General features: G+C 41.7%; 3 protein-coding genes and 1 long non-coding RNA gene across 5 annotated transcripts; 3 read left to right on the forward strand and 1 right to left on the reverse strand.

Moving 5' to 3' along the window:
• Nucleotides 1-24055: 24055 nt before the first annotated feature.
• On the reverse strand, nucleotides 24056-60055 carry LOC110501794 (ras-related protein Ral-B). Of its 2 annotated transcripts, XM_090216052.1 has the most exons (6): nucleotides 59870-60013; nucleotides 59072-59108; nucleotides 27058-27275; nucleotides 26478-26686; nucleotides 26063-26240; nucleotides 24056-25873 (listed from the first exon to the last, which is right to left on the reverse strand). In XM_090216052.1, exons 3-6 carry the CDS (start codon nucleotides 27169-27171, stop codon nucleotides 25748-25750), a joined length of 627 nt encoding a protein of 208 aa, XP_090072178.1. In that variant the 5' UTR covers nucleotides 27172-27275; nucleotides 59072-59108; nucleotides 59870-60013; the 3' UTR covers nucleotides 24056-25747. The 2 variants fall into 2 exon arrangements, with proteins under 2 accessions (XP_090072178.1, XP_021435303.1); XM_021579628.3 differs by lacking the exon at nucleotides 59072-59108 and having other exon boundaries at nucleotides 59870-60055.
• Nucleotides 60056-61678: 1623 nt separating this feature from the next.
• On the forward strand, nucleotides 61679-80098 carry LOC110501795 (uncharacterized). The gene is made up of 8 exons (XM_090215076.1): nucleotides 61679-61776; nucleotides 69676-69758; nucleotides 69924-70014; nucleotides 70238-70284; nucleotides 70954-71074; nucleotides 71617-71794; nucleotides 74662-74689; nucleotides 78166-80098. Exons 1-8 carry the CDS (start codon nucleotides 61713-61715, stop codon nucleotides 78505-78507), a joined length of 954 nt encoding a protein of 317 aa, XP_090071202.1. The 5' UTR covers nucleotides 61679-61712; the 3' UTR covers nucleotides 78508-80098.
• An 8231-nt stretch (nucleotides 80099-88329) lies between these two features.
• LOC110501797 (inhibin beta B chain) lies at nucleotides 88330-99616 on the forward strand. Its single transcript, XM_021579634.3, has 2 exons — nucleotides 88330-89450; nucleotides 95598-99616. Exons 1-2 carry the CDS (start codon nucleotides 89051-89053, stop codon nucleotides 96431-96433), a joined length of 1236 nt encoding a protein of 411 aa, XP_021435309.1. The 5' UTR covers nucleotides 88330-89050; the 3' UTR covers nucleotides 96434-99616.
• Nucleotides 99617-102311: 2695 nt separating this feature from the next.
• LOC110501798 (uncharacterized) lies at nucleotides 102312-135010 on the forward strand. Its single transcript, XR_002470255.3, has 3 exons — nucleotides 102312-102484; nucleotides 134695-134769; nucleotides 134894-135010. It is a non-coding gene; the product is annotated as an uncharacterized LOC110501798 (long non-coding RNA).
• The last annotated feature ends 9169 nt before the right edge of the window (nucleotides 135011-144179 follow it).

The raw sequence follows: 144179 nt of genomic DNA on the forward strand, positions 1-144179 counted from the left end.
ATGTTTTTTCCACAAAAACAAATTATATCTAATATCATCTAAATATAGTTTGTGTCTGGTATCCATTTTTTCCTTTCCTCTGTCTGTCCAAATGTTAGTCTCAAACACACAGTTATCTATTTAAAACTTGTCCATCACACGTGGGGTTTAATTGACAGGCTAGGATAGTGACAGGAAACTGTGACCGATAAAAGGCTTTGTGAGTGAATGTTTGAATTATGGGAGTCTCAGCTACGCTGCAATGTTAGTGGTGCTGTGTGTAAAGTATTTTATTCTACACTAAACTTTATATTTACTTGTATTTCTTTTCAAAGGAAATGAGTACAGAGTACAAGGTGAATAGTGAAGAGCAATGAAGGACTTATTGCTTTAAAGGCTGAAGTGCACTACTTACTGTACTTTTGATCAGGCCCTACTACAGGGTTATTGTCAAACATGGTGCACTACATAGGGAATAGGGTGCCATTTGGGACACAAACCCAAGTGATCAGGTTGTGAGATGAGGCAGAATTGATCCTGTCTCCTAACTCACGTATGTTCACATGCCAGCTGTAAAAGCCACTACCTAAGTCTTCTGGGGCGGTGAGAGGACTTGTAACATTGAAGGATAGAGGGTTTAAATCCTGCTCATAACTACAACTTAATTCCACTATATAATCAATACTCTGCAAAGGGCCGTTTCCACACAAATTCACTCTTCTGTTCTGGTAATCTTTTAATGCGCATTAAGCTTCTCCAACGCAAAGCCTTTGATCCTTTTCATGTTGGCTAAAGACATACATACAGTCGGACAGTCCCTGGCTTGTGTTAGTGATCAACCCTACACATTGACAAAATGTTGCATCTAAGGAAACCACTTCAGTTTTTGCTTTGTGTGGACATGTGACAGTAGAATAGCGGGAATCTATGTTGTACTCTGAAGCCAAAGTGACACTATGAATGGGGAGCTGTTGCACTCTCAAATATTGTTTTTTACTTTAATAATTTGTTTCTAGATGAAAGCTTGCATGTCATATATGTAGAAAAACATGAAAGCATTCATTTGTGTCTAAATGTCTGCCCCTTCATTTTGAGTCAAATGCCTTAAAGCAAAGCACCCTCTTGGACTCTATTGCCAAGTGAGCAAGAAAGAAAACATATCTTTATTTTTCAAAATTCCCAGTAAATTAGTTGATGTTTCATTTTATTAAGTTGCTGTTCTATTCATTTTGGGCTTCATGTAGATATTAATGTTCAGTACCAATTGAAACTGACAATTGTTGGTTCATGTCTAGATAATGTCGTCTTTAAATCAGGTAAGACTAAGTACCAGCATATTTTAAAGTAGCCATAGTCCTACCCATGTAGTTTCAAAGTATCTCTTACTTTTCAATATAACATTAGTTTCTGTTTAACTTTAGCTGGCGTCTGTCTTCCAAAATACAGAAAGTATATGAATCAGAACAATCTGCAACCCTCATTCATTCAAAAGTGACCCTTCAACTCTAGCCTTGATCCATGATATATGAAATCAATAGTAGCAGTACATCAATCAAGAGCCAATCTCAAGTCTAATTGGCATACACCATCCACTTATTTCATTTAATGTCGGCTTCGTTCTTCCTCAAATAAGGTTATTTTTTAATAAACCTTCACCTCCGTCAGTCCAAATGCTTTTTAACTTGTCAAACGCCCACATTTCCTTAATTAGTGTTTTTCCAGATCAAATTAGGCGTAAAGTAGTAACGCTGTGTGTGTGTTGCTAATAGGCTATTTCCACTAAATGAGTAATTACAGACTATGATGTCAGAATAAAAAAAGCTGAATATACTTTCAGATAAGAGATTGCACTTTGAGAAGTCATGACATGCACTGCTTCTGAGGGGAGTCATCATTGCCCCTGGCTAGGCTTGAATGACAGGTAGCAGATTGCCAGTGAGTGACCTTTTTTTCATCAAGACCTTTTCAGCAGGCAGCCCAATGTTTTTTATTTTACTTTGATTTAATCAGGCTGAGCCTGTTGAGACCATGTTCAATGGTGCCCTGAGGACAACAACATGGACATTCCAATAAAACATTTATAAAAAGAATACAGGTTACAATTTCAAATACAAACATTTCAACACCACAATACATTTTTACATTGAAATCAAAACAAATGCAAGTGTCATTTATCAAATCTAACAGCTCCTCAACTGCGCTCACGGCACCAGGACATCAACAATTAGGGAGTTTTGCAGGTTATTCCAAAAATGGGATTCATTGAAACTGAAGGTGGATTTACCTAATTTGGTGGAGGCCCAAGGAACCTCAAGAGTTAACCAACCCTGTGAACAGGTTAGGTATCCCAGGTTTTTTATGCTTCACTAACGAAGTTAGGTAAGTCGGAAGCTTGTGTAGAAGGGCTTCGTAAACAAAAAGAGAATATTGAAGTGATCAATGGGACTTTAATGAGGACAAGAATCTTTCGATACAGGATGCAGTGATGCGTATTAAAACTGTCACCTGTGAAAAAGAAAAGGGCTATGGTAGACTGCATCCAAAGGTTTTAAGAGTAGTGGCTGTTGCATTCTGGTAAATGGTGTCACCATACTCAAGAACTAGCAAGAAAGTTGACTTTACAATCTGCTTCCTCCTGTTAAGCACAATGTAAGATCTATTGTAAAAAGAAGCCTACTTTAAATCTAAGGTTTTTAATTAACTCATCGGTATGTTGTTTAAACGTTAAATCGTTGTCAATCCAAATTTACAGATACTTGTAGATGTGAATGTCAATGAATAAATATGCAGTCCATCTGAAAATATTTTGCGAGAATTAGAGAACTACAAACACTACCAGTCAAAAGTTTGGACACATCTAGTCATTCAAGGGTTTTTCTTTATTTTTACTATTTTCTACATTGTAGAATAATTGTGAAGTCATCAAAACTATGAAATAACACATATGGAATCATGTAGTAACCAAAAAAGTGTTAAGCAAATCAAAATATATTTTATATTTGAGATTCTTCAAATTAGTCACCCTTTGCATTGATGACAGCTTTGCACACTCTTGGCATTCTCTCAACCAGCTTCATGAGGTAGTCACAGGTGTGTCTTGTTAAAAGATCATTTGTGGAATTTCTTTCCTATATAATGTGTTTGAGCCAATCAGTTGTGTTGTGACAAGGTAGGGGGGGGTATGCAGAAGATAGTCCTATTTGCTAAAATAAATAAAAAATAAAAAAAATAAAAAACTTGACTGGTACTGTTTATTTAGTCTTGCCTACATTAAGTACAAATATGAAACTAACCAGGGCTTTTTGTAAGGCAACAAATTCAGATTGCAGCTCAAACAGCACCTGGTCTGCAGTTGGGGCAGTGACTAACAGTATCATCTACATACAGATTAATATTGCAAGTTTTAACAGATAGACCAACAGTATTTATATAAATAGCAAAGAGAAGAGGTCCCAATACCTACCAATTACACCTTTTGTAATTTCCAGGAAACTAGAGTTAACACCATCAGAAATCAAACATTGCATCCTGTGTGACATAATTCTCAAACCACTTGCAAGAAGCCTGATCAGGCCTATTTCAGTCAGGCTTTGAATGAGAATGTAATGGTCAACAGTGTCGAAGGCCTTGGAAACGTCTATAAATAAGGCAGCAAAATGATTATTATGATCTAAGCAATTTAACACATCATCTAAAACAAGATGATTATCAGTTAATCTCTATCTGTGCATCTCCATACAATTTGAAATACTGCACTATGATAACTTTCAATTGAAAAAAACAACAACAACAAACTCATTTTGGAGAGTAAAGCACGAACCAAAGGAGGAGTTTTTCTATAGTCTACATTACAGATGTAATTTTCCATGATAGATGTTAATATTATTTAAGTACAGTAACTGTATTGAATGTCTTCGTTATGTTATGCATGGTCCTTACTAATATAATTGCCACCTACCTTTCCGGGAAGAGTCAATGAATGCATATGTAAATATCCCTGGTTTCTCTCAGTCCATTGCTATACCCGTGTGCAAAAGGCCACACTACAGCAAAGAAAATGGAAATGGAATAGACTGCTTATTAGCGAGATAAAAAGGGATCTTGTATCAGGTCAAAGTCCCAACGCTATCCCCAAGGGTGCTACTGGCACTGTCTACACCTCAAAGCGTATATACTGTATGCTTGGCCAGTCACAGAGAGGGAATCAGAATATCACTGCTTTGCGTGTCTTAAATAGGACATGCTGATGCATACATTTGAATGTAAATGTATCTTTGAATGTAACCAGTCATCTCCTTCACTGGATGTTACTAAACTCAGCAAAAAAAGAAACGTCCCTTTTTCAGGACCCTGTCTTTCTAAGATAATTCATAAAAATCCAAATAACTTCACAGATCTTCATTGTAATTGGTTTAAACACTGTTTCCCATGCTTGTTCAATGAACCATAAACAAATAATGAACATGCACCTGTGGAGGGGTCGTTAAGACACTAACAGCTTACAGATGGAGGGCAATTAAGGTCACAGTTCTGAAAACTTAGGACACTAAAGAGGCCTTTCTACTGACTCTGAAAACCACCAAAAGAAAGATGCCCAGAGTTCCTGCTCACCTCCGTGAATGTACCTTAGGCATGCTGCAAGGAGGCATGAGGACTGCAGATGTGGCCAGGGCAATAAATTGTAATGTCTGTACTGTGAGACGCCTAAGACAGTGCTACAGGGAGATAGGACAGACAGCTGATTGTACTCGCAGTGGCAGACCACGTGTAACAACACCTGCACAGGATTGGTACATCCAAACATCACACCCACGGGACAGGTACAGGATGGCAACAACAACTGCCCGAGTTACACCAGGAATGCAAAATCCCTCCATCAGTGCTCAGACTGTCCGCAATAGGCTGAGAGGGGCTGGACTGGGGGCTTGTAGGCCTGTTGTAAGGGAGGTCATCACCAGACATCATCGGCAACAAATTTGCCTATGGGCACAAACCCACCGTCGCTGGACCAGACAGGACTGGCAAAAAGTGCTCTTCACTGATGAGTCGCGGTTTTGTCTCACCAGGGGTGATGGTCGGATTCGCGTTTATCGTCAAAGGAATGAGCATTACACCGAGGCCTGTACTCTGGAGCGGGGTCGATTTGGAGGTGGAGGGTCCGTTATGGTCTGGGGCAGTGTATCACAGCATCATCGGACTGAGCTTGTTGTCATTGCAGGAAATCTCAACGCTGTGCGTTACAGGGAAGACATCCTCCTCACTCATGTGGTACCCTTCCTACAGGCTCATCATGACATGACCCTCCAGCATGACAATGCCACCAGCCATACTGCTCGTTCTGTGCGTGATTTCCTGCAAGACAGGAATGTCAGTGTTCTGCCATGGCCATTGAGCACGTCTGGGACCTGTTGGATCGGAGGGCGAGGGCTACGGCCATTCCCCCCAGAAATATCTGGGAACTTGCAGGTGCCTTGGTGGAAGAGTGGGGTAGCATCTCACAGCAAGAACTGGCAAATCTGGTGCAGTCTATGAGGAGGAGATGCACTGCAGTACTTAATGCAGCTTGTGGCCACACCAGATACTGACTGTTACTTTTGATTTTGACCCCCCTTTTGATCAGGGACACATTATTCAATTTCTGTTAGTCACATGTCTGTGGAACATGTTCAGTTTATGTCTCAGTTGTTGAATCTAGTTATGTTCATACAAATATTTTATTTTTTAATATTAAGTTTTCTGAAAATAAACGCAGCTGACAGTGAAAGGCCGTTTTTTTGTTGTTGATGAGTTTATATACCACCAGCGTACTGTACAAGGTCCTTCCTCAGTAAAATTATTAGTCAGTTGTTACGAATAGCAGATCAGAATTACAATCAATCATTTAATTTGGCCACATCTCATATTTATGTCCAAACACAATATTATTTCACCCTTTACTCATGTTGTTAGAGGATTTCCATCAATTCACCCCTCAATTCACTGCACTCTCTCTGGTTCATTCCCTACTTTATAGCTCCATCCAGACAAAGCACACTGAATTCCTGATGCAATCATTGCACACATCTCATGCAGATCAATGCAGATAGTAGGATAGGATAGGAATACTATGCCTCCTGCCATTGTTCTCATTCTCACTGCCCTGCAGTCTACCATGACTTAGAGGTTTCCTCTCTCACCTTCCATGGTGAGTCCCTTCCATCACAAAGCCCTCTGATACCCAGGTCAAATGCATAATCATAAATAAATTGTTGCCCTACACAACATCCCGGCTACGTCCCAATTATCTCTCCTGCTGCCGAAAGTGTACGGAAAAAAAGTTTACTTCCCTTCACTGATTTGAAAGTAAATGACTGGTATAAGGAATTTGATGAAAGCTTTTAGGTATGTGTACACTTAGGGGAAAGGAGATATTATTGGGACACACCCCTCATCTGATGACTATGTAAAAAGTAGGCTGTCATGGCCGAGTATGATTAGAAATGTAATTATGCTGTCAGGATAATTTTTTACACTTCACACATATAAATTATGCCTAATTAATTATAAATGAGGCCTAATACCTTGACAAGTGTGATCATGCTGTTTACTTTTTCCTTCTTTACCCTCTCTCTCCTCCAGGCTGTCCTTGTACTAAGTGTCCACAAAGATGATCTAATATATTGACAAGATAGTAAGTGACCGCTGTAACAACTGAAATGCACGTCCTCAATGAGTGAATGCAAGTGAGGTCAAGTGGGACCCTTCTAGCCATGAACAACAGCTAAGCTGCTTTTCTCAAAATTGCTGGAATACCACATGCATCCACTTATATCAGTACATTTGTAACAGCCACAACATTACAAAACTTCTATTTGATCAAATAAGCCTCACGTAATTCGACACTCTCTCATAGACCTCCATACAAAAGAGGGCTTATCCCATGCGAACAGATTTTGGGCAGAGTAAATTCTCTCACCCCGCCTCTTCCTCTCTGGTGTTCATCAGTGTTCTACAAGCAGAGTGTCAGAGTCTATGTAGAGCACATATGTCAGAGTCAAGGCCCGCGGGCCACATCCGGCCCGCAAGAAGGTTTTTTACGGCCCCTGGGATGATCTTGATTTATTATTAGAACCGGCCCGCAGCAAGCCGGCAGCCCGCAGATCTTTTACACGCACCAATACTACATTTCCCACAATGCAAAGGTGACGCACCGAGCAGTAGGCTGCTTCATTTCAATATTTATTGGCACAGCAGTCGTCAGCATCACAGTAAAATTAACTTTCAGATACCCATCAAAAATGGCAAAACGGAAGGTGGATACTGAGAACCGGGGGTTTCAAACAAGGTGGGAGTCGGAGTATATGTTCACGAAGGTAGCTGGAAAACCTGTGTGTCTTCTGTGTGGAGAAAGTGTGGCGGTACTGAAAGAGTATAATCTGAGACGACATTATGAAACGAAACACGCGGACAAAAACAAGAATATGGACATGGAACAAAGGCTACAAAAGGCAGAGGAATTAAAACGAGGCCTCAAATCTCGACAGGCTCTGTTCAAAAAAGCCAAATCACAAGGCCAGGCTGCTGTCAAGGCCAGTTTTATTTTGGCAGAAGAGATCGCTAAATCAGCCCGGCCATTTACGGAGGGGGATTTCATCAAAAACTGCATGATTAAAGTTTGTGACGAAGTTTGCCCAGAAAAAAGGCAACTCTTTTTAAATGTGAGTCTGAGCAGAAACACCATTGCCGAGAGAGTAGACCAGTTGTCCATCAATCTAAAAGAGCAGCTTGTGAAAAAGGGAAAATATTTTATTGCATATTCCTTGGCTGTGGATGAGAGCACCGACATTTCTGACATTGCCCAGTTGTCAATTTTCATCCGCGGAGTGGACTCCAACCTAAGCGTGACAGAGGAGTTTTTGGCTTTACGTCCTATGCATGGCACAACTACGGGGCATGATTTGTATGAAGAGGTGTCAAGATGTGTAAATGAGATGGAGCTGCCTTGGGAAAAACTTGTGGGTTTGACAACCGACGGAGCACCTGCGATGTGTGGACACAGGAGCGGACTGGTGGCGAAGATACGGGAAAAGATGCAAGAGGAAAACGCGACAGGTGAGCTGACAGCTTATCATTGTATCATACACCAGGAAGCGTTGTGCGGTAAAGCCTTGAAAATGGAGCATGTAATGAGCATCATCACGCGCACAGTTAACTTTATCAGAGCCAAAGGTTTGAATCACCGCCAGTTCAAGGCATTTCTGACGGAGTTAGAAACGGAGCATGGTGATTTGCCTTATCACACAGAGGTGCGATGGCTAAGCCAGGGAAAGGTGCTTCAAAGATGTTTCGAGCTTCGTGAGGAGATTTGTCTGTTCTTGGACAGCAAAGGGAAAGACACAACACAACTCCGAGACGAAATGTTTCTGTGTGAAATGGCTTTTCTGTGTGACATTACGAGTCATCTGAATGCAATAAACTTGCAGCTGCAGGGTCGGGATCGTGTCATCTCTGATATGTACAGTACAGTGAAGGCATTTAAAACCAAACTGACTCTGTGGGAGACGCAGATGCGGAAAGAAAATTTGAGCCACTTTCCCAGCTGCCAGACCATGAAAGAGAAGCTCTCTACCAGTGCGTTCCCGAGCACACAGTTGGCTGATAAAATAGGTATGCTTGCCGCTGACTTTCGACGCCGATTTGCTGACTTTGAAGCACAAAAAAGCAGGTTGGAACTGCTCGGTAACCCATTTGCTGTTGACGTGGAAAGCTCACCACCAAACCTCCAAATGGAGTTGATTGACCTCCAATGCAATGATGCACTGAGGGCAAAATATGCGGCAGTGGGTGCTGCGGAGTTCGCCCGTTTCCTCCCCGGCACAATGCCCCAGCTGCGCATCCAGGCTGCTCAAACGTTGTCTATGTTTGGCAGCACATACCTGTGTGAACAACTGTTTTCTTTGATGAACCTGAACAAAACATCACACAGAAGTCGACTTACTGCTGAACACCTCCACTCAATTCTGAGGATTTCTTCAGCTCAGAGCCTTACCCCGAACATTGATGAACTTGTGGAAAAGATGGGACACCACCAAGTATCACCCTCAACCTCAAACAAGTGAACATTACTGTGCAATCACATATTTAGAGTTTTTACTCAGTTCAAGTTTAAAAGTTAAAATTTAATATTTGTTTTCACTGCATGTTACTTCTCCTTAAACAAAGTGTTGTTTTTGATTAATAGATTTTTGCACTTTATTTTTTTGTATTTCAATCCAATTATATTTTAAAAATATTTCAGTTGAGTGGATGATAGAAAATTGCTATTATTGTTTTTTCTTTGAAGTAAATTTAGCCCACTTTTGCTAAAATAGAAAATATAGTCTACTGATGGTGCCTTGAATACCGGTTTCTTTCATTTAATGTTCATGTTATGGGGATATTTATATAAAGGAAATTTGTCTTTTGTGTCTGTTGAAAATTAAAGATTACTGACAGAGCCATAAGAAAATATTGCTTTATTTATCTGATCATATTGTAATATATTTGTTAGGTTTTCAGTAGGTTCAATTAGGTTCACTAGACTATATGCGTCATTTAAAATTTTTTCAATGAACATTCGAACAGTCCGGCCCTCGTCTTGTAGCTGATTTTTTTATTTGGCCCTCCGTCCATTTGACTTTGACACCCCTGATCTAGAGGATAGCGAAGGAGTCAGGCGCAGGACACAGGTAAGAGTAAAAACCACTGTATTTACTCCATCCGAGAACGGATATAAAACAAATACAAAACAGGATACGAACTCCAACACACGAAAGACAATCACGCACAAAACAGAAAGGGAAACCAGAGGGTTAAATCAGGAACATAATCATGAGATGGGAACCAGGTGTGTAAAACAGACTAAACAAAAGGAAAAATTAAACATGGATCAGTGGCAGCTAGAAAGCCAGTGACGTCGACCGCCGAACACCGCCCGAACAAGGAGAGGGAACAACTTCGGTGGAAGTCGTGACAGTACACCCCCTTGACGCGCGGCTCCAGCAGCGCCCCGACACCGGCTTTGGGGACGACCCGGGGGACGAGACGCAGGGCGATCCGGATGGAGTCGGTGAAATTCCTGGAGTAACGATGGGTCCAGGATGTCTCCCACCGGTAACCCAGCATCTCTCCTCCGGGCCATACCCCTCCCACTACACGAGGTACTGAAGGCCTCTCGCCCGACGTCTTGAGTCCATGGTGGCTCGTACTGTATACGCAGGGGAACCCTTGATGTCCAGAGGGGGCGGAGGAACCTCCCACACCTCAGACTGGTGTAGCGGACCAGCCACCACTGGCCTGAGACGAGCTGTAACCTATAGCAAACCTCGTTCAGTCTCCTCAGGACTTTGAATGGCCCCACAAACCGCGGACCGAGCTTCTGGCAGGGCAGGTGAAGGGGCAGGTTTCGGGTCGAGAGCCAGACCCGATCCCCCGGTGTATGCGGTGGCGGTCGGCACTCACTTCCTGCCACCTGATGGCCCTTTGCAGACGCAAATGGGCAGCGTCCCATGTCTCCTCCGAGTGCCGAAACCATTCATCCACCGCAGGAGCCTCGATCTGGCTCTGATGCCATGGTGCCAGGACCGGCTGGTAACCTAGCACACACTGAAAAGGTGACAGGTTAGTGGAGGAGTGGCGGAGGGAGTTTTGAGCCATCTCTGCCAAGGGGAGAAACACCACCCACTCCCCCGGCCGGTCCTGGCAATAAGACCGCAGAAACCTACCCACCTCCTGGTTGACTCTCTCCACCTGCCCGTTGCTCTCGGGGTGAAAACCCGAGGTAAGGCTGACTGAGACCCCCAGGCGCTCCATAAATGCCCTCCAGACTTTAGACGTGAATTGGGGACCCCGATCAGAAACTATATCCTCAGGCACTCCGTAGTGCCGGAATACATGGGTGAACAGGGCCTCCGCAGTCTGTAGGGCCGTAGGGAGACCGGACAAAGGAAGGAGACGGCAGGACGGCAGGAAAACCGATCCACAACAACTAGGATCGTGGTGTTACCCCGCGAGGGTGGAAGATCCGTCAGGAAATCCACGAGAGGTGTGACCACGGTCGTTGTGGAACGGGAAGGGGTTGTAATTTCCCTCTGGGCAGGTGCGCGCACCGACCAGGAGGACACATAAACCCTCACGTCCTTGGCTAACGTGGGCCACCAGTACTTCCCAGCAAGAAGGCGCCCTTTCCAACCGATGCCAGGATGACCAGAGGAGGGTGAAGTGTGGGCCCAACAGATCAAGCGATCGCGGACATCGAACGGAACATACTTACGCCCAACCGGACACTGGGTAGGAGTGGGCTCTGAACTGTTCGATGTCTGCGTCCACCTCCCACACCACTGGTGCCACCAGGCAAGAAGCTGGAATAATGGCAGTGGGATCTGAGGACCCCTCCTCTATGTCATACATCCGGGACAGTGCGTCTGCCTTAACATTCTTGGAAGCTGGTCTGTAGAAGAGGGTGAAAGAAAAGTGGGTGAAAAACATGGCCCACCTTGCCTGGCGAGGGTTCAGTCTCCTCGCTGCTCAAATGTACTCCAGATTGTGGTGGTCAGTCCAAATGAGAAAAGGGTGCCTGGCCCCCTCAAGCCAATGTCTTCACGCTTTCAGAGCCTTGACAACCGCCAACAACTCCTGGTCCCCCACATCATAGTTTCGCTCCGCTGGGCTGTGCTTCTTCAAAAAGAATGCACAGGGGCGGTGCTTTAGTGGCATACCCGAGCGCTGAGACAGCACAGCCCTTATCCCTGCCTCGGATGAGTCCACCTCAACTATGAACGCTAAGGAGGGATCAGGATGAGCCAGCACGGGAGCCGAGGTAAACAAAGCCTTCAGGTGACCAAAAGCCCTGTCCGTCCCAGCTGACCACTGCAGTCGCACCGCTCCCTACTTCAGCAGTGAGGTAATGAGAGCCGCTACCTGACCAAAACCCCGGATAAACCTCAGAGTAGTTGGCAAACCCTAAAAACCGCTGCACCTCCTTTACCGTGGTTGGAGTCGGCCAATTACGCACTGCTGAAATGCGGTCATTCTCCATCTCCACCCCTGACGCTGAAAAGCGGTACCCTAGGAAGGAGACGGACTGTTCCAACAGTCGACCAAGCACCCTGCATACCAGGGACACATGCTCGGAGCGTGTAGCGGAGTATATTAGAATGTCATCTATATACACCACTACACCCTGCCCGTGCAGGTCCCTGAAAATCTCATCTACAAAGGATTGGAAGACTGATGGAGCATTCATTAACCAGTACGGCATGACGAGGTACTCATAATGCCCAGAAGTGGTGCTAAATGCTGTCTTCCACTCATCTCCCGCCCGGATACGCACCAGGTTGTAAGCGCTCCTGAAGTCCAATTTTGTGAAGAAGCGCGCCCTGTGTAATGACTCGGTCATACTGGCTATGTGCGGTAGCGGGTAACTGTATTTTACTCTGATCTTATTTAAACTTCGATAATCAATACACGGGTGCAAACCTCCATCCTTCTTCTTCACAAAAAAGAAACTTGAGGAGACAGGTGAGATGGAATCCCGAATGTATCCCTGCCCCAGAGATTCGGTGACATATGTTTCCATAGCCGTCGTCTCCTCCTTTGACAGAGGATACACGTGACTCCTGGGAAGTGCAGCTTCTACCAAGAGATCTATCGCACAATCCCCCTGTCGATGCGGTGGTAATTGAGTCGCCTTCTTTTTACAGAAGGCTAGTGCCAAATCGGCATATTCGGGGGGAATGTGCATGGTGGAGACCTGGTTTGGACAATCCACCGTAGTGGCACCTAAGGAATCACCTACACACCTCCCTGAGCACTGACGGGACCATCCCTTGAGAGCCCTCTGTTGCCACGAAATAGTGGGATCATGCATAGCCAACCAGGGAATCCCCAACACAACAGGGAATGCAGGAGAGTCGATGAGGAAGAGACTAATTCGCTCCCTATGATTCTCCTGCGTTATCATAGTGAGCGGAGCTTTGACCTCCCTAATTAGCCCTTACCCCAAAGGACGATTGTCTAAGGCATGCATAGGGAAGGGAACATCAACAGACACAATAGGGATCCCTAATCTCATAGCAAAGGAATGGTCAATAAAGTTCCCAGCTGCGCCTGAATCTACTAGCGCCTTATGCTGGGAACGCAGGGAAAACTTGGGAAATTCGATCGACAACCACATGTGTGCAACAGGGAGCTCTGGGTGAGTGGTGTGCCTACTCACCTGGGATGACCCACCAGCACGCCGCCTGCTACCTGTACCTCCTGGGGAATTCCCCCCAGCACCGACCCGCAGTGTGCCCTCTGCGTCCACAGTTGGTGCATGTAATGATCCCCCCTCCGGTCGCCCTCGTTGCAGCGCCTCCCAACACCATAGGCGTTGGATCAGGAGCGCTGGGGGACAGAACTGACGGACACCGAGCAGGACGTCCGTGGTGGCCCCCGCCGCTCTCCCCTCCGGGTGATGATCGAATACCCCCCGGAAACGGTGGGCGAACTCCTCATAGTCATCCAACGTCTGACCTTCCCTGCCCCAGATGGTGTTGGCCCATTCCAGGGCTTTACCAGTCAGACATGAGATAAGGGCGCTCACTCTCTCGCGTTCCGAAGCAGCTGGCCGGACAGATGCCAGGTAGAGCTCCAGCTGGAGTAGGAACCCCTGACACCCGGCAGCTGTCCCATCATACGCCTTCGGGAGCGAGAGCTGAATCCCACCGGATCTTGATGATGGAGAGGCGGACATCACGGTAGGTAGTGGTGGAACATAAGGAGACGACACAGGGTTCACAGGAAAAACCCCTCTCTCCCATCGGTCCATGGTTTGCAGCCCGTGATCCATGGCTGTACCCAGACTCTGCAGCATGGTCGAGTGCTGCTGAACCGCTCCTCCATTTGAAGTGGAGGGCTGGCTGTATCTGCTGACTCCATGTATTTTGGTGCGTGATTCTGTCAGAGTCTAGAGGATAGCGAAGGAGTCAGGCGCAGGACACAGGTAAGAGTAAAAACCACTGTATTTACTCCATCCGAGAATGGAACAAATATCCCGTTATAAAGCAAATACAAAACAGGATACGAACTCCAACACACGAAAGACAATCACGCACAAAACAGAAAGGGAAACCAGAGGGTTAAATAAGGAACATAATCATGAGATGGGCATCAGGTGGGTAAAACAGACAAAACAAAAGGAAAAATGAAACATGGATCGGTGGCAGCTAGAAAGCCGGTGACGTCGACCGTCGAACGCCGCCCGAACAAGGAGAGGGAACAACTTCGGTGGAAGTCTTAACACAGAGGTTGTGGAAATAGTTCATGTCAGGTATGGTGATAAACAATACAGGTTCATGAACTTCAGCAGATCATGATGGTAAACACATAATAAAACTTTTACTCAGTGTACAAAACATCAGGAGCACCTTCCTAATATTGAGTTGCACGCCCCTTTGCCCGAAGAACAGCATCAATTCGTCGGGGTATGGACATTACAAGGTGTCGAAAGCATTCCTCAGGGATGCATGTTGACTCCAATGCTTCCCACAGTTGTGTAAAGTTGGCTGGATGTGGATTGGGTGGTGGACCGTTCTTGATACAAACGGGAAACTGTTGAGTGTGAAAAACCCAGCAGCATTGCAGTTCTTGACACACTCAAACCGGTGCGCCTGGCACTTACTACCATACCCTATTCAAGGGCACATAAATATTTTGTCTTCCCCATTCACCCTCTGAATGGCGCAAATAGACAATCCTATTGCCTCAAGGCTTAAAAATCCTTCTTTAACATGTCTCCTCCCCTTCATCTACTCTGATTGAAGTGGATTTAACAAGTGACATCAATAAAGGATTGTAGCTTTCAGCTAGATTTACCTGGTCAGTCTATGTCATGTAAAGAGCAGGTGTTCCGTAATGTTTTGTACACTCAGTGTACATTAATTCTCTCTTCACTGCATCTGCAAAGTAGTGAAGTACTAGCTCTGATGAAAAAATATAGTTTCAACTCTGTACGGTATGTATGTATTGTTCTCTAGACCTACAGGGTTGTTGAAAGGTTAGGCTAGATACTGTCTGGGGTGCTGTTTCATTTGAATCATTAAATGGCCCATTTAACATTTCCCAGTGCAGTGTACTCCCCTTGGCTCTGTTCACCCATTTAGAAAGACAATTTCACTGATATTTAAGGTGGCTTCTCTCTCTGGGTCATCTATTGTGATACAATGGAGACCTTGATAGCCCCAAATCCCCTCTCACTGATAGCTACACAACAGGACAGCAATTATAATGGACTGGATTTACAGACCCAGATTAAGCCTACTCAAATCACATTTTATTCGTCACATGCTTCGTAAACAACAGTTGTGGACTAACAGTGAAATAATAACTTACGGCCCTTCTGTCACGCCCTGGCCTTAGTTATCTTTGTTTTCTTTATTATTTTGGTTAGGTCAGGGTGTGACATGGGGGATTTATCTGTTTCGTCTGGTCTAGGGGTTTTGTATGTTTATGAGGTGTTTTCTAGTCTAGGTGTTTATGGAAGTCTATGGTTGCCTAGATTGGTTCTCAATTAGAGGCAGGTGTTTATCTTTGTCTCTGATTGGGAACCATATTTAGGCAGCCATGTTCTTTAGGTATTTTGTGGGTGTCTTCTGTCTATGCACCACATAGGACTGTTTTCGTTTTTTTGTAAGTGTTCTCATTTATCATCTATATTAAACATGTTGAACACTAACCACTCTGCATTTTGGTCCTCCTCTCCTTCAATGGAAGAAAACCGTTACACCTTCCCAACAATGCAGAGAGAAAACAAATAGAGAAATAAAGTAAAACATGTAATAATAGATACACAATGCATGATGATAACTTGGCTATGTACAAGAGGTACCAGTACCAAGTTGATGTGCAGGGGAACAAGGTAATTGAGGTAGATGTGTACATATACCTAGGAATAAAATGACAGATAGTAAACAGTAGCAGCAGCGTATGTGATGAGTTAAAAAGTTAGTACAGGTAGCTATTTGGTTTAATATTTAACTAACTATTTAGCAGTCTTATGGCTTGGGGGTAGAAGCTGTTCAGGTTCCTGTTGGTTCCAGACTTGGTGCATCGGTACTGCTTGCCATGAGAGAAGAGTCTATGACTTGGGTGGCTGGTTTCTTTGACCATTTTTAGGACCTTCCTCTGACACCGCCTGATACAGAGGTCCTGGATGGCAGGGAGCTTTGCCCCAGTGATGTAATGGGCCATACACACTGCACTCTGTAGCGCCTTGCAGTCAGGTGCCAAGCAGTTGCCATATCCAAGCAGTGATGCAGCAAGTCAAGATGCTCTCAATGGTGCAGCTTTATAACTTTTTGAGGATCTGAGGGTCCATGCCACATTTTTTAGCCTCCTCTGGAGTAAGAGGCGTTGTTGTGCCCTCTTCATGACTGTGTTGGTGTGTATGGACCATGATAGATCCTTAGTGATGTGGACACTGAGGAACTTGAAGCTCTCGACCTGCTCCACTACAGCTCCATCGATGTGAATGGGGGCGTGCTCCGACCACCGTTTTCTGTTGTCCATGATCGGATCCTTTGTCTTGCTGACTTTGAGGAAGAGGTTGTTGTCCTTGCACCACACTCCGGGACTACTAAACCAGCCATATAAGGTACTAAAATGATAGGCCTACTCTCAAGCAAGTTGTAGGATCTTAATTTGAGCCAATTTGCTAGAGTAGGAAAATAATCCTGCAGCAACAGGAAATGTGAATTATTATGTAGATTATCATTTATGGACATTTCTGTAGAGGTTCATACATTTTTCATAAGGAAAAATCTCATCTGAAATTTCAAAGTGAAAATTACAGACTTCTGAAGCCTTTTTAAAACTCAAATACACGCCAAGTTTTTAATTTCCTGCATTACAGGAAATATCTCCTGCAACAGGGTGATAAAATGAAGATCCTACGTCTGTATATAAATCCTCACTTACTTAAACCTCTGCCACTTCGCTCATATCTCCTTTAGTCTATCCCATCTCACTATGTGCATCCAGGCCTTTACAAAATGTGGGGTTTGTTTGCGTAGCAGATTTGGGGATCCACCATCCATCATCAGTCGTCTACAAAGAGACAATTATTCAAATAGAATTTTGTCTTACTGACAAGTCTCTTGTACTGTGCAATCAAACATAATTTACTGGCTATATGAAAAGAGCGAATCAGTGGTATGGACACATCCATCCTATTATCAGGACTAGAAGAGAACATTGAATACAAACAGACATGCAAAGCTATTACAGTTTTTCTCAATTGCTAAAACACAATTTCTGAACCCTTGCTCCATTTCCTGAAAACATTAAACACAATCTTCTAACACTATTTACATAACCTCTGACTCCTCTCGCAAAATGAAACATTCGCCTCAAAACAGTTTCACCTGTGTTCAAAATCAAACACTGCTCTCAAATCATAAACAAAGTGATCAAAATGATATACACTCTCAAGCAGTCAGTAAACAATACACCGAAAAATAGAAAACACATTGTTCAAAACATACAATTCTCAGGGAGAAGTACATTTTTAATCTAATTTTTTTTAATATTTTTCCGTCATTGTCTTTTGATGAACGAAAACATGTTCTATCATAGTAGCTCAAAATGTATCCGAAATTACTACTCTGCTTTGCTCCTTGTATTCCTATTTTTACAGTACTGAACCCTGCATCTCACAAACTTGTCCTTTGTCTCTGTGATATTGTAATTCTTGTTCTTTGTTGATATGAACCTGCAACCAGTCAAAATCTATTGAGCAGTCAGTACTGTTAATAAATAACAAGAACAATGTCCAGGGCCATACAATTTGTCCATTGTACAGTATACAGCCTACAATGCACTGTACTACATTAAACAATACTAAAAGGGAGAAAAATCAAAGGAGTAAACATGTGATCAATGTGCTTCTTCTTGTCTTTGGGCTGGGTCAGGCCAGAGCACTTCGTCGACATCACAAGCAATATTGTCCCTCCTGAGGCAATGGGGGAAGAAGCCTCTTGTGTGCCGTATCCAGCCCTGACATGATTCCTCACCTATATCACTGCAGGCTAAAACCATGGCTTGCAGCAGATTTACTCTGGTGTAGGGTTGTCTATCATACACTTTCCATCTCCAAGAGGAGAAAAACTCCTCAATCGGATTCAGGAAAGGCTAGTATGGAGGGAGGTACAAGTTCATAAACTGCCCATTGATGTTAAACCATTTAGCTCTTGACCCTGCTGCTCTTGAACCTGCTGCTCAAATAAAATATCTCTTAGATTGGCAATAATTCTTAGAAGGTGCTGGGTGTTATATGGCCCGAGTGGAACATGGTGATGTAGAACACCATGGTTGCTGATAGCAGCACAGATTGTGACATTGCCACCTCGTTGACCAGGGACTTCAACAATGTCCAATCATGTTTCGGCCTCTCCTTCTCCTCTTTGTTAGATTGAAGCCTGCTTCATCAACAAAGATGAACTCATGGGGTCTGTCCAAGGATTCCAAGTCAAATATTGTCTGAGACAGTTCTATACTGTAGAGTACAATTAGGCTTCTGATTCACATACATTGTATGTACTGTCATTCACATAGTATGTGTTAGTAGACAATCTGGATTACAGTCAATGTTTCTGAATGTACACTTACTTGCACATACTGAGCTCGCAGTTCTTTCACCCTTGGTGAGTTGCGCTCAAAAGGTACTCTGTATACTTGTTTCATTCTTATCCTGTTACGATGGAGGACACAGTCAATTGTGGAAATGCTGAGACTGTCGATTCCCTGGAAGTTTGTGTTGTCTTTTATCACTCGTTCCTGGATTTCTCTGAGTCGTATTGCATTATCTTGAAGGGCCATACCAACTATAACAGCCTCTTACTCCCAAGTGAATATAGCTGTCCTTCCACCTGCATGTGGCAGCCTTGCAATTCTACAAAAAGTAGTTGTGCAGTTACAAAACATACGGTGATTAACTTTACAAATGTCTGTTGAAACAGCTGCATATAGTACAGTAAATTTGCAATTACAAAAATACAGTAGTGTACTGTACCTGTTCTCTTCTCTGAATGTCCTTACTATGGTGGACAAAGAAAATTGGCTCAAATTGGGTTGCACTCTTAAGTCCTGCTTCCCTCATTTACAGTCCATGGACAAGAACATGGTCTATAACTGTTGCTCGAATTTCATCAGATATTTCCACTCTTTGTCTTCCTCTTTCTTGCCCTACTCCTCGCATACACACTCATCCTCTCACATTGTTTCTTCTATCCATTCTCAGACTTTCTCCTTCCCACCTTCAACAACCTGTTTGCTCTCTGAACTGGCTTATATTGGTTGTGTCGCTTCATTTGAAAGAGGTTAAATCAATTTTGAGTGGTTGTGTTCAATCAATGACATGTGTTCTCTATTTGTATTTGATTGTTGCCACTTGTGTTTACCAGTATGGATGACATGTGCATTAGAGTGCAGAATGTGTTTTGAGAATGAGAATGTGTTTAGAGTTTTGCTGAAAAGTCAAAGTGAGATCTGCAAATTGTGTTTTACCATGTGAAATGGTTTAAGGTATTGACAACAGACTGCATAATTAGCTAAATGAGTCCAGGCAACTGAGAACTTTGTTCAGCCAATGGGTTTTAGTAATTGAGAAAAACTGTAATGGTGTGACCGCCACCTTGTGGCCAACAACTATACTCCTCCCGAACATCCAATAGTAGGCCGATAGTGCGGTGCCCTAATGAAATGTCATTTTATGTCCATTATATTTCTGTTTTGTTCCAGAGCAATTACACTGAGTCTGTTTCTCTTTCTGTGTAGTAAAAGGACTGAGGGTGCTTTATCACTAAACATTACTCATCCCCAACATTAGCTCAAATATAACGAGGGTTATAGAGGACGAGCCACTCTGTGGAATGATAAAAGGCTTTGGAGTGTGCTGATGACACTGCATTGGTCATTAGCCTTCCTCAGTTTGCCCTTTTCATACATTTCTAAATAAGTAAGCTTTGAATTTAACATAACACCTAATCTGTGTGCTTAAGAGGGGCATAAGAAAATGATGTATCAGAGCTGAATGTCAGGTAGGGTAATAAGCCTAGAGCCACCTTAACTAATCAGTCACCAGACAATATGAAAATGCATTCTCAGTCAACGTACTTGGTAAAATAGAGGTTAAATAAAATAAACATTAGTCTACTGGTAATACCAGCATTCACATTACCAGTGATGGGCAGTATTTATGTTACAAGTATTTGAAATGTGGATATGAATTACTTCTGGGAAATGTATTTTCACTCCAATGTATTTAGTTTTTTGTATTTTCAAAACACTGTAATTAGTATTTTCAAAATACCTTTATATACCATTTTATCAAGATGTTCATATTGTGTGGCCTCCCTTTCACCCTACACTGGTATCAGCAGTCTGATCGCACTATGGAGTGATAAGAGCATCGGCTAAATTAACTATATATAAATGTAACATATTTTGATAAATACTTTGTTGGGGGAAAATGTACTTGATGCAATGTTGTTTCACCTAGCTAGTTTAAGATGAATGCACTAATTGTAAGTGGGAAACTCTTCTCTACGGTTTTAACCGCCAAATCACAAAACTCCCCTTCTAACTCACCCAAGCTCCCTTCAATCGCTTTAATTGTAAGAGCATTTGCTAAATGACTAAAATGTGAATGTAAACATGTACAACTGCAAAGCATGCTGAGTATAATTCTAATGAGCTCTGCCCAGAAAACAAGGCCAATAATAATACCCAGTGTATTTTGCAGTTCATTTTGGTATGTTCTTTTTCACATATAAATGTATATTTCGGTCATTTAGCAGACACGCTTATCCAGAGTGACTTGCTCAGCTAAGGTAGTTAAACAACATCACAGTCATAGCAAGTAAAACATTTTTGTAACTGTTACTGAGAATGGTGTTTCTGTTCGGAAAATCTAAATCAGAAAATACAATATTTATTTTGTTTATTTTGATACTGTACATTGATCTTTATGGTATTGTTTTATTTTGCCCATCAATGCTGAACAGCAGGATGAATCTGGATGTCAGTTTTCAAAGAGTAGAAAAGAGCGCTACTGGATGTATAGCCCTCATAAATAGGTCTAATTTTTAACTAAACTAACCTGAACAAAATTATAAATGTAACATGTAAAGTGTTGGTCCAATGTTTCATGAACTGAAATAAAAGATCCCAGAATTTCCATATGCACAAAAAGCTGATTTCTCTCACATTTTTGTGCACCCATTTGTTTACATCCCTGTTAATGAGCATTTCTGCTTTGCCAAGATAATCCATCCACCTGACAGGTGTGGCATATCAAGAAGCTGATTAAACAGCATGATCATTATACCTTGTGCTGGGGGACATTAAAAGGTCACTATAAAATGCACAGTTTTGTCACAACACAATGCCACAGATGTGTCAAGATCTGAGGGAGCGTACAATTGGTATGCTGACTGCAGGAATGTCCACCAGAGCTGTTGCCAGAGAATTGAATGTTAATTTCCCTACCATAAGCTGCCTCCAACTTTATTTTAGAGAATTTGGCAGTACGTCCAACCGGCCTCACAACCGCAGACCACATGTAACCACACCAGCTCAGGACCTTCACACCAGCTGGATTGTCTGAGACCAGCCAGCCGGACAACTGATGAAACTGAGGAGCATTTCTGTCTGTAATAAAGCCCTTTTGTGTGGAAAAACTCATTCTGATTGGCTGGGCCTGGCTACCCAGTGGGTTGGCCTATGCCCTCCCAGTCCCACCCATGGCTGTGTCCCTGCCCAATCATGTGAACTCAATAGATTATGGCCTAATGAATTTATTTAATTTGGCTGATTTCTTTATATGAACTGTAACTCAGAACACCTTCCTAATATTGAGTTGCACCCCACTCCCCCTTTTCCCTCAGAACAGCCTCAACCCATCGGGTCATGGACTCTACAAGGTGTCGAAAGCTTTCCGCAGGGATGCTGGCCCATGTTGACTCCAATATTTCCCACAGTTGTGTCAAGTTGGCTGGATTTAGTTTGGGTGGTGGACCATTCTTGATACACACTGGAAACTGTTGAGCGTGAAAAACCTAGCAACGTTGCAGTTCTTGACACACTCAAACTGGTGTGCCTGGCACCTACTATCATACCCGGTTCAAAGGCACTTGTCTTTTGTCTTACCCATTCACCCTCTGAATGGCACACAAACACAATCCATGTGTCAATTGTCTCAAGGCTTAAAAATGGTAGTAGACATCAATAAAGATCATAGCTTTCACCTGGTGAAAGCAAGTCTATTGCAAGTCTATGTCATGGAAAGAGAAGGTGTTCTTAATGTTTTGTATACTCAGTGTGTATATAACCACCTCTTCCTCTGTTACTAACAATAAACCTGTGTACGTTGCAATTTTATTCTTATGATATGTTTAGGAAAATGACCAAAGTCTGGGGTTTGGTGTTCAAAGTGAAATTACTGATGTAGCTAGCAAAACTTGTGTTTTCAAACCAGCTAGCTAGCCCACGAGTTGTCAGGCCGTCCGGTCACTTTTTTGAGTCAGCAATGTAAACGTGGAAGGCAAGAAGGAGCGCTATAACGCCTAGCCAGTTAACCTTCTGGTGTTCAAAGTTTCATGGAAATATGCTCAGTTGTTATAATATTATCCACATGTTGTTACAATATTGTCCACATATACATGGCTTACATATGAGGTTGAGATGAAATATCCTTTTAACAGATCATCCGAGCAGCCAAAGCACCCGCTATTTTCCCCAATCCTCTCCTCCTTCACATGTTCGAATATGCCCAAAACTAGAACGGATATAGAGCTGTAAGGCAGTGGCCTGCAGTTTTAGGGGTATTGAGCTGTCAAGCCAAGGGCCTTAATAACTCTTTCTGTAAACTCCTGGGCAATATCTTAGTAACATCTCTATGCTTTATGAATGTAATGAAACAAGCAAGTATAACCTAACATAATAACATAAATGCTTAATGGCTACAATATTTTCAGCATTTAAAGAGATTATGTGGTACTCTTGTATACTTTTTAGTCAGTAGTTCTGAAAGTAGCACTCACGAGACAAAAGTGGTCCCCGACAATTGCGTACTAAGTCACGTATTTGCAGAAATGTCCACCATGTCGTTGGGCTCTCTGCTTTGTCCACTGAGCAGTTGGGCCCGCCCTACAACTTCATTGGGTAACACTGGGAAGGCCTCTTGCTAGCAGTCACTCAAATGCGAGAGGCTGAAGCTCATTGGCTCAAGCTTGTTGGCTTCCCCGTGGGGGGAAATGTAGCGAAAACAGTCACTTTCAAACTAAGGATTCCATGGCTAATTGAGGCACAACAGTAATTCTGCTCATAAATTAAGTAAGTATGAAAAGAGGACACATTGACACATCCAGCCCAAAGTGGGAGGTTAAAAAATGACTTTCTTAGTCACCAAAGTACCGGAGCATGCCAGGGCTCTCTGGCCCCCGTTCCTGGAGCGCTACCCTCCTGTAGGTTTTCAATCTAACCCCTGTTGTAACTAACCGGATTCAGTTTATCAACCAGCTAATTATTCAAATCATGTTTGCTAGATTAGGGTTGGAGTGAAATCCTACAGGACTGCAGGTCTAAAGGAACAGGGTTGGAGTGAAATCCTACAGGACTGCAGGTCTAAAGGAACAGGGTTGGAGTGAAATCCTACAGGACTGCAGGTCTAAAGGAGCCCTGTTTTTTTGCACCATCATAACACGTGACATGTATCCATCGAAATAACGGCAAATGACTAGCTAAGGACACCGTCTGGTATTTTTGCTTCCCTGGTACATAACGACATGATGCAAACCATTACTTTACTTACACTAGGAGGGTAACTGTAGGCTACTGCACATGCATGCAATCAGAAACACAGTTGACAGGTATATCAAGTACTGGAATACTAGTATGCATTTCCAAATATACATTCAAAAAAAGTACATCAAAAGGAAATATTGTCTACTCCCATTTGGTTGAATCAAATACATTTTACACACTATGGTGACAATTTTACTTTAAGAAGACCACGCCAATATTACAAAGAAAAAAGCATTTATTTGGCAACATTTTGAAGACATTTTTTTGTTCAGAAGACAGTGAAAAACCTATCAATAGTAGACTAGCTTTAAAACAACAGAAGAGGACACACATTTTTATAAAAGAGCAGAACAGTTAGGACAGTTGTTGGAAATATTACTTTACTGTTGTAGGGCAGAACAGAGTGACTGATCCAACAATAACAGCAAACAAACTGTGTCCCTCACCAGATTGGTGTTCATTAGGGCACAATGTTTTTCAGCAACAACAAAAAAGTCCCTTCCTGTTTCAGTCAATTTTCTTCCATTTGGTGCCAAATAACATGACCCAGGTTTCATTCACACGGACACAAAGGAACCAGAAGTATCAACTGTTGTCTGATGCACATACATTCACTCAGTTAATTAACAAACATTATTTATATAGTGATTAGTTGGTAGGCGATATCATGTTATCCTTGTGTTGATGGCACAAACTGCTTTAGCATTCTCTAGCATGGGAACTCTGAACAGTTATTTTTTTAAGGTATTGGCAACAATGTAGTGCACTTTCCACAAAAAAAGCATTTGAATAAAACCCAAAATAAGTGCAAATATTAATAACCCAAAACTGAAGATGACTGGCTGATAGTTATGGTGCCAACTCTTATGGTGCCAACTGACCCATATCGAAAGGACTAATGGATGTGGGGGCAGTTCCATTTTCAGTTCCTGTATTTACCAAGGAATGCCAGCAGGGGTCTCCAGAAACACTGCCTGTCCAGAACCACAGGACCTCTGGTTAGTAAACTGTTACAACTTCACACTTCAACATCCATCCTACTTAGACCAGGGCCAGGAGTTTTTCCTGACAATGTAAACTGACTGGCCCTAATAATATCACATGTGCTTTGAATCCTAAGACGATGAGCCTTCTTGATTGACAATTGCTTTATCCTATTGTAGAGGAAACAATGACACGTTCAGTCCTAGTCCCTCTTACTAACTGGTAAATATATATTTTTTAAATCATTAACAAACTAAGCTTAGTCTGATGTCCATACCACAAACAGACATCAGTAAAAAGCATTGAATAGAGTTTCGCTACATTTCTGTCCTTGACTGAACCTATCCCCATTCACAGATCCATTCCCATTCTAGATTAAAATCCCCATGCACGTTGTAGACTAAAATAAATGGCATGATCATATGTTGATCATAAAGGACAGATATATTGAGATAGACAGAACAAGATCCAAGCAGACTGAAGTTAGTGTTTGGGGCAGTTTGGTAATTGGCTTGTTGTTATCAGTGGTCACCTTCCATTAAAAAAAAATAAACATCCAGAATATCTATCAAAGCTTAAGTTTTAGATGCAAAAACAGTGGTTGAGAATGTGGTAAACACCTGGTTTAGAAAAAAAAAAACATTTCACTTCAACAAGTAAACTGAAATTCCAAATTCCAATTTTCTGTATTAAAAAGCAATGAGCAAAATTGCAATTGGAATATTAGTTAACTTCTGGAATTGACAGTTTAAATAGAACTGACCCCAAACCTGCTAAACAACACTAAAAATATGGCCAGATTCAATACTAACAGACACATATTTCAACTCAACGTGAGGATGGATGCTCTGTGATTCTGGTCAAGTTGGTTCCTCAGCGTAACGATAGATTGTGGTGTTTTGTGTTGTAAAGGTCCATGTTGCGTTCAGAGTAAACAGCATCGCTCTTTGAAACTCTTCTTGTTCTTATTCTTGTGCTTCCCCTTGCCGTTTTTGTCCTTGTTTTCCGACATCTTCTTTCCCCGCACCTCCCGCATCAGGTCAAAGAATACCTTGAGAATGAAAAGGAACCATGTTACCACACACATTTACCTGAACAGACAATTACTCAAGTGATAGTCCACCACTATTTCTGAATTACTTGAGCACCTTGAAAATTACATATAGAAGAGAATTGTCTGCAATATGTAATTATAAACACGCCCACCCACCCATACACACAAACACACACAACACAGTACCTTGTCGACGTTGGCTCGCGTCTTGGCTGATGTCTCCACGTACTGCACCCCCCACTCCTCTGCCTTGGCTCGGGCCTCGTCTACAGACACTTGTCTGCGGTCCTCCAAGTCAGACTTGTTCCCCACCACCAACAGAGGAATCTTATCCTCTTCCGCTTTCACACGCAGGATCTGCTCTCTAAAAAACACACATTATAAAGACTTATTAGGATTGTAGATCCACAAACAAGCATTTAAGGTACACAGGTCCTAGATGCATGCACCACACACACACACACACACCACACACACACACACACCACGGCTTGGGTCTTCTATCGTTACTGTCATCATTGTGACTCTCCAATCTGACTCAGCTCCATATGACTGTCATCACTGCCATACCATACATGATAACTAATGAAGGATCACCAACCTGAACTCTGCTGTGGCTGTGAAAGACTCGTGTTCTGTGATGGAGAAGACTAGCAGGAAGCCCTCTCCACTCCTGAAGTAGTTGTCTCTGATAGCAGCATAGTCCTCCTGTCCAGCCGTGTCCAGGATATCGATCTGGACCTCCTCTCCATCCAGCACTACCTTCTTCCTGTAGCTGTCTGCCTTGGTGGGCTCGTAGTCCTCTACGAACTAGGAGGAGGAAACCACAGAACCGTCAGAATGTCTCCAGCAGACAAGACTAAGTTAGGCAGATAGTATGTAACTGTCTGCCTTGGTGTCTCGTAGTCCTCCACAAACTGGACAGAGGACCAAGACGAACACCTCAACCACACAGTCATTATGTCACAGTACTTAACGGGAAACAGTTGAACTTTGGGTAATGTGAACTTTTATTTAATTCTTGTCAAGTTGGATAACAGGGTTCAACACAATGTAACAATGATGTATGACAGGCTAGCAAACATGGAATGCTCAGTTTGTGTGAGCATGAATCGTGTCAATACTGCTGTAGCTATGCAATGAGTTGAGCTAAATGTGTGTGTGTGTGTACATGTTCTCACCTCGTCGTACATGAACTGCAGTGTGAGTGCAGACTTGCCCACACCCCCACTGCCTACCATGATGACCTTGTGCAGGGCCAGAGAACTCTGGGTCTTATTCTTACTGGCAGCCATCGCTGGTCTCTGTCTCACACACACACACCGTCACACACACACACACACACACGCACACACACACACACACTGTCACTATTGCTCAAAACACTCACTGACACCACCTGTGGACACAGAGGACACAACAGGTAGACAGTGAGTAAAACACATACAAACAAGCAATACTGATGTTACACACAGTACTACACACAAGGCCCAGTCAACAGTCTACAAAGCTTGGGCGGTATATTGTATATACCGTATACTGTGGTATCTGGAAAAAGACACAGGATGTTTTCTCAATACCATCAAAACTATTTCTCTGTAGTTCTCCAATAAATGTCAATATTCATAGCTATTTTTTAAGTTAATACCCGCAGTCAACTTGTGCAATAAGTTAACAGAGAAAGTAGATTATGTTCTTCATTTCACCTATCACATTATTTTACATTATGAAGCGTACCGTAGTTCCGCAGAACAGTTGAGCCAGTCACGTGTTTGTAAATAGCACAACAAGAGAAAGCAGGAGCCGGTGAGTCCATAACCTTCTATATCTATCGGCATGTCTCTGTTGTGCAGTGCACATGAGGTGATGAAGGTACACTTTTATGCAATTTCCTACTAAATGTTTGCCATCAGATATATTATAATGGCTTTCTGCCAGATGTCAAATAGCTCTAGATGAGTTATTTGTACAGTTGCCATTTTTTCCCTGTGCTTCCTGCTAGTGTTTTATTCTCCGCCATTCTTCTCCCCTCTGCACATGCTGCTCTTCCTTCAGAAAAGCTGGCATCACAACTTTGTTCATTTGCGCAATTTCTCTCATTCACTTTCTTTTGTAAATGTCCACACTATCCGAAAATGACATTCGGTAGCTACTGGCTATGCTTGTATAACTTTATAAACTGTATTTGCCTGTCTTTGCAATTTAGTTTATTTTCGCTTTTGCTCGTTAGCATTTGTGATTTCGCTATTAGTTTGTTCTAATTGTGTTAGCATTCTGGTAATCTAGGCCCAATGGGCATTTCTTGCCTTTTTAGCAACCCCATTGTATGCTATGCTGGTAATACTGTAAATCCCGGGATGAAAGACAGTATGATGATATGAAAATCTTTATGATGATATGAAGCCATCATGCCTACTTCTGTTGGGTGTCATTTTTAAATAGGATAAATCCCTCTTAAGGACAGCCTAACTCATAGAAAACCTCAGAAAGAGACAGACACCTTCAGGGCAGGGCAATAGCTTTGCATATACAGAACACTGTGCAGTTACTGTCAGGTGACTTTTAGTGCCAAGAGACATTATGTCAAAGTAGTTCAGTGGGTGAAATTATAATATGCTCTGGCCAACTGATATCCCTTGACAAGGCTGTTTAATAACATATCGTCTGCCATTTATTTGAACCATCATGGCCTTTGAGCTTCAGTGAGAACAGTTTCAGCAGTGTCAAACTGGGAGTTATCAATAGAAAGAGTCATGGAAATAGTAATCTCCAAATGTTTCAACAACTACCCTCTTACAGAGTCATACCCTCATACAGCATCATAGCACCACCCCCCCCCCCCCCCCCAACAACACATTGTCTCAGCTCCCCTGCCCTCCTCCCCCAGCAAGGGCATCATGTGGGTAGGCAACAACAACAAAACGTTTTTTTTTTTTTTTAAATCCAATCACGATTTAAAATTCAATGGCTGTTTACCGTAATGGCTGACTGTAGGACCATGCGGAGCATTGCTGCCAGCCTGTGCCCCTTTTAGAGGGCTGAGACCGTTCCATTTGATTTACTGGTCAGTGGTTTAGGCAGTGTTCCAATTGCTTTGAATTTGATGTCAGCATTTGAACCTGGCCTAGTAAACCTTGTTGTAATCTGATAGCCAGGGGTTAATTTAATAGGGAAGTGGGGAGCCCTCCTTTTTGGTGACCATTCAAAACCAAAGGCTGTTTTGTTTGCTATTAGCTGTGAGCCTAATTGTTATTTTAATTGATTCACCCATTGACGTCGGTTTTGAAGTCAGCCTTGATAGCGAGTATTATGCATCTATTTCATGTTGCACTGTATGCACTGTTCCACAAGTAGGCTAAATTAGTCAATGTAGCCTATGTATAATGAGGTTGAGTAGTACATTGTACACACCATTCCACAGACCTTTAAACCTAATATACTGTAAACCTAATACTGCTGTGATACTGTCTGGGGGACATTTTTTGGTTGTGTTTTTGCTGTTCTCCAAATAGCATTTTAGAGCAAAACAAACACAGCACCCCCACCCCAAACTACTTCCTGCGGCTATGTACAGAGTCACTGTAATGAGGATAAATTAGATCTGGAAAATTAACTGCATCCTGAAACATACTGTAACAACTCCCTTCACACTGTTGTGAAGGCTTTGTCAAGGAAGGGACCAAGCCCTGTCCTTCCTGCTTCTGTGTAGCATAGCCTACTGACATGCATCTTTCTCTCTCCACTCTACCCCTCCCTCCCTCCAGGCATGGCCACAGCCAAGCTTAGCTGGTTACCATGACAACCTTCACCCCGCCCCAGTACAGGTAATGTCTTGTTGACACATGCACATAACATAAATGGTTGTAGCATCTGTCGACCGACTGTGGGGTGCAAGACTAATGAGGAACTTTGTTCCAGTACGCTGATTTTGGCACTGATCATTTCAAGGGGACATTTAGCCCATTGACTTGTCATAGACTTGCCCCAAACTGGCAGAAATGTTTCCGTTTAGAGGGGTGGCGACTTCACTAGTCTCATTAGTACATTTTCTAACACATCTTCCCAAAGAATTTAATCGAACATCTGACACAATTATGCAAAACATTTTGTTCTGGGTATACAGGTAAACCTTAACTGCTGTAAAATTGATGCCCGGTTTATATTGTGACGCATTTCATTAGGCCGTACATCATCACAAATTCTTGCCCCGCTCCTGAACGGACAAGTGGAGTGTTTGTAAAGCAAGATGGAGGTGAACCCATCTCCCGTCAGAGATCGCATTTATTTTGGGAGAATGCAAAATACGACCTTTTTATTCAAGACATTATATATAATAGATCGTTTCAGGTGATAATAAAACATGTTTTGCAAATTTTTCCTCAACTTTTTTCTCTAACTTTACAGCAAGTCAAGCTAGCTTGCACTGCAGAGCAGCTAGCTACCTAAAAGCTAGCCTAGGTTGAAGATACCAGTGTAGCTAACGACCTATATCTAATAATTATCATCAAAAACAAACATCACGGCCTCCTGAGTGGCGCAGAGGTCTAAGGCGTCCTTACAGTCCTGGGATCGATCCCAGGCTGTGTCACAGCCAGCCATGACCGGGAGACCCATGAGGCAGCGCACAATTGGCCCAGTGTCGTCCAGGTTAGGGGAAGGTTTGGCCGGCCTGGATGTCCTTGTCCCATCGAGCGACTCCTTGTGTAGGACCGGGCGCCTGCAAGCTAACTTCTGTCGCCAGTTGCACGGTGTTTCCTCCGACACATTGGTACGGCTGGCTTCCGGGTTAAGCGAGCAGTGTGTCAAGAAGCAGCGCAGCTTGGCAGGGACGTGATTCGGAGGACGCATGGTTCTCAACCTTAGCCTCTCCCGAGTCCGTACAGGAGTTGCAACGATGGGACAAGACTACCAATTGGATATTAGGGAGAAAAAAAAGTGAGGCAACAGTCATAACATAAGTGGCTTAGCAGCCAAGGTGTATTATTTAATGCTACTATTAATATAGTACTCACTTGTAGCAATGGGTAATTATTAACAAGTTGCTAGCTATCCCATTAAAACTTCTTAGGGCTGCAATCCCGTTAACGGGATCGGTATGACAACAGCCAGTGAAAGTGCAGGGCGCCAAATTCAAAACAACAGAAATCTCATAATTAAATTCCTCAAACATACAGTGCCTTGCGAAAGTATTCGGCCCCCTTGAACTTTGCGACCTTTTGCCACATTTCAGGCTTCAAACATAAAGATATAAAACTGTATTTTTTTGTGAAGAATCAACAACAAGTGGGACACAATCATGAAGTGGAACGACATTTATTGGATATTTCAAACTTTTTTAACAAATCAAAAACTGAAAAATTGGGCGTGCAAAATTATTCAGCCCCTTTACTTTCAGTGCAGCAAACTCTCTCCAGAAGTTCAGTGAGGATCTCTGAATGATCCAATGTTGACCTAAATTACTAATGATGATAAATACAATCCACCTGTGTGTAATCAAGTCTCTGTATAAATGCACCTGCACTGTGATAGTCTCAGAGGTCCGTTAAAAGCGCAGAGAGCATCATGAAGAACAAGGAACACACCAGGCAGGTCCGAGATACTGTTGTGAAGAAGTTTAAAGCCGGATTTGGATACAAAAAGATTTCCCAAGCTTTAAACATCCCAAAGAGCACTGTGCAAGCGATTAATATTTAAATGGAAGGAGTATCAGACCACTGCAAATCTACCAAGACCTGGCCGTCCGTCTAAACTTTCAGCTCATACAAGGAGAAGACTGATCAGAGATGCAGCCAAGAGGCCCATGATAACTCTGGATAAACTGCAGAGATCTACAGCTGAGATGGGAGACTCTGTCCATAGGACAACAATCAGTCGTATATTGCACAAATCTGGCCTTTATGGAAGAGTGGCAAGAAGAAAGCCATTTCTTAAAGATATCCATAAAAAATGTCATTTAAAGTTTGCCACAAGCCACCTGGGAGACACACCAAACATGTGGAAGAAGGTGCTCTGGTCAGATGAAACCAAAATTGAACTTTTTGGCAACAATGCAAAACGTTATGTTTGGCGTAAAAGCAACACAGCTGAACACACCATCCCCACTGTCAAACATGGTGGTGGCAGCATCATGGTTTGGGCCTGCTTTTCTTCAGCAGGGACAGGGAAGATGGTTAAAATTGATGGGAAGATGGATGGAGCCAAATACAGGACCATTCTGGAAGAAAACCTGATGGAGTCTGCAAAAGACCTGAGACTGGGACGGAGATTTGTCTTCCAACAAGACAATGATCCAAAACATAAAGCAAAATCTACAATGGAATGGTTCAAAAATAAACATATCCAGGTGTTAGAATGGCCAAGTCAAAGTCCAGACCTGAATCCAATCGAGAATCTGTGGAAAGAACTGAAAACTGCTGTTCACAAATGCTCTTCATCCAACCTCACTGAGCTCGAGCTGTTTTGCAAGGAGGAATGGGAAAAAAATTCAGTCTCTCGATGTGCAAAACTGATAGAGACATACCCCAAGCGACTTACAGCTGTAATCGCAGCAAAAGGTGGCGCTACAAAGTATTAACTTAAGGGGGCTGAATAATTTTGCACGCCCAATTTTTCAGTTTTTGATTTGTTAAAAAAGTTTGAAATATCCAATAAATGTCGTTCCACTTCATGATTGTGTCCCACTTGTCGTTGATTCTTCACAAAAAAATAAAGTTTTATATCTTTATGTTTGAAGCCTGAAATGTGGCAAAAGGTCGCAAAGTTCAAGGGGGCCGAATACTTTCGCAAGGCACTGTACATGTGTTTTATACAGCTTTAAAGGTAATCTTGTTGTTAATCAGTGTCTGAAAAAAAAGCTCAGTATACATTGGCGTGTTACGTTCACTAGTTCCAAAAACATCCGGTGATATTGCAGAGAGCCACATCACTTTACAGAAACACTCATTATAAATGTCGAGAAATACAATTGTTAGACATGGAAATATAGATATACCTCTCCTTAATGCAACCGCTCTGTCAGATTTCAAAAAAACTTTACGGAAAAAGCAAACCATGCAATAATCTGAGAAAAAAAATATCCGCCATGTTGGAGTCAACAGAAATCAGAAATAACATTATAAATATTCCCTTAACTTTGATGATCTTCATCAGAATGCACTCCCAAGAATCCTTGTTCGATAATGTCCATTATTTATGTCCAAGTAGCTACTTTTGTTAGCACGTTTAGTACACAAATCCAAACGCTTGTGCAGGTCCAGCAGAACGTCGGATGAAAACTTCAAAAAGTTATATTACAGGTCGAAGAAACTTGTCAAACTAAGTATGGAATCAATCTTTAGGAGGTTGTTATCATAAATCTTCAATAACGTTCCAACCGGAGAATTCCATTGTCTGTAGAAATGCCATGGAACGCAGGTCGCTATCATGTGAAATGCACATGACCAGGACCTGGCTCTCTGCCAGACCACTGACTCAAAGAGCTCTCATCCGGCCCCACAATACAGTAGAAGCCTCATTCAAGTTTCTAAAGACGGTCAACATCTAGTGGAAGCCTTAGGAAGTGCAACATAACCAATATCCCACTTTGTATTCAATAGGGGCTGGATTGAATCGACCAACCTCAGATTTCTCACTTCCTGTTTGGATTTCTTCTCCGGTTTTTGCCTGCCATATGAGTTCTGTTATACTCACAGACATCATTCAAACAGTTTTAGGAACTTCAGAGTGTTTTCTATCCAATGCTAATAATAATATGCATATATTAGCAACTGGGACTGAGGAGCAGGCCGTTTACTCTGGGCACCTTTCATCCAAGCTACTCAATAATGCCCCTGCAGCCATAAGAAGTTAAGCCTTCACCGAAAACCACATTTAAATCTTCTTCTGTGGTTTGGTAACTTCCTGTTCTTCGACAGACTCTGGCTGGACTGAAGACAACGTAAAGTTGTTTTTTGTTGTTGAAATATATGGAGTCTCTCGCAACGGATCCTTCAAATGCAAGGGGGCATTGCAATTCCACTCGATTGTGGACGTCCCCAATTGAAATGCATGACATCCGGCGCAACGTAATTGAGTGCTTATGGGTAATGTGGAGGCTTGACATGACACTTTGATACTTCAGCTTGGTTTCTGAGTAAAGGCTCACACACATCGCACCGAATGTGGATCTAGCGCTCTTCTGCCGATTGTTCAGCGCTCTGTGTTTAGGGACCACCCGCTGCAGACTTGTTGGCTGACTGCCAAACATGATTCCACATGTAAAATCGGTGTCCACTCGGTACGCAAATTACGTTCAGAGGTGCTAAGTACTCTTGGCCAGCAAATGCTATTGGTGTGTCTGAGCCCTAAAGACAGACATTTCCATTCAAAAACTGAGCACACTACCAGCACATGACAGACAGACAGAAGAAAAGAACAACAGGATTCAATTAGTCATACAGTCAGCACACAGAGATAAGAAACAACTGTCCCTGTTAAGGCAGAGCATTAAGCCAGTCTTAAGTCTATTTCCGAAGCCTCTGCATGTCACCCAACTCACTTTGTCATATCTTTACCCCTCCCCATCCCCCCTCTCTTCTCTGTCCTGCCTCAGGGGATTTCAGTCACATCTTTCCCAGGTTCATGTGAATGTCTCCAACAAACATGTCAGCGCAACATAAACAAAGACAAACACTATTTCACTAAACTGTGCATTTTACTGTTTGACTAGCTGCAAGTCAAATGAATGGGATCCGGGATAGAGAATTTTAAATCCAAATGGAGAAAATGACACAAAACAAATGTTTCATTACTATTGCGTATATTGATTAACATGCATCTGTTTTAATGCACACTTGGCCACAGTTAAGTTATAATTTATCTACAGCAGAAAACTAATAACTCCATTAGGTTAGTTGATTATTGCCAAAGTGATACATGAGAAACACTGACACACACAGGCTCCATAATAAATTGATTAGAGCAGATGTATTGCTGTGGGGCATCACAGTCAGCTACGGGCTACGGTCAGATGGGCCTAGCCTATACTGCTGGGACATGTAGGCCTAATGTCAAGGTAAAACTCCACTGACTCGGGGGCTAGGGCAGAAGTAGAGTTATTTTCAAATCAAATTTTATTTGACTGGTTGTGGTGTGTACGTACAGAACTGTTGGGACGAAGTCATCAATGCACTTATTGATGATGCCAGTGACTGATGTGGTGTACTCCTCAATGCCATCGGAAGAATCCCGGAACATATTCCAGTCTGTGCAAGCAAAACAGTCCTGTATCTTATCATCTGTGTCATCTGACCGTGTCACTGGTGTTTCCTTCTTGAGTTTAAAAAAAACTTGTAAGCAGGAATCAGGAGGATAGAAATATGGTCAGATTTGCTAAATGGAGAGCTTTGTACGCGTCTCTGTGCGTGGAGTAAAGGTGGTCTAGAGTTTTTTTCCCCTCTGGTTGTACATTTAACATGCTGGTAGAAATGAGGTAAAACGGATGAGTTTCCCTGCATTCAAGTCCCCGGCCACTATGAACGCCATCTCTGGATGAGCGTTTTCCTGTTTGCTTATAGCCGTATACAGCTCAGTGCGGTCTTAGTGCCAGCATCGGTTTGTGGTGGTAAATAGACAGCTACGAAGAATATAGATAACTTGCTTGGTAAATAGTGTGGTCTACAGCTTATCATGAGATACTCTACCTCAGGCGAGCAAAACCTTAAGACTTCCTGACTATTAGATTTCATGCACCAGCTGTTTACAAATATACACAGACCACCACCCCTTGCCATACCGGAGGCGGCTGTTCCATCTTGCCGATGCAGCGTAAAACTTGATGTTGTCGTTCAGCCACGACTCTGTGAAACATAAGATATTACAGTTTTCAATGTCCTGTTGGTAGGATATTTGTGATTGTAGTGTGTCTATTTTGTTATCCAATGATTGTACGTTGGCTAATAGTACTGATGGTAGAGGCAGATTACCCAACTCGCCATCAGATCCTTACAAGGCACCCCGAAGTGCGTCCCCGATATCTCAATCTCATCTGAATCACGGGGATTTGGGCCTTTTCGGGTGTCTGAAGTAAATCCTTCACGTCCAACTTGTTAAAGAAAAAATATTCTTCCAGTATGAGGTGAGTAATCGCTGTCCTGATATCTAGAAGCTCTTTTCGTTCATAAGAGATAGTGGCAGAAACATGTACAAAATAAGTTACAAATAACGCCAAAAAACACACAATAGCACAGTTGGTTAGGAGACCGTAAAGCTGCAACCATCTCCTACTGTGCCATTATTACATTTACGGGATGTAACTTATTTTACCCCTGTGTAACTTCCTGTCTTTGTTTCTAGTAACCATGGCAACATGGAGGCCGACTGACAGAGGCAGCCCTGAACTGACAGGAAGGACACACCGGCTGGCAGCAGTCATCAGGCCCTTCTGGCTGACTGCAGAACTCAGCACTTTTAAACAGGAGGTACATGTGTTACTAACTTCCATCCAACACACAATGAGACAGGGCAAGAGAAGCGGACCTGCTACACTACAACTCAACCTAGTTTATCACTCATTCACTTTCAGTTAGGTCTCAGTTTAAAATGTTGTACCAATACAATGCTACTGCCTAATCTACATTACAATACCTTAACAGTATCATTACAGATAATGTCATTGTAGGCTCATTGAAGAACAAACCCTGAATCGCTTGTGAATGAGTCAGAGTCATGGGATCCCTTCTTCGTGTCCTTTAACTTCACGGCCAGGCAGTGACAGTCTCAGCTAAGTTTAAATGGAGGGTGGCCCCTCGTGCCAGGCCTCAGCAGAAATCACTTCTACTTGACCTATATATACAGCTTAGTACAGTACAGGGCTGTAAGGATGTACTAGGCCTATCTGACTGGTCCATCTGTGTCTGGCAGCTAGAGGCTGTGGAAATATAAATGACCGGAGCGTACAGCCAGGCTAGAGGAATTCATTTGGATTCCCTAGACCAGGTATTCCCAAACTGGGGTACGTGCAATGCCATCAGGGATACGCCAAATAAAAATGTGATTCACATTTTTTTTTAAATTAGTATTCTCGTTTCACTGCCGAAGATAAAACTAAACCATCTAGTGTCCAGCAGTACTACACTGGCACCTGTCAACGACACAAGTTGTTCTGCTTCCATGAGCACATCTAATGCTAGCATCAGTAATTCTACATTTGTTGTTAGCTCACCTAGCTCACCCCTTACCCAGGAAAGCACCGAACAACAGGCAGGGACAATGGACCGTCGACGAGGCGCAAATATGATGAGAACTACATTGATTTGGGGTTCACTTATATTGGGAGTAGTGCCTTTCCTCAGCCAGTGTGTTATACAGCGGTTCCTCCTTTAAAAGTTGCGAGCTTACACCACGGGACTTAGAAGTACCCAGCGTCACAGCTTCATTGCTCCAGACCACCACAAGGGGGAGTTAGATCACTCATTATGCATTTGAGTCCCAAGGTTTTTATATGACCAATCATATCGAGTGGTTGACGAACAATGACGAATTTGACGCGGGAAACCAGTCCCTGGCAACTTTCTTCAGCAAAGGTGGCTGAGAAAACATTACAGTGGAAGCAAATGTAAGCAGTTATAACGTCATAATGAGTCAAGCAAAACATTTACAATTGAGAGGAATATGTCAGTTAATGTAGAGATAAACAATTGTGCATGTGTTTTTGTCATAAAGTTAATTTACGAAAACCGCTATTTAGCAAGTTAGCTGACTAGCTAACATTAGCTAGCTAGCTAGCTAGCTAGTGTTATGACATTAGTATGAATTTGTAATTCGTGTTGTTTAATGTTTTAGGGACTCCTGAGAAAACCAGCAAACCAGGCTGTCGTCTTCTGAAACAGTGGATGAAAAGATTCTAGCTAGCTAAAGCATTTACTGCAAATTGAATGTACAATTGTGTTAGCATGCCTTGCTTGCATTTGCCATGCAATGCAGCTGAAGTAACATAGCTAGCTAACTATTTATTTGCTTATTGTGTAGTGGAGAATAAAAATAACTGTATGCCTATGTATGTGTAGCTAGCTAAAGTATGCAGCCAATCTGTGTATGGACCCTAAAAATGTTGGTATGAATATTAGTTCAGAACCTATCTATGAACCTCAGCTATCATAGTTGTATCGACTTAAAATCTAAATGGCATTAATGAAGCCCATGGATTGAGTAGAATATAATAACTTTATTGTGCCAAGGATGCAAGTCCTATATTCATGTACTGTAGTTATTACCACACATGAGATGCCCACATTGTAGCCTGTACATTGAATATATTCACTGATCATGTACTCTTCTTTGGCAAATAAAGGTGCGGTTCAGGTATGAATCTCTGTGAGACATTTTTTTTCAGTCATATCCAATACCAGGTGTATCAAACTCCATTCTTTGAATGATGCTGTGTCTACATGTATGTATTACAATTATACAATTCAACAGTGTTTACCACTCCTGCTCCTGGGAATCAATGATTCCACATTGTAACTTGTAAGACTGATGTAATCCTGCATTAATCTAAGGACACAGAATAGGTGTAGTATTCTAATGAGATACTTCATTTCAACCAGTGGAGAATGTTAAATGCTTTATTGAAAGTTCATTATCCAGGTGTTATAAATACATAATACATTAATTATACATATTATAATTGTAATATTCTAAATACAACTTCAATCTGTACTTCAATGCACATATGGTGTGCATTATAAAAAAAGAGAAAGAAAGAGGTGGGGAGAGAGGTGTAGAAGACAGAAAAGGAAAGAGGTAAAACACAGAAGCAGGGAAGACAGCATGATTAATGAATTACAGTGCTACCCTAATATTCTCTCAGTGTCTCTAGTGTCTCTAGCGGTGTCTCCTAATCAGCCTTCGGGCTCCCAGTCGGCCCGAATCTTAAGAGTGGGTGAGGTGGCGATGACGGGACTGGCTTCCTCTCTCACATCAAAACATACCTGTAGACGAGAGGCCGATGGATAGAGAGATAGAGCGCATGATTAAGCTTTTTTTTTTAAATGTATTCTAACACGGTCAGTCATCATAATCATCAGGAGGTGAAATGCAAAACTGACCTTAGATCATTAACTCTGGGACTACTACATCTCTATCTGTATTTCAATGTTTTTTATTTTGTCTTTTTTTTTCACCAGGTAGGCCAGTAGAGAACAAGTTCTCATTTACAACTGCAACCTGGCCAAGATAAAGCAAAGCAGTGCAACACAAACAACAACACAGAGTTACACATGGAATAAACAAACGTACAGTCAATAACACAATAGAAAAGTCTATATACAGTGTGTGCAAATTAATTAAGATTAGGGAGGTAAGGCAATAAAAGGTTGAAGTGGTGAAATAATTACAATTTACCAAATAAACACTGTAGTGATAGATGTGCAGAAGATGAATGTGCAAGTAGAGATACTGGGGTGCAAAGGAGCAAAAAATAAAAAATAACAATATGGGCATAAGGTAGTTGGATGGGGTATTTACAGGTGCAATGATCTGTAAACTGCTCTGATAGCTGATGCTTAAAGTTAGTGAGGGAGATATGCGTCTCCAGCTTCAGTGATTTTTGCAATTCGTTCCAGTCATTGGCAGCAGAGAACTGGAAGGAAAGGCGACCAAAAGAGGAATTGTCTTTGGGGATGACCAGTGAAATATACATGCTGGAGCGTGTGCTACTGGTGGGTGCTGCTATGGTAACCAGTGAGCTGAGATAAGGTGGGGATTTCCCTACCAAAGACTTATAGATGACCTGGAGCCGATGGGTTTGGCAACGAATATGAAGCGAGGGCCAGCCAACGAGAGCATACAGGTCGCAGTGGTGGGTAGTATATGGGGCTTTGGTGACAAAACAGATGGCACTGTGATAGACTGCATCCAATTTGCTGAGTAGTGTGTTGGAGGTTATTTTATAAATGACATCGCCGAAGTCAAGGATCAGTAGGATAGTCAGTTTTACGAGGGTATGTTTTGCAGCATGAGTGAAGGATGCTTTATTGCGAAATAGGAAACCGATTCTAGATTTAATTTAGGATTGGAGATGCTTAATATGAGTCTGGAAGGAGAGTTTACAGTCTAGCCAGACACCTAGATATTTGAAGTTGTCAACATATTCAAGTCAGAACCGTCCAGAGTAGTGATGCTAGGCGGGCGGGCAGGTGCGGGGAGTGATCGGGTTGAAGAGCATGCATTTAGTTTTACTTGCATTTAAGAGCAGTTGGAGGCCACGGAAGGAGAGTTGTATGGATGGCATTGAAGCTCGTCGGGAGGTTAGTTAACAGTGTCCAAAGAAGGGCCAGATTTGACACACAGAACTCTATCTGAGAAGAAGTTGGTGAACCAGGTGAGGCAGTCATTTGAGAAACCAAGCCTGTTGAGTCTGCTGATAAGAATGTGGTGATTGACAGGTCGATGAATAAGGCTGCACAATATTGTCTTTTGTCGATGGCGGCTATGATATCTTTTAGGACCTTGAGCGTGGCTGAGGTGCACCCATGACCAGCTTGGAAACCATATTGCATAGCGGAGAATGTACGGTGGGATTCGAAATGGTCGGTGATCTGTAAAGCATCTCTTTAATAATACTTCCTGTATAATATAAGTATAATATCACTTATAACAAATCATGATAACATTGGATAGATAGACGCATGTGTAGCATGTGACAATAGCAGAATCATATCAAGGATAGCGTCACAAATACATAAATATCACTTGAAGCTTGATGATGAGTTAATCATTTGAATCAGAGCTAAGGCAAAAACAGGTCCAGTCCCCAGGACCAGGACTGAGAACCACTGCTTTTCATTGGGACCTCTTCATATGCAGACAGGCTTTCACAGCTCGCTGTATCTGAAGACAGAAAACCTCACAAGAAATAGAATACACAAAAGTACCTGCTCTATCCGGAATAGTCTACTCTCTCGCTTTGACAGCTGGGCCTGCTATCCTTTCACCCTCCTCCAAAAAAATACAAATGTTTGCCATTATCAAGTGGCACTGGGGCTAAAACAATATCCTACATAGTGTGGGAGGATTGCACCTAAAAAGGCTGGAGACTCATAACTAATCGAAGCGCATGCATGGATATGTCCTGACCAAAAGATGAAGTGTCAGTGGTAGGGTTCACTTGACGTTGCAGCACAGCAAGATTCTCAGTAGACAGGGGGCATGGGATGTCAGGAACCACCACCCCATTGTCACTGTTTCCAGATTCCAGATTATGACCCCAATAAAGCAGGTCCTCCGCCTGCTGAATCTGGAATGCTCAAGAGAAACAAATCTGTATTAGTGACAAATTTGGCAGCAACAGGGGCTTGATAGTCCAGGGATAATGACAATGTTTATGTGGTGTAAATCTTAAAATTAGCAGCTGACATCTTAAGAGTTTTTTAATTAATGCATGTGAGACAGGTTCCATGTACAACAAGACAGGCAGAGAGGAAGAGAGAAGAACACAGAACAGTTTAATCACCTCTGGTTATGGACACTTTTGGCAGCAATAAAGCTTCCATAGCCTGTTCCTCGGACAGTGAACATCTGGCAATATCTACATTTTTGACCCCTTGATCAGCTCACACTATGAAAGTAAAGAAAATAGCTTATTTTTTGTAGATATGAAAACAATAACTGAGATATGACAGTTCGATCTAAAGCAGCAGATGTCATTTTCAGGATACGTCAATACAACACAGAAAGCAATCTTACGAGGTTTGATGAGGAAGATGTCAAGGGTTTTTATCCAGAAAGTAACTCCTCACAAGATGTTACAATATACATAATACAAGTAATTATTTTTTTCATTCTACTATAGCAATATTTACCTTGAAGGCCATCGATTGCTGCCGACTCCATCCATAAAGTATCCAAAAGCAGTTGCTGCTTTGTTATTGGCCGCAGAGTCCAGATAGAACATCTATACAAGAGTTAGCCTACGCTTAACACCAGACTGGTATTGTGGTTGTTCATTAGGTGATGGGAAATATGCAATATGCATACAAAATAATAACCGCCAAAGATGACAATGTTGTATCTTGAAAAAAAAGCATTGGAATTCAAAGTGAAATGTTTAACCGATTAACCTGCTTCATTATTTATGTATTACTAGTTGATGAAGAGCAGGAACAGAGCATCATTGCCGAGCAATGCAACGAAGCTGGATCATTCTGGCAATGATACCTGCACCATCTACACGCTGCAGAGACTCCCTAACTCTCGCCATTGTACACAATGGCCCATGGCTTGGATACTTCCTTTGACCATTCTAAATCTTGCATGGGGTATCTATGCCTTAATGGCTCTGACTTTTGGTCTAACTCTTCATCTGACATATCAGAATAGGATTCCCTGACAGACATATTGTGTTTCTTAAAGATATCCATAAAAGGTGTCTTAAAGTTTGCCACAAGCCACCTGGGAGACACACCAAACATGTGGAAGAAGGTGCTCTGGTCAGATGAAACCAAAATTGAACTTTTTGGCAACAATGCAAAACGTTATGTTTGGCGTAAAAGCAAACACAGCTGAACACACCATCCCCACTGTCAAACATGATGGTGGCAGCATCATGGTTTGGGCCTGCTTTTCTTCAGCAGGGACAGGGAAGATGGTTAAAATTGATGGGAAGATGGATGGAGCCAAATACAGGACCATTCTGGAAGAAAACCTGATGGAGTCTGCAAAAGACCTGAGACTGGGACGGAGATTTGTCTTCCAACAAGACAATGATCCAAAACATAAAGCAAAATCTACAATGGAATGGTTCAAAAGTAAACATATCCAGGTGTTAGAATGGCCAAGTCAAAGTCCAGACCTGAATCCAATCGAGAATCTGTGGAAAGAACTGAAAACTGCTGTTCACAAATGCTCTCCATCCAACCTCACTGAGCTCGAGCTGTTTTGCAAGGAGGAATGGCAAATAATGTCAGTCTCTTGATGTGCAAAACTGATAGAGACATACCCCAAGCGACTTACAGCTGTAATCGCAGCAAAAGGTGGCGCTACAAAGTATTAACTTAAGGGGGCTGAATAATTTTGCACGCCCAATTTTTCAGTTTTTGATTTGTTAAAAAAGTTTGAAATATCCAATAAATGTCGTTCCACTTCATGATTGTGTCCCACTTGTTGTTGATTCTTCACAAAAAAATACAGTTTTATATCTTTATGTTTGAAGCCTGAAATGTGGCAAAAGGTCGCAAAGTTCAAGGGGGCCGAATACTTTCGCAAGGCACTGTATGTTGTATAGAGAGTATTTGAATATAGCCACAAAATTAAGGAAATTGGAGGGGGGGGGGTCTTGCCGAAATCCCCCCCCCCCTTCTAATTTCCTTAATTTTGTGGCTAGAGTCAAATACTTTCTGTGGCACACACTACTGGTGTGTGCCACCCTCTATAACCACTGTGATTATTATTATTTGACCCTGTTGGTCTTCTATAAACATTTGAACATCTTGGTCATGTTCTGTTATAATCTCCACCCGGCACAGCCAGAAGAGGACTGGCCACCCCACATAGCCTGGTTCCTCTCTAGGTTTCTTCCTAGGTTTTGGCCTTTCTAGGGAGTATTTCCTACCCACCGTGCTTCTACACCTACATTGCTTGCTGTTTGGGGTTTTAGGCTGGGTTTCTGTACAGCACTTTGTGACATCAGCTGATGTAAGAAGGACTTTATAAATAAATGTGATTGATTGATTGAGAGATGACGAATTTTGGTAAAGAGATTTATTTATAGCCTAATACACTTGAAACAAATAGCCAAACCGAAAACTGCAGACATTACTAGTGCCTCCCCTGCGATCAAACAGACATAAAAAAATAAAATTAAACGCAGCCTAACGTGACCATAAAGCTCAACTAGCAAGCAAGTCGCAGCAATGAAGAATTGAGTGTGTGCGCGTTCACACGATAGGGGGTGGGGGAATTCTGTCAGGGGGAGATTTTTGGCACAACATCAGCTTTAGCAGGTCGAAATTGCCAACTAGCATGCATTTGACAATTGTGCTGGCTCCACGCCAGCCGAAAAATAAAGCCCTATATAAAATGGTGATACATATTAATGTGAGGCTATGATGTCGTCAACACATTTTGGGTCAGTCCGTCCTTCCTTCCTTTAACATAAAAATGAGTTGAAGCTATAAAACCTGCTGAGTTTCAGAACATGAGCCGTGATGGGACCAGTTTGTTAGCATACTGTAACTGCTGTTCGATTTCAACATCAGCTCTGGTAAAGTGTTCAGAATGCAGTTGGCTGGCTAGATTCCAGTTATATAAATATGAGAGAGAGAGATTTCTGTTCTAGATATGAGTAAGGAATCTACAGGAAACCAGATGACTCTCCCTGCCTTCACCTCAGAGGCCAGTTGGGGACTTCCTGAAAAATCTAGTGGGCAATTACAGGCCCAGAAAACATCCCCCAGCTAGGAGGCCTCTCTTCCCTTTCTGAAAACCCTGACTCTCACTCCAAGCTACAGTATGCATTTGCTCTGGGTGAGCTCACATCATTGCAGAACAGTACCAGGACTAGCCGGTTCCTCATCACCTGTTCAGTATACCATGCACTAGGGGCACAGGACTGTCAACCATGATACCTCACTGATGAGAGAGTTTCTTGTTCTCTTTTGTCCTATTTCAACACAGTGAATGGTACAAGCAGGAAGTTCCCTTCTAGTCTTTCTCTACAATAAGTATCGTAGATAGCTTATGGACTAGTGTTGCATTGATTGTAGTCAAAGTGGACTACAGTTGAATTCACAAGGCAGGTGTTTAGGGTAAAGGGGATTCCATGTGTTACCTAAGCATCACCCTGTACAGAGAGACTCTGGCTTTTTCCCCAATTATCTCCCCTTCCTTCCAAAGTGTACACTTCCCTGATTTGAATGGGAATGACTGGTATAAGAAATATGGTGGAAATGTCCATGTTTTTAGATTTGTATGAAGTAGTGGATTAGTGCACACATCAGGAGAAGTAGGGCTCTCCCCCAATAAAGAAAAATATTGGTAGACCGAGAGCATTGGAATTTGAAAATGAGTATTTTTCTAAATATAGACACCATGTTTTCTTCATTAAAAATGAATACAAATGACTAAAAAGAGGGAGCCAGAGATCATATAGCCTAACCAGAAGAAAAAAACCTGTGACACTCCTCCCCACTGCCCTCTGCTGCTAGCCTTGTTAAGCTCCTGAAGTTAACGGTAGTAGGTTACACAGTAGGTTGGTAACATTTTTTTCCATTTGGAGTGACAAGATTTTCAAATGTATATTTTCATGGAAGTTAAGTTTAATTTATAATAGTCTTCATATCTCAATGTCATGTGGTTAATAAAAATTATATCTAAATGAAAATGATACAAATCTAAAAGTAACTTCTATTGCCATTGCCAATATGTAAATATAGCCTACATAAAGCCAACAAATAAATACATTGCAGCCCACAGGTAGAAAATATCCTGATAAAAATATATATCCTTTAAATCACATTGGCTATGCATGGTCTGTCTGCAAGGAACTTGAAACATTGTTTCAGCTATTAACTTGGTCCAGCCTGCTCATGCTAGCTAACTTACAACATTATGTAAAATATTCTTGGACCTCATAGTTTCCTGCATCAGTGAGTTCCGGACAGACAAACACAACTATTTTCGCACAACTATTTTTATGACGTTTCGACAGGATCAGAGCATGACATTTTTTTTCCGCTTTCATGCAAAATTCTGGTCGACCAAACAAATCGACCAGTGGACTAAATGGGGTCAGTCCTAAGGAGAAGATAAACTATTATTGGGATACATCCCTTGGTTATGATCATGGAGTAGGTATTAATAATGTAGGAGAGAAACGGGTTTTACTTTAATTGCACATTTGTCAACGTTTACTTTCTTTAAAGATCATGTTTGAAACAGTACGTAAGGTTCATTCAGTTAAAATACAGATTCTGTAGCTAGTTTGTGATATAAGGCAGCTCCCCAATCTCAGCCGCCCGACACCCCACAATGCATACTAACCATCCCCAGCAGAGGGACACACAAAGGACTCTGACTAATTTTGGCAGCAGGATGCTGAACTCTGTCTCTCTTTCAAGCCTGAGCCAACCACCCTAGTCGCTTAATAGTAGATTCACTTTTAAGGAATTCTTAACCCCCCTAATTCACTTCATTCATAAATTCACTTGTGAAGTGCCTTCCCTCGTATTTAAATTGAGGGAATAGATAAGGGCTGATCTAACACACTTGCACATATATGTCTTAGAGCAGCGGTGGGCAACTCCAGTCCTCCAGGGCCTGATTGGTGTCACACTTTTTCTCCATCCCTAGCAAACACAGCTGATTCATCAAACTGCATTCTAAACTAAAGATCATGATTAGGTGATTATTAGAGTCACGTGTGTTAGCTGGGGCTGAGGTAAAACTGTGACACCAATCAGGCCCTCAAGGACTGGAATTACCCACCCCTGTCTTAGAGGAAGATATAGTAAATGCACAAAGTTCTGGAATATATAGAGCAAAAACACCATGTGATGACATCAGAGTGGAGTAGTCTTTCAGCTGGGGGCCAGTATTAGAGAAATGGCTCATCTGAGTCATCTGGAAATGATTAAGGGAGTTACTAATAGAGGGGATACAAGGAACCTCCCAATGACTAACACCCTCCTACATTCCCGAACACTCACCCCCACCCAATCCCAAAATACTGTCCCACACTGCCACACACTCATACTCCCAAGTAGGGATGGGCACTTGAAATGATTTTATCATTCGAATAATAGGACTTTTTTTTCCAGATTTCCCCCAACAAAAAAAAAATGAGCTTAAACTCTTGGCTAATCAGAATGACACAAATCCACATGGCAGAGGTAAACATCGGACACGCTGCTTGCTTTTCTCTGGTCATTTGGCCAACAGTAACAGCAAAAGAAAAGTCTGATTTCCTCTATGATAGAACTGATTTTGTAATTGCTATTTGAACTGGGGAATAAACAATAGGGCTTAATGCACAGCAGTAGCTCCACGCACCGTTATAAAAACTACATCAAAAGTTTGTTTAATTAAATTAAGAATTGGTATATCCTTGTAGGTAAAAATTCCACAAGTATCAATTGAATTGAGAAATATTTTTCATTGTTAAAATAGGCCTACAATTTTTATTCTCCAAAAATGAATAGTCAAATACTGACGTCCGTCTGGATGTATTCAATTAGCACTCTCTCTTTCCTTTCAATAGAGACCCAGGATACATTTCTTGAGCTCTTGTACACATTTACAGCTCCCTCTCCATGATTTCCAACAAAGAAACTGCATCCTGAGTGTTCTCATGAGGCCAACACTCAGTCATGGCTCTAATCTGCTAACAGTTGTAGGACTAATCTGTAGGCCCAATCTGTTGGCCCAATCCAACACACAAACCAAAGAAATCAGAGTGATGGCAACAATCACATCTGACAAACGAAGAGGTGTAATGGGTTCGCACTCAAATGCTGCATAAAGCTTAATTAATCAATGTTTTACATTTTTTACTGTATTGAGGATAGCGTACACAGACATTTTGGCTTTACAGCCTTCAGTGTGTAAGTACAATTTTCTTTAATTCAAAACAGCATTTTTAAAGAATAACAGATGGGCAGAAAATGCATCTAATCAGGGTTGCCACTCATCTGCAAATCAGGGACTCGGCCCCTCTGGTCTACCTGTATACAAATTAGTAACAAAAAGATAGAATTATAGGATATGGGAGCAAATCAATCGCCCCAGGTGTCCGCTCTCCTAAATACATCACATCAATTCATGTGAATTGCTGTCCTTTGTGGTGGGAGAAGACGTTCAGAAATATGTGGGGCCAACTCATAAACAATATGTTAAATCTAATATGGACAGTGTTCTTGTATAACAATCTAAACGTGGCTTATAGGAAGGAGGTGAAATCTCTTCAGTCTACCCCCTCCTTTTTCGAACATTCTGTTAAAAATCGCGCAACATTTCAGCGTCCTGCTACTCATGCCAGGAATATAGTATATGCATATGATTAGTATGTGTGGATAGAAAACACTCTGAAGTTTCTAAAACTGGTTAAATAATGTCTGTGACTATAACAGAACGTGAACAGAAAGCGAAATCCCCAGAAAAACCTGGTCACAAAAACCACAGAAAAGTATTAATCCGCCAGTCTCTGGGTTGTTTATGGCAAGCAAAAATATATAGCAGGGAGCTTGCAGTTCCTACAACTTCCACACGATGTAGCCAAAAACGTCATTTTCATTGACAAAAATCCTTTGTGTAATGACAAATAGATCCTTCATTCCGTCCAGCATACAGCAATCGATTTTGGAAGAGAGAAAAAGGACATCGTTTTCTTGAGTAGCTGCTATTGAATACAGATCGCCCAGTGATCAATTTGATCGCTTATTAACGTTTACAAATACCTAAAGTTGGGTTACAAAAGTAGGTTGAAGTGTTTTGTCAAAGAATATAGGCAACTTATATAATTTTAAAAAATGACGTTGCGTGTTGGAAGAGAGCTTTTTTCCTGAACCAGACAGGCTATACAAATGGATATTTTGGGCATACATGGACGGATTTAATCGGGAAAAAGACCCAATTGTGATGTTTATGGAACATATAGGAGTGCCAACAAAGAATATCATCAAAGGTAATGAATGTTTTATATTTTATTTCTGCGTTTTGTGTAGCGCCGGCTACGCTAATTATTTTGTTTACGTCCCCTTCAGGTATATTGGGGTGTTGCATGCTATCAGATAATAGCTTCTCATGCTTTTGCCGAAAAGCATTTTAAAAATCTGACTTGTTGGCTAGATTCACAACGAGTGTAGCTTTAATTCAATACCCTGCATGTGTGTTTTAATGAACGTTTGAGTTTTAACGAGTACATTTAGCATTTAGCGTAGCGCATTTGCATTTCCAGGTGTCTAGATGAGACGTCTGCGTCTCAAGTAGGATCAAGAGGTTAAACACTGTGGAGATACAGAATTTAATTTATACACTACCGGTCAAAGGTTTGGGGTCACAGGGGCATCCCGAGTGGCACAAGGGTCTAAGGCAATGCATCGCAATGCTAGCTGTGCCACTAGCGATTCTGAGTTTGAGTCCAGGCTCTGACCAGGAGACCCATGGGGCGGCGCAAAATTGGCCAAGCATCGTCCGGGTTAGGGGAGGGTTGGGTCAGCAGGGATGTCCTTGTCCCATCGCGCACTAGTGACTCCTGTGGCGGGCCGGGCGCAGTGCACGTTGACACGGTCGGCAGGTGTACAGTGTTTCCTCCGACACATTGGTGCGGCTGGCTTCCGGGTTAAGTGGGCATTGTGTCAAGAAGCAGTGCGGCTTGGCTAGATCGTGTTTCGGAGGACGCACGGCTCTCGGCCTTCGCCTCTCCCGAGTCCATAAGGAAGTTGCAGCGATGAGACAAGACTGTAACTACCGATTGGATACCACGAAATTGGGGAGAAGTTTATTAATTGAATAGTACCTGCAAAAAAACAGTATTGGGTGGTTAAGGGCGCTGTACTGCAGCGCCAGCTGTGCCATCAGAGTCCCTGGGTTCGCGCCCAGGCTCTGTCGTAACCGGCCGCGACCAGGAGGTCCGTGGGGCGATGCACAATTGGCCTAGCGTCGCCCGGGTTAGGGAGGGCTTGGTCGGTAGGGGTGTCCTTGTCTCATCGCGCACCAGCGACTCCTGTGGCGGGCTGGGTGCAGTGTGCGCTAACCAAGGTGGCCAGGTGCACGGTGTTTCCTCCGGCGCATTGGTGCGGCTGGCTTCCGGGTTGGATGTGTGCTGTGTTAAGAAGCAGTGCGGCTTGGTTGGGTTGTGTATCGCAGGACGCATGACTTTCAACCTTCGTCTATCCCGAGCCCGTACGGGAGTTGTAGCGATGAGACAAGATAGTAGCTACTACAACAATTGGATACCACGAAATCGGGGAGAAAATGTAAAATTCAAAAAAAATAAAAAATACAGTCTCAACGTCAACAGTGAAGAGACGACTCCAGGATGCTGGCCTTTTAAGCAGAGTTCCTGTGTCCAATGTCTGTGTTCTTTTAACAATCTTTTATTTTTATTGGCCAGTCTGAGATATGGCTTTTTCTTTGCAACTATACCTAGAAGGCCAGCATCCAGGAGTCGCCTCTTCACTGTTGACATTGAGACTGGTGTTTTGAGGGTACTATTTAATGAAGCTGCCAGTTGAGGACTTGTGAGGCGTCTGTTCCTCAAACTAGACACTAATGTAATTGTCCTCTTGCTCAGTTGTGCACCGGGGCCTCCCCTCTTTCTATTCTGGTTAGACAGTTTGCACTGTTCTGTGAAGGGAATACTTCACAGCGTTGTACGAGATCTTCAGTTTCTTGGCAATTTCTCGCATGGAATAGCCTTCATTTCTCAGAACAAGAATAGACTGACGAGTTTCAGAAGAATGTTATTTGTTTCTGGCCATTTTGAGCCTGTAATCGAACCCACAAATGCAGAGGCTCCAGACACTCAACTAGTCTAAAGAAGGCCGGTTTGTCACGCCCTGACCTTAAAGATCCTTTTCATGTCTCTATTTGGTTTGGTCAGGGTGTGATTTGGGGTGGGCATTCTAGGTTTTGTTTTCTATGATTTTGTGTTTCTATGTTTTCATTCAGGGAGAGCTGTCTATCGTTGTCTCTGATTGGGAACCATACTTATGTAGCCCTTTTCCCTCCTTTCTGTGTGGGATGTTGTCTTTGTTTGTTGGCACTAACCTTAAGCTTCACGGTTGGTTTTTGGATTGTTTATTGTTTTTGTCGGCGTCATATGAAATTAAGGAATATGTACGCTCACCACGCTGCACCTTGGTCCAGTTCTTTCAACGGCCGTGACACAGTTGTATTGCTTCTTTAATCAAGACAACAGTTTTCAGCTGTGCTAACATTATTGCAAATGGGTTTTCTAATGATCAATTAGCTTTTTAAAATTAGAAACTTGGATTAGCCAACACAACGTGCCATTGGAACATAGGAGTGATGGTTGCTGATAATGGGCCTCTGTACGCCTATGTAGATATTCCATAAAAAAATCTGCCGTTTTCAGCTACAATAGTCATTTACAATATTAGCAATGTCTATACTGTATTTCTGATCAACTTGATGTTATTTTAAAAATGGACAAAAAACATGTGCTTTTCTTTCTTTTGAATGGTAGTGTATATCCACATGGCTTCTCTTTGGAGTAATTTGTTATATAATTTGTTATAGTCACCTCCTCTACGTGGTGGTTGAACTTTTTCGATCCTGACGCAGGGCAATTCATTAATAGAATGATTTTGTTCTAAAAAATTGTCTTGCAACTGGCAAAGGGTGATATCTTGACATCTAAAAGTGAATTTATGCTCTCCAAGACGTACGTTCAAGGCGCTGGATGTTTTTCCCAATATTAAATCTTATTACAAGAATACTTTAACATATAAATAATTCCGTTAGTAGTGTAAGTTATACATGACTATCTCATAGGTCCTAGAAGTCTGAGGACATACAACGTTATATTTCCTTATGGTGCTACAAGATCTACAGGGGAAGCATCCTTTTCTGAATGCCAGTTCTCTCTCTGACCACATCTGATTGTGACACTCCAATCTATCCCACACATCCCACTCACTCAGATGCTATGTGGCCATAGTGGCTTGAAATCAAACCATCCCAGTGAGAGCAATGGTGATGGAAACAGACATGTCAGCCCCACATCCCACTGACACAGCTGGGGCTCTCATAGCACTGATCAAACTCCAGACCCCTGTCTCTCTGTCTGGACTCCCATAGCAATGAGCAGACTCCAGACCCCTGTCTCTCTGTCTGGACTCCCATAGCAATGAGCAGACTCCAGACCCCTGTCTCTCTGTCTGGGCTCTCATAGCACTGAGCAGACTCCAGACCCGTGGCGCGCTCTCTCTCTCTCCCTGCCTGCCTGCCTGCCTGCCTGCCTGCCTGCCTGCCTGTCTGTCTGTCTGCCTGTCTGTCTGTCTGCCTGCCTGTCTGTCTGTCTGTCTGCCTGTCTGTCTGTCTGTCTGTCTGTCTCCCACTACTGCTTTATAACACGCTGCTAGTGCAGCTCTGGCACCATAAACCACAGTTCCATTTCCATGATAGAGAGAGGGGCTGCTGGCGCTCAACATGACCGGGAGAATGTCACACATCTGCAGTGGCATGTACTGTAATCAGCCTGAGAGGCACTCAAGCACCATCCCCCGGCACAAGCAGGCAGAGAGACATTGATACACAGCCAGAGTCAGTCAAATGGGATTCAGGCCAACTACCTCAATAGAGCACAGGCAGGCACAGAGACACTACCATACAAAGCAGGCACAAAGAGAGACAGTCTAACATACAAATGTGATTGAGGCCTACCTCAACAAAGCACACAGTCAGGGACAGACTGATGGCAGAGGACAGAGGAATGGAATGGTTGTGGGTTCAATTACCATGGTGGACCAGTATGGAAATGTATGCACTCACTACTGTATGTCACTTTGGATAACAGCATCTGCTAAATGACTAAAATGTAAAGGTGGGCCTAGGCTATGAGACCATGGGACATTGTTATTTCATTGAGAAATTACAATGTAGCATGGTAGAGCTACAGATAGCCTTGTTTCACAACGATGGATCTGCACCGACCTACTAGTTATTTTGCTTGGTGATAAAATGAAAATAATCACAAAAAGGTTCAACACAGACTCCAAACATTGGATTCCATACCATTTAGGCCTAAGGAGGACACGACTGATTCTTGTTGAAGCCTGTTCCTATGGTAGTGAGCCTATGCTTAGACCTAACGTTCTGTGTTAGGAGCACTGGCTCAGGGGGACCAGCCACCTCCTAGGGCTTGCTGGGACAAGCAGTAAGAAAACAAGCATTTTGTGAATACATCCCCAGCTTCAGTCAGAGAGATCTACATGGAAGGAAGGAAAGAAAGAAAATGAGAGAGAGAGAGACATAATATGTATTAGAGGTCGACTGATTAATCGGAATGGCCGATTTCAAGTTTTCATAACAATCGGAAATCTGTAATTTTGGACGACGATTTAAAAAAAAAAATGTACACCTTTATTTAATCTTTATTTAACTAGGCAAGTCAGTTAAGAACACATTCTTATTTTCAATGACGGCCTAGGAACAGTGGGTTAACTGCCTTGTTCAGGGGCAGAACGACAGATTTTTACCTTGTCAGCTCAGGGATTCAATCTTGCAACCTTTCTGTTAACTAGTCCAATGTTCTAACCACCTGTCTCAAGAGGAGCATGCCTGTTACGCGAATGCAGTAAGAAGCCCAGGTAAGTTGCTAGCTAGCATTAAACGTAATCAATCATAATCACTAGTTATAACTACACATGGTTGATGATATTACTAGTGTATCTAGCGTGTCCTGCGTTGCATATAATCGATGCAGTGCGCATTCGCGAAAAAGGACTGTCGTTGCTCCAACGTGTACCTAACCATGAACACCAATGCCTTTCTTAAAATCAATACACAGAAGTATATATTTTTAAACCTGCGTATTTAAAAGAAATCCAGGTTATCAGGCAATATTAACCAGGTGAAATTGTGTCACTTCTCTTGCGTTCATTGCACGCAGTCAGGGTATATGCAACCGTTCTGGGCCGCCTGGCTCATTGTGAACTAATTTGCCAGAATTTTACGTAATTATGACATAACATTGAAAGTTGTGCAATACAATGTAACAGGAATATTTAGACTGATGGATGCCACCCATTAGATAAAATATGGAACGGTTCCGTATTTCACTGAAAGAATAAACCTCTTGTTTTCGAGATGATAGTTTCCGGATTCTACCATATTAATGACCTAAGGCTCGCATTTCTGTGTGTTATTATGTTATAACTAAGTCTATGATTTGATAGAGCAGTCTGACTGAGCGATGGTAGGCACCAGCAGGCTCATAAGCATTCATTCAAACAGCACTTTCGTGCATTTTGCCAGAAGCTCTGCTGTTTATGACTTCAAGCCTATCAACTCCCGAGATTAGGCTGGTGTAACGATGTGATGTGAAATGGCTAGCGAGTTAGCGGGGTGCGCACTAATAGCGTTTCAAACGTCACTCGCTCTGAGACTTGGAGTAGTTGTTCCCCTTGCTCTGCATGGGTAACGATGCTTCGAGGGTGGCTGTTGTCGTTGTGTTCCTGGTTCGAGCCCAGGTAGGAGCGAGGAGAGGTATGGAAGCTATACTGTTACACTGGCAATCCTAAAGTGCCTATAAGAACATCCAATAGTCAAAGGTATATGAAATACAAATGGTATAGAGAAATAGTCCTATAATTCCCATAATAACTACAACCTAAAACTTTTTACCTGGGAATATTGAAGACTCATGTTAAAAGGAACCACCAGCTTTCATATGTTCTCATGTTCTGAGCAAGGAACTTAAATGTTAGCTTTCTTACATGGCACATATTGCACTTTTACTTTCTTCTCCAACTCTTTGGTTTTGCATCATTTAAACCAAATTGAACATCATTATTTATTTGAGGCTAAATTGATTTTATTGATGTGTTATATCAAGTTAAAATAAAAGTATTAATTCAGTATTGTTGTAATTGTCATTGTTACAAATAAATAAATACAAAAATTAAATTGTCCGATTAATCGGTATCAGCTTTTTTTGGTCCTGCTATAATCGGTTTCAGTGTTGAAAAATCATAATCGGTCAACCTCTAGTACCAACTAAGACCCAGACCTGGGGTCAATTTATATTTTAAATCATTAAAAACACTGAGTGTTTGCTTTAGTCTACCTGGAGTACCAGGCGGGCGGGGTCTGGTTACATTTTGCCAAGCTCAAGTCCAATCGAGCACAGCTAATGTATTTTGAATTTCAAATATTACTGGCACCCAGGTGTAGATGGTAACCACAGGACCCCTATCTCTCCAGTAGGCACAAGGGGCAGCCAACAGGGCATTAATCACCAGGTCACTAGGAGCTGACACTCCTGCAGAGAGAATATACAGCATTCCCTCCCACCAGAGCAGTAGATGGCGTAATGATTGGTCTCTTTCTGAATCAGTCTCTGAAAAATGGAGCTCATCCCAAGATGTCATAAAATACCTGTACATCGGTGCCAGTATAACCCAACCTTCAATGCCAAGACCATTAGCAGATGGTCTTCTAAATCAGATGACATTACATTCTGAATGACTTTTTAGAAAACAGGCCTCTAGGACCTTAGATGGCTTACCATGAGGTTCCTGGTCTCGAATCGGAGCTAACTGAACCGTGGTTAGGTTAAACTGGAAATAAAGCACCCTGGAGGAAACCTATCGTTTTGGCTCTCCTGCTACTTGTATATCAGATAATAGTCCTCATATTCTTTCTGCTTTAACAGAAAGTAACCATAGGGATTACATTAGAAAGTAACATTCTAAACTAAAGAGCCTCGAGTAGCTCGGAGACAGTGAAAATAAACATCCAGTAACTGAGTTAGTGCCTTGGGGTCCGGGGGAGAGAAGGAATTCAGGGCCAGTTGAGTCCCATTCTCAGTACCTTTCTCCACTTCTTAAAAACAGAGATGCAGCCAGTCCTTCACAAGCAGTCAGCGAAATAAAGCAGCTTCTCTGAGATAGAACAGCAGCAGAATGTCAAGTCCGAATTCTTGACAGTTTCTCTTCTGAAAAAGTTATTCCTTTCTGACAACCATGCCATGCCCAAGGCCATTACGGCAGGGTAGCCTAGTGGTTAGAGTGTTGGACTAGTAACCGAAAGGTTGCAAGTTCAAATCTCCGAGCTGACAAGGTACAAATCTGTCGTACTGGCCGCCATTGAAAATAAGAATTTGTTATTAACTGACTTCCCTAGTTGAATAAAGGTAAAATTACCAATTCACAATCCTTGTCATAAGACATTCATAATCCTTTAACTGTTTATTCAGGTAGGGACAAACAAACCTAGCACGAACACTCCAGCTATGAGAATGTGAATGCCTTGTCAGACTGGTTGTCTGAAGTTACACCAAAAGATGTGAATAAAGACTAGACACGACACCTGCTGTAAAAATATGTGTCATCTTGTTAAGAGGACCTAAATGAGGATCTAATAGTGCAGCCTCTATACTCCGCCTTCAAAGACAGATGAATGCTCAGAATGCAACCTTATTTTGGGTGCTTTCTGAAACCTAGAGAACACAAGGAAGGGAAAGCACAAGACGACACCAGCTGTACGAATATACTGAACAAAAATTTAAAACGCAACATATGATCCCATGTTTCATGAGCTGAAATAAAAGATCCCAGAAATGTTCCATATGCATAAAAATATTATTTCTCTCAAATGTTGTGCACAAATTTGTTTACATCCCAGTTAGTGAGCATTTCTCCAAGATAATCCATCCACCTGACAGGTGTGGCATATCAAGTTGCTGATTAAACATGATCATTACACAGGTGCACCTTCTGCTGGGGACAATAAAAGGCCACTAAAATGTGCAATTTTGTCACACAACACAATGCCACAGATGTCTCAAGTTTTGAGGGAGCGTACAATTGGCAAAATCATTGAATGTTACATTCAGGCCATATGCAATATCTAGCCAGATACACTTCATTTCATTCATTTCCTTGATTTTGTAATGATTATTTCCTACACTATTATTAGTATAATTTTTTTTCTAGGCAAGTCAATTAAGAACACATTCTTATTTACAATGACAGCCTACCCCGGCCAAACCTGGACAACGCTGGGCCAATTGTGTGCCACCCTATGGGACTCCCAATCACAGTCGGATGTGATGCAGCCTGGATTTGAACCAGGTACTGCAGTGACACCTCTTGCACTGAGATGCAGTGTCTTAGACCACTGCGTTACTCGGGAGCCCAAAGGAGGTGCCTATAAGAACCTTTTGGGTTTCCACACCAGCGGAACCTTTCCAGTTGAGAAGGTTCCTCAAGGAACCCCTCTGAAAAAGGTATTTGAGGAACCCCTGTGTAAAGATTCATACCGGAACCTTTTTGTGATTGGAGGGATTAAATGTTTTACCTTTTTAATAATATATTGTAGAAGTGGCAGCCTATCATATTTGCAGTGTGGCTTATTGGAGGCGTGGCTTTGAGGTAGTTATTTTTGTTCACCCATTAGCATTAATCCAATTCCCGTTCATCATGTTAAGTTTGCACACTGCTAACTAAAAATGTTCCTTGAATATTTATGCATATTACATATTCTAATATAATTTTAATATTGCTGATAACATACAGTAATAGTGGTAAATATTCCATATTTGAGATTTGCATAGGCTCTTGAGGAACTCGTACATCTCTGTTAGCCTCATTGAAGCTACAAAACTGTGTGTTCAAACTTAAGATCTTCTTCTTCTTCGATGAGGTTTAACAGTGGTTGGCATCCGATAAACTAAATGTTGCATTACCACCACCAACTAGACTGGAGTATAACTCCCTTTTACTTGTGATCAATATTGATGTATTATTATTTATCTTTTCACATCTAGGAACCTTCGTCCTACAGACTGCTGTCACATCCACATAAGCTTGACACCTGTAACAACAATGTGTTCGGCACAAAAGCTCGTACAGGATAGGTGAAATAGCCTAACATCCCTTTGTCAGGCAAAGAACCAACATCAAAACTCAAAAGAACAGACATTGACTCTTCTGTTTCACCACTCACAACACCCTGTCTGCGTCGCACCAAACGACGAGCATCACAAACACAGGGAATCTTCCCCTTCAGTTGGTCCGCTTTCACATTTACCACTACCCCAGTAATCACTCCTTTAAATGGCGCCCTTTTCTTGAGTGGAAAACAAGTCACATCCCGTCCCCATTCATTTGGCGCAGAGCGCCTGCTCCCTCTGACCAGCAGAAACACAAACAATTATCACAGGACCATTTCGGGTTACCTTCTCTGATTCCACTGCACCGAATATCAACCCTGAAACCAAAAATGGATCAGCTAGCTGAAAGGCAGGGATCCAATTTCTCAAAAAATTGAGAGTTCCTCGAATCACCACAAGAAAATGCAATAGTGTCAGCAAAACGCATCACATGGGGAGGATTTCTGTATTTTAAAAGTTACATATCTTGAAAACTTGATTGCTGACAGGCAAGATATTTTGACAAGCAAGATATATATATAGAAATATATATATATAGAAATATATATATATATATATATATATAGAAATATATATATATATATATATATATATATATATGAATGAGAGAGAGAGAGAGAGAGAGAGAGAGAGAGAGAGAGAGAGAGAGAGAGAGAGAGAGAGAGAGAGAGAGAGAGAGAGAGAGAGAGAGAGAGAGAGCACATGAGAGAACAGAGGAACATATAACCTAGTAAAAATGGCTGGGTCTTTTCTAGGCTGTATTCCTTCAGGGACCAAATTAAACTAGGACTTTCTCCACTTTGAGCCACAGAGAGCTTCATATGGAATGTTCCTACTACACAGCTCAGTGTCTTATATTACCATATCACAGTGTGTATGTGTGTGTGTGTGTGTGTGTGTGTGTGTGTGTGTGTGTGTGCGTGCCTGCCCCTCTCACACCCTGGTGTGATGTTCCACACCATACGGTCCCTCAGACTGTCATGTCATGTGATAAAGGCACATGTAAAGGTTACACCCAACCCTAACAACAACAGTAACAGCCAGCCACAAAAGAACTGATCAAAACACAACAAAAAAGCAATATTGAAGTCATTTCTAAACTTCCTAAAGTTTACATGACATGTTGTTAAGATGATTGCTAACATAATTAACCATTGGGACCATAAATACTCTGCATCGGTTTCAGTACCAAATTAAAATGCCATTACTTAAAGGGCCTAAGTAGCCTTGCTCTGTTGGCTTGGTGACATATTTTGACCAGGCAGTACACATCATTCCTTTTCAGAGAGCCAAGATACTAAGCCATAATTATTAGGTGTGTCCTAACGTACAGACAAGATGAGCAAAATAGAGTTTTGCTGACTGGTCAGATTTCACGAAACACACAAGCGTGTGAGCTACCTTGGGAGTGTCCACCTCATTAGACATGCGTAAAATCAATGTATGCATGATACAAACCATGTCGGCAGCACAGTGTTTACGTGCATAAGGCAAATAAGGAACAAGCTGTGAAGTGTCCACTTCTACAGATTCTCGGGTAGATGCAGTCAGAGTATTCCTAAATAAATGTTAACAGTGTTTACCTACAGCATGGTCCGTTAAAATCATCCATGGTAGACCCTAGGAGAGATGAATGAAACATTCTATCTGGGGAAGTCATCAGAGGAAGAATTGCCTAACTGTTACTGTATCTAATGTATAGCCGAGTTAATAGGCCTACTGCATCTGTTACCGTAGGCTATTTAAAGGAAAAAATATCAGTGACCTCTACAGGATGAAGGCTGTATTGGCCACTGAGAGCGTCACTGGGAAAGCTTCAATCAACATAACATTTGTAGACTATGATTAATATGATTTGTTAGTTGAGGTTATTAAAACAGCTGACTACCAGACCAAAAAATAAACATAAGAAAATATTGCAGTGATAGAGTAGCCTACCCATCAATGATCGTTGTTTAGGCCTTGTTACAAGAGCAAAATGATAGCAATATTGTTCGCTTTAGTCCATAATACCGCCGACTGCAACAATGTATCAAAATACAAGGACATACTGACTGTCTCCAAATGACGTCTATTATACTCGTGCCACATATCCGTTACCGCCTGCCTCGAGGAGTGTGCTTTCAGTTGGATCAGTGCAACTGGGAAAGGCCCTACCACTATTTTTAATCATTGTATTTTCGTTTCAAAGAGCAGTCACAAATACGGACATGTATTATATAGTCCGTAAATCAAAAATATTTGCAGATTTCAATCTAGGCAGATCTTCCTTCCTTCCCTCTCACACTGTAAGCACAGAGAAGTAACGGCCAAAGCCTATGTCTAAATAAATATTCTGTAATATATATATATATATATATGAGATATTTATGAAAGCTTACCAAAGCAGGCCTCTCCCCTTTCTTGCTGCTATCTTGATAAGCGCGTTAATGGTGCATACCGAGGCATAGGGCTGCTAAGTACCACTGACTTAACACAGAATGACTAACTGTCCGCTACAACACAAAACCCCACCTTCCGGACGTGCACGGAGGAAGAAACCCGACAGGATATGATGTAGAGAGCCTATTGTCGTCAGTAGTTACCACAGTCACAAAGTAATAAACCCTGCCTATTTTCACAATTTATCTTCTTAAAATGTGATTTTAAACCTAACCCTAACCTCAACTACACTGCTAAACTTAAGCCTAACACTAACCTTAAATTGAGATCAAAAACTTAATTTTAGTTTTCTAGAATTTTTACCACATATCCAATTTTGTGGCTGTGGTAACTATTGGAAACCAGCTCTCAGGCGCTGGCGTTCTCCAAATCCGCCCGTTTCAATACAGTTGGATAAATCAAATCAAAATCAAATCAAATGTCAAGGTTAGAACCGCTTAACTTGTTTTTTTTTCACGGTTAATTTGTGTGTTAATGCCTTAACGTTCAGAAAAGTAACACGATCAACATGATTCCCTTCTTTGTAATTTTTGTTAATTGCAAATGTACATGATGATTTTTCTGTCCTCCCTTCCCTAATTACTTGAAGTACGGTTATCTCTGATCGGGCGTGACATGGATGGGTCAAGGCTATGGGTTAAATCTCTCATTTCACCAATCTATCTATTTTATGGAAGTGAGGGTTGTGTTGAAAGCATTTGAATAGTCACACAGCACCCTGTTGTGTGAATATTGATATTAGTTATCTTTTGTGTGTGTATAACTAATTCTGCACATATGTTTGTGTGTTCATAAATTATCGGTTATATTTTGTCTGTCTTTCTTTATCGATTACATATGGTAGATGATTGAATAAGATGTGTAGGATGTCTCTGCTGAGATAGTCTAGGCAAGGGCTCTCTAACCCTGTTTCTGGAGAGCTACCCTCCTTTAGGTTTTGAAGGAGAGTTGGAGAGCCCTGGCCTATAAATACAAATACGTTTGTATTATAGTGCCACCTGTTGATAAGAATAGAATAGGATCGAATCTTAGAATAGAATATTAGAATAGAATAGAATCTTAGAATAGAATAGAGTAGAATAGACTGACATGTCAAAGGAATTTAGACAAAAATGCCGTGACCTATTATGGGGAATAATCCAAATAAATTATCACACTCTATCCCTCCAAGAAAATAATGTGTTATAATTATTTAACATTGCATTAAGCAGCTCTTTGTCTCTAATTGGCATATTTACACAAAATATAGGAGCAAAATAAACTGCATTGTTGGTTAGGGGCTTTCACTATTGTATGTGACTAATCAAATTTGATTTGAATTCAAATTATGGAGATGACAGATAAGATTTTTGATAGTTTTACAATGACAGAAGATATTCGACTGAAATTTGATTGAATGGTGATTTGATAAGGAAGATGAATCAGAGTAGCATAATTGTCATATAGTCATTTTTATAGTGTCAAGGACCATGTTGAATGGAATATTTCAGTATCGTAAATAATCACGCTATTCACAGTGTTTAAAGTCCAGATGGATTGGCTAAAAGCCTATGTTGTCTTTTTCCTTTTATGTCTTGGACATATTTTTACTATAGCCTATATAGAAATAAAGTGAATTACACTTACAGGCAACATTTCCATTTGACTATATGCAACTGTAAATTGTAGGCTATCACATGCTTTTTAGTGTTGGGCAATGGTTTCTCATATTCAATTGAGACACCCACCCTTCCTGCTCAAACTACAACATGCCCCTCCCTCTGAAATGTTCTAAAAGCCTGGATGATCACAGAAGAGCAGCAAAACCTAACGAAGAGGAACAGATGGGATATCAAGTATCAAATCCGTAAGTATGCTCTCTAATATGTAACTTAAAACTAAAGTATCAATGTATAGGTTATTCAACGATGCAGTAAGTGTGCTGCGTTCAGGGGATCTACGTGTTTGAGAGTGTGAGTTGGAAGCAGACGTTACAGTAGCTTAGGCTATGTCAAATGTAGCCTAAAATAAAATCTAATGTGTTTTTATTAGGCTATTGCAATTGTGTTGTTTAGTTAACTAGTTTAAAATCATAATATATGACGACATTATAAAGCAAAAATTATTGCAATGTAATGAGTATGAGGCAATGCAAATCATCTCCTGATCTCATCTTGAACTGTGAAAAGTTTCTGGTACTCACACTGTTGCTCAACTTTAGTCACTTTTGTGTTTCACTTCGGTAAAATGCACTTACTATAATGTAGTATAGTAGTAGCCTGTTGGCAAAGGAGTTGTGAGTTTTGTAAGTAGCCTATCCTTCATCTTGAGATTTTACTGACTAGGTTATAGTACTGATGTAGTAGGGAAATGTACACTGTATTGGAAAACGTCAATTATATAGTCATTTTGGGTATAATCAACTATGAAATACTCTGAAACATTTTACTGCAGCATACTGTAAATTCTGGTGCATTGTGTGAAAATGTTGTGGGCGGGGGAAAGGAATTGCTGTATTTCAAATTGTCCAATAATTCCAACCTACAAAATACAGTACCGTACCATTTTGTTGGAGTGCCAAAAACCTTTTGACCACTACTGTGTGCATGGTAGTGTTGTTTCTGTCTCATTAACATATTTTGAGGCCTGCCTTGTAAGAGGCTATATTTGTTGCACTCGTGAGTGAGAATGCCGCACCAATTTAACTCCTATGTGATTGTAATGCACCATGTAAGCTGGACAGATTGGAGTGGCAGCAAGTCTTAAACCTTAAACGGTTGAACATTTTGCCATGTCCTTTTGGTCAGAGTGCCCCATGGTGGTGGGGTAATGGTACGCTCAGGCATAAACTACGTAGAACGAACACAATTGCATTTTATTGATGGCAATATCAATTAACAGACACCTTGACGAGATCCTGAGGCCGATAGTCATGCTATTCATCTGCCGCCATCACCTCATGTTTCAACATGATAATGCACAGCCCCATGTCGCAAGGATCTATACACAATTCCTGGAAGCTGAAAATGTCCCAGTTCTTCCATGGCCTGCAAACTCGCCAGACTACAGCGTGTTCCAGTTCCCGACAATATCCAGCAACATCCCACAGCCATTGAAGAGGAGTGGGACAACATTCCACAGGCCAAAATCAACAGTCTGATCAACTCTATGCGAAGGAGATGTCGCATTGCATAAGGCAAGTAGTGGTCACATCAGATACTGACTGGTTTTCTGATTTACGCCCCTACTTAAAAATAAAAAAGGTATCTGTGACCAACAGATGCATATCTGTATTCCCAGTCATGTGAAATCCATAGATTAGGGCCTAATGGGTTTATTAAAATTGACTGATTTCCTTATATAAACTGTAACAACTTTGAAATTGTTGCATGTTGCGTTTATATTTTTGTTCAGTGTAAATATCCATAGCCTTTTTCTTCACACAGGCATTGGGATGTGTTTATGCATCTCAATATAATCAGCTTCATATCTATGTAATGAATATGATAATTAATATATATATATATATATATATATATATATATATAGTACCCATCAAAAGTTTGGACACACCTCATAATTTAAGGGTTTTTCTTTATTTTTACTATTTTCCACATTGTAGAATAATAGTGAATACATCAAAATTATGAAATAGCACATATGTAGTAACCACAAAAGTGTGAAACAAATCAAAATATATTTTACATGTAGATTCTTCAAAGTAGCCACCCTTTGCCTTGATAACTGCTTTGCACACTCTTGGCATTCTTTCAACCAGCTTCACGAGGTAGTCACCTGGAATGCATTTCAATTAACAGGTGTACCTTGTTAAAAGTTCATTTGTGGAATTTCTTTCCTTCTTAATGTGTTTGAGCCAATCAGTTGTGTTGTGACAAGGTAGGGATGGTATACAGAAGATAGCCCTAGTTGATAAAAGTCCAAGTCCATATTATGGCAAGAACAGCTCAAATAAGCAAAGAGAAACAACAGACCATCATTACTTTAAGACATGACGGTCAGTCAATCTGGAAAATGTCAAGAACTTTCTTCAAGTGCCGTCGCAAAAACCATCAAGTGCTATGAGGAAACTGGCTCTCATGAGGACCGCCACAGGTCAGGAAGACCCCGAGTTAAATCTGCTGCAGAGGATAAGTTAATTAGAGTTACCAGCCTCAGAAATCGGCAATTATCTGCAGCCCAAATAACTGCTTCACAGAGTTCAAGTAACAGACACATCTCAACATCAACTGTTCAGAGGAAACTGCGTGAATCAGGCCTTCATGGTCGAATTACTGCAAAGAAAACACTACTAAAGGACACCAATAAGAAGAAGAGACTTGCTTGGGCCAAGAAACAAGAGCAAATTAGACCGGTGGAAATCTGTCCTTTTGTCGGATGAGTCCAAATTAGAGATTTTTTGTTTCAACCCCCTTAACTTTCTGAGACTCAGACTAGGTGAACGGATGATCTCTGCATGTGTGATTCCCACCGTGAAGCATGAAGGAAGAGCTCAATTGGTGTGGGGGTGCTTTGCTGGTCACACTGTCCGAATTTTATCTAGAATTCAAGGCACACTTAACCAGCATGGCTACCACAGCATTCTGCAGCAATATGCCATCCCATCTGGTTTGCGCTTAATGGAACTATCATTTGTTTTTCAACAGGACAATGACCCAAAACACACCTCAAGGCTATGTAAGGGCTATGTATTTGACCAAGGAGAGTGATGGAGTGCTGCATCAGACGACCAGGCCTCCACAATCACCCGACCTCAACCCAATTGAGATGGTTGGAATGAGTTGGATTGCAGAGTGAAGGAAAAGCAGCCAACAAGTGCTCAGCATACAGTTGAAGTCGGAAGTTTACATACACCTTAGCCAAATACATTTAAACTCAGTTTTCACAATTCCTGACATTTAATCCAATTAAAAATTCCCTGTCTTAGGTCAGTTAGGATCACCACTTTATGTTAATAATGTGAAATGTCAGAATAATAGTAGAGAGAATTATTTATTTCAGATTTTACTTCTTTCATCACATTCCCAGTGGGTCAGAAGTTACCATACACTCAATTAGTATTTGGTAGCATTGCCTTTAAATTATTTAACTTGGGTCAAATGTTTTCGGGTAGTCTTCCACAAGCTTCCCACAATAAGTTGGGTGAATTTTGGCCCATTCCTCCTGACAGAGATGGTGTAACTGAGTCAGGTTTGTAGGCCTCCTTGCTCAATCACGCTTTTTCAGTTCTGCCCACAAATTTTCTATATGATGGAGATCAGGGCTTTGTGATCGCCACTCCAATACCTTAACTTTGTTGTCCTTAAGCCATTTTGCCACAACTTTAGAAGTATGCTTAGGGTCATTGTCCATTTGGAAGACTCATTTGCGACCAAGCTTCAACTTCCTGACTGATGTCTTGAGATGTTTCTTCAATATATCCACATAATTTTCCTTTGTCATGATGCCATCTATTCTGTGAAGTGCACCAGTCCCTCCTGCATCAAATCACCCCCACAACATGATGCTGCCACCCTTGTGCTTCATGGTTGGGATGGTGTTTTTCGGCTTGCAAGCCTCCCCCTTTTCCTCCAAACATAACGATGGTCATTATGGCCAAACAGTTCTATTTTTGACCAGACCAGAGGACATTTCTCCAAAAAGTATGTTCTTTGTCCCCATGTGCAGTTGCAAACCATAGTCTGTTTTTTTATGGCAGTTTTGGAGCAGTAGCTGCTGAGCTGCCTTTCAGGTTATGTTGATATAGGACTCATTTTACTGTGTATATAGATACTTTTGTACCTGTTTCCTCCAGCATCTTCACAAGGTCCTTTGCTTTTGTTCTGGGATTGATTTGCACTTTTCGCACCAAAGTACTTTCATCTTTAGGAGACAGAACGCTTCTCTTACTGAGCGGTTTGTCAGCAGCATGGTCCCATGGTGTTTATACTTGCGTACTATTGTTTGTCCAGATGAACATGGTAACTTCAGGCATTTGGAAATTGCCAGACTTGTGGAGGTCTACAATATTTTTCTGAGGCCTTGGCTGATTTATTTTGATTTCCCCATGATGTCAAGCACAGAGGCACTGAGTTTCTTCTAAAGCCATGACATCATTTTCGGGAATTTTCCAAGCTGTTTAAAGGCACAGTCAACTTAGGTTTTGTAAACTTCTGACCCATAGGAATTATGATACAATGAATTATAAGTGAAATAATCTGTCTGCCCGTTAGCGGGATCATTTTCATCAACATCCGCTGAATTGCAGAGCGCCAAATTCAAATTAAATTACTAAAAATATTTAATTTTCATGAAATCACAAGTGCAATATAGCAAAACACAGCTTAGCTTGTTGTTAATCCACCTGGCATGTCAAATTTCAAAAAATCTTATGTAGGACAATCTACAAAATCTGTGATCTTTCTCGCTAATTTTTCAAAATAAAAGCCTGAAACTATGTCTAAAGACTGTTCACACCATAGGGAAGCCATAGGAAAAGGAATCTGGTTAATATCCCTTTAAATGGAGCAAAGGCAGGCTATGGAACAGAGAGCTTTCAGGAAAAACAGCACTTCCGGGTTGGATTTTCCTCAGGTTTTCACCTGCAATATCAGTTCTGTGATACTGACAGACAATATTTTGACAGTTTTGGAAACGTTAGAGTGTTTTCTATACTAATCTGACAATTATATGCATATTCAGATTCTGGGCCTGAGAAATAGGCAGTTTCATTTGGGTATGTTTTTCATCCAAACATCAAAATACTGCCCCCTACACTCAACAGGTTAACAGTTGTTGGAAAAATTACTTGTGTCATGCACAAAGTAGATGTCCTAACCGACTTGTCAAAACTATAGTTTGTTAACAACAAATTTGTGGTGGTTGAAAAATGAGTTTTAATGACTCCAAACTCAGTGTATGTAAACTTCCGACTTCAACTGTATGTGGGAACTCCTTCAGACTGTTGGAAAAGCATTCCAGGTGACTACCTCATGAAGCTGGTTGAGAGAATGCCATGCGTGTGCAAAGCTGTCATCACGGCAAAGGGTGGTCACTTTGAAGAATCTCAAATTTAAAATATATTTTGATTTGTTTAACACTTTTTTGGTTACTACATGATTCCATATGTGTTGTTTCAATGTAGAAAGTAGTAAAAATAAAATAAAACCCTTGAATGAGTAGGTGTGTTCAAACTTTCGACTGGTACTGTATATATACACTACCATTCAAAACCTTGTTTTTGTAAGAAAAGCACATTTTTTGTTCATTAAAATAACATCAAATTGATCAGAAATACAGTGTAGACATTGTTAATGTTGGAAATGACCATTGTATCTGGAAACAGCAGATTTTTTTTATGGAATTCCTACGTAGGAGGCCCATTTTCAGCAACCATCAATCCTGTGTTCCAATGGCATGTTGTGTTAGCGAATCCAAGTTTATCATTTTAAGAGGCTAATTGATCATTAGATAACCCTTTTGCTATTATGTTAGCACAGCTGAAAACTGTTTTCTGATTAAAGATGCAATAAAACTGGCCTTTAGACTAGTGGGTTCGATTACAGGCTCAAACATTTTTAGAAACAGAACTTTCTTCTGAAACTAGACAGCCTATTCTTGTTCTGAGAAATTAAGGCTATCCCATGCAAGAAATTGCCAAGAAACTGAAGATCCCATACCATGCTGTGTACTACTACTCCCTTCACAGAACAGCGCAAACTGTCTCTAACCAGAATAGAAAGAGGAGTGGGAGGCTCCGGTGCAGTCATTTACAACATTAACAATGTCTACACTGTATTTCTGATCAATTCGATGTTATTTTAATGGACAAAAATGTGCTTATCTTTCAAAAAACAAGGTTAGACATTGTTATAGGTTATATCTAAGTGACCCCAAACATTTTAACGGTAGTGTATATACTGAATAAAAGTATAAACGCAATGTAAAGTGTTGGTTCCATTTTTCATGAGCTTAAATAAAAAATCCCAGAAATGTTCCATACGCACAAAATGCTTATTTCTCTCAAATTTCGTTCTCAAAGTTGGAAGCACAGAATTGTCTAGTATGTCATTGTATGTTGCAGCGTCAAGATTTCCCTTCACTGGAACTAAGGGGTCTAGCCCAAACCACGAAAAACAGCCCCAGACCATTATTCCTCCTCCACCAAACGTTACAGTTTGCACTATGCATTGGGGCAGGTAGCATTCTCCTGACATCCACCAAACCCAGATTTTATTCCATCAGACTGCCAGATGGTGAAGCGTGATTCCTCACTCCAGAGAACACATTTCCACTGCTCCAGAGTCCAATGGCGGTGAGTTTTACACCACTCCAGCCGGCGCATGGCATTGCGCATGGTGATCTTAGGCTTGTGTGTGGCCACACACAAACTCATTTCATGTTGTTCCCGACAAAGAGTTATTGTGCTGACGTTGCTTCCAGAGGCAGTTTGGAACTCGGTAGTGAGTGTTGCAACGGAGGACAGATCATTTTTATGCGCTGTGCTCGTTAGCACTCAGCTGTCTCATTCTGTGAGCTTGTGTGGCCTACCACTTTGCGGCTGAGCCTTTGTTGCTCCTATATGTCTCCACTTCACAATAACAGCACTTACAGTTTATCGTGGAAGCTCTAGCATGGCAGAAATTTGACAAACTGACTTGTTGAAAAGGTGGCATCGTATGTGTAAGGTTAATTTGAGCTTGTACACATCCACAGCTGAAAGCTGAATTACATTATACACATTATAAACTATACAGACAAAAATAAAATGTAAAATATGTACATTTATGAGGAAATTAAGAGTTGATTGAAGCAGTTTTGGACTGGAGTGGAGGGAACATCGTTGGTCTCTGAGCAGAGGGAGCCAGACCTGGGCAGAAAATACTTGTATTTTGCTGTTTATTTGAAAATAGCAACTTTTCAAATACTCAAGGTTGTCGAATATAGTTTATATAGAGTTTTAAATAAAATGCAACAATTTTCATTGACATTCAAATACCAGTCTCAGAAAAAAGGTAAATATTTTAAAGTATTTTGAACATCTTTCAGAAAACCAAATAATATTTGAAGATATTTTAATATATATGCAAGTTATTTGAAAATAGAAACATTTTAGTTCAATTCTCAATATATGATCATAAGCACATGGTTTGGAGAGCTCTGAGATATTTATCTTAATATAGCCTATAGCTAGAATGAAATACTAGGGACATGGACTCATCTTAACATTGGAGTAGACCACTTTCGCAGCTTCAAAATGAAGTAACCCATATATTTTTGTAATAAGTGAGACACAAGGTAATGCAGTAACACTTGACATCAACTTCTTATACATAAGTAGTAACTTTGATTATTACAATAGCAACATAGTTGTTACATAGGACTTTGGGAAATAAATGTATTTATACTTATCTGTAGAAGATATGATTGGTTTACTTGGTTTGACTTGATTATGTACACCTGGGGCAATGGACATTCAGGAGAATGGACATTTACAGAATGTTCAGATATAAAAGTTGCTTTCTGAGGCCTGTATTCAAATAGTTTCCCCAGAACAAATAGTTCCTTTCCATAAGCATAGTTAAAACTATAGTTATCTCAGATCTGGAGGGAGCATAGCTCTGTTAGTCTTGAAATGGTCTGCTACAATCTGTTTATGTCAGCCATGCAGACTGTGATTCAATCATGTTATTATACGAATGTTATACAGTGATGTTATTACACATTAGGACTGTAAGTATGGCCCTAACCGCTGCCTGTGTGTCTGTAGTGCACAATGAGTGGACAGAGTTGGACTGTAGCTGTGAGGTAACGCCTGAGGAGCTTCAGGAACACTTAATGGTGGCCCATCAGGTAGGGTTTTATCCATGTCATCTGGATGGTTGTTGGTGAGGAGCTGAAGTTGCTCTCGGTGGTAAATTCAATGTCAATGTATCTATGCCTGCTTAGCATTGCGGTACATGGTAGTCTTCATGTAGCTTGATGTTGATTGCAAATAATTTTATATGATCTTTACAGGGTTTTCTCAATGTCTTCGGTGGAATGATTGATTCTGCCTACACTAACTGGAGAATCCCCTTCTGGGTGTTTGATATTGCTAAGTTCCACTGTGAGAAAAATGCAACTCAATAACTACTGTATGACACAAACATAATGATCCAACAACAATCCAAAACTCTTCTACACCTCACAAGAGAGGTGTTAATAACACATGTTCAAACTTGCATCTGACATTTAAAATAGGGAGTGACATCAAAGAATGGCTGCCATTCAGCCTCTGTTTCTCTGTGAGTCCTGCACAGTTTCAGTGTCCTTTCTCTTATCTCTTGCAGTGAAAGAGCAGTGGGTGTATTGGCAGGGGAAAGGGAACAAGCCTCAGGCATGTACTGTAATGGAACGCTCCACATACCAGGGAAATTGAGAGTGTTAACATGTAAACACATAATCATGCTTCCTCTCTCAACAATGCTTCCTCTCTTTTGCAAAACTAGCTCCCATTCATACAAAGGCACCACTGTAAGCATTCTTAAAATAACAGTACATATACATTTTTATAAACTTGGTGATTCGAGCCCTGAGTGCTGATTGGCTGACAGCGGTGGTATATCAGACCGTATACCACGGGTATGACAAATTATTTATTTTTACTGCTCTAATTACGTTGGTAACCAGTTTATAATATCAATAAGGCACCTCGGGGGTTTGTGATGTAGGGCCAATATATCACAGCTAAGGGTTGTGTTCATGTACTCTGCGTTGCGTTGTGCATAAGAACAGCCCTTAGCCGTGGTATATTGGCCATATACCACACCTTCTCGGGCAATATTGCTTAAGTACACCCTCATATATCAAGAATATCAGGTATAACTGAAATTAATGAAAAACTAAATAAATTGTTTAACTAAATGCAACCACAGCATATGGCAGCTCTATAAATTGGCCCATAGCATGATCAATAGTGGAATCTGTTTAGGTAGGGTTTCCATGTCTTGTTACTGTAATTGATGACAACCCCTCATGGCAGTCCATTTGTTAAAAATGTTCCCAGAACCAGGTGCCAGTCAACAGGAAGGGCCAAAGTGCCATGGTGTTTAGCTCTGCTATGTACATCTACGGGGGATACATTGACATGATAGGCTCATCACAGGAGTTTTGGAAGTTAGATTTTGGTGAGTTAGAAGTTTTGGTCGCACTTTATTTGAAGTGCATCTTATAAAGGCTTCATAAAGTATGAATTAAGGCTTCATAAGCACTATAGACATGGGTCAGAAATCATCTGTAACCTTATTTCATGCTGTGGAAAGATTCATAATGTGGCATAACTGTCCGACATAACCATCAATACATTGTTTCACATGTATTAATTATTTATAGAGCATGAAATACAGTTATATATGATTTGTGACCCATTTATGTAGAGGTTTTAAAACCTATATGAATGCTTTATGAAGCCTTTATGAGCTGTATTTCAAATAAAGCGGGACCAAAGTTTTCCATGGGTATACCCTTTGATTTTCGTGACTATCACTTCAAAAACAATGCTAATGTCATGACTGGAATATGTTTTGAATTGACAGACACTTCCCCTAACAATGCGTGTGTGTGTGTGTGTGTGTGTGTGTGTGTGTGTGTGTGTGTGTGTGTGTGTGTGTGTGTGTGTGTGTGTGTGTGTGTGTGTGTGTGCCTGTGTCCTTCCATGTATGTGTGTCAGACACCAAGTTGTGGACCCTGCTGGACTGCATCCAGATGGAGGTGGGTCCTGGACCCAGACACAGCCACTCTGCCATGACCGTCCTGGACTGCATGTACCTGTTTGGGGGTCTGAGGGAGCAGAGGGACCTGTGGAGGTGGAACTCCACATGTCACTCCTGGAGCTGTCTCAAAGCCATGTTAGTACCCTGCTCTCTCTATCTCTTTCTCTCTTCCTGCTTCCGGAGTTTCTCTGGGTACTGCAGATCTATAAAAATGGGTTTTGAAGGGTTCTGTCACTGATAACTTTCAATACCCTTATGGAGGAAACCTCTGAGACTATCCCATTGTACGGGGCAAGCTAAATCAATATAGGCATGGTTTCCGGATGGGGAAAGAGGATGCGAGCTGGTGGATGGAGACCGAGGGGGAATGGGTTGGTGTTATATTTATTTATCTTTGATAAAAAAATTTTTACCTGTAACCCCACCCCCCCCATAAAAAAAGACTAAAATAAATAAAAAGTTGGTCACAAAAAAGAAAAGGAACTGAACTACCTCAATAGCCTTATAGAAGACATACCCTTTTACAGTGAAGATGCTTCTAAACCAGCATAAAATGTACCTTCTCTTCATTGGTTTTATTTGCTTAATCATCATTCACTATCAATTGTTACTCTTGAATTAAAGAAACGGCGGTTTGAGTACACACAGCACATGAGGTAAATCAACATTCTAAGTTATGTGATCTTTGCCACACAAAGAAAAACATAAAAACAATAGACAAATTGTGTTGGTTGTTTAACAATGTTTTTTTGTTTTTGGGGGGGAGGGTAGATCAGCTTCAATTTTGCAGATAGATTGTAGCTTCCATCAATGTAATTGTCTGCATTCTTCCAATCCACCATAAATATATATACAGCACGAGTCAAACGTTTGCACACAACTACTCATTCAAGGGTTTCTCTTTATTTTTTTGTTATGTTCTACATTGTAGGATAATAGTGAATACATCAAAACTATGAAAGAACACATATGGAATCACGTAGTAACCAAAAAAGTGTCAAACAAATCCAAATAAATTTTATTTTTTGATTCTTCAAAGTAGCCACCCTTTGCCATGTTGACAGCTTTGCACACTCTTGTCATTCTATCAACCAGGTTCACCCCGAAGGCTTTTCGACTTGTCTTGAAGAATTTCCCACTTATGCTGAGCACACCAAACCATCTCATTTAGGTTGAGGTCGGGTGATTGTGGAGGCCAGGTCATCTGATGCATCACTCTTTCAGTCTCTTTATTGGTCAAATAGCCCTTACACAGCCTGAATGTGTGTTGGGTCATTGTCCTGTTGAAAAAAAAATGATAGTCCCACTAAGCGCAAACCAGATGGGATGGCATATCGCTGCAGAATGCACCAACAAACCATCCTACATCTTCCTCCATGCTTCACGGTGGGAACTACACATGCGGGGAACCATCCGTTCACCTACTCTGCGTCTCACAAAGACACAGCGGTTGGAACCAAAAATCTCAAATTTGGACACATCAGACCAAAGGAAAAGTTTTCACCGGTCTAATGTCCATTGCTCGTGTTTCTTGGCCCAAGCAAGTCTCTTCTTATTATTGGTGTCCTTTAGTAGTGGTTTCTTTGCAGCAATTTGACCATGAAGGCCTGATTCAGGCAATTTCCTCTGAACAGCTGATGTTGAGATGTGTCTGTTACTTGAACTCTGTGAAGCATTTATTTGGGCTGCAGATAATTGCCGATTTCTGAGGCTGGTAACTCTAACTCTGCAGCAGAGATAACTCTGGGTCTTCCTTTCCTGTGGCGGTCTTCATGAGAGCCAGTTTCCTCATAGCGCTTGATGGTTTTTGCAACTGCACTTGAAGAAAGTTCTTGACATTTTCCAGATTGACTGACCTTCATGTCTTGAAATAATGATCGACTGACGTTTCTCTTTGCTTATTTGAGATGTTCTTTCCATAATATGGACTTGGTCTTTTACCGAATAAGGCTGTCTTCTGTATTCCACCCCACCTTGTCACAACACAACTGATTGGCTCAAACGTATTAAGAAGGAAAGAAATTCCACAAATTAACTTTTAACAATGCACACCTGTTAATTGAAATGCATACCTCATGAAGCTAGTTGAGAGAATGCCAAGAGTATGTAAAGGGTGGCTACTTTGAAGAATCTCAAATATAAAATATATTTTGATTTGGTTAATACATAATTCCATATGTGTTATTTCATAGTTTTGATGTCTTCACTATTATACTACAATGTAGAAAGTAATACAAAATAAAGGAAAACCCTTGAATGAGTAGGTGTCCGAACCTTTGACTGGTACTGTACATACATACGGGGCGGCAGGTAGCCTAGTGGTTAGAGCGTTGGACTAGTAACCGGAAGGTTGGAAGATCAAATCCCCGAGCTGACCAGGTAAAAATCTGTCGTTCTGCCCCTTAACAAGGCAGGTAACCCACCGTTCCTAGGCTGTCATTGAAAATAAGAATTTGTTCAGATCACCCGGACTTGCCTAGTTAAAAAGAGGTAAAGAAATACACAGAGTATATTCACATATGTTTTTTATTACTTTGTAACCCTACCACCCCGCCCCTAATTGGAGTAAACTAGTGAACAACAACGCTTAGGCTTCTACTTGCAGCTCAAACATACTATATACATTTTACGGGAACAGAATATTTTACAATAGTTCAATTTTGTTTGTTTTTACTCATCTAACCTCAACCTCTCCCATCTATTTCTTTCACAGAAGTTTTGAACCTATATACGTTTTATAGACACAGTATGTTATACATTAGTTATGTTGTTGTTATTAGTTGTTATTATTCCCAACCTTCAGCTCCATTCAACCCCTCCCATATATCACTTAACACCATCCATATTGGATTTATATTTGCCATATATTTTTCAACTGTGCTGTGATGTTTCACAAAAGTTCTGAACCATTCTATTCTCATAATTTCAGATTGTAAATTAAGAACAAACATTTTTGATAAAAGTACTATTATATTATTGATTGATTGATTATGACTTTTCAGATCACCCAGTAGTGCTATCTGCAGAGTTAGCTCCAGGTAAATGTTCCAATTCTTCAGCCATTCCTGGACCTGTAACCAAAAACAAGCTACATATGGACAGTACCAAAACAAATGATCTCATGATTCTGTCTCTTCGCAGCTAAATCTGCAGAGCTGGGAAGTTTGTATCCCCCATATATATAACATTCTATTGGTTGCAAGAATTTTGTATAATCATGTAAAATGAAAAATTATATGTTTTGAATCCAGCAGTTCTCAATTTTTTGGTCTTTTAAATGAAACTGGTATGCTTTTTTGTTTATCACAATTTTCTTTAACCAATTCTGGTCTTTAATGCAGACTTACTTCCCCCCTTCCACATTCCTCTTCCATTTTTGCGGTAATGCTGCAATTAGTTGGTTGTAATTTTGGGTAGAGCAGAAATGTCCATATATTTGTGTTAGCTGCATGTGTGACATAACTCCACCAGTCCTATTTATGATATCATTTACGAAGATTATTCTTTTAGTATTTTCATTATTACTTTTTTTTTTTAAATCTAGTATATTTGAGTTTAACCACAATATTTGTTGTATTATTTCTTCTGTTTTTTTTTCTGGTGGATGAAATTTTAATTGAAACCAACTTTCTATGGCTTGTTTTAAAAATAGTGATATTTGGGAGATTTCCTTTTCAAATAACTGAAAGTGCAAGGTTGTAATCTAAATAAAGGGAAAAGGCCATTCTTGAACATGGGGCGAGATTCTTATTAATTTGCTAGGGAATCAGTTCGGATTTAAGTATAACTTTTGTATGACTGAAGCTTTTATAAGAGGTCTAATGCTTAAATATTTAATAATTTCTGTCCCCCAAATTAATATTCATTATATAAACATGCCCGTTGAATTTTGTCTAACTTGCCGTTCCAAATAAATTGAATACTTTTTTCTCATATGATTGAAATAACTGTTTGCTAGTGTAACGCTCCGGGTGTCGTGGGTGTGGAGTCAGACGCAGGAAACAGTGAGTGCAATACTGTGCTCTTTAATGCACTCACGCAACACTGGGTGCTCAAAACTAAATGCCCCAAACACGGGGGACGAAAACAGTACAGCAGAATACACGACCAGGAACAAACACGTTCCTTTACTACATAACCGAAGGTCACAATAATTAATCCCGCACAAAGAAACAGGTGGGCCGGCTGTCTAATAAAGCCCAACTAATAACTCACTAACAGGTGCTAACAATAAACATACAAGGAGGGGAGGAAAGACAATCAGTGGCAGCTAATAGGCCAGCGACGACGACCGCCGAGCGCCACCCGACCGGGAAGGGGAGCCACCCTCGTTCGGACTCGTGACAGTTAGGTGTAATTTGAGTTAATCAGGGTGATTTTTCCAAAAATAGACAGGTATTTTCCATTCCATGGCAGCAAGATCTTATCTATTTTTGCTAATTTTCCATTAAAATGTATTGGAGTGAGATCATTTATTTATTTTGGGATATGTATACCGAGTATGTCCACATCATCAGACCATTTTATTGGTAAATGTCACGTTCTGACCTTTATTTCCTTTGTTTTGTCTTTATTTAGTATGGTCAGGGCGTGAGTTGGGGTGGGCAGTCTATGTGTGTTTTTCTATGTTGGGGTTTTGAGTTCAGCCTAGTATGGTTCTCAATCAGAGGCAGGTGTGGTTAGTTGTCTCTGATTGAGAATCATACTTATGTAGCCTGGGTTTCACTTTTGAGTTGTGGGTGTTTGTTTCCGTGTGAGTGTTTGTTGCCACACGGTTTGTTCGTTTGTTCGTTTGTTCGTTTGTTCGTTCGTTTATTGTTTTGTAGTGTTCAGTTTATGGCTTTAAATAAACGTTATGGACACTTACCACACTATGCATTGGTCCTCCGATCCTTCTCGCTTTTCCTCCTCAGAAGAGGAGGAGGGATGCCGTTACAGTAAACTACACAGTAATGTAAAAGTTGTATTTTCTGTGATTCAATACGTAATATCATAATTTGGTTGTAATCCAGAGAGGTTAGGAAAAAGTATCTAGATGCTCTATGAGGCTGCGGAGGGATAGAAATTGTGGATTTAATAGAAAACATGAATCATCAGTGTACAATGACACCTGTTTTTAAACCCTGGATTTCTAACCCCTTGATATTATTGCTGGATCTGGTTTTAATAGCTAACATTTCAATGGCCATAATAAATAGATATGCCGATAGTGGACAATCTTGTTTTAAGAGAAGTAGCCATTATTTACTATTTTACACCTAGGGTTACTATACATGACTTTAACCCATTTTATATGAGATTCTCCAAAATTGAAATGTTCCAGGCATTTATATATAAACTCCAGTCGTACTTTATCAACGGCCTTTTAAAGTCAGCTATTAATAGCAGGCCTGGTTTCCCAGATTTTTCATAGTGTTCTATCGTTTCCAGTACTTGTCTTATATTATCTCCAATGTATCGTCCATGTAAACAACGCCATTGTTTGTTTTTCCTTCCTTCCTCTCTGTCCGTCCTGTGGATGTGTTATACAGGTCAGGCCCCTCCCTCTAAGCTGGTAGGCCACTCAGCTTATTCCTGCCCATATCATAAGTCCACCGCCACCATGGGGCAGTCTGTTTACAACATTGACATCAGCAAACCTCTCACCCACAAGACGCCATACACGCTGTCTGCCATCTAGCCAGTACAGTTGATACCGGGATTAATCTATGAAGAGCACACTTCTCCAGCATGCCATTGGCAATCGCAGGTGAGCATTTACCCACTGAAGTCGGTTACGACACCGAATTGCAGTCAAGTCATTACCCTGGTGAGGACGACAAGCATGCAGATGAGCTTCCCTGAGACGGTTTCTGACAGTTTGTACAGATATTCTTTGCTTGTGCAAAATCACAGTTTCATCAGCTGTCCGGGTGGCTGGTCTCAGATGATCCCGCAGGTGCAGAAGCCAGATGTGGAGGTCCTGGGCTGGCGTGGTTACGCATGTTTAGCGGTTGTGAGGCCAGTTCGAAGTACTGCCATATTCTGTAAAATGATGTTGGAGGTGGCTTATGGTAGAGAAATTAACATTAAATTCTCTGGCAACCGCTCTGGTAGACATTCCTGTAGTCTGCATGCCAAATGCACAATCTCTCAAAACTTGAAACATCTGTGGCATTGTGTTGTGTGACAAAACTACACATTTTAGAGTGGCCTGTTTTAATCACCTTCCTGATAAGCCACACCTGTCAGGTGGATGGGTTATCTTGGCAAAAGATAAATGCTCACTAACAGGGATGTAAACAAATTTGTGCACAAAATATGAGAGAAATAAGCTTTTTGTGTGCGTATGGAAAATTTCTGGGATCTTTTATTTCAGCTCATGAAACATGGGACCAACACTTTACATGCTATGTTTATATTTTTGTTCAGTAAATCAGTCAGAATTAAGAGAAAGATCTAGAGTGTGTTTGCTGAAGCAAGTTACACTAAATATATGATATAATAATATAATGTATGCCATTTAGCAGATGCTTTTTCTCCACAAGTACAGCTTCACCACCCAGACCTGGGTGAAGCTAGCCGTGCTACCCAGCTCCAACCCTCCACCCCACAGGATCTACCACTGCTGTGCTGGCCTAGGCCCCAGCTACCAGCCTGTCGTGACCACCACCACCAGCACCACCCTGACCCCCAGCATCACCATCAGAAACAGTCTGGACAGCAATCTACAGTCATTCAAAAACAAATGCTTCCCTTCCTCCTCAGAGTTAGAGGGCACTATAGAGCTGGAGACGTTAAGTAGCTCAGAGAAGCTATTGACCGACCTGGGGGACTATTGTAATGGTCTAAGTGGGAACTATGCTTAGCGCTTTGGGAACTGTCTGACTTCTTAAAATAATTGTTATACTTTTTTCATCAAACCCACAACCGTGGCACTGCTAGTGTAATATATAATTAAATATTCACTATTAGCAATTACTGATTTTATTTTCAATACAATTCAACAATAAATTATTGTATTTCTGTTTTGCTATATATTTACATGCATTTCATTTGTAAAAGCTGTCAAAAGGGTGTAGGGAACGAAATGTACTCTTGAGGACTCCATGGTGTTGGGAAGGCTTTCAATGCAGGCTGCAGAGGTTGCTTCCCACCAGCAGGATCTGTGGAGGTTACATGTAAAGTTTTTTATAGTAATGGTAATGGTGATCAATGTCATGCTAAAGTGGAGGGAAAGTCCATGAAGATGGACATTATTGTGGATGCGGCAGAGTGGTTCCTGGGGCTAAAATATTTCTCAAGAAAGGGATTACATGAGGCTCTGTCACAAGCAGTGATACCCTCTCAGGCCCCAGAGTGTGGGGAGGGAGCTACTGAAGAAATGAGGGAGTGTGATATAGGTTTTGTTAAGTCATTTTTTTGTATGGCATTTCCTTTTTTACCTTAAGGAGTTTCCTTTTTCCCCCTGTACAGATGGTGGCACCATAAATATAGTATGACGACCGCCGTTAAACTTCACCGACGAAGAAGAAGTTCACAAAAGATCATGAACAGTCAAAATCATGTTTTTCTTGAAATTGGATAATATTTGGATGAAACCAGATAAAGTTTAATCATAAAGTTACTGATCCCATCCCCCATGTCAAACACTTGTGGAGGTGGAATTTTTAAGGGGATAGGGTAACATCACACTAACTCTTATTTTAATACACTAATGGTAACATGATATTATATTACCTAGCTTAAATAAGTACCGCCTTGTAAGCAACATCAGAGAAGGAGTTTTTGCAGAGGGGTCGTAGTTTATATAGCTAGATAGCTACTCTACTGGTGCCAAAATTGGACTGTATGGTGTCAGCAAATGTAATTAAAAGTTGACACTTCACCTATGGCAAACATACTTATATGTTTCCCCTTCCATCTGTGTCTGGTGTTAGCTAGTTAATGGCTAGCCAGGTCTTCATCTGTGTCTGGTGTTAGCTAGTTAATGGCTAGCTAGGTCTTCATCTGTGTCTGGTGTTAGCTAGTTAATGGCTAGCTAGGTCTTCATCTGTGTCTGGTGTTAGCTAGTTAATGGCTAGCTAGGTCTTCATCTGTGTCTGGTGTTAGCTAGTTAATGGCTAGCTAGGTCTTCATCTGTGTCTGGTGTTAGCTAGTTAATGGCTAGCTAGGTCTTCATCTGTGTCTGGTGTTATCTAGTTAATGGCTAGCTAGGTCTTCATCTGTGTCTGGTGTTAGCTAGTTAATGGCTAGCTAGGTCTTCATTTGTGTCTGGGGTTAGCTAGTTAATGGCTAGCTAGGTCTTCATCTGTGTCTGGTGTTAGCTAGTTAATGGCTAGCTAGGTCTTCAGCCAGCATGGAACAAAAGGGTTGTTGAAAACTCTGACGCAGTTGTCATGTCAACACATCTGTCAGTGCTGCTGTGAACTGCGTCAATAAAATACATGCCAAAAGGGAGATGTGTATATATAGATTTTCCGTAATTGATGCAATTTCAATGTTTGTTGCTTTGCTTATTTCCAATTTGTTTTTATACGTTTTTACTGAAACACTGTCAGTCAAGGCGAGCTCATGATTATTGGCTCCCTGCTCACTTAGCCTCCTTTCAAAAATGGTTGAGCATTTTTATCCCCCAAAAATATTATGGGTGATATTTTAATCGCTCAAAATACTATTTTACATGGGAATCAGAATGATTGTTTGGGACCTTTTAGTGGTTGAATATTTACCCATGTCCATTTGATCTGTTTCGCACAGTAATCACATCCAGATGAGAAGCCTTTGTTTAGGCATCTAGAAGTGAAAGTGATATAAAACACCTAGTATTTATTAATATGCTGTAATATGCAAATGCCTACAGCTAACCTGCTTGGTATAATATCTTGTAATTACAGTAAAATACAGTAGAAATAATTTTCTTACAGTTTAATAGGAGCATTTACTGTACTGTGTTTCATTGCCCCGGCATCATCGTGAATGTCTCAGTATTGTATTGACACTATCCAGAGATAGTCAGAGATATATCATAACATTTCTTGTTGTAATTAAACTTCTTTGTGAGGTTTAACTGCGGTTGGCTTCTAATATGTTGCATTACCGCCCCCAACTGAACTATACTATAGATCCGTTACACTTTACGATACGAAATGGGAAAGGGGAACCGTAAAAATATACAGTTGAAGTCGGAAGTCTACATACACTCTAGCCAAGTACATTTAAACTCAGTTTTCACAATTCCTGACATTTAATCCTAGTAAAAATTCCTCGTCTTAGGTCAGTTAGGATCACCACTTTATTTTAAGAATGTGAAATGTCAGAATAATAGTAGAGAGAATGATTTATTTCAGCTTTTAATTCTTTCATCACATTCCCAGTGGGTCAGAAGTTTACATACACTCAATTAGTATTTGGTAGCATTGCCTTTAAATTGTTTAACTTGGGTCAAACGTTTCAGGTAGCCTTCATCAAGCTTCCAACAATAAGTTAGGTGAATTTTGGCCCATTCCTCCTGACAGAGCTGGTGTAACTGAGTCAGGTTTGTAGGCCTCCTTGCTCACACACGCTTTTTCAGTTCTGCCCACAAATTTTCTATAGGATGGAGATACCTTGACTTTGTTGTCCTTAAGTCATATTGCCACAACTTCCTGAAATATGCTTGGGGTCATTGTCCATTTGGAGGACCCATTTGCGACCAAGTTTCAACCTCATGACTGATGTCTTGAGATGTTGCTTCAATATATCCACAAAACTTTCCTACCTCATGATGCCATCTATTTTGTGAATTGCACCAGTTCCTCCTGCATCAAAGCACCCCCACAACATGATGCTGTCACCGCCCACGCTTCAAGGTTGGGATGGTATTCTTTGGCTTGCAAATCTCACCCTTTTTTCTCCAAACATAATGATGGTCCTTATGGCCAAACAGTTTTATTTCTGTTTCATCAGAACAGAGGACATTTCTACAAAAAGTAAGATCTTTGTTCCCATGTGCAGTTGCAAACCGTAGTCTGGCTTTTATATGGCGGTTTTGGAGTAGTGGCTTCTTCCTTGGTGAGCGGCCTTTCAGGTTATGTCTTTCTAGGACTCGTTTTACTGTGGATATAGATACTTTTGTACCTTTTTGCTCCAGCATCTTCACAAAGTCCTTTGATGTTGTTCTGGGATTGATTTGCACTTTTCGCACTAAAGTATGTTCACCTCTAGGAGACAGAACGCGTCTTCTTCCTGACCTGTATGATGGCTGCGTGGTCCCATGTTGTTTATACTTGCGTACTATTGTTTGTACAGATTAACGTGATACCTTCAAGCGTTTGGAAATTGCTCCCAAGGATGAACCAGACTTACCATTTTGTTTTCTGGGGTCTTGGCTGATTTCTTTTGATTTTACCATGATGTCAAGCAAAAAGGCACTGAGTTTGAAGGTAGGCCTTGAAATACATCCACAGGTACACCTCCAATTGACTTAAACTATGTTAATTAGCCTATCAGAAGCTTCGAAAGCCATGACATCATTTTCAGGAATTTTACAAGCTATTTTCAGGCACAGTCAACTTAGTGTATGTAAACGTTTGACCCACTGGAATTGTGATACAGTGAATTATAAGTGAAATCATCTGTCTGTGAACAATTTTTGGAAAAATGACTTGTGTCATGCACAAAGTAGATGTCCTAATTGACTTGCCAAATTAACAAGAAATTTGTGGAGTGGTTGAAAAACGAGTTTTAATGACTCCAACCTAAGTGTATGTAAACTTCCGACTTGAACTGTATATATACAGTACCAGTCAAATTATTTGGACACACCTACTCATTCCAGGGTTTTCTTTAATTTTTACTATTTTTTACATTGTAGAATAATAGTGAAGACATCAAAACAATGAAATAACACATATGGAATCACGTAGTAACCAAGAAAGTGTTAAACAAATCAAAATATATTCTATATTTGAGATTCTTCAAAGTAGCCACCCTTTGCCTTGCTGACAGCTTTGCACACTCTTAGCATTCTCTCAACTAGCTTCACCTGGAATACTTTTCCAATAGTCTTGAAGGAGTTCCCACATAGGTTGAACACTTGTTGGCTGCTTTTCCTTCACTCTGCGGTCCATCACCTTATTCCACTACTTAAACCCTATCTGATCCTACCCCAGGCCAAAAGACTGAGAGGATGTGACACCACCACTTAACACATGCTGTAACTCTTCTGAAGTCAAATCTCATACCCCCAAGCAATGTTCCCTTCATTTGTTTTTCCGGCACTGAGCAAATTCCAGGTCTGCTGAGCTCAAACTTCTGTGCAACTCCGTGCAATTCTGTGCAACTTCTTGCATGCGCTTATTGTGAACACTGAGGCTGTACCCACTTTAAGTTACAGTTATAACAGTGGCCAAGTAGACAACTGTGGCTACTTGATCATAATGTACAGTGCATTCTTAAAGTATTCAGACCCCTTGACTTTATCCACATTTTATTACGTTAAAACGTTATTCTAAAATTGATAATTGTATTTTTCATCAATCTACACACAATACCCCATACTGACAAAGCAAAGAAATGTTTGCAAATTTATAAAACATTAACAAAAAAGGATATTGCATTTACATAAGTTTTCAGAACATTTACTAGTTTGTTGAAAGACATTTGGCAGCGATTACTACCTCAAGGCTTTTTGGGTATGATGCTACAAGCTTGGCACACCTGCACTTAAGGAGTTCCTCCCATTCTTCTCTGCAGATCCTCTCAAGCTCGGTCAGGTTCGATGTGGAGCATTGGTGCACATCTTTTTTCAGGTATCTACAGAGATGTTCGATAGGGGTCAAGTTCAGGCTCTGACTGGGCCACTCATGGACATTCAGAGACTTGTCCTTTGTGCGTTGCCTTGGTTGTGTGCTAAGGGCCGTTGTCTTGCTGGAAGGTGAACCTTTGCCTCAATCTGAGGTCCGGAGCAAGTTTTCATCAAGGATCTCTCTGTACTTTGCTCTGTCGATCCTGACTAGTCTCCCAGTCCGTGCCCTTGAAAAACATCCCCATAGCATGATGCTGCCACCACCATGCTTCACCGTAGGGATGGTGCCAGGTTTCATCCAGACGTGACACTTAGCATTCAGGGAAAAGTTCAATCTTCTTTCTCATGGTCTGAGAGTCCTTTAGCTTCCTTTTGGCAAACTCCAAGCGGGCTGTCAAATGCATTTTACTGAGGAGTGACAATTTCTTTGGCCTCACGACTTGGTTTTTGCTCTGACATGCACTGTTAACTGTGGGATCTTAAATAGACAGGTGTGTGCCTTACCAAATCATGCCCATTCAATTGAATTTACCACAGGTGGATCCAATCAAGTTATAGAAACATCTCAAGGATGATACATGGAAACAAAATGCACCTGAGCTCAATTTTGAATCATAGCAAAGGGTCTGAATACTTATGTAAATAAGGTATTTACATTTTTATTTGTAATTAGTTTGTAAACATTTCTAAAAACCTGTTTTTCACTTTTTCATTATGGGGTATTGTGTGTAGACTGATGAGGAAATGGTTTCATTTAATCCATTTTAGAATAAATCTGTAACGTAACAAAATGAGGAAACGGTCAAGGGGTCTGAAGACTTTCCGAATGCACTGTAGGTCTATCAGAGTGGCCTACCATCAAAAACAATATAGAAAATGCATCCCATAACATTTAACATGGAAATAGCTGTTCTATAATTCAGCCCACAGTAGCAACCGATGTGTGGTGTTCCTCAATGTAGGCCTGCATTCCGTGAGACTTTAGGAAAAAATATGCAGGGCTTGACAATAAGCTGTTTATCCACTTGTCCTTCAGACAAGGTGACTGAAAATGTGTTGTTTGATCCATGAAACCACTTCATTATTATTCCCATACCATTATTACTGAGAATCAGACTAATTTGGCTACCCTCTGCCTATTGGCTACTTATTCAAACCTGTCTCAAAAACCAACAATTTAAGACAGAGAAATTATGTTCTTTACCTGACTCGCTTTTCAAAGATGGCTAGAAACGCTCACGTTTTGTGCTGTTGTAGGAAGCAACCACTCCCCCATTGTTGACTAGAAATTAGCTATAACTGGGCTAATAACTAACTTACTCAGAAATAATGGGGCGGTAGGTAGCATTGGACTTGTAACCGAAAGGTTGCAAGATCGCAATCCCCAAACGGACAAGGTAAAAATCTGTTGTTCTGCCTCTGAACAAGGTATTAACCCACTGTTCCTAGGCCGTCACTGAAAATAATGTGTTAACTGACTTGCCTAGTTAAATAAATGTAAAATAAAATATGAACAAATGTGCACATATGGCTACATGTAGCTCTCACTTTGATCGCAAAACAAGAGCATCTACTCATGACCACTCATGCTGTAAACACAGTCCAGTTCAAAGTGAATGGCATATCTATTTGTATATACATTGTAGGGATATTGCAGCTCTGATTGGTTAAGCTGCACCGGAGTCTATAGAGTACAGGCTGAGTCATGCCTGTCAATGCAATAGAATCCTACTCCTGTTGTAAGAACCAACGCTGGAGATGAGAAGCAGGTTCAGGGAGTTGAACATTTATTGAACAGACAAGTGCCAGAACAAGACCATCGTCCGCACAGGGGGGGGGGACAAAGCGACAACAATGTTGAAGCGGGGAACAACCTCGGGAACAGACAGATATAGGGGAGGTAATGAAAGCAGGTGATTGAGTCCAGGTGAGTCCAATGAATCGCTGATGCGCGTGACAAGGGAAACAGGTGTGCGTAATGATGGTGGCAGGAGTGTGTAGTGCTGGACAGCCTGGCGCCCTCGAGCGCCAGGGAGGGCGAGCAGGAGCAGTCATGACAACTGTGCATTCTGCCTACAAGAAAATCTCTTGCATAGTTCGTTTTGCATACTAAGTCTTGCATAGTTGGTTTTGTTTTGGTATGTTACATTGAAAGTGGCCAATATTGGCAATTCCCACAGTAGAAGGAAACGTTGATAGTGTTAATTAAAGGGGAAAAATAGAATGTTGAATGAAGTTCAATCTCATGCTTCTCTGCGTGGGCTGATATTTATTCTGCTGCTGCAGTCCCAGGGGAGCTGCACAGCTTTAAAGGGAACATTTCCCCCAAATACTTCTCTGCAGCTGCCACCACAACATTTATTTCCTGTGACTCACGTTCCATCTCTGCGGAACAGTTGATAACCATTGCTATGAAGCTGACCTTACTGAAACATACACTGAGTGTACAAAACATAGAGGACACCTTCCTAATATTAAGTTGCAACCTCCTTTCACCTCAGAATAGCCTCAATTCGTTGGGGCATCGACTCTACAAGATGCCGAACACATTCCACAGGGATGCTGGCCCATATTGACTCTAATGTTTCCCACAGCTGTGTCAAGTTGGCTGGATGTCCTTTGGGTGGTGGACAATTCTTTATACACACAGGAAACTGTTGAGCGTGAAAAATGTAGCACTGTTGCAGTTGTTGACACAAACCAGTGCGCCTGGTACCTACTACCATACCCTTTTCAAAGGCACTTAAATAATTTGTCTTGCCCATTCTCACTCTGAATGGTACACATACACAATCCATGTCTCACAATCCGGTCAGTCTATATCACGGAAAGGGAAGTTGTTCTTAATGTTTTGTCCATTCTGTATATCACTCATTGGCCTATCCCTCTGTTCTGGCACAGATCTACTATTCATCACAGGGATCCTCTCAGAATCCCTCACCCTTCATCCACCTTCCTCTACCTTCTTCACTGCCTCAACATACGACACCTTCTGCACTACTCTGACCCTGGCCACCTCAACCTGCCTCTCCCGCACTGGACACTTCTGATCCAAAGATACATGGGCACCCTACAGTTGACATACACCATTTTTCCCACTGAGCTATTCCTCGGTCCCATGTCCTTCTGCACACTTCCCACATTTTGGAATCTCCCTCCTCCACACTGCTGCAACATGCCCATAAACGTGACACCTAGAACACCGCAATGGATTCGGACACAAAAGCTCTAACAGCATAACTCATATATCATAACATTACTTTGGCAGGAAAATGCTAAGTAAAATCTCAAAAGAACAGACAGCGCCAACTCTGTTTCACCACGCTTTCCACTGGGTCTACGTTGCACCAAACGGCGGGTATCACAAACACCAGGAATCTTCAACTTCAATTGCTCCATCTCCACACTTAACGCTACCCCAGAAATCACTCCCTTCAATGGTGCCCTGTTCCTAAGCGCAAAGCAAGATACAGGTCTTTCCCCCAAGTTGTGTCGCACGGAGCGCCTGATCTGAAGAAACACAAACAAACATCACAAGTCCACTTCGGGTTATCTTCACCGACGCAACAGCACCCACCATATTTTCCACCCAACGTGAAACCACCCATTGATCAGCCAGAAGGCCTGGTTCCACCCTCTTCAAAAATCTCACTCCCACTGGACCAAACCTATCTTTATTACAACCATGTCCATCAATGCAAGGCTGTAATTATGCTACAACAACATTTTCAGTAATGGTTACAGAAACGTTTTACTTGCTATGACTGTGCTGTGTTTTTTTAATATATTTTTTTAGCAACCTTGGTTGAATGCACTGATTGTAAGTTGCTAAGGACAAGAGCACCGCTAAATGACCAACATCTAAATATTAAAATGAAAACTTGCATGGGTAATTCTGGTAATACACTGTAAATTAGATTAACAAAGTACTGAGCAAAGGGTCTGAATACTTATGTAAATTTTACATTTCAGTTTATTTATGTTTTATAAATGTGTTAAAATTAATAAAAAACTGTTTTTGCTTTGTCATTATGGGGTATTGTGTGTAGATTGACGAGGGAAATAAACAATTGAATCAATTTTAGAATAAGTCTGTAACATAACAAAATGTGAAAAACGTCAAGGGGTCTGAATACTTCTGAATGCACTGTATATTTTTGTTGAGTATATATATATTACTATTATCTCTCTCTCTCGTGTCCTTATGTGACTAACATAGGTCGTGCCTAGTCCACGACCACGCTTGACCGTTGGCTAATGCGCCATTTCACTTGTCCTACTAACCTACATCAAGGTATCGGAAGGTGTTGGTGTTTTTTGACAAACTGTTGCATGCAAACACTACTCAGAAATAATTAACAGAGTTTTCAGATGAATGGGCCAATAGTGTAGTGAAGGTGTTTCAACAAAGGATGGCGCTGTTTGTTTTCTTTTTTCTTGTGCGTAAAAACGCACGGATGGCACGAGTTTCCGGGAATTTGTCTTTCAATTCCAAGTTATCGACAAAACCGAGTCGTTCACTGACTGTCGGAACTTGTGAATACCTTACAAAAAAAATGATGGTGAAACACATTGGAATAGAATAAAAAAAAATACTATGTTCAATCAACCCCGAAAACTACAGTGAAGTGTGTTTAGGGTATGAGGAATCTTGCAGATATAGCTCCATCTTTATCAATATTACAATCTTTTTTAGGCCTATAATAAAATATATTGTTTATGAGGTAATTTAGTGTAAAATTATAATAGAGAAATTGATATTCGGGGTTAAAAGGTGTCACTAGTATTCTCTCCATCCTGCGCTGCGCTTTTCTCCCAGCAGCACTATCCCTTGCGCGCTGTTGGTGGAACTCCCCACGTGGTTTCAACTCCTGTATAAAAACTTTCGGTGTTAGGTGGCTCCGTGTCGTGATTGCAAAGGAGAAAACTGTAAAGATAACAGCATCTCTTACTGGGAGCTGAGACGTCCTATAGCCAACTCACCAACAGACAGAGAAGACAGTGATCAAGGGATCAGTTGGTTATGAAATGGATTGCAATTTAGTTGGATTCCTAAAGTTGCGCTTATATGATTGAATTGAATGTAAAGAGCAGTGGTAACCTTATATTTGGAACTTCACATCAGACGTTTCGAATACAAAGCCAGCGTACCGGTGAGATACGTTTGATAACTATGAGTGGTTTGCAAAGGATATGGACTGTAATAATTCGTTTTGATACGTTTGAAAACGCGGTAGAGCCATTCATTTAGTGATCATTTCAAATTCGCTGGTCAAGACCAAAACCTCTGGAATTGTGTTTTAGATGAGAAATGGACTAATAGTGAGTTTTGACAAAAAGGACCCAAGCCTAACAGGGCTGGAGATTAAGCAAATAACATAATATCTACAATAATCATTAGCTCTTGACAGCAACATCTTTTGGAATGCAAAAACTACATGGACTGTTTTGGATTACCGTAATTTGTGCATCAATCATCGTTCTATGTGTATTCCCAGTGTCGCATAGTAGGATCATTACCGTGATACTTGTGAAGTAGCCTAACCCTCTAATTTTGCGCTCTGTATTCAGGAACCACAATTCCTTTCCAGCGTGCTTTGGAATTACAGTCTCAAAAATAGAAAATGAGAAGATATAATCTCACACTGGCTTGTTTAATGGCTTGCATACTTTCAATCCGCGGTACCTTGGGGACAACGCGGGCGCGCATAACGGGGGCAGAGACTCAAACCGTCACCCAGGAGTCGTGCGCATCGTGTGGGTTGCCGGAGGCGTCAGAACGGGTGGACATAGACCTTCTGGAGGCAGTTAAGAGGCACATCTTGAACAGGTTACAAATGAGAGAAAGACCCAACATCACTCATCCTATTCCCAAGGCTGCAATGGTAACAGCGCTAAGGAGGCTTCACGCCGGTAAGGTACGGGAAGACGGGAGGGTTGAGATCCCCAACCTTGATGGACAAGCTTCCTACAGTAACGAGGTGCAAGGGGAGACGTCGGAGATAATCAGTTTTGCAGAATCAGGTAATTATCGATAATCGTATGATTCATATCACTAATTTGATCACCCCTTTTATCTACCTTTATTTCTAAGTTATGATTCATTCAGTGACACACAGTACATTGCTGTAAAATTCTCTATATTAAACTGTTAAAAAGTAAATGCTACCATTATCGGAATGAATGACATTAATTGAGTGGAGTGGTTTGTATTTGACATGATTTTACTGTAATTACAAGGTTTTTGTTTGCTAGGTAAAGTGTTTCAACATTACAACATATTAATAAATAGTTGGTATTTTATATCACTTGCGCTTCTAGAGGTCTTAACAAAGGCTTCCAAAGCTCTCACATTCTTACGTCAGAATGAGACATTCATCCACGTTTCTCAAATGTAAAATGTAAGATTAAGTTTAAGCATTCAACTCTGAATGGTTAAGGTAAGGGTTAAGGTTTGGGATATAAAACAAAAATCTAAAAAACAATTTTCTGTCACTGAACGTGCAACCTTTTGCATTAGAGGCTTACGCCTATCCTCCATCCCTGTCCATAATAACCAAACAAAACTGAAAGCTACTTGAAGGTAACAGCACGCACTGTTACCCCTAGTGGCCAGTTGACGTCCTCAGACATGGATGAACTTCTAATAATGACTTGTGTCACGGGTGACCTTCTTTGGGGTGGAATTACAGTACCATTAGAAATACAACAATTCTTTCCCTGCCCATAACATTTCCCAAAATGCACCATCATTTGCAGTATACTGCAGTAAATTGTTTCAGAGTATTTTTCTGTTGATAATACCCCGAAATTACTGGATAAATTACAGTTTTCCTTTACAGTGTAGACAATCAGCATGTTTTTCTGTACTCAGATATATTAAGTGCAATGGGTTTCCTCAAAACTTTTGAATAATAACAGCACATTGGAGATTACAGTGGACTCACACACAAGGCCAGATTAGCAAATCATAGATGGTTGTGCATCAGCAGTTTTTCTCTTGTTATGTCAATCACTGACAGTAACTCAATTAGCCATGTCAATGACCAATTTCTTGATTGGTAAGTTAGTCTAGCCAGCTATCTAAACATGTAGTAATCATGGCCGAATACCGACCAGGCACGCAGGGCACGTTCTAGGGGCCCAGACCCCAGGGGGCCCCAATTAATTGTGTTTGTTACTTTCACTCAGATATCATTAACATAATCATGGCAGAATGTGTAGAAACACAGGTAATTAGCATTAAAACTGTAAAAATTACTCACCTGCCCTATGATAAATAATTAAAATTGCAGATATCTTGCTTTAAAACTGCAATATTTTCTCTACGTTACCCAACCAAGGCAGGGCCCCCTAGTTATCATGTGGGCCCTCCATTTCCTCTCCTCCCCCATCTGATGATTATCAGTGCGGCAGCAGCAGGCTGTCTACACTTATTGAGAGCGGGCTCCTGAGTCCTCCTGTGGTTGGCGTTTGCATTTTTTAAAATATAAAAAATATATATACTACATATATAATATACAGTAAACTGTCTATTTAGTTTTTAATTCTTTATTTTGTTTCCCTCTTGGGCACCCTACGGGCTTCGGCCTCAGCCCCTGTAAGCCCCTTTATTAATCCGGCCCTGTATTCACACACTCTGTGAGCTCTAATCTATCATCAGTTAGATAACTGAAATCAATAATTGGCAGGTTAGTGAGGTGAGAACGTCCTATTTAACTGTTTTTAAAAAATGTTTAAAAATAGCAGAGGAAGCATAGATGCCGGTCCCACAGTACAACGCTGCAGCACAAACAGTACAATCAGCTTGGATGGATTCCTAGCTGTTGCCTTCGAATAGGAATGTTTTTATTTTATTTAACCTTTATTTAACCCTTTAACCTAACCCCCAACACTAACCTTAACCCCTTACCCATAACCCCTTTAGCTAACATTAGCCACCCAACTAACATTAGTGTTAGCGTCCTAGCTAATGTTAGCCACAACAAATTGGAATTTGTAACATATCATACATTTCGCAAATTCATAACATATTGTAGGAATTGTAATTTGTAACAAATTGTACGAATTGCAAATGAATACATACCATATGAAACGTAACATACTAATTGGAGTGTGCCAGAATTACATTTTACTATGATACATCTACCTCTGAGTCCATGTTATGCAAGCCAATTATTAGGAGAGCGCCCCCGGTTGTGGGTTCGGGTGATAGAGAGGTGGAGGAGGAGGGTGCATGGTGAGCCCATATCACAGTTTTCTAAAGAATGTTTTTGTCATATAATGGTTCACCAACCAGGCCTCTTTGCTTTTGCCATTATTCACGACACCTTTGAGCCTTTGTGCAGCATTGTGCCATGGAACTGGCTTTGCTCCCTGTTCTGTAGACCCCCTCTGCCTTCAAGCCAGCTGGCACTCACCCCCAGAGCCCAGAGTCCAGGCTGCCAGCCAGGGCATGGAGAGAGGGACAAGGCCCCTAGAGCGACCTGGAGAGAGGCAGCTAGACCAGGCCCAGGCACAGGTCGGGTGATGTCACAGTCAAAGCTCAAGGTGTGATGCTAGGGGCCGAGGGAAGTTTGTGCTGGGCAGTACTGGATGACTGATAGGGGCCGAGGGAAGTTTGTGCTGGGCATTACTGGATGACTGATAGGGGCTGAGAGGTGTCTGTGCTGGGCAGTACTGGATGACTGATAGGGGCTGAGAGGAGTCTATGCTGGGCAGTACTGGATGACTGATAGGGGCTGAGAGGAGTCTGTGCTGGACATTACTGGATGACTGCGAAGTATCAGGTCAAAGTATTTTGTGAGGTGTGTGGGATGCTGTCCTGTCTTATTCACATAGTTTTCACTGCATTGTTTTCAGCCAGCTAGGAGATAGGAGGCAGCTATTGCTCTCAGTCACCAATCAGTCTTATACTGCATAGCGGAGCAGAGGCTGAGACTGAGCTCACTGCCAACGTTCCAGGTAAGGAACAGTGCCAACTGCCTGTCTCTTATGACACGGTCCCGCGGGCCCTCGCTTTGGCGGCGGGATTCGGTGTCCCGTAACCACGGGAGCGAAGCGGAGGGCAGGGGGAGATGTGAGCATCTCGATTGTCGTTGGTATAGCCGTTTGGACCGGTTGAACTCCCTGTGACTCCGGTCCAAGTAACGGAATTAAGACTTCATTATTGGATGTCATTAACTCTGGCCCAGTCCCCGGGTTGTATCCCAAATGGCACCCTATTCCCTATATAGTGCACTACTTTTGACCAGAGCCATGGTAAAAATGTGTGCACTATAGAGGGAATAGGGTGCCATTTGGGATGCATACTTGCAGGGCTATAGGGCTGGCTTCTGGGTTTACTCTGGGACACAGCCTTTCATGAAGAAACATCAATCATGCCCTGTCTGGAGCCGCTCCAGGCATTTTCCACATCACACTCAATCCATGCACCCCCCCCCTCCAACCCCCTCCCTGTGTGTCATTTCTCCACCACTACCACCAAAGCAGCTTACTAACTGCTGGCCAAATGGAGCTCACCCTGACCTGCTGTGATCTTTCCCCCTCTCCTATTTCCCTGTGTGGAATTCCTGGAGTGCAGAGCTGAGCGCTGTGCTCCAGCAGCCTAAGGGATGCCTGTCAGAGCCGTGTGTGTATGTCACTGCGAGGCGAGGCTCCTGTCAAAGCAGCAGTGCTCCGCAATGTGCGGTCTCTGTTGACACAGACTTTGAGTAATGAGCATAGCATCCTGCTACATACACCCTGCCTATGTTGCGCACATGCACACACATATACACATACTGACTGCCGGCGCATCTGCTTCCCTGATTTTTTGTCTGCCTGATTTCCCACCTGCTTACCTACCTGTCTGCCTAATTTCCCGCCTGTTTACCTACCTGTCTGCCTGATTTCCCACCTGCTTACCTACCTGTCTGCCTGATTTCCCACCTGTTTACCTACCTGTCTGCCTGATTTCCCACCTGTTTACCTACCTGTCTGCCTGATTTCCCACCTGTTTACCTACCTGTCTGCCTGATTTCCCACCTGTTTACCTACCTGTCTGCCTGATTTCCCACCTGTTTACCTACCTGTCTGCCTGATTTCCCGCTTGCTTATCGACCTGTCTGCCTGTCGGCATGCCTTGTTGTTGTGTTGATAGCGCAGGTGAGGACACGCTGAGGCAGCTGTAGCTCCAGCAGTGCTAGCTCCACCAGAGAGAGAGAGGCCCACCCAGATGTCACCCTCCCTTCACCTGCCCTGCCCTAACCATGCCTGGCCCAGGAGCACATTGACCCCAGGCACACTCCGAGTCAGGCAGCACACCTCCTGGTTTAACTGGTCTCCTCCCTAACCTCCTTCCTCACCTCGCTTCCCCCCTCACCCTCCCACAGCCTGCAGTCAGTGCCTACCAGGGTTAAAGCACCTGGCTATGTGTTTTTGTGGTATTTGAGAAAAGAAAAGAAAGCTGAAGAGTTTTCTAGAAGGATGATTCTTAATCCACTTCAGCATCCATTTTAATGTGGCCACCCACTGGGCACACACTGGTTGAATCAATGTTGTTTCCACATCTTTTCAATGAAATTTAACCAACGTGGAATAGATGTTGAATTTACGTCTGTGGCCAGTGGGCAGTCTCAGATACCCTAACTTGAGGATCATTAAAAATGTATGTTATTTTTTCCCCCAGATGGGATATGAAGCTACAGATACACTCGACCACTTCGTTTTTTTTACAAGATCATATGACCATGCTTCAGACTGGAGTATCTTTGTAGTCAGAGATTCAGACTGCCATCTCTCCCCACCCAGCACTTCATTGCCTCACATACACTGTCACTCAGGGTACAGATAGAGAAACGCCCTGGCCTAGAAGCTCCCTCCACTGGGAGCTGTTGAGGCAAGCAGCAAGGCATGGTAGTAAATGAGGCGAGGTTAGATACTCCTTACCTCGGGCCATGACAGCAGTTAAAACAGGGGAAAACTGTTATTGAGTCAATGTCTTTAGATCTACACTTCTACATTTTAGATTTCTACATTTCTATACATACAGTTCTTCTTACGTACTTGATACTGCACCCTGAGGGTTCGATGTCGATGTTGCTGAAATGCATGCACCTTGTGCTTTTGTTGTTGCCACAGGGATGTGTTTGTTTGTGTGTGTGTGTGTGTTACTTTGGCTCCCAGCTGACATACTGTAGCGGGAGGCAGAACTAGTCTGAACAGGACTGTGTGAAATGAATGTAAAAATCACTGTTACTGGAATACGTTGTAAACGTAGGATTGCTCTAAAAGGACCATCTTTGGTGGTCAGCTGTTGACACCAACTCACGCTAATCAGTGTGTAAACAAAGAAATTTGGCCGCTTCAACATGTGCTCAGCTGAAGCCGATCCTGGCTAACCCCCAGACAGAACCCTCTCGGTTTTCACAGTAATTTGGAAGACATAATTAGGCTTCAAAAAAGATACGGCAGACTCCAAACTCCATTATACCTTAGACATTTGGAATCTCTTCATTGTGTCATTTTAGAAAGTGGCCAATGTCATGCAAATGTATTTTATTTTTGCCTCATCATGCTATTGGTTAGTTGGGCCACGCGCTCAATGCCAGGCAGTAGCGAGGCTGTCTCCTAATACCTCAATGGAGTCTTTATGCTGTCAGTCTCAGAGGCTCCGGGGAGCTCAAGGGGTTTCACAGCAGTGCCTCACACACACACACACACACACACACACACACACACACACACACAATTAACCCCCTGGGGCCCGGGCCTTGTCCACCCCCCTCCTCCACTCTCATAGTGTTCACAATCAGACCTGAGGCCAACTGGGCCTGCTCCCAGAACTGGGCTGTCAGGAGGAACAGACCATAAGGAACTAGGCTAACGGCATGTGATGTATGAGAAAGAGAGTGGTGATGGAGGAGAGGAGAGACAGAAGTGACTAAAGTACTCTCTTTCTGGCTCCCTGCTAGGGACTCCCTGTGAATGTTTGTCCACTTTTTTTCCCTCTTACAAATGACACTCATATGTAGTGTGACATAACTTTAATTCAGAGACAAAAGTTGTAAAACTGTGTGGATTTCATCCTCCTGTCTTGTTTTACTTTGTGAATCTTGTCAGTTTATTCTCTTGACCCTTGACGGTACGGTATATATCACTAAACCCACATTTCTCTCTCTTCTCGATTAGATGAGCTGGCTTCATCTCAAGCCTCTAAGTCCAGCCTCCACTTCCTCATCTCCAGTGAAGGGAACCAGAACCTGCATGTGTCTCAGGCCAACCTGTGGCTCTACTTCAGGCTGCTGCCCACCGGCTCCGAGAAAGGGCCTCGACGGAAAGTCACAGTTAAAATCCACTACCATGAGGCAGGAACTGGAGCTTCAGGTGGAGCCAGGGGAGGAACAGGGCCAGGGGCAGGGGGAGGAGGTCGGTGGACCCTACTGGAGAAGCGTGTGGACCTAAAGCGCAGCGGCTGGCACACCTTCCCTCTGTCAGAGGCAGTGAGGGCCCTGTTTGGTAAGGGCGGCCGGCGGCAGGACCTGGAGGTGCGTTGTGAGGGCTGTGAGGCATTCAACGTGGTTCCTATCTTAGTTGATCCAGCAGAACCCTCACACAGGCCCTTTCTGGTGGTCCGGGCACGACAGGTGGAAGGGAACCACCGCATCAGGAAGAGGGGGCTGGAGTGTGACGGGAGCAGTGGAGGCCTGTGCTGCAGACGACAGTTCTACATAGACTTTCGCCTCATTGGCTGGAACGACTGGATCATCGCACCCGCGGGTTACTACGGTAACTACTGCGAGGGAAGCTGCCCGGCGTACATGGCGGGGGTACCGGGGTCGGCGTCATCGTTCCACACGGCGGTGGTCAACCAGTACCGGATGAGGGGCATGAGCCCCGGCTCGGTCAACTCCTGTTGTATCCCCACCAAGCTCAGTACCATGTCTATGCTGTACTTCGACGATGAGTACAACATAGTAAAACGAGACGTGCCCAATATGATAGTGGAAGAGTGTGGCTGTGCCTGAGTGTCTGTGACTTCTTAAACTTTGAAGGTTAAATCAAACGACGATAGTCAAAATGTCTTGTACAAAAATACCTTTTTGTATGACACACATATAAATATATAGTTATATGGAAGCACACCAACAGGTACACACAAACAAGATGTATTTATGGTTCTGTTGTATTTATCTGGCTGAGCGAGGCCAGGTTCTGTCCATTCCATATTAAGAACTTAAGAACGGTTCCAGAGTTTTGGGAAGAGAAGGAAATGGTTGATCACCAAATGATAACATTTTTCTAGTTTGCCATTTCTAGAGGAAAAATAATGGTCCTTCATCTATTCTCTGATGAAGATGGAAAGAAAAGCGCTTAAGGAAGCAGCACACCAGGACATTGACAAAACAAAAGCACTGACAATGACAATTCATCAGCTTATATAATTCAGAAAACACCAGCACTTCCATAAAGAATGTCATAAAGACACTGTGACTGTCTGATCCTGTGGAATTATAACATAAACTGTATCAGCACGCGCTTATTATTGAATAAAGCTTTTCCAGGACTACACTCCTGTCCAAGTGAGGTAATGACACAACATTGACATATTGTTGTTGACATTGGACCACGTTCCTTCCTCCTGCTTGTGTAAGTGTCTGTCTGTCTGTCTGTCTGTCTGTCTGTCTGTCTGTCTGTCTGTCTGTCTGTCTGTCTGTCTGTCTGTCTGTCTGTCTGTCTGTCTGTCTGTCTGTCTGTCTGTCTGTCTGTCTGTCTGTCTGTCTGTCTGTGACCATGCTGCAAGCAATCGCTCACTGAGTTCAAAGGTGAAGATGGACCTTTGTGCAAACTGCACAACATACACTTAATCCTGAGAACAGAGAGTCCCCACTGCCCCTACTTGTTCTGATAAAGTGGACCTCGAAGTGGTGATGAGTTTTTTGTTTGGGCCCAACAGGGCATGATGTTGCAGTACAGCACTTGCAGACTAAACTCTTTAAATGCACACTCCCACTCCTAATAGCACTTGCATATTGAAATGCCTTCAAAGTGGTACTGAGTGTCCTGTCATAAATAAGTGCCACATGATCTATGCAATGTATAGTAATCCACCCATGCCCACCCATACAACAGAACATACCAGACTGAACTGAACTTTCTCCTCCTATGCTAATGTAACTCCTATCAAATACTTGAAATGTGATCTTTCGCTTCCGTTTTTTCAAAGCGAATGATTTTTATGACATTTGCACTGAAAAGTCGCGGGATTAGTTAATAAACAAACTGCCATTGAAAGTTATTTTTATAGAAGTAAATTGACATTTTTTGTTTAATAAAGTAATTTACCTACACAGCAAATTCTCCAGTGTTAAATCCACACTGAGAGTGTAAATTAACACTGACTGTGTTGGTCCATATCGGCACTGGAACCGTGTTAAATTAACACACTGATAGGTGTAAAGCCTAATTTCCCAGAATCCCTTGCCTTTTGAGTGAATTATAGAATTACCACTCCTGACTGTCTTTGTTAGTTGACAAAGACATGTTTGTTGCATTCATCCATTTTCAGTGAGTGAGATCCTGAGGGAATATTTTATTAAAATTGTATTATTTAACACAATACAAGAAGTATTTCATAAGGCCTTATTTTCAGGGACTACACTCTAAACATAACAATTAACTCTATACATGTTAAATTAACACTTATTGGTTTAAAATAACACCCAGTGTTGGTGTTAATAACCAGAGTTTTTCCAAAACTATGCTCATCATTATTATATTTCCCAGCATGGTCTATTGCAGGTTCATTTTAATAATTGTTTGTTTCAATATCTATGTTTTTGCATGTACATTAATTGATTGATTAATCCTATGCTTCTCAAATATAAATGAGATACATTTTCTAATCTAATTCAATATTTTACTTGGATTTGTTGCACCTGTTACTGAAATGGTTGTTACAGTTTAGATGCTTTAGGTAGTGTCATATTTCAGTCTTCCCAACCCTGGTAGCATATGATAAAAAATTCAGAATGTTAGATATCCCCACTCTGGCTAGAGTTCAATTTTCAGGAGGCGGGACTTATTAAGGGCATGGCTTTTAGAAAGTTATTTTTGGCCATGTGAGATCAAATGTAATTCCTTTTGATAATGTAAGTTTGCACACTGCAATGTAACATTTCTATAAATATTATTGTACATTACATATTATAATACAAAAATATTAACATTATGAATTACATATAGCAAGAAAGTGTTAACTATCCTATTGGGGAAATCACATTTCTTTACGCTTCATTAAAGCTACCAAAGTGTTGGTGTTCAACCATAACATGAAATAACAATTCAACAGAACAGATTAACTGGAATTACATTTACTCTCATGGGTGGCCAAAAATAAATAGCTGAAAGTCACGCCCCTAAAAAGCCAAGCCTCTATGTCTTGTGATCTGACCTGCTGGGTCATATCTCAATAAACAAGTGTCAATAAACCAACCTTGGTCTTAATTTTTTTTAGAAAATAACTAAGTGACCCAATGCAACCCTGCCATTGGTTCATGCAAACAACCCAGTATTCTTTTGTTCATGTCCTCAAAATAAGGCCTCATGAAATACATATTGTATTTTTCAAATAATTATATTTTAATGGTGGTATTCACTTGGTTAAGACCACAGGACTGTAAGTGAATGTATGCAACAAGCTTGTCTGTCACTAACAAATTCAGTCATGGGTGGTAACTCCACAATTCACTCAAAATGCTAAGCACTCTGGGAAATATGCAAATCAAGCTTTACACTAAGCGGTGTGTTAATTCAACACTGCTCAGTGTCTTTACGGGTCCACACTTTCAGTGTTAATTTAACTCTGGGGAATTTGCTGTGTAATAATGGAACCAAAGAGGCCAATATTATTTTAGCTTGATCATAAGAGGCCTAATCTACGTATCAGGGTACACTATGATGATTCCATTTCTTAGTTCTATTATTTCCTTTCTCTATCTATTTTGTACAATAAACATATGGAACACTTAATTTTTCATCTTTAATTCTATTTTTTCAGTTTTTCTATTTAATAAAAATATATTTTTAGTTCCTGTTTCCGAAATAATTTAGTCATGTAAATGTCATCTGTACAGTTTATGTAAAATAAAATGTGTTTCCTTAAAATATTTTGTAACTTTAAAATAAATTCTTACTCTGCATTATTATTGTATTCTCCTGTGTTGTGGTCGAAATCCTTTTAGTGAGTCCTTTCAGGCACTCAACATTCAGCAGCTCCTAGATGTGGAAAGAAAACAAAGGCACTTCAATAGCAATCTGCATCTATACTGCTCCATATGTAAAACATCTCACTGTCAGTGTCAGGACTGCACCCTTTGCTTACTAGCTGTACTATTCCTCATCATTTGCTGAAGTGGTGAAAAAGCTAACTGGTACGCATGTAACTGTCTGTCAGAACAGTACTAGTTGTACCTAGCTGTCCGTCATGTGCTGAATGTAATACAGCTGAGAGACAGACTGTCACATATCATCTTCATTCCTGATGCTCCACGATCAGTGTTGTGCTGGTGGGTTGGGTAGGTTTCATTTGGGAAACAGTACAGATTTGAGAGATCCTAGGGGCAGCAGCGTGTAGCCAGATGGCCTTATTACGTTACAGCCAATGGGTTCCCCTGAAATAGTCTTACTTGACTGTTGCTGTTTATCAGAGCCACAGGCTAAGGTTGCCAGAATGACAGTTGTAGCTATGTGTACAGATATAGGATCTTAATTCGAGCCAGTTTACTACAGTAGGAAAATAATTCTGCAGCAACAGTAAATGTGAATTATTATGTGGATTATAATTAAATGGACATTTTTGGAGTGGTTGAAAAAACATTTGTCAGGGAAAATCGAGTCTGAAATTTCAAAGTGGATTTGACAAACTTTAGAAGCCTTTTCAAAGTTTAGATACACTACAAGTTTTAAATGTCTTGCATTGCAGGATCGTGCAACAGGGTGATCAAATTAAGATCCTTTATCTCTAAATACCATGTGCAAACAGAATGGGCCTGCACACCTACTAATCCGTCGAGTGTTTCCGCAATGCAACAATCTTCTTGAAACACAAGTGACACGTGCACAAGCACAAACCACGCGTTCGCAAAGACATTGCTTGAAATGTGTCCATGTGGATGTGCCAAGTGGATGAGATAGATATCTACACCTGACGCCGGCCTGTAGGGTGAATAGCATGTTTGGGACTGGGAGGGAGGGACGGTTCAATTTAACACTTTGCTTGAACTGAATGAGTCAGTACGAAAGAGTGAGAGAGAGAGGGAGAGAGGAAGAGAGAAAAGTAGAATCAATGTGAATGTGATGAGTAACAGATCTGTCACTCCTGTGCCATATTAAGGGACAGTTGAAATACACTACATGGCACTACAGTGTGTGGACACCCTTTCAAATTAGTGGATTTGGCTATTTCAGCCACACCCGTTGCTGATAGGTGTATATAATCGAGCACACAGCCATGCCATCTCCACAGACAAACATTGGCCGTAGAATGGCCTGTACTGAAGGGTTCAGTGACTTTCAACGTGGCACCGTCATAGGATGCCACCTTTCCAACAAATCAGTTCATCAAATGTAGGCCCTGCTAGAGCTGCCCTGGTCAACTCTAAGTGCTGTTATTGTGAAGTGAAAACGTTTTGGAGCAACAACAGCTCAGCCGCGAAGTGGTAGGCCACACAAGCTCACAGAACGCCATGATTGATTGAATACTTAGTGAATGTGTTTCTGTACAGCAGCAAGCTGCAGGGAAAGAGCTATAGCTGTTAGCTGTCTTGTCAGGCACCTCAATATTAGCAGAGCCGCCACAACAGGAATGTTAATGACACCAGTGGAGCGCTCCGGGCCATGTAGAACTGCACACACACACACACACACACACACACACACACACACACACACACACACACACACACACACACACACACACACACACACACACACACACACGCAGTCGCAAGTACACACACACACACACACACACACACACACACACACACACACACACACACACACGCAGTCGCAAGTACACACACACACAAACACACCTCATACCTTCAGCAATCAGCTAAAAAAATATTATCCCTGCCAACTTTCACTCCAACAACCCAACCCTGCAGTGCTCATGACAGATGCCTTGTTGACAAGCTCATTGTCGAGGGAAAAAAAAAACATGATTCTTCAGAATGACTCTGACAACATTTTTCACCAATAAATGAATGAATATCCATTGCTTGGAATAGGCTGGAATAGGAGGCATACCATTCCCCAGCTGTGTAGAGATCAGAGCATTCATTTTGTTGTTGATGAAGTCATGTAAAAAGCATTTTATGTTATTCAAGTTTTATGTTGGTCAAGTTGCCTGCCTGTTAGAAACATACTTCATCAGCGTTGGCTTTTTGTCAAATATTCAACAGATACTCTCCAGTGAAAATACAGTAACCATGCTCAGCCCGTTCACCAACGTGTTTGATCTCAGGATAACTATATAGAGCAATGCTGATCTTCTCACAACTGATTCTTCTTAGGCCTACTGTAATATTCGGGCTTGTTTAGCTGTGTAGCTGTGTGATGGACATATGTACTTTAGATACCCTTTAAATAAACTGTTTGTTTCTTCTTAAGAACACAGACATGAACAAACAGTCTTAAGCCGAAACCACACAGGTGTCAAAATTTGCATGAGAGAGTAGAGAGCGTCAATTCACATACACTGCGTAGCGTATGCAAACTTAATTCTCATGAGAATCCATAACAAACAGTTGTATTTGTTACGTTCACTATGTAGCCCATATGAATTATTGTTGTGTGTTCCTTTTGACTCACCTTATATGTCCTACAGGAGCCACCATACCTGCCTCCTGTTATGTTGGCTCACAAACTTGAGGAGAGTTGCAGCTAATACACCCTAGCAGTTTATAACAAATTTAACTAGTCTTGTTCTTTCTACATAAAAGTATTCTCTCTTGAATGGAGTTCCTCAGCCGTAGCCTGCCTTAGCTACATGCCTGTGTTTGAAATCAACAAAGGTAGGCATAAAGTTATTGTTTTCAAATATGTATTATTGGCACTGGCAGCTAAACTTATCAACACTAAATATATACTTTTTAACTATACATGTTACAAATCCAGACGTAACAATGCACCAAGAATCTATATTCTGGCAATTTATCCACTCACTTCACCAGCATTGTTTCGCAAACAGGCGAGAAAATAGACTTGCTTTCTAATTTGAAGCTCATGACGCCGTTGATGCTCTTGACGCTAGCGGCCCGTCTGTTTAATCTCTTTCACTACAGTGCAATTCCAGTGTGAACACACTCGTTCACGCACATTTGTTTGATTTGGGCTTCAGGGCCATAGGATCAACCTCAAGGCTTATTCTTCCCTTGTTTAACTCACCTTCCAACTCAGGGTGACATTGTGACCTTTGGCGCGACCTGCACTAAAAGCCACTAGCACACTCTCACATGGGGATTAAAGCTGAGTAAAAGAGACTTGAAAGCATATTTGCAAGCGGCTAATGAGCAGAAAGTTCATTAATCAAATCCATCTTACTGGCTGCGCTGCCAGCGCTCCCTTCTTACATCCCCTTCTTCAACCATGTTAATGGAGGAAACAAAAAACAATATATACACTGCACTCCAGGTCAGTACGCCACAGTTGCTGACCTCCTGAGACCTACAGGTGTAGACAGTGAACAAACCACCTTGCCAGGTCAGCAGTACCATGATACACTATATATATAAAAGTATGGGGACACCCCTCCAAATTAGTAGATTCGGCTATTTCAGCCACCCCCGTTGCTGACAGTTGTATAAAATCGAGCACACAGCCATGCAATCTCCATAGCCAAACATTGGCATAGGAATGGCCTTACTAAAGAGCTCAGTGACTTTCAACGTAGCACCGTTAGAGGATGCCACCTTTTCAACAGGTCAGTTCGTCAAAGTTCTGCCCTGCTAAAGCTGCCCCGGTCAACTGTAAGTGCTGTTATTGTGAAGTGCAAATGTCTAGGAGCAACAACAGCTCAGCCACGAAGTGGTAGAATACACAAGCTCACAGAATGGGACCACCGAGTGCTGAAGCGCGTAGCATATAAAAATAGTCTGTCCTCGATTGCAACACTCACTACCGAATTCATGAAAGCTTCATGAAATGGATTTCCATGGCCGAGCTGCCCCACACAAGCCTAAGATCACAATGCCAAGAGTCAGCTGGAGTGGTGTGAAACTCGCCGCCATTAGACTCTGGAGCAGCGGAAACCCGTTCTCTGTAGTGATGAATCACACTTCAGGATCTGGCAGACCAACGGATGAATCTGGGTTTTGCAGATGCCAGGAGAACGCTACCTGCCCCAATGCATAGTGCCAACTGTAATGTTTGGTGGAGGAGGAATAATGGTCTGGGGAGGTTTTTCATGGTTCGGGCCCCTTAGTTTCAGTGAAGGGAAATATTAACACTACAGCATACAATGACATTCTAGACGATTCTGTGCTTCCAACTTTGTGGCATCAGTTTGGGGAAGACCCTTTCCTGTTTCAGCATGACAATGCCCCCGTGCACAAAGCGAGGTCCATACAGAATTTTTTTTTCGAGATCGGTGTGGTGTGGCCTGCACAGAGCTCTGACCTCAACCCCATTGAACACCTTTGGGATGAATTGGAATGCCGACTGCAAGCCAGGCCTAATCGCCCAACATCAGTGCCCGACCTCACTAATGCTCTTGTGGCTGAATGGAAGCAAGTCCCCTCAGCAATGTTCCAACATCTAGTGGAAAGCCTTCCTAGAAGAGTGGCAGCAAAGGGGGGACCAACTCCATATTAATGCCCAGGATTTTGGAATAAGATGTTCGACGAGCAGGTGTCCACATACTTTTGGTCATGTAGTGTATCATCAGGAATGTTATTTTCTTGAAGGGGGAGTTGACACAGTGAATCAATAACGTCAAGGTTCTTCCCTCTGTAGGAAAACAACTAGAGCCTTGTCACTAACCATCCCCCACTCCCCCTCACCCCCCCCCCCCCCCCCCCCTAGCTCTTAAACTCTCACCCCCTCCTTCCTCCATCTTGACCTCCTGACTCCCAGACCACTGAGGTACACTCAGGGCCACAAAGCCTTCGTTTGTGTGTCGTTCAGTGGCTAGCCTAGCTCAGCGCCAGCCAGCTCAGGGATCACCTCCACCCTCCACAGGAGCCCCTCGACCACAGCACTGACCATGGCTGTGAAAGAGCTGATAGTCCAATATGCCACATAGACAGGGGCTTAGGGTTAGACAGGGAATTAGGGTTAGACATGGGGTTAGGGTTAGACAGGGAGTTAGGGTTAGACAGGGAATTAGGGTTAGACATGGGGTTAGGGTTAGACAGGGAATTAGGGTTAGACAGGGGGTTAGGGTTAGACATGGAATTAGGGTTAGACATGGGGTTAGGGTTAGACAGGGGGTTAGGGTTAGACAGGGGGTTAGGGTTAGACAGGGGGTTAGGGTTAGACAGGGGGTTAGGGTTAGACAGGGGGTTAGGGTTAGACAGGGAATTAGGGTTAGACAGGGAATTAGGGTTAGACAGGGAATTAGGGTTAGACAGGGAATTAGGGTTAGACATGGGGTTAGGGTTAGACAGGGGGTTAGGGTTAGACAGGGGGTTAGGGTTAGACAGGGGGTTAGGGTTAGACAGGGGGTTAGGGTTAGACAGGGGGTTAGGGTTAGACAGGGGGTTAGGGTTAGACAGGGAATTAGGGTTAGACAGGGAATTAGGGTTAGACATGGGGTTAGGGTTAGACAGGGAATTAGGGTTAGACAGGGAATTAGGGTTAGACAGGGAATTAGGGTTAGACAGGGGGTTAGGGTTAGACAGGGGGTTAGGGTTAGACAGGGGGTTAGGGTTAGACAGGGGGTTAGGGTTAGACAGGGGGTTAGGGTTAGACAGGGAATTAGGGTTAGACAGGGGGTTAGGGTTAGACAGGGGGTTAGGGTTAGACAGGGGGTTAGGGTTAGACAGGGAATTAGGGTTAGACAGGGAATTAGGGTTAGACAGGGGGTTAGGGTTAGACAGGGGGTTAGGGTTAGACAGGGGGTTAGGGTTAGACAGGGGGTTAGGGTTAGACAGGGGGTTAGGGTTAGACAGGGGGTTAGGGTTAGACAGGGGGTTAGGGTTAGGCAGGGGGTTAGGGTTAGACAGGGAGGACGGATTCCTTCACTGTGACTCTGAGCCCCCATGGAGCCCGGGAGCCGCTCCACTCTCCCTCACCCCTCAACCCTATCTTCCCGTCACCCCTCTGGCACCCCTCACTCCTTCAATTTGATCCACGTGTCTGGATATCTTGCTGTTGTTAGCCTGAGACCTGTTTACCAGCCAGGGTATATTTACAAGTGAAAATCCTTCTTGGTGACTCGCTCATTCGCTGGCAGTTAAAAGTAGATGCAGGAAGTAAACAGTCTGTCTTTTGTTCACTCTTGAACTGAACATAGTTTCTGTACGACATTCAAGTGAGGCGGTGCATGTGATAGAAAGCTGATAGCTGGAAGTGCAACAAGCTCTCACAGCCTCAACGTCAGAATTAGACGTTCATTCATTTTCTCAAACGTCAAATTTCTAAGTTGTTCCAAACATCACATTTCTAAGTGTTTAAGTTTAGGCAAAAACTCTGAATGGTTAATGTAAGGGTTAAGGTTTGGAATAGGCTCAAAAAATATATATTAAAACTACTTTGCTGTATTCAAACATGCAACCTTTAGAAACTAAAGGCAGATGCTTATGCCAATCAGCCATCCCCATTAAACAACACCCTAGCAAACGAAGCCTACATGAAGTTAACAGCAGACCCTGTTCCCTCTCGTGGCCAGTTTCCACATCCTCCCCGACATCCTCAGACGTGGATGGCCGTCGAATGCTGATTTACATCACTGGTGACTTGCCTGGGTAGCGATAGTGACACGGACAACACGTGTGAATGAACATGCTCAGGCCCTGTCTTTCTCTCTAGCGCCAATGAATGGCCCGGCTGCCTAAAGACAAATACAGTTTCTCCCTTTGTGAAGATACCAGTATACAAAAGGGGAAGAATGAAGCGTTGGTGTGGGTGGGTGTGAGAGGGGGAATTCCATCCAGGCAGATGTAAGGTAAGTTGTGGTGGAGGATAATCTCTGGCCACTTTAAAGAGAGCCAGCTGTGTGTGTGTGTGTGTGTGTGTGTGTGTGTGTGTGTGTGTGTGTGTGTGTGTGTGTGTGTGTGTGTGTGTGTGTGTGTGTGTGTGTGTGTGTGTGTGTGTGTGTGTGTGTGTGTGTGTGTGTGTGTGTGTGTGTGTGTGTGTGTGTGTGTGTGTGTGTGTGTGTGTGTGTGGTGAGAGATTCCTCAGCCAAGCCATCTGCATGTGTGTACAGTCTGAGTGCTCATTATTGTGCAGGTGCTCCATTGTTCTGTCCTTGTGGCGCTTTTCATCCTCACCCATCTCCACAACACAACCTAAGTTTCATCCTCACCCCTCTCCAAAAACAACCTAACTTTCATCCTCACCCCTCTCCAAAAACAACCTAACTTTCATCCTCACCCCTCTCCGAAAACAACCTAACTTTCATCCTCATCCCTCTCCAAAAACAACCTAACTTTCATCCTCACCACTCTCCAAAAACAACCTAACTTTCATCCTCACTGCTCTCCAAAACACAACCTTACTTTCACCCTCACCCCTCTCCAAAACACAACACAACCTTACTTTCACCCTCACCCCTCTCCAAAACACAACCTTACTTTCACCCTCATCCCTCTCCAAAACACAACACAACCTAACTTTCACCCTCACCCCTCTCCAAAACACAACCTAACTTTCACCCTCGCCCCTCTCCAAAACACAACCTAACTTTCACCCTCGCCCCTCTCCAAAACACAACCTAACTTTCACCCTCACCCCTCTCCAAAACACAACCTTACTTTCACCCTCACCCCTCTCCAAAACACAACACAACCTAACTTTCACCTTCACCCCTCTCCAAAACACAATACAACCTTACTTTCACCCTCACCCCTGTCCAAAACACAACACAACCTTACTTTCACCCTCACCCCTCTCCAAAACACAACACAACCTTACTTTCATCATCACTCCTCTCCAAAAACACAACACAACCTTACGTTCATCCTGACTGATCTCCAAAACACAACACAACTTTCATCACCCCTCTCCTAAACACAACCTAACTTTCATCCTCACCCCTCTCCAAAACACAACACATCTTTCATCACCCCTCTCCTAAACACAACCTAACTTTCATCCTCACCCCTCTCCAAAACACAACGCAACTTTGAAAGGTGGGACTGAGTCAGGCCAGTCAAGATGCACCAAAACTCCCATCTAAAGAAGGGGGAAAAAATACACTAGGCCTACCAGTAAGTAGGAATGTCTGGTGAGATAAAAATGTAAATGGTAGAGAGAGTTGGGATGTTGTATGTGGTTCTGTAGTCATACACCTACAAAGGCAGGGACATTCTGAGCCGGACAATTTTCTCACATTGGGTGGAGAATGAGAAAGAGAGAGAAAGAGACAGACAGAGAGATACGTAAAAAGTATGCACACATGACTGTAAGTTTAGATAAAAGCATCTGCTAAATAGCATAAATGTTGTTATTATTATTCTAATAATAGCGAAGGAGCGAGATAAAGAGAAAGCATAATAGTATTAAACAGGGCGTCAGAGTTCATAATTTGCCCTGTGAGAGCAAAATAGGTTCAGTGAGTCAGACCGAGAGACAGGGGAGTCACCATTCCTTTGCACTTCACTCGTTGTTTACTTGTCTACTTGTCCTGTTTTATGGCAGGGAACGATTGGAATATACAACCATGATTATCAAAACATGTCTATGTCCCAAGATAATTCCAGCCAACAGACAGTATCAACAACACAGCACTAATCTGATGTGGAGAGGAGAGCTGGGGTGTTGTTCTGCTGATAGCTGGTGTATGGATGACCTTATGGTGAAGTCCTATTGGTCCTTCAGCACAGCCTATGGCATGCAGTCAGTTATGAATGAGGTATTGGCTGATAGAATAGAATAAAATAAATCGTATGCCCTCATATGCTAGACTCTCATAACAGATGTTAATAGCGGGAGATTTGATCCTGGGTGCCATGATAACTCAAATACCAATATTATACTGTACAAACCTTGAGTTGGTTTGAGTTTTTCTGGCTAGAACAGAAGTCTCTCTCTCTTTTTCTCTCTCTCTCTCTTTCTCCGGCGACAGTAGGTAAAAGCCAACAGTGCTCTTCAAACACATGACTGCCTTCTGCTAGGAGGAAAGATACAGAGAAAAACTAATCCTCTGTATCTGAAAGATGAATAATGACGGAGGAACATTTACTTGTGATCTGTATCTGATGGTAGATAGCTCCACAGGGAGAGTATACATACAGTTTGATTTTCCATATTCATTTACTAGGCATTGTGAGACATTACCGAACAGGACATGGAATCAAAGCACACAGGGAGGGGGGCTGTCTGACAGGCTGACTGGAGTGGTTTCCCTTTGGGTGTGGACAAGAGTCCAGAGTTTGTTGTGGTTATCATTTGATCGCGACCAGGGGAAGAGAGTGAGTGCCATGCCACACACTGTCTCTGATTCTCTGATGATTTCTGAGACGATGTAAAGGCTGCGATACCATCTTGAGTTTTCCAATCCTCTGCAAAAGTATTTTTCTCAGATGTTTTTTTTTTTATCTGGGAAACTGAGAAGACATGCCCACACTCTACCACCGGGCAAGAGCCGAGCACACAACAAAAGCATCTCTTGTAAAAAGCAGCCATTGTGTGGGATTTTATGTCTTCTAAATACTTTGATTGTTGACATTCTCAGGTGCATTCTGAACATTCCTTGATTCCATGCCAGCAACCAAAGCACAGGTAATTGTTAAAGAAGGAAGAAGAAGGAAGCATAGGCTCCAAGAGGGTGTGAGAGAGATTCAAGATAGATTAGCCACCACAGTATGACTGTATCAGTAAAACTGCAACATGTAAAGGTGACATTGTTTTCCAAAAGAAGATGGTTATCGCTGGCTATTTAAATAATCATCGAGCAGGAACAAAGGACCCCATTTCAAAGAGATGTTTTCATGTTTTCTGTGTGTGTGTGTTGGTCCTAGACAAGACCCAGATAAGCCAGACTGAAGTAAAGTCCTTTGCACCTCGCACTGTGCGATGTCACCAAATAAAAGTCTCGCCAGATTGCACTATATGCTTCATTTCCCCCGTCACATTCTGCGATTGGCTTGCGAGGCTACGTCAACCGACGTAGGCTATGTCAACTGCAGCGGTGTATTTCATCTGCGTAGGTGCCAGCACCAGCGACGCAGAACTCCCTCTATGCTTATGTGCGAGTGAAGTGAGTTCTGAAAGTATGCACTTCAGAAATTGTTTTCAAATACAAACTTTACACGTCTGAATTCAGAATCAAATAAGCTTCCCCAAAATAACATGGTTGCTGTAGTATAACACTTATTTTGATTGGCTATTTTGTGCATTTCTACCATCAGGTAGCCTGATTTCAATGAGTCATGTAAACAAGATTATTATGGAAATCGTTCTTGCAAAGCATGTACACGTTTAAATCTAACTATACTGGAAGAAAATATAAACGCAAACCTGCAACAACTTCAAATATTTTACTGAGTTACAGTTCATATAAGGAAATCAGTACATTTAAATTAATTACTTAGGCCCTAATCAATGGATTTTACATGACTGGGAATACAGATATGCAGGTAGGGGCATGGATCAAAAAACCAGTCAGTATCTGGTGTGACAATCAATTGCCTCATGCAGCACGATCTCCTTCCCATAGAGTTGATCAGGCTGTTGATTGTGGCCTGTGGAATGTTGTCCCACAGTGCGAGGTTGCTGGATATTGGCGGGAACTGGAACACTTGGTAGTACACATCAATCCAGAGCATCCCAAACATGCTAAATAGGTGACATGTCTGGTGAGTATGCAGGCCATGGAAGAACTGGGACATGTTCAGCTTCCAGGAAATGCAACATGCGGCTAACCAGGTAGGCCAGTTGAGAACAAGATGGCATTTACAACTGCAACCTGGCCAAGACAAAGCAAAGCACTGCGACACAAAACAACACAGAGTTAAACATGAGATAAACAAATGTACAGTCAAAACACAATAGAAAAATCTATGTACAGTGTGTGCAAATATAGTAAGGTTAGGGAGGTAAGGCAATAGATAAGCCATAGTGGCGAAATAATTACAATTTAGCTTTAACACTGGAGTGATGGATGTGCAGATGATGATGAGCAAGTAGAGATACTGGGGTGCAAAATATATATTTTTAAATAACAATATGAGGATGAGGTAGTTGGGTGTGCTATTTACAGATGGGCTGTGTACAGGTACAGTCGTGATAGGTAAGCTGATCTGACAGTTGATTCTTGAAGTTAGTGAGGGAGATATAAGTCTTCAGCTTCAGTGATTTTTGCAATACTTTTGTGATTTTTGCAAAGCGGCCAAAGGAGGTGTTGGCTTTGGGGATCGCCAGTGAAATATACCTTCTGAAGCGTGTGTTATGGGTGGGTGTTTCTATGGAGACCAGAGATGAGATAAGGCAAGGCTACACCTAGCAAAGACCTATAGTTGACCTGGAGCCAGTGGGCTTGGCGACAAATATGTAGCGAAGGCCAGCCAACGAGAGCATACAGGTCGCAGTGGTGGGTAATATATGGGGCTTTGGTGACAAAACGCATGGTATTGTGATAGACTACATCGGATTTGCTGAGTAGAGTGTTGAAGGCTATTTTGTAAATGGCATCGCCGAAGTCAAGCATCGGTAGGATAGTCAGTTTTACGAGGGTATGTTTGGTAGCATGAGTGAAGGAGGATTTGTTGCGAAATAAGAAGCCGATTCTAGATTTAATTTTGGATTGGAGATGCTTAATGTGAGTCTGGAAGGAGAGTTTACAGTCTAACCAGACACTTAGTGTATTTGTAGTTGTGATTCTAGGCAGGCGGGCAGGTGCGGACAGCAATTGGTTGAAGGGCATACATTTAGTTTAACTTGCTTTTAAGAGCAAATGGAGGCCACGGAAGGAGTGTTGTATGGCATTGAAGCTCCTTTGGAAGTTTGTTAACACAGTGTCCAAGGAAGGGCCAGATGTATACAGAATGATGTAGTCTGCATAGAGGTGGATCAGAGAATCACCAGCAGCAAGAGCAATATCATTGATGTATACTGAGAAAAGAGTAGACGCGAATTTAAGAGTAGGCCCGAATTTAACCCTGTGGCACCATCATAGAGACTGCCAGAGGTCCAGACAACAGGCCCTCCGATTTGACACACTGAACTCTATCTGAGAAGTAGTTGATGAACCAGGCTAGGCAGTCATTTGAGAAACCAAGGCTATTGAGTCTGCCAATAAGAATGCAGTGATTGACAGAGTCGAAAGTCTTGGCCAGTTCGACGAAAACGGCTGCACAGTACTGTCTTTTATCTACGGCAGTTATGATATCGTTTAGGACCTTGAGCGTGGCTAAGGTGCACCCATGGCCAGCTCGGAAATCAGATTACATAGTGGAGAAGGTACAGTGGGATACGGTGGGATTCGGTGGTCGGTGATCTGTTTGCTAACTTGGCTTTCAAAGACTTTAGAAATGCAGGGCAGGATGGATATAGGTCTGTAACAGTTTGGGTCTAGAGTCTCTCCCCATTTTGAGGGGTATGGTAGGATGTGAGTACAGTGGGGGTAAACCTGGGCATTGAGTGACGATGACAGTGCTTGCATCTCTGGAGACACCAGCTAAGCCTGGTGAGGTCTCCCCGTGTGTGGGGTCCAATGAGCAGCAATAGGTGAGTCTGGGAGCAATTCGGTAGTCGCTACTATGTTGGTGAGTGGGAGGCACGGCATTCAGAAAGCTAGTAGGCCGGGGCTAGCAGATGGGTCTTCGGTGACAACGCAATGGAAACGCCTGTTTAAACCACATCGGATGATTATGTCGGCAGACCAGTCATGATTGATTGGCAGGGCTCCGTATCGGCAATAAAGGATCTAGGCCAATTGGCAAAAGAGGTGTGTTACAGGAATTAAATTGCTCTATGTTTTAATACCCAATTAAAATTAAACACTCTGTCAATTCATAAGGATTTGTAAGACCCTTATTCTATAATAATGGACAGAGCCCAGTCTTAAAGTCAATCAGCAGAGTTTATTCACGAGAGTACTGAACACGATACAGTTTACCACAGGTTCTAAACTGAAAATTACGTCATTAGTTCCAGTACCAACCCATCTCAGTCTGAAGATTTAGTTAATTCATTTCTACCGAGGAACAGACCGTCATTGTTCTAATCCTTGATTATATTTACACACATTATATTCAGTACTAGGATTAAGAAAGAAAATTCATACATATACAGTAACATAATAGTATTCTGATTAGTACATATACAGTAACATAAGAGTATTCTGATTAGTACATCCTGATTGAAATGTATACATAATTAGTCATTATAGATAAAAAATGTCTTAACATATCCACCCTTTGATTAAATATTATACATCCAATCACACATGTAGTTATATTGTAATATTAAAAAGCCTATATATTAAAAAGCCTATAGTCTATTTTTATTAGAAATATTTCTTGACATCAAACATCACCTAAAAATAACCCACTACTTGCATTCGCAATGACTGTTTCTTAGGCCTACATCAGAATCATAACTCAGGATTTTCATTACAATCTTCATAAAAAAAAACAGTCTAATATTGAAACAGGATACAACCTAACCTCCCTAAACATCAAACATGGTCTCCTCAAACATAAATTCCCCGCAAATGAAGGATCCAGATTCGTCCACTTGTTCTGTAGACATGCATTCAGCACTCCACGGGTCAGAACCTGGATCCGCTGGTACCTCACCATCTATTGTCATCGATTTCTCCAGAGTCCTGGAAATAAGGCCTCGTACACAGGGAATTAGACAACAGCCCCATAAAACTAAAACAGTCACACAGGTGAATGTAGCCCATAATACAGTGATCATAATATTTTTTCATTTTCCAAACATACTATCAAACCAATTAGTCAGAGAAGTATCCACCCCAGAGTTTTCTGCCAAACCGTGAGCCAGGGTGGTCAAACCAGCTGAGGCTTCGGGCACTGATTTGTCCGGAGCTGTGTTATTTGGAATGTAAGCACAAACATGGTCCCGAAAATCATGCATACTTCTCCCTTTTCAGCCAATAACATATCTAATGCAATTCTATTCTGCCAAGCCATCAGGCTGGTTGCTTCAGTCTGTTCTGCAAAACCTTTAATAGCATCTCTGGTATAATTGTTAGAGCGCTGTTGATTATAATAAATATAATTAATCCAGTCCACGTTCTTATTGAGAGTAGACCACCTGGAAATGCTTAACTCTAATCCTGCTAGGATCTGATCTCTTTCTTTGAACTCATCTGGCACCCCCCGTGGAACCCCAATGTTATCAATGTATAATTTGTCATCAAGAGACCCAGATGGAGTAGCTCTTTTCTCCCATTTGGCTAAACTTCATGTCTTGGTATTGAATGAGTGTGAAAGGCATTCCCAAATGTACAAGGGAGCATAATCCTGTCCAATCTGCCGGTAAAACCTCGCCTTGACATCATTTCCCAAGAGTACTGTACTGGGCCAAACGGTAATAATCTCCTCCGGTCACTGTAAAGGGAGAACCTGTGGATATAAATAGTGCAAGTCAATGCAACTGTCATTATCTGGCATTCCTGCTTTCGTGAACAGCTTTACCATACTGGCCTAACCTCCTCTACCGGGAACCGTACTTGGGTGTCGACCAAGAACTGATCATATCCATCATACCACAACCCTAGATCCTCCTTCATTAAGGGGTTAAAGGGTTAGGCGTATCTGTATGCAATACATCCCTCTCTCCGGATTACAATCAAAAACTCTCACCTTCACTATACCTTCACTATACTCCACCTCCTTCCATACTGGGTGAGTGGATTCATATAGCCCTCTCTCTCCAAATGAGCTATGACCTGTGTCCACGATCAATATGGGAACCTGCACCGATATATACCATAATGGCTCAGAGTCCTAGACTGCCATGTAGTTAGAGACCCCATTTGGTCTACATAAGAGAGATCCTTCCCAACCTCTACTCTAACTTCCTGTCTACCCAGATCTAGGGATCTCATATGCTTGTTTTGGAACAAAATCCTCATCGTCTAAACCATGGGTCAAATTACCACTCTCCGCATACTCAAGTAGGACATGCTGTATCAGGAATATGGCACCCATGATAAGACAGCTCAGACGAACAGCTTCCATGTGAATCCCCACCCTCTCCCCGAGAACACATCACTAGCAAGAGCCAGACACACCTTCACTTCTATGAACAAAAACAGGGGTGAAAGGACATGAAGGATTACTTCATTCGAGAGATGGCCCCCGGAATTCTGTTAATTCCAGTTCTCCTCTCGAACACTGTTTATTGTTCGACAGTGTAAATGTGTCTTACCCTCCCACCGTGTGATATGATTCCGGGTAGCTCTTTCAGCTAGCTGTCACCAGTAGTCCTTGGTATGGTTCCCCCAACAAGCCTCTGGGACTGGATTGAGTGACTTCACCTGTAGTTCACCTGTAATGCATAAAATCCTGGACATACAGGCTTGGTTAACTTCTTCGATAATTTTTGGATAAAAAAACGTTCCTGTTTTAAACAAGATATTTTGTCACGAAAAGATGCTTGACTATGCATATAATTGACAGCTTTGGAAAGAAAACACTCTGACGTTTCCAAAACTGCAAAGATATCTGTGAGTGCCACAGAACTGATGCTACAGGCGAAACCAAGATGAAATTTCAAACAGGAAGTGCCCCAGATTTTGAAGGCGCTGTGTTCCAATGTCTCCTTATATGGCTGTGAATGCGCCAGGAATGAGCTTACACTTTCTGTCGTTTCCCCAAGGTGTCTGCAGCATTGTGACGTATTTGTAGGCATATCATTGGAAGATTGACCATTTTACACTACATCTACCAGGTGCTCGCTTGGTGTCCTCCGTCGCAATTATCGCGCAATCTCCAGCTGCGTGTATTTTTCCATTTGCTTCCGAGGAGAAACCCAACTGCCACGAATGATTTATCATCGAATAGATATGTGAAAAACACCTTGAGGATTGATTCTAAACAACGTTTGCCATGTTTCTGTCGATATTATGGAGTTAATTTGGAAAAAAGTTTGGCGTTGTAATGACTGAATTTTCATATTTTTTTCTTAGCCAAACGTGATGAACAAAACGGAGCGATTTCTCCTACACAAATAATCTTTTTGGAAAAATGAACATTTGCTATCTAACTGAGAGTCTCTGTCAAGTGTCTTATCTAGTTTTAAGAAGTATCTGTGCTATTTATATATGTTCTTAAAATATTTATATTTACCGATTTTAAACAGTAATTCCTTTCTCTCCTATCTCTCAAAATGCCATTAAGCGTCTCACTGTTTGACTATCTAAAATAATTGATTTTAGAAAAAACATGTCTATAAGTGGCAATCTCTAAAGTCCTTACATTTCCTTAATCAATCTATCTTAATCCTTACAATAATCCTAAATCATCACAGATATCCTATATTCCTGTTAAATGTAATACTATTTAAAAAACTCCTAATAGTCAAACAGAGCCAAAATAAATGCTAACCATATCAAAATCCTTCCTACACTTACAAGCTCTTTCCTTCAGGGAACCTCAGTATTCTATCTGACAATAACATGAATTTAATATATGTTGAATAGTGTGGAATACCTTATCTACAGTAATTTATCACCCCTATATATTCTCAATGATAAATAGAATTATGTTCTGTTGTAATATCAAATCCATTATAGCCAATTCAAATTAACACCTTGAGGATTGATTCTAAACAACGTTTGCCATGTTTCTGTCGATATTATGGAGCTAATTTGGAAAAAAAGTTTGGCGTTGTAAGTGACTGCATTTTCCAGTATTTTTCTTAGCCAAACATGATGATGAACAAAACGGAGCTATTTCGTCTACACAAATAATATTTTTCAAAAAAATGAACATTTGCTATCTAACTAAGAGTCTCGTAATTGAAAACATCCGAAGTTCTTAAAAGGTAAATGATTTTATTTGAATGCTTTCCTTGTTTTTGTGAAAATGTTGCCTGCTGAATGCTAGGCTTAATGCTCTGCTATGCTATCAATACTCTTAGACAAATGCTTGTGTAGCAATGGTTGAAAAGCATATTTTGAAAATCTGAGATGACAGTGTTGTTAACAAAAGGCTAAGCTTGTGTTTCAATATATTTATTTCATTTCATTTGCGATTTTCATGAATAGGAAACGTTGCGTTATGGTAATGAGCTTGAGGCTATGATTACCCTCCCGGATACGGGATTGCCCGTCGCTAGAGGTTAAAGAACCCTTTATCCTTAAAATAAAACACTTGTGTAATTAAAACTCATAAAATAAAAACTCATAAAGTTCCATATGTGAGCGTGCCTCTTTAAAATACCTTTGCACTAAAACAAATAGTCCTAACAAATGTTTTATGTGTATATATTTGCAAACCTTAATGGATAATCAAAACTTCCAGGCCTTTTTCAATTTGGTCGTTTATGGCCACTATCTCACCCACTCTCCCCAAGATTATAATCCCAGGAAACATCTAAAAGTGAGACACCTAAACCTCAATTTTCCCAGAAGAACAAAACCCGCCTAACTAGCATTCACTATGCTACTTCGATTCAAAAACTCAAAAGTGAACTATAAACTAAACCTAATGATAATTCCCCTTTGACTCAAATCATTAATCATAAGTTTTAAACAACGTCTATGTATATGTTTACTTAAATGAACATGCTACCCTTAGATACAATTAACCTGATAACATTATTATCCAATGTATTACTTTTTCCCTTTGCCGCAAATGCCGTACATTTCTCAGTGTAAGAAATCCGTAATTTAATCCCAGATATTTAATAAAAATGCAATCGCATTCTCCCATGGCTCCTTCAACTTACATATTTTAGATAACTTCCATGCGTCCCGGAATAAGGAATCCTACTTAAACACACCAGAATACAATGTTTAACTAAGTTCAATCAAACCCTAAAATTGACCATAACCAGTAACCAAATAAACAACCCACTTTTATCAGAAAAAAAACCAACTATACAAAAACTCACTACTATAATGCTTCAGATGACAAAATTACTCAGAGACTCACGTTTACATCTCAATAAAACAAATCATCATCTGCTAGTTCCTCAAGAAAAAAAACAACTTGCCCCTGTTACAGATGTCTACGTATCAGGGGAAAAGCTCAAATAGCCAAATTCAACCTAGCTAATTTCCCGAAACATATGCAATTATGTTTTACTATAGAGGTTGCTTTTCAACATTAATACCCTAACAATGTTCCACATAATGGAAACAGTGCTCAAATTCACTGGTGTTACATAAACAATCAAACCAGGAATCAATAACCATCAGAATCCATTATCAGGATGTTTTACAATTCAGACATCCAGTCTCCCTTTCTCATAGCCTAATACAGTCCAAATAAACGCCACAAATCTATGATGCCCACCTAGCGAATCAGCTGCTAGTTTTTAGCATCTTTCCTGACTATCCTGACGACTCACAAACTACTTTTAAAAATGTATTTGGAAATTTTTATCAACTTCTGAAAAGTGACTCAAAACAATAATGCACGCATTTTCCTTCCAAAAGACAAACAATTTTCTCCGTTACCCCTAGTCACAACATAATTTCCGTGGCGACAAAAGTGCCTTACGAGTGATGTCATCAACAAGCGCTCAACCTCGACCCAATCCGTAACGACTTTCAATGAATTGTAAATAATTGTTGGTTGTCTGCAGCAACAGTAGTACGGGTTCGATAAACCAAACCTAATTTATCACATCTGTTCAAATCTTGAATTATAATTTACAACACCAACCAATATCTCTAAATTCGCTAATTTTATAAAAACATTTCAATGGGCATAAATCGTAATTGTCTCTTCGTTATTATTTAGAGTTCATTTTGATTTAAGTATCTGTCTCGTCTTTGACTTAGCATTTTAATTACGACTCTATTCCCAATACGTTATTCACTTGTCTAATTAAAACTCATAATAATCCATATATGAGTGTACCCCTTTAAGATATCTTGTCTCTGGGAACAGAGAAATCCCCTTCACCCAAACCTTTACTACAACAACGAAACCTAATAATTATGATAATCCCTTCACATCATTTGTTTTAAATCCCTCAATGTTTCATGTAACTCATTCAGTCTATCTTCAAATTGTCGTCCCAAAATATTGTATACACTGCCATACACTCAAACCACTGTGATAAACGTGCACTGTCCCTTTAAGATAAGACATTTACTTGTTCCCCGTAATGAAAACAGATAGCGTTTTTAGAATACGTTAACTTCTTGTTCGAATTCACTGGCGTTACCTAACCAAAAATCAATACTCTGGAAAACAATCACAACTTTTTACGATTCAACTATTCTTACCTATTTTATAGTCCAAAGTGTTGCACTATATAGCCCAATTGCCCAATTGCCTAACAATTCCGTTGCTAGCTGTAGCATCTTTTCAGACTATCCTTACGATAATTAGCTCCTTTAAAAAAAAATGTATTTGGAACTTTTAGCCACTTTTGAAAAGTAACTCTAAGCTATAATGCACACATTTTCCCTCTAAATGCCACAACCCATTTTCTCTGTTTAAATTTGAGGAACTGTGTTGTCAACGTAAACCGAAGCTGCAGTCAGCCTGCCTCTGTAAAATATATATTCCCTATTCAGATTGAGTTCTGCTTTAAATTCTATCAACGAAGTAAAACCAACCAAACTTCTCAACTTTCTATACCCTAACATTTAAACGTACCATGTTCTGCCAAATTTATTGTATGTCAGTCGATTCATAAAAAGCTATAACATCCTGATAGCGCGAAATTGTATCGTATCTCTCTGTTATTCCCTACATTTAACTTTAGGTGACTTTCTCTTCTATGATACATTTATTTAAATACGACTCCCATCTCAATACATTATTCCAGCAGATCATTTTGGGCAAAATAGCGTATTACATCGAAATTGTCTCGCCATTATTTTTAATGACTTCTTTTTTCAATTCAATCTAAAACCTCATATTAAACGTTCAGTTCATATCTTATACAAACACTAGCGACCGTATTTTTTCAGGCAAAACATACAAATAGATGAATTACAATCTAAAATCAATTTTAGTTTACCGCCTCGGCTGGGAACCGAACCCTGGACTGCAGTTTGTAAGACTGCTACGCTCACCACTATACCACCAACACTATGGAACTAACTGAGATTCTCCGCAAATAGACCCATTTTACAGTTGCCTGTATTTGTAACTCCGGCCTCTGGACAACAGAAAATAGCCCTAATTTAACGACCCTAAGTTTTCCCTCAGTTAGGATTCTCATTAATCTCGCTCTCTTTGTATCTGACCCTTCTTTTTTTTACCCGATTGTCGCCTCTGACCTTGCCCTCAGTTAAATTACAACATTGGTGGTGACGTTTGCAGGGAGTGTTACACTCCCGGGCGAAATGTCCAATTTCGTTACAATTAAAACATTTTCTCTTTTTCTTTTGACTCACCTTATCCACTTTTCTCGACTTTGTTCCCTTTTCTAACTCTATTATACCTCCCTCGGCTTCAGCAGGATTCACATATATGGGTGGTAATTTCTCAGGTTGCTCCTGCAGCCGTATTCTCACAACCACTATTTAATCGACTGGACTACCTCTGTATTCTTGGTATAATCGAGAAGGATATAGTTTGTTACCCTCACCTCCACCCAATTGGTTAACTTTTTCATCTGCGGGAGCGGAGGGCAGCGCATCTTGACTCTTTTTAGATTTACTACTATCTGCTCCCCCCACTCTCTTTTTTGCTTTTGAAAGCCAAACTCCGGCTGTGTATAACCCCTGTTTATTCTGCTTTTTATTTTTTTTCCACATTCCTTATGTATCTGTTTTATAAGTGATTCCAGCTTTTCTACATTTAGACGACCATCAAAATCATATTTCTTTCTCCATCTTAGACCGAAATCGATGTTTCTCTTGTCTCTCTGTTCCATCTAACGCTCGTCTCCTGTTAGTTCTGGCACTTCCTTTGAGGAATTTCCACCTATCCGTAATCCTTACCGTTACTAGTAGCTATGGTATTTAATCACTTATCTATGCCTTTCTATATTTAATTTTACCTCCTATGTGAGTGTATTTCTATGAATCTGCTATTTACCGTTACTTAGTTACTTTAGTTGCTTTTCTGTCTGACTGTGTGTGTCTCTTTAATGATAATCAGTATGTATTTCTCCTTCCTGGAAACCACGTCTATAGATTACTTTTGATCGGACATTACATTTCACCCGTAGGATATTCTCCTTGGGACTTTCAACGTTAATATCTCATATCTCACTACTCTAGACTGTTAACCTCTTCTCCCCGTAGATATTAATTTCTTTCAGCATTGTACAGGTTCAATTATTCTGTTCGCCTAGAATTACCCTGCCATCTTACCAAGCCTAATTTATCCTCACCTGTTTTATATATATCTATCTGCTACTTCTTCATAGTCAGACTACTTCCCATATACAGATAGACTACTCAGGTTCAAACTTTATTTAGGTATGTTTTTTGAATTAATGGCTATCCTATTTGTACGGAACAAGCGTCCTAATTCCCCAATGCGTACTATATCTCTCCTTAATAACCTTCCGGCTTGCAAAACCAGGATTTATTAATCTCTAGTTTATTTATGGTAGTGCACCTTACCACAGGTCAATTTCAGACCTGTTTCCTTCCTATCGATTTTGGTTAAAACCCAAGGTAGAAACCCGTTGTATTTGTTCAGAATATTCAAGCACCTATCATTGATTAAATCCAAACTCGTTTATAACATTTAATCAAATAATAATCCCTCCCAAATTCGAGAATAAAGGCTACTGACCTGCTGCCGACTGGGAAAAGCACTGTTCGTTTGATCTAGTCACCGTCCCTGTGGTCTGGGGTGTACATCGGCCCAGTCTTACCCTCAATTCAGAGGCCAGGTCTTAAATAACGGGACCAGACCCGCTCGTGCATGATTTATTCGGCGTACGACCTCCACATGAGAGGGACGGATATTTAGATCCCGGTTCGAAGGACCAATTGTTACAGGAATTAAATTGCTCTGTGTTTTAATACCCAATTAAAATTAAACACTCTGTCAATTCATAAGGATTTGTAAGACCCTTATTCTATAATAATGGACAGAGCCCAGTCTTAAAACTCTTTAGAGATACTGGTTCCCAGTTGGGAACCTACCCTCCCACGTTCAGCTGGAACGGTGGCGCATGGAACGCAAAAATATTCTTAGAAATATTTAACCTCCACACATTAACAAGTCCAATAGCTCAAATGAAAGATCAGATTTCAGATTCAGATTCAGATTTCTAAAATGTTTTACGGCGAAAACATAGCACATATATATGTCAAACCACCACCAGACACAGCTCATTTGAATAGCCAAAACATGCAATCAACAAACGCAGGATTATAAAATAAATAATTCACTAACCTTTTGAAAATCTTCATCAGATGACAGTAATGGGACATGTTACACAGTACATTTTTTTTTCTCAATAATATGCCATTTATATCCATAAATGTCCATTGAACATGTACATTGAATTCATGTTCAGAAAATACTCAAAAATGTCCGCAGGAAATCTAGGTAGCGCGGCAAGATAACGTAAATAGACATCATAAACTTTGACTAAATATACATGTTCTACATATAGTTAGAAAGATACACTGCTTCTTTATGCAATCGCTTTGTTACATTTATTTTTAACGTTACAGAAATCGCACACTATTCAATATTCTGAGACGGCGCTCAGATATAAGCTACATTTCTCCGTAATGTTGGAGTCAACAGAAACACAGATTTCAGCATAAATATTCCCTTACCTTCGATGGTCTTCGTTCAGAATGTTCTGGAAAGGTTCATACTTACCCAATACATCGTTTGGTTTCAAGTCTTGCGTCTTTGTATTAGCTACTGCTAATAACATTAGCTGAAATGCACCCAAAATGTCCTCTGGTCCGGAAAAGTTGCGCATCAAAACTTCAAAATTACATATTATATGTCGACTAAACTGGTCAAACTAAGTGCAGAATCAAGCTTTAGGATGTTATAGACATACAAAACAATTTTCAATTCAACCGGTCATTGTTCGTCCTTCTTCTAAGTGCTGGAACAAAGGAATGACCGGGACCAATTCGCGCCCCCAACGCACAACATATTTTCTCATGGTACACACTAATTTCACTCCCATAGGGCCAATTCTCACGGGATTTGAACGATTAAAAGCTCTACTGAATGAGGACATCTAGTGGAAGACATAGAAAGTGGTTGGGAAGGGTGGGGGCGATGACGTCAAAGTTGCTCCAACTTTCATGACCACAAAAACTAGTTTGGAAGAATGCCTGCCCTGTGAGTTCTGCTATTCTTACAGACATAATTCCAACGGTTTTAGAAGCTTTAGAGTGTTTTCTATCCAATAATAATTATTATATGCATATATTAGCAATTTTTGACAGATTTTTTTTTTCAGTTTACTAGGGGTACCCAATTCCTCCAAAGGGGGCATAAGTCAGCCATATCCTCAACAGGTTTTAAAGTCAATCAGCAGAGTTTATTCACGAGTGTACTGAACACGATACAGTTTACCACAGGTTCTAAACTGAAAATGACTTCATTAGTTCCAGTACCAACCCGTCTCTTCTCCCACCCTGGTACAAAGGCAGTATCTCAAGCCTTCCCACATCGTCTCCCTACCAATTTAATATAATTTATGAGCCAAGGTCTTCTTGTGTAGATAAGCATTCTAGCCAGCCATTTATTTAATTCATTTCTACCGAGGAACAGACCGTCATTGTTCTAATCCTTGATTATATTTACAAACATTATATTCAGTACTAGGATTAAGAAAGAAAATTCATACATATACAGTAACATAATAGTATTCTGATTAGTACATATACAGTAACATAATAGTATTCTGATTAGTACATCCTGATTGAAATGTATACATAATTAGTCATTATAGATAAAACAATTCCCTTAACAAGGTGTTGTAGCCCACGTATTAGCTGGTCTACCTCTTCGGCTAGCCGGGAGATGGGCCTAGCTCGAGGCTAGCTCAAGGCTAACTGATGCTTGCTTCGGGACAGAGGCATAGCCAGGGGTAGCCACTCGATTGCAGCTAGCTAGCTGCGATGATCCGGCGTAATGGTAGGAGTCCAGTGATGTGGTGGAGAAAAGCAGTCCGATATCGCACTGTACAGACTGGCATGTATTGGCCAAGCTAAAGCTGGCTGGTGACCTAGCTAAAGGTGAAGACTGCTAGCTGTGGCTAATAGTGACTACTGGCTAGTTAGCTGGCTAGCTTCTGATGGAAGTTCCAGTTATGTATAAAAATAGCAGATCTGTACCTAATTGGGTGGGGAGGGTTGCAGGACTGTATATTTAGATTGTAGGTGGAAAGTGGGATTAAAATATAAAAAATATACACGAAAAAAAGATGAGACCGACTATTTACATGGGACAAGACGGGACAAGACAAACACACGTCTGACTGCTACGCCATCTTGGATAACAGATCTAAAACATGAGTTGATCGCGGCAGGTGAATGGTGTGTCAATGGGCCTCAGGATCTCAAATCAAAATCAAATCAAATTGTATTTGTCACATGCGCCGAATACAACAGGTGTAGATCTTACAGTGAAATGTTTACTTACAAGCCCTTAACCAACAATGCAGTTATAAGAAAATACCTCAAAAAAAGTAAGCGATAAGATAGCAAATAATTAAAGAGCAGCAGTAAATAACAATAGCGGGGCTATATACAGGGGGTATCACTACTGAGTCAATGTGCAGGGGCTTCGGTATAGAGGTAATTGAGGTAATATGTACATATAGGTAGAGTTACTAAAGTGACTATGCATAGATAATAACGGAGAGTAGAAGGGGGGGTGTGGGGGGGGCAATGGAAATAGTCTGGGTAGCCATTTGGTTAGCTGTTCAGGAGTCTTAAGGCTTGGGGTAGAAGCTGTTTGGAAGCCTCTTGGACCCAGCTTTGGCGCTCCGTTACCGCTTGCCGTGTAGTAGCAGAGAGAACAGTCTATGACTAGGGTGGCTGGAGTCTTTGACAGTTTTTAGGGCCTTCCTCTGACACTACCTGGTATAGAGGTCCTGGATGGCAGAAAGCTTGGCCCCGGTGATGTCTTGGGCGGTACGCATTACCCTCTGTAGTGCCTTGGAAGCAGTTGCCATACCAGGCAGCAACAAGTCAGGATGCTCTTGATGGTGCAGCTGTAAAACCTTTTGAGGATCTGAGGACCCATGCCAAAACTTTTCAGTCTCCTAAGTAGGAATAGGTTTTGTTGTGTCCTCTTCACAACTGCCTTGGTGTGCTTGGACCACATTAGTTTGTTGGTGATGTTGATGCCAAGGAAATTGAAGCTCTCAACCTGCTCCACTACAGCCCAGTCCATGAGAATGGGGGCGTGCTCGGTCCTCCATTTCCTGTAGTCCACAATCATCTCCTTTGTCTTGATCACGTTGAGGGAGAGGTTGTTGTCCTGGCACCACATGGTCAGGTCTCTGACCTCCTCCCTATAGGCTGTCTCATTGTTGTTGGTGGTCACCACTGTTGATCACCACTATCACTGTTGTGTCATCAGCAAACTTAATGATAGTGTTGGAGTCATGCCTGGCAGTGCAGTCATGAGGGAACTGGGAGTACAGGAGGGAACTGAGCACGCACCCCTGAGGGGCCCCTGTGTTAAGGATCAGCGTAGGCGGATGTGTTGCTACCTACCCTCACCACCTGGGGGCGTCCCGTCAGCAAGTCCAGGATCCAGTTGCAGAGGGAGGTGTTTAGTCCCAGAGTCCTTAGCTTAGTAATGATCTTTGAGGGCACTATGGTGTTGAACGCTGAGCTGTAGTCAATGAATAGCATTCTCACATAGGTGTTCCTTTTGTCCAGGTGTGAAACGGCAGTGTGGAGTGCAATAGAGGTTGCATCATCTGTGGATCTGTCAGTGCGGTATGCAAATTGGAGTGGGTCTAGGGTTTCTTGGATAATGGTGTTGATGTGAGCCATGACCAGCCTTTCAAAGCATTTCATCGCTACAGACGTGAGTACTACAGGTCGGTGGTCATTTCGGCAGGTTACCTTAGTGTTCTTGGGCACAGGGACTATGGCGGTCTGCTTGAAACATGTTGGTATTACACACTCAGACAGGGAGTGGCTGAAAATGACAGTGAAGACACTTGCCAGTTGGTCAGCGCATGCTCAGAGTACACGTCCTGGTTATCCGTCTGACCCTGCGGCCTTGTGAATGTTGACCTGTTTAAAGGTCTTACTCACAGCGGCTACGGAGAGCGTGATCACACAGTCATCCGGAACAGCTTATGTTCTCATGCATGTTTCAGTGTTGCTTGCCTCGAAGCAAGCATAGAAGTTATTTAGCTCGTATAGTAGGCTCGTGTCACTGGGCTGCTCTCAGCTGTGCTTCCCTTTGCACGTTCCCTCAAAACATAAGACATCTGTGGCGTTGTGTGACAAAACTGCACATTTTAGAGTGGCCTTTTTATGCGTATTGAAATTTTCTGGGATATTTTATTTCAAGTCACGAAACATGGGACTAACACTATACATGTTCTGTTTATATTTTTGTTCAGTGTATTATATTAATTAGACAATTTACAATAATCATGTTATTGTGTGTATACTCGGCCATGTTCCTATTGGTCAGTCACTGGTAAAATAGTGTTTTATGCTTGATCCGGCAATGCGGTGCGGAGGCTCCATATGGAATGTGTGGGGCAATTGCAGAGCCTCCGGAGGCTTGTGGAGGCCAAATCGAGCAGTTACGGGACAAGCTTGTGAAGCAAAAAAAAAAGAACTGTTGAAGTGGGGATGCAGGTGGGACAACGGTGCCTTCTTTTTAATGCATGCTATCTTGACTGATCTCAATTGCTTGTAATTGGCTGTCTGGCTGTAGAGATTAGCTTTGAATCACTACCAGTTGTAGTGAGGTGCGTACTGGCCGCAGAGAAGTCAGGTGCAGGAGAGCGAAAACTGATTTACAACGGTGTCATTTAATATCCATAAACCACCGTCAACAGAACAATACAATAAATGGGTCAAACAAAACCCGGTAAATACCAGCATACCGTGTATAAGCACTACAAGAAACAATTACCAACAAGGACATGAGGGGGAACAGAGGGTTAAATACACAACATGTAATTGATGGAATTGGAACCAGGTGTGATGGAAGACAAGACAAAACCAATGGAAAATGAAAAGTAGATCAGTGATGGCTAGAAGGTCAGTGACTTCGACCACCGAACGCCGCCCGAACAAGGAGAGGGACCAACTTCAGCGGAAGTTGTGACACCAGTAGTGTGTTTTAAGTGGTGAAGACCAATGTAGTGGATGTGTATGACACACTCAGCTCTGCTCCGTGACCCAAAGCGCAAGATGTATGAACACTCTTGACTTGTGTAGGCCGATCCTCGCTGTAAATGCTCTACAGCCACTTGCAGGATTGACCATAAATCTTATTTTAAACCAGCCACACTATACGATAAAGGCTAAATATTTCTGACACTGACAGAACTACTACCGCACATAGTGGTACATAAAATGTCAGACCTAAGAATTTGCCCACAATGTGGACATTTTGTCTGAGATGGCAAAATCATGGCATAATATGGCTAAAATTGTACAGTCTGTGGGGGGTTTAATGGTCTATAGATTCCTCTTCTCTTACCTCATCAAGCTTGCTGCTGCTGTACAAAGTAACGCCTCAATTATCTCAGACACTCACTCACTTCCTGCCTGCCATTGACCACATGCGTATCAGCTGAGGTAAGGCTGCCTGTAAGGCCGTGGAGTATCCATCTGTATCAGGCTGAGTGGCCAGACCCTGGCTGGGCTGAGCTAGGTATCGGGCTAGTGCCCAGATTAGATTCGAGCTCTGGTCTTTTTGAGGGCCATGGAGGGTTCACCAGTTTAGCCCAGAAGTTAGTGCATAAACACTCAGGAGTGATGATGCAGTACGTGCCTGTCTCTCCTCATCAGGTTCAGCCCCTGTTTACTAGACCCACGGCGGCGGCTCCCTAATGTGTGTTGTGTGTGTGTTTTTTAGGGCCTGCTAGATCTGGATTATCATCCATGATGAGTCATAAAGGCTCTCAAAGGGAAAGATTGAGATGCTTCAGATGCTTTCTCAACACCGCAGGGATCAGTCAGCAGATCATTCCTGCTGCAATACAGTGGTTGTGATGCATGAGTAACTGGGGAGTCCCAGACATAACAACAGGGTGGTGTTCGGGATGAATAGAGAAGTAGGTTAGGTTATTCTGGAAGAATTACGGGTTTCATCAAAATGTTTACCATAAATTGCAGTAGTGATTTATTGTTTCCATTTTGTAATGTAGCCCATTGTTAATCTTTCAGTAATTAATTAACGCATAATTAATCAACATCATTATGCATGTGTTCATATAGTGGTTGGGGTGAGTAAGTGGAGTTCCAGACAGTCACAGCAGGGTGATTTGAGTTCATCTTGGAGTGGAACAGGAAGGAACATGTTTCATCAACATGTTTAATAATCAGTTGTTACCTATTTAATTTTCAGTAGTGCTGAATTTATTGACACACTAGTGTTTCCATATTGTGTTGAATTGTTCAGATTAGTTGATTCACACTATGGGGTTGCCATATTGTCTTGTAACCTATTGTTATTATGTTGTTATTCGACAGTCGTCATCCAATCTCAACACCTTAGGCTACACTATCTGACAGGCAATATAACTGAATGTCTGTGTAGACCTACAAATGACAATATTATTAGATATCAATCACAAGGGTTGATAATTGAGAGTTCGTAGACATAGCAAATTGTTGCCTGATTCTGATTTGTATCCCAGGAGCAGACTGCAGGTCGGTCTGTATGTGAGTCTGTGTGTGTGTGTGTGAGTCAGACTGCAGGCTGTGCTGGACAGAAGGATTTGAATCAAATCAAATCAAATTTATTTATATAGCCCTTCGTACATCAGCTGATATCTCAAAGCGCTGTACAGAAACCCAGCCTAAAACCCCAAACAGCAAGCAATGCAGGTGTTAAAGCACGTTGGCTAGGAAAAACTCCCTAGAAAGGCCAAAACCAAGGAAAAAACCTAGAGAGGAACCAGGCTATGAGGGGTGGCCAGTCCTCTTCTGGCTGTGCCGGGTGGAGATTATAACAGAACATGGCCAAGATGTTCAAATGTTCATTAATGGTCAAATAATAGGTCTGGGACAGGTAGCACGTCTGGTGAACAGGTCAGGATTCCATAGCCGCAGGCAGAACATTTGAAACTGGAACAGGAGCAGGGCCAGGTGGACTGGGGACAGCAAGGAGTCATCATGCCAGGTAGTCCTGAGGCATGGTCCTAGGGCTCAGGTCCTCCGAGAGAGAGAAAGAAAGAGAGAATTAGAGAGAGCATACTTAAATTCACACAGGACACTGGATAAGACAGGGGAAGTAATCCAGATATAACAAACTGACCCAACCCCCCCAACACATAAACTACTGCAGCATAAATACTGGAGGCTGAGAGAGGAGGGGTCAGGAGACACTGTGGCCCCATCCGATGATACCCCCGGACAGGGCCAAACAGGAAGGATATAACACCACAAACTTTGCCAAAGCACAGCCCCCACACCACTAGAGGGATATCTTCAACCACCAACTTACCATCCTGAGACAAGGCCAAGTATAGCCCACAAAGATCTCCGCCACGGCACAACCCACAACCATCAGTGACTCAACCCACAACCCAAGTGATGCACCCCTCCTAGGGACGGTATGAAAGAGCACCAGTAAGCCAGTGACTCAGCCCCTGTAATAGGGTTAGAGGCAGAGAATCCCAGTGGAGAGCGGGGAACCGGCTAGGCAAAGACAGCAAGGGTGGTTCGTTGCTCCAGAGCCTTTCAGTTCACCTTCACACTCCTGGGCCAGACTACACTCAATCATATGGCCCACTGAAGAGATGAGTCTTCAGAAAAGACTTAAAGGTTGAGACCAAGTCTGCGTCTCTCACATGGGTAGGCAGACCATTCCATAAAAATTTAGCTCTATAGGAGAAAGCCCTGCCTCCAGCTGTTAGGAGGCCTGCGTCTTGTGACCGTAACGTACGTGTAGGTATGTACGGCAGGACCAAATCAGAGCGATAGGTAGGAGCAAGCCCATGAAATGCTTTGTAGGTTGGCAGTAAAACCTTGAAATCAGCCCTTGCCTTGACAGGAAGCCAGTGTAGGGAAGCTAGCACTGGAGTAATATGATCAAATGTTTTGGTTCTAGTCAGGATTCTAGCAGCCGTATTTAGCACTAACTGAAGTTTATTTGAAGCCATGTCAGATGTTCTGCTGTCTGTCAGCTGCACTGAGGGTTTTACACACAGACACACACACAAAAACCACTATTGAGCTCAAACCACTGGCAGATAAGGAGACTGAAGCAGAGAGGGATTTGAAAGCCCCATGACTCAAATGTACACAGACAGGTATAAGTCACATCTCTTGCTTGCATGCAGGGCTTGACTGACTGGACCACAGACAGACGTACGTTTAACATCTAACCACGTGACCACTGGCTAGCCCAGAGCTGAGAACATACAGAGGACAGGGCACAGCCAGGTGTGCCCCCTTCGGCATTGGCTGTATGGACATGAGCTGTCTAGGTCTGACTGATACCCTGTCTGGTGATCAGCTTAATACTCTTGAAAAAGGAGGGAGGAGAAGGAGTAGAGAAGAAGATGAAGATGAAGTGGCGTGTATATATGGATGCCAATGGAGGTGTCGCCAAACAATTGACAAAATAATAATAATGGTAATTCATCTTTCGTCTCTCTTTATTCCTTTCAATTCGCAAGCGGCTGAATGTATCTCATGGAGAAAGCGTCCGAGTGAGCCACTCAGCGCCCCTCTGTCTCCACATGTGTGGGCCATCGATCTGATGCTGTCTGGTCAATGCAAAGGAAGCCAGTGAGAATTTGGCCTCCCTTGATTAAAAAATTAATAAAATAATAGCCAATCAGCTTTGATCTAAACTGAGTGAGCTCAGATGTGAATGGTCCTGGCGCACCAAAACAAAGCGTCAAGGGAAGCCCGATTGGATTTGGCTTCGCTCCATTTAAATCACATCGAGAGCCAAACGTCATTGACAGAAATAACTTGAATTAACTAATTTAATTGTTACATCTCGTTGTGTTGTTGTCCTCCGGTGGATAGCTAGCTAGCTAATATTGGCACTTTCCTAAATTAGCCACATATGGAGATAGGGATTTGTGGTTTTATTTAATTCTCCATACTGGCTAATGATTATAATGGCGATTTTGATGCAACTATAGATTCATACATTGTGCCCTGGCCCGAGAAGTTAAATATGTAGTTCAATATGTAGTTAACCTTTCTGATCTCCCCATCCCGGATCCGGGATCGTGAATACAGACTCAAGCTCATTACCATAACGCAACGTTAACTATTCATGAAAATCGCAAATGAAATGAAATAAATATGCTAGCTCTCAAGCTTACCCTTTTGTTAACAACACTGTCATCTCAGATTTTCAAAATATGCTTCTCAACCATTGCAAAACAAGCATTTGTGTAACAGTATTGATGGCTAACGTAGCATTTAGCGTAGCATTTAGCATTAGCATTCAGCTGGCAACATTTACACAAAAAAACAGAAAAGCATTCAAATAAAATCATTTACCTTTGAAGAACTTCAGATGTTTTCAATGAGGAGACTCTCAGATAGCAAATGTTCAGTTTTTCCTGAAAGATTATTTGTTTAGGACAAATCGCTCCGTTTTCTGCGTCACGTTTAGCTATGAAAAAACCCCTGTATCCAGGATTGTGTAAATCTATCAGCAAGCTCATTAGCATAACACAACGTTAACTATTCATGAAAATCGCAAATGAAATGAAATAAATATGCCATCTCTCAAGCTTAGCCTTTTGTAAACAACACTGTCATCTCAGATTTTCAAAATATGCTTCTCAACCATAGGAAAACAATCATTTGTGTAAAAGTAGCTAGCTAGCGTAGCATTTAGCGTTAGCATTAGCGTTAGCATCCAGCACGCAACATTTCAACAAAAACATAAAAGCCTTCAAATAAAATAATTTACCTTTGAAGAACTTCAGATGTTTTCAATGAGGAGACTCTCAGTTAGATAGCAGATGCTCAGTTTTTCCAAAAAGATTCTTTGTGTATTGGAAATAGCTCCGTTTTGTACATCACATTTGGCTACCAAAAAAACCCGAAAATTCAGTCCTCAAAACACGAACTTTTTTCCAAATTAACTTCATAATATCGACTGAAAACATGGCAAACGTTGTTTAGAATCAATCCTCAAGGTGCTTTTCACATATCTCTTCGATGATATATCGTTCGTGGAAGCATGGTTTCCCCTCTCAATCAAATGGAAAAATACTTGCACATGGCTTTACGCACCAGTTTCGACGCAGGACACCAGGCGGACACTTGGAAAATGTAGTCTCTTATGGTCAATCTTCCAATGATATGCCTACAAATACGTCACAATACTGCCGACATCTTGGGGAAACGGCAGAAGGTCGCTTCAGAAATTCTGCTCATTTCCTGTTTAACGTATCATCTTGGTTTCGCCTGTAGCATGAGTTCTGGGGCACTTACAGACAAAATCTTTGCAGATTCTGAAACTTCAGAGTGTTTTCTTTGCATAGTCGAGCATCTTTTCGTGACAAAATATCGCGCTTAAAACGGAAACGTTTTTTATCCAAAAATGAAATAGCGCCCCTAGAGATGCAACTGGTTAAATGTAGAAGACTAATGTTAACTAGCTGGCTCATCGTTGCCCATTAAAGCAAATTAAGCTAATGAGCAAGCATTTTAGCTAGGTAACCTAGGACGACAAAAAATAAAAGTGTGGACTTTATGACAGAGTCATAGAGCGTTTTGTCAACATGAAAGTCAGGAGGATGTTATTGGCATTTCTCTACAAGTAGGGTGAGTCAACATGTTGTTTCTACTTGCACCAACAAACGCATGTATATTTCAACTCGAACTGGCTAGCTAAGAAGATACCTGCTAGCTAACAGTAAGTAGCTAGCCAATTTATTTCAACTCGGACAGAGATATTGATAACTAACCCGCAAGGTAGCTAGCTACATTTATGAGAACAGGTCTGTTGTTTGGGTTTGCACTTGCTCTCGATAACTCAACTCAGGCCCTGGCAGTATTCTGCCTTTACTGTAATGGAACTGGGAGTCATGATCAAGGGATAGGTTAGAACTATTTAGCATTCGGGGGCTTCATCTACTACTAGTGTTAAAACCTGTTTGGGATAGGGGGCAGCATTTTCACTTTCGGATGAAAAGCGTGCCCAGAGTAAACTTCCTGCTACTCAGGCCCAGAAGCTAATATATGCATATTAGTAGTAGTATTGGATAGAAAACACTCTGAAGTTTCTAAAACTGTCTGAATGATGTCTGTGAGTATAACAGAACTCATATGTCAGGCAAAAACCTGAGAAAAATCCAAACAGAAAGTGGGAAATCTGAGGTTTATAGTTTTTCAAATCATTGCTTATCAGATATACAGTGTCTATGGGGTCGTATTGCACTTCCTAAGGCTTCCACTAGATGTCGGCAGTCTTTAGAACGTTGTTTGAGGCTTCTACTGTGAAGTGGGGGCGAATGAGAGCTGATTCAACCAGAGGCCTGCCAGAGTGGCATGAGCTGATCACATGAGAGTGACCTACGTTCCATTGCAATTCTAAAGACAAAGAAATTCTCCGGTTGTAACATTATTGAAGATGTATGTTAAAAACATCCGAAAGATTGATTCTATACATCGTTTGACATGTTTCTACGAACTGTAATATAACTTTTTAAACTTTCGCCTGGACTTGCCCGTGCCTTGTGAGATTTGTTTACCAAACTCGCTAACAAAAGGAGGTATTTGGACATAAATTATGGACTTTATCGAACAAAACAAACATTTATTGTGGAACTGGGATTCCTGTGAGTGCATTCTGATGAAGATCATCAAAGGTAAGTGAATATTTATAACGCTATTTCTGACTTTTACTGACTCCACAACATGGCGGGTATCTGCATGGCTTGTTTTAGTGTCTGAGCGCCGTACTCTGATTATTGCATGGTTTGCTTTTTCCGTAAAGCTTTTTTGAAATTGGACACAGCGGTTGCATTAAGGAGAAGTATATCTATAATTCTGTGCATAATAGGTCTGGCTGGTACCCTGACTGGTAACTTTTATCAAAGTTTATTATGAGTATTTCTGTAAATAGGCACAACATTACTGACCATAAAGCACCAATGTAAACTAAGGTTTTTGGATATAAATATGAACTTTATCGAACAAAACATACATGTAGTGTGTAACATGCAGTCCTATGAGTGCCATCTGATGAAGATCATCAAAGGTTAGTGATTTAATTTTATCTCTATTTCTGCTTTTTGTGACTCCTCTCTTTGGCTGGAAAATGGCTGTGTGTGTTTTTGTGACTAGGCTCTGACCTAACATAATCATACGGTGTATTTTCGCTGTAAAGCCTTTTTGAAATCGGACACGATGGAGAGATTAATAAGAAGTTTATCTTTAATTTGGTGTATTGCACTTGTGAATGTATGAAAGTTATATATTTTTAAAAAATTCTAATAATTTCGAGCTCTGCCTTTTCAGCGGAATGTTGTCGAGCCGTAATACGTTTTTAAGACAAAATGCCTGTTCTCCTAAAAGTCTATTGTGCATTTTTGTTGGGAAAATATAAATGAAGGATGGAACTTGTCTAGCCTGAGTACCAGTCTTTTTAGCAAACATGCTACAAATACGCGTAATCAAGCATTCAGCAACACAACATTACACAGCTGGTTGCATAATAATGGCGTCAGCGTCACTGGCCTGAATCTATGCTGTACTTAGTCGCTCTATTAGTATAATTACATCCATACCAGAGAAAAGGTATTTTTCTCTATATATGTTTATTGAGTGATATTTAATTTCATTCACAGGCTACTTACAAAATCTGGTGGACTTGTTTTTCAGCAGTGTCGTGGGACCCTCCTACCTTATCAGCAGAAGGCTGAGGCAGTATGTGGCCAGGCATCAGTTCCACATCAGGTTGGTCACATTTGATCTGGTCATAGGTCAAAATAATATCACTTGTCTGTCCTGAAATTCGCCTAACAACTATTGATAATATAATCAGTGATGAGTGTATCAACTCTACCTTGTTTTTCTACAGATGGAAGACAGGAGAGATGGTTTGTCATGGAGTCCATTGACTAAAAGACAGGTTGATACAGATGTCTGAACTGGGAGAAACATTTCACTTGGCATTAAAATGATACAAGACACATCTATTCATTCTTATCATCTTTTGTTATTATTGCATTCATGTTGGGGGGGGGGCTGTCTATTCTTAAAACATGGCAGGGAACTGTCTTATATGGGGATGGCGAAGGGATGACATGTACCCCCAGACAAAATGCTGAAAGGTACAGTATCTGTATCCGCTGAGAATGACAGTATAAGGTAAGCAGAACACTGCATCTAGAGTATTGTGTGAAGGACGGTTTGTTCTACATGGAACTGTTACTCTTAAGTTATCAAAACACTTTGTTTAGAATGTGTACATAAGCAATTGCACTCTTCCCATATTACTCTGTAGGCTACTGACCGATTCAAAGCTTCCTACTGGAGAAAGCTTGGTCAGTAGATACAAAGTGCCGTCTTCCTGCACCTCACATCTGCCTGTATTTATTGAACTCTGCTTACTGTATCCTTGGGTTGAGGCAAACTCTGTCATATTCAGGATGGAGTGTAATGCACTCCACCCCTCCTGCCACCTGCCTGCACCTGTCCATAACCTGTAATACATTACATCAATAGAAGGGACTTCATTACCCACTGGAGACTTGAAGACATAACCTCACCCAGAGAGCTGTTTATGTCAGTGTGTGGTTAGACAGACAGAACCTCACCCAGAGAGCTGTGTATGTCAGTGTGTGGTTAGACAGACAGAACCTCACCCAGAGAGCTGTGCATGTCAGTGTGTGGTTAGACAGACAGAACCTCACCCAGAATGCTGTGTATGTCAGTGTGTGGTTAGACAGACAGAACCTCACCCAGAGAGCTGTGCATGTCCGTGTATGGTTAGACAGGCAGAACCTCACCCAGAGAGCTGTGCATGTCAGTGTGTGGTTAGACAGACAGAACCTCACCCAGAGAGCTGTGCATGTCAGTGTGTGGTTAGACAGACAGAACCTCACCCAGAGAGCTGTGCATGTCAGTGTGTGGTTAGACAGACAGAACCTCACCCAGAGAGCTGTGCATGTCAGTGTGTGGTTAGACAGACAGAACCTCATCCAGAGAGCTGTGTATGTCAGTGTGTGGTTAGACAGACAGAACCTCATCCAGAGAGCTGTGTATGTCAGTGTGTGGTTAGACAGACAGAACCTCACCCAGAGAGCTGTGTATGTCAGTGTGTGGTTAGACAGACAGAACCTCATCCAGAGAGCTGTGTATTTCAGTGTGTGGTTAGACAACCTAATCCTTAGAATAGATTATAGAAATAGAACTGAATGCCATGCTAGTTCTGCTCCTTGTTCTATCTGTGGGTATACTCTGTGGTAATTTGATAGGTAACGTGTAGGCATAATGTCTTTATAAGTGAATCAATATGATCACGCCTATTTACAGCAGGAAATGTTTTGTCTTTGTTACACAAACACACCAATTTATTTTTTGTTGTTGTTGTCGATAAATGTACCTGCACTCAAGCTAGCTAAGCTATATTTGAGCAATGTCCACATGTAGCCTACATCTGTAGGGATATTAGTTATGGGATTTGTCCCCCAGGAAAGTTCTAACAGAGGATATAAGCAGAGATTTGGTGAGACATTAATATTGTGTTGACCTCATGAGCTGACGTAAGATCGGGCATTCAACTTGCAGTTGTTCATCTATCTACATGATGTGATAAAACATACATTTGCAAGCTACTTTCATATCAAGGTGTTGTAGAACGAGTGTCTCGTGTCTCATTCCAGACACTGGTACTTCTTGCTATCTTGGCATAACTGTGATTTGACAGAGAAATATCAGCTAGCTCGATAGGCTAGTCAGCTGTAGCTATCCCCAAGCTATGCTAGCTAGTTATCTGCTCTCAGGTTGGCTAAACACATAGAACTGAATTAGCAGACTCAACACAGCTGCTTCCTGTGCTTGGCCCTCCTATGTTGAACATAATAAACGGCTCTCTATCCACCGGATGTGTACCAAACTCACTAAAAGTGGCAGTAATAAAGCCTCTCTTGAAAAAGCCAAACCTTGACCCAGAAAATATACCTCTTTGGGATGTCATTCGAAAACATAATGTTAACTTTCACTGTTATGCGGATGACACACAGCTGTACATTTCAATGAAACATGGTGAAGCCCCAAAATTGCCTTCGCTAGAAGCATGTGTTTCAGACATAAGGAAGTGGATGGCTGCAAACTTTCTACTTTTAAACTCGGACAAAACAGAGATGCTTGTTCTAGGTCCCAAGAAACAAAGAGATCTTCTGTTGAATCTGACAATTAATCTTAATGGTTGTACAGTCGTCTCAAATAAAACTGTCAAGGACCTCGACGTTACTCTGGACCCTGATCTCTCTTTTGAAGAACATATCAAGACCATTTCAAGGACAGCTTTTTTCCATCTACGTAACATTGCAAAAATCAGAAACTTTCTGTCCAAAAATGATGCAGAAAAATGAATCCATGCTTTTGACTACTGCAATGCTCTACTTTCCGGCTACCCGGATAAAGCACTAAATAAACTTCAGTTAGTGCTAAATACGGCTGCTAGAATCCTGACTAGAACCAAAAAAATTGATCATATTACTCCAGTGCTAGCCTCCCTACACTGGCTTCCTGTCAAAGCAAGGGCTGATTTCAAGGTTTTACTGCTAACCTACAAAGCGTTACATGGGCTTGCTCCTACCTATCTCTCTGATTTGGTCCTGCCGTACATTTTTTTATTTATTTTACCTTTATTTAACCAGGCAAGTCAGTTAAGAACAAATTCTTATTTTCAATGACGGCCTGGGAACAGTGGGTTAACTGCCTGTTCAGGGGCAGAACGACAGATTTGTACCTTGTCAGCTCAGGGGTTTGAACTCGCAACCTTCCGGTTACTAGTCCAACGCTCTAACCACTAGGCTACCCTGCCGCACATACCTACACGTACGCTACGGTCACAAGACGCAGGCCTCCTAATTGTCCCTAGAATTTCTAAGCAAACAGCTGAAGGCAGGACTTTCTCCTATAGAGCTCCATTTTTATGGAACGGTCTGCCTACCCATGTCAGAGATGCACACTCGGTCTCAACCTTTAAGTTTTTACTGAAGACTCATCTCTTCAGTGGGTCATATGATTGAGTGTAGTCTGGCCCAGGAGTGGGAAGGTGAACGGAAAGGCTCTGGAGCAACGAACCGCCCTTGCTGTCTCTGCCTGGCCGGTTCCCCTCTTTCCACTGGGATTCTCTGCCTCTAACCCTATTACAGGGGCTGAGTCACTGGCTTACTGGGGCTCTCTCATACCGTCCCTGGGAGGGGTGCGTCACCTGAGTGGGTTGAGTCACTGATGTGATCATCCTGTCTGGGTTGGCGCCCCCCCACCCCCCTTGGGTTGTGCCATGGCAGAGATCTTTGTGGGCTATACTCAGCCTTGTCTCAGGATGGTAAGTTGGTGATTGAAGATATCCCTCTAGTGGTGTGGGGGCGGTGCTTTGGAAAAGTGGGTGGGGTTATATCCTTCCTGTTTGGCCCTGTCCGGGGGTGTCCTCGGATGGGGCCACAGTGTCTCCTGACCCCTCCTGTCTCAGCCTCCAGTATTTATGCTGCAGTAGTTTATGTGTCGGGGGGCTAGGGTCAGTTTGTTATATCTGGAGTACTTCTCCTGTCCTATCCGGTGTTCTGTGTGAATTTAAGTATGCTCTCTCTAATTCTCTCTTTCTCTCTTTCTTTCTCTCTCTCGGAGGACCTGAGCCCTAGGACCATGCCTCAGGACTACCTGACATGATGACTCCTTGCTGTCCCCAGTCCACCTGGCCGTGCTGCTGCTCCAGTTTCAACTGTTCTGCCTTATTATTATTGGACCATGCTGGTCATTTATGAACATTTGAACATCTTGGCCATGTTCTGTTATAATCTCCACCCGGCACAGCCAGAAGAGGACTGGCCACCCCACATAGCCTGGTTCCTCTCTAGGTTTCTTCCTAGGTTTTGGCCTTTCTAGGGAGTTTTTCCTAGCCACCGTGCTTCTACACCTGCATTGCTTGCTGTTTGGGGTTTTAGGCTGGGTTTCTGTACAGCACTTTGAGATATCAGCTGATGTACAAAGGGCTATATAAATACATTTGATTTGATTTGATTTGAGAAGATAATCTTGAGATGGCAAATCAGTCAGGAGGCGAGAAGTCCTCAACTTCAAAACTTCTCTCTGTAGCAAAGATAGCTTAGCTTACCTCGCTGTCACTAAGTTACTCACTACTGCCCTTATTTGTTTGTTACTGGCAAAGACACACCCACATTAAACCACACCCGAAAGACAACACTCGTTTGGGCTTCAGTAATGGCCGCTGCAAAGGGCTTGGGAAAGGCGACAGTGGAGTCAAGCGTCCTCTGAAACATGACCCGCTTAACCCAATTTATTACTGGCCACATCTGCAGTCCTCATGCCTCCTTGCTGCATGCCTAAGGCACATTAACGCAGATGACCAGGGACACTGGGCCACTTTCTTTTGGTGTTTTTCAGAGTCAGTAGAAAGACCTCTTTAGTGTCCTAAGTTTTCATGACTGTGACCTTAATTGCCTACCAGCTGTAAGCAGTTGGTGTTGTTAATTGTTTATGGTTCATTGACCAAGCATGAGAAACCGTGTTTAAACCCTTTACAATTAAGATCTGTGAAGTTATTTGGATTTTTACGAATTATCTTTGAAAGGCAGGGTCCTGAAAAAATGACATTTCTTTTTTTGCTGAGTTTTGGTGAATATGTTATCATTTAAATATAATTATTTAACAAAATACAATTTGTATTTCATAAGGCCTTATTTTGATTACATACAGTACATACTGGGTTGTTTGGATGACCTAACTGCTAGGTTACAGGCACTTATTTTTTTTTATTTTTTTTTAAACAAAGGCTTCTCAACTGAGGCTTCTCAACTACAAAACAGATCATAAGGACATGGGTAGCCACTCAAGCGTCAAAGGTCTGTGACTTGCTGCCAATCTGATCTGTCTTTTAAATAAATGCCATTGTTAAGAACCACTACCACATATCACTTAAAATTGGTACAACACTTTCACTAACAAGTGGAATAAATATAGCCTCTTACAAGACATACAGTACCTCAAAATATGTTAATGAGTGAAAAACAACAATACTACACTTGCAATCAAAAAGTCATTGACATTCCTAAAATGCATCATGGTAAAATATCCCAAATTATGGTAAATTAATGGTAACATTTGGCCAGTAAGCTACTGTAGCATTTCAGTACAAGGTTTGTAATATACTAACAGTACATTACCATATTATGTGGGGGTACAGCATTCTCACTCACAGGTGCAACAAATATAGCCTCTTACAAGGCAAGCCTTAAAATATGTTAATGAGCCAGAGACTCTTTCTCGCCCACAACATTTTCCCACAATGCACCATAATTAATAATGTAAAACACATTTACGGTATTTTACTGCGCATTCTAAAGTATTTTACTGTTGAAATTACAGAAAGGTCTTACAGTGTGCTGTAAAACAAATGTATGGTAGTTTACTGTATAATCTACAGTAATGTACTGTATTCAGTTTATACAGTATCATACTGATGATTAATACAGTAAACTACTGGTAAAATTGTAGAAACCACTAACAGTGTGGCCTAATGTAATTAAATGTGTATTGTTTTATGACGATAATGATAATATCTCACTTATGGAAGTCCACAGGACTGAAAATGGATAAATGCAACAACCATGTTTCTGTCACCAACAAATACAATCATGGGTGGTAACTAAAATTCACTTGAAAGAAACATTCTGGGAAACAAGGCTTTACACTAAACAGAGTGTTAGTTTAAATGTGATATTTGAAGGAAAACCAAATTAAAGTATGATGACCAAAGTATGAAAAATTATTTTTGCTTCCACATTTTGATAAAGTTGGATCATAAAGTTATTGGTCCCCTCCCCCATGTCAAACACATTGATTCATTATTAATGGGACAAGGTGACATCACCTTAACTCTAATTTTAACACACTGATGGTCACATGATATTCTTTTACCTCATTTAAATATGTACCGGACTGTAACCAACTTTGGAGAAGGCGTGTTTGCAGAGAGGCTTAGTTTACATAGCTAGACAGCTTGCTATGGGTGCCAAAATTTGACAAGGGTGTCAGCAAATATAATGAAAAGTTATATTCAACTATGGCAAAGATAATTATATGTTTCCCCTTTTATCTGTGTCTGGTGTTAGCTAGTTACCGGATATGTCTTCAGCCAGCATAGAACAAAAGGGGGGGAAGGGTTGTCCAAAACTCCAAAGCAGTTGTCAAGTCAACACATCCATCAGTGCTGCTGTGACCCACATCTCAAGAGACATGCCAAGCAGGAGATGTATAAAAATAAAGTATATCGTTGAGGCGGTTTCCATGTTTGAGTTGCTTTGAGTATCGCTGAATTTGCTTGAGATGGTTTTATTGCAACACTGCATCCAAGTTGCTTGACATATAGGTGTTTCAATAAGCTGTCAGTCAAGGTGAGCTCATGAATATAAGCTCTCCGCCCACTCAGTAATTTGAGTGTGGTGTAAATTGTAGCTGTTTGCGTAGTGGAGGGTGTACTAGAGCTAACAGTATTAGAGGTTGCATTACGCTGCAAGGCCGTGTTTGTGTAGCCCAGGGTGTATTAGTGAGCTGAGGTCAGGGAGTCAGCCTGCCTGGTGTTTGTATATTAGTGAGCTGAGGTCATGGAGTCAGCCTGCCTGGTGTTTGTGTAGCCCAGGGTGCATTAGTGAGCTGAGGTCAGGGAGTCAGCCTGCCTTGCTGCCTGGGAGAGGGGCGGTGGGGAGGTATGCTCCAAGAGCACCTGAAGATTAGATTCAGCATTCCTGTCCTGTTGGGTGACTGGCTGTGGCAGGCATATGACGGAGGAGACACACACAAACAGACAGGGGCGGAGGACAGGCCATGGGGTGGGATGGGGGGAGGAGAGGGGAGAGGAGGTGTACTAGGCTACATACCACTGCATGTTTATAACGGGCACATTACAGAACACCACTGCCATTCCCAGGTCAAGGCCCCTGTGCAGATCCCTAATCTGCTGGTATGAGTGACTATGTCTACGTCCCAAAAGGCATTCCCTACCAAAGTGCACTATGGGCTCTGGCCAAAAGTAGTGCACTATATAGGGAAAAGGGTGCCATTTGGGACACACACTGAGCAGCATTATCATTAAAGGGCTTACAACAAACCCTAACCCATGGTGGGAATGTGAATGCCTTTGCAGGCTTACCACAGATCCCCCAGCTTGTTTAAAGGTGTAAGTCTCTAAAGCTGACTGCTTAGACCTTTCAGATAAGAATGTCAGAGACTGTGAGTATGACCACAATAGGTCATGATGACACTGATGTCCATGAAATTACAGTGCAGAGAGTTTAACAAATCAGGTGTAATGTACTTCCACTTTATTAGACATTGGACTTGACTGTCACACACAACATGTTGTAATGGGGTGCTGGATGTTTATTCACATGTTTATTTCTCTTATCCATATCTCCTCTATCTTGACGTGTAATCGCTATAAGCTGGTCTTCCAGAACTCGTCCTAGTTTACAAGATTTCGATTTCTAAACATTGTCTGTCTAGGCTCCATGGATTCTCCTGTCTTTACAGAGAAGAATGTCATCTCAGATCCTTTTGTATTGAAAATGGTTTATTCTGCAATGTAGCGGAAGAGTCTTGTCCACCATCAGGCATCTCTCAGCTCTCTCTAACCCGGACCAATGTTTGTTTATTTGTGGCTGATCTGAGGGCTGAGGTTGGGCCTGGTGTGTGTCAACACAAGCTGCTGTATGTCTGCTGTCCCCGGGTCTGATCCGGCCCGGGCTGCCTCCGATGCCCCTAACAAGAACTAAGACACACACAGACAAACATTCACACACGCTAACAAGAGCACACACACTAACGAGAACGCCAGCTAGGACGGATTAGAGGAGACACATTTAATCGTCTCACTTCCAGAACCCACCCCCCAACACCATTCATGCACAATATAACATGATCCCTCCTTAACCAGTTGTGTCATTTGTTCAGAAAGGTCAAAGAGGTAAGGAATTAATTATGTTACGGTGTCAGTTCTCTTAGGTGAAACAGTCAAACTTCTAGCCCTAGAATCTAGAAAACTAGGTAGCAAAACTATCCACACTAAAGATAAAGGACTGAATATTGTTAACCTTTTCAATGTATAATTACTATGCCAATGTATAGTCATCCAGTGAGATCTGAGTTGATGATTATGGCCAGGCTAAGGTTTCTTAAAGTAAGTTTTGGCATCTGGAAATGAAGAACAGCTCTATTGTACCCTTGGGGGGACAGAAACCTGAAAAGCACCTCTCATCTAAACACTCATTCAAATGGGTACACTTGACATGCATGGTACAATTCCACAGGCTCAGAGTGAAAAGGTGCTGGCCAGCAGAGCAACGCACAGAGAGAGAGAGCAAGAGGAACAGAGAGAGAGAGGATAGAAAGAGCAAGAGAGCAAAGTAAAGAGCGAGAGAGCGCATTAGCAAGAGTATAAGAGAGAGAGAACAAGACAGTGTGAGCAATAGAGAGCGAGAGCGGGAGAGAGAGAGAGAGAGAGAGAGAGAAAGAAAACAAGCAAAAGAGAGACAAATGTGGATTAAATCTCAAGGAAGAGCAAACAGAGAAAAAGTAGGTTCATTTCATTCCAATGCCAGATTCGTTTTTAGAAATATTCTCTCCTCCCCTCTTATATTATTTATCTGAATAAGTGCTTCTTCCATTCAGAGTTGACCGATGGACAGATGAAGTTGGAGGGAGGGGTCGGGGGTCAGGGAAGGCGTGGACTGGGAGAGGACGGGGGTGGAATGTATAGGATAGGCGGTAAGCGAGAGAGAGAGATACAGAGAATCTGATTGAGAGACTGAGAGAGACAGGCGGCGAGCTGGAATCCTAAAAGCACATCCTCCAGAGCCCAAAGAAGGGTGGCGGTGCGAGGGGAATACCAAGCTCGGAGGACAATGAGGAGAGGGCAGAGTCACCCCGGCCACGGCATGGCACGGCCACCAGGCTTTCACAGAAGCAAAGCACAGCACAGCAGCCCCACGCTAAGGCCCAGGGCAACCGACAGTGAGAGTTCACTCTGAAGCCCACCCCACACTGAAAGGCAACCAACAGGCATGGAAAGCTGAGTCTGTACAGCACAGCACAGCAACCCCAAAGTCAGGGCAACC

The sequence above is a fragment of the Oncorhynchus mykiss genome, chromosome 22 (genome assembly GCF_057628025.1).
Source record: "Oncorhynchus mykiss isolate SJ-2025 chromosome 22, ASM5762802v1, whole genome shotgun sequence".
Classification (NCBI taxonomy): Eukaryota; Metazoa; Chordata; class Actinopteri; order Salmoniformes; family Salmonidae; genus Oncorhynchus; species Oncorhynchus mykiss.

Coding starts and splice junctions, on each gene's coding strand:
- LOC110501794 (XM_021579628.3), bottom strand. CDS start 27,171: ATGGCTGCCAGTAAGAATAAGACCCAGAGTTCTCTGGCCCTGCACAAG. Junction 26,687..27,057: donor TGCAGTTCATGTACGACGAG/GTGAGAACATGT, acceptor TCCTCCTCCTAG/TTCGTAGAGGACTACGAGCC. Junction 26,241..26,477: donor ACAGCCACAGCAGAGTTCAG/GTTGGTGATCCT, acceptor TGTGTTTTTTAG/AGAGCAGATCCTGCGTGTGA.
- LOC110501795 (XM_090215076.1), top strand. CDS start 61,713: ATGATCACAGAAGAGCAGCAAAACCTAACGAAGAGGAACAGATGGGAT. Junction 61,777..69,675: donor GGATATCAAGTATCAAATCC/GTAAGTATGCTC, acceptor GTGTGTCTGTAG/TGCACAATGAGTGGACAGAG. Junction 71,795..74,661: donor TGGAGCTGTCTCAAAGCCAT/GTTAGTACCCTG, acceptor ATGACTTTTCAG/ATCACCCAGTAGTGCTATCT.
- LOC110501797 (XM_021579634.3), top strand. CDS start 89,051: ATGAGAAGATATAATCTCACACTGGCTTGTTTAATGGCTTGCATACTT. Junction 89,451..95,597: donor AATCAGTTTTGCAGAATCAG/GTAATTATCGAT, acceptor CTTCTCGATTAG/ATGAGCTGGCTTCATCTCAA.